At 40.7% G+C, this 136,081-nt stretch overlaps 7 protein-coding genes across 14 annotated transcripts in view; 4 read left to right on the top strand and 3 right to left on the bottom strand.

The window, feature by feature from the left end:
* Nucleotides 1-2,286, bottom strand: part of LOC115044111 (uncharacterized) — a 10,279-nt gene extending 7,993 nt beyond the window's left edge. Inside the window, exons 1-5 of one of the 2 annotated variants that reach the window (XM_029502957.1) lie at nt 2,235-2,286; nt 750-939; nt 563-654; nt 246-478; nt 1-36 (exon numbers count right to left, since the gene is read on the bottom strand). The exon at nt 1-36 is cut by the window's left edge and continues 201 nt beyond it. In XM_029502957.1, the coding sequence (XP_029358817.1) occupies nt 1-36; nt 246-478; nt 563-654; nt 750-939; nt 2,235-2,250 (567 nt within the window). In that variant the 5' untranslated portion in view covers nt 2,251-2,286. Of the gene's footprint in view, nt 37-245; nt 479-562; nt 655-749; nt 940-2,234 lie in introns of those variants that run through there. The other variant, XM_029502958.1, reaches the window with a different exon arrangement.
* Nucleotides 2,287-5,023: 2,737 nt separating this feature from the next.
* On the top strand, nt 5,024-8,823 carry eevs (2-epi-5-epi-valiolone synthase). The gene is made up of 5 exons (XM_029503155.1): nt 5,024-5,166; nt 6,650-7,283; nt 7,867-8,106; nt 8,206-8,458; nt 8,723-8,823. Exons 1-5 carry the CDS (start codon nt 5,024-5,026, stop codon nt 8,821-8,823), a joined length of 1,371 nt encoding a protein of 456 aa, XP_029359015.1.
* A 5,767-nt stretch (nt 8,824-14,590) lies between these two features.
* On the bottom strand, nt 14,591-18,989 carry mitfa (melanocyte inducing transcription factor a). 3 transcript variants are annotated; one of them, XM_029501443.1, is made up of 9 exons: nt 18,957-18,989; nt 18,015-18,227; nt 17,804-17,899; nt 17,581-17,689; nt 17,100-17,192; nt 16,743-16,799; nt 16,368-16,443; nt 15,998-16,145; nt 14,591-15,193 (listed from the first exon to the last, which is right to left on the bottom strand). In XM_029501443.1, the coding sequence occupies exons 1-9, from the start codon at nt 18,987-18,989 to the stop codon at nt 14,789-14,791; spliced, it is 1,230 nt and encodes a 409-aa protein (XP_029357303.1). In that variant the 3' UTR covers nt 14,591-14,788. The 3 variants fall into 3 exon arrangements, with proteins under 3 accessions (XP_029357303.1, XP_029357304.1, XP_029357305.1); XM_029501444.1 differs by having other exon boundaries at nt 17,100-17,183; XM_029501445.1 differs by lacking the exon at nt 17,100-17,192.
* Nucleotides 18,990-47,505: 28,516 nt separating this feature from the next.
* frmd4ba (FERM domain containing 4Ba) lies at nt 47,506-85,375 on the top strand. 3 transcript variants are annotated; one of them, XM_029501579.1, is made up of 24 exons: nt 47,506-47,734; nt 64,225-64,290; nt 64,448-64,542; nt 64,769-64,861; nt 65,145-65,229; nt 66,401-66,457; nt 66,819-66,841; nt 70,222-70,305; nt 71,118-71,183; nt 71,691-71,748; nt 72,360-72,446; nt 77,612-77,688; nt 78,196-78,331; nt 79,259-79,400; nt 79,503-79,636; nt 79,719-79,835; nt 80,183-80,411; nt 80,549-80,605; nt 80,695-80,830; nt 81,431-81,595; nt 81,689-82,437; nt 82,546-82,678; nt 83,629-83,776; nt 84,281-85,375. In XM_029501579.1, exons 2-23 carry the CDS (start codon nt 64,225-64,227, stop codon nt 83,732-83,734), a joined length of 2,895 nt encoding a protein of 964 aa, XP_029357439.1. In that variant the 5' UTR covers nt 47,506-47,734; the 3' UTR covers nt 83,735-83,776; nt 84,281-85,375. The 3 variants fall into 3 exon arrangements, with proteins under 3 accessions (XP_029357439.1, XP_029357438.1, XP_029357437.1); XM_029501578.1 differs by lacking the exons at nt 47,506-47,734; nt 83,629-83,776 and adding an exon at nt 60,912-61,073 and having other exon boundaries at nt 78,193-78,331; nt 81,470-81,595; XM_029501577.1 differs by lacking the exon at nt 47,506-47,734 and adding an exon at nt 60,912-61,073 and having other exon boundaries at nt 78,193-78,331; nt 83,032-85,375.
* Nucleotides 85,376-88,136: 2,761 nt separating this feature from the next.
* arl6ip5a (ADP-ribosylation factor-like 6 interacting protein 5a) lies at nt 88,137-92,951 on the bottom strand. Its single transcript, XM_029501696.1, has 3 exons — nt 92,727-92,951; nt 89,891-90,108; nt 88,137-89,576 (listed from the first exon to the last, which is right to left on the bottom strand). Exons 1-3 carry the CDS (start codon nt 92,903-92,905, stop codon nt 89,401-89,403), a joined length of 573 nt encoding a protein of 190 aa, XP_029357556.1. The 5' UTR covers nt 92,906-92,951; the 3' UTR covers nt 88,137-89,400.
* Nucleotides 92,952-93,076: 125 nt separating this feature from the next.
* On the top strand, nt 93,077-97,617 carry trnt1 (tRNA nucleotidyl transferase, CCA-adding, 1). Of its 3 annotated transcripts, XM_029501693.1 has the most exons (8): nt 93,077-93,273; nt 93,361-93,452; nt 94,564-94,757; nt 94,846-94,984; nt 95,073-95,199; nt 95,311-95,504; nt 96,005-96,258; nt 96,782-97,614. In XM_029501693.1, the coding sequence occupies exons 2-8, from the start codon at nt 93,392-93,394 to the stop codon at nt 97,025-97,027; spliced, it is 1,215 nt and encodes a 404-aa protein (XP_029357553.1). In that variant the 5' UTR covers nt 93,077-93,273; nt 93,361-93,391; the 3' UTR covers nt 97,028-97,614. The 3 variants fall into 3 exon arrangements, with proteins under 3 accessions (XP_029357553.1, XP_029357554.1, XP_029357552.1); XM_029501694.1 differs by having other exon boundaries at nt 93,077-93,452; nt 95,311-95,444; nt 96,782-97,617; XM_029501692.1 differs by having other exon boundaries at nt 93,077-93,452; nt 96,782-97,613.
* Nucleotides 97,618-98,038: 421 nt separating this feature from the next.
* On the top strand, nt 98,039-100,764 carry avpr2b.1 (arginine vasopressin receptor 2b, tandem duplicate, 1). The gene is made up of 2 exons (XM_029501695.1): nt 98,039-98,903; nt 99,419-100,764. Exons 1-2 carry the CDS (start codon nt 98,039-98,041, stop codon nt 99,625-99,627), a joined length of 1,074 nt encoding a protein of 357 aa, XP_029357555.1. The 3' UTR covers nt 99,628-100,764.
* The last annotated feature ends 35,317 nt before the right edge of the window (nt 100,765-136,081 follow it).

Below are 136,081 nucleotides of genomic sequence, written 5' to 3'. Positions count from 1 at the left end.
GACCATGTCAAACTGCTCACCTGCAGCAGCCAATTCCTGGAAGGAGCAGATGACTATTAGAAAACCAAAGTCCTGAACTTATTCACCCCCCTCTGATTACGCAATACATAGCACAATTGAAAATGCTGGGGTGAAAAGGGCTGCATGAGTATGTTATTAATTTGCAAATGGGACTCTTAATCTTCTTAATCAAAGAAAAAGTTGTTAAATCGTCTTTAGAAGTGTTTGGTTTTTTCCTCTCTTACTTTTAACGTGTCCATAGCAGATCCAGTTTTGACAGTGATCTTCTTGCCATGTGGGGACTTGTCAAAAATGGGCTGAGCAAAATCTTTGAGGTATGGCTCTAACTCACAAGCAACTAAGCAACCATCTTCAGGAAGCCCCTCAGCCATGGACAGAGCACCATAACCAGTGAACATCCCTATCTCGAGTACCTTCTTGGCTTGACTCATGCGCACCAGCATCTTCAGGGTCTGGCCTGCAAAAAAAACACACCAGAAACCATGTTATCTTATGGAAATCTGCCATTACAGCAACGAGCAGTCATGTACGAATGTTTAACCTTCAACATGTCCAGTGATGCACTCCTTGGGAAGCCGGAACATAGTGTGACCATCCCTGTGCACTTGATCCCAGTCGTGAGAAACAGTTTTTCTGTAAATAAAGACATTAGCAAGGGTCACATATGCATTTATATTGATTACTCGTGGAACTTTTGGGATGATTATGTATTCAAAGCTCAGACATACTTATAGAGTTCAGCCAGAGGTTCACTTTCCTGTGTCGTCATTTTCGCCAGGTAGTCATCCAGGCCCCTGCTGATGTCCAGAGCTTTCTGCAGGTGAGCTTTCAACTCCTCTGGGACAGTATCGCTGGATGCTGCTATTTCTCTGGCTTTGGTGAGGAGTTCCACAATGACCTCCACTGGAGTGTCAGGAACTGGCAGAAAGACATCCAGTATTTTAAAAAAGAGCCAGTACTTTTAGTTAAGTAATTGTCAGGTATTTTTTTTCTTGGTTAGGTCAGCAAATAATGTAATGGCCACTAAAATAAGGCCTTAAAAGGGCTGTCTCTGAAAGTTAGCTGCGGAAAAAAAGAATGAAAGAAATTGATTTGAAGAGAATAAAATATAAAAAACCAGAGATATGATAGTTTTTTTTAGTAAAAATAATTAAAAAATAAAATAGTCAGAATACATCAATTTAGGAGACACTTCAAAATATATCAAGAAATAAACAGATGGATGAAAAAAAAAAAAAAAAAGGTAATTAGAAGCCAGGCTAAAAAGGTAGGCTTCGAATTTGCTTTAAAGAAACTGGCTGTGAAGGGGTCAAGCAAGTGTTTAGGTAAAGAAGTTACCAGTCTCAACGCTGGTGCCCTTCAGGGTCACAAAATACAATACAACAACACAACACAAAAAAAGCTGGAATAATTCATAAGCAACACAACATAAGCAACATTTCGGTTTTTTAAGCCTTTGCAGTACTGCTCACATATAGATACATATAAAGTTGTCTGGATCAAAAAAAAAAAAAACCCCAAAACAAAACAACTGTAAAATGTGCTCTAACAACAGTAGCTCTGTGTGTGCGTGTGTGTATGTATGTGTGTGTGTGTGTGTGTGTGTGTGTGTGAATATTCACTTTCAAAAAGGAGGGGGTAGTTCTACGTGTCACACTCTCACCCCAACCACCCATACCAGAAAAGGACCATGAGGAAATTTATGATTCAATCCTTTAAGTCATAAATATGCAATTGCCACATGTAACTCTATTTGATCTATAATCATATATATCAACGCTGATGACTTTGTCCTGGACAGATGTAATCACTGTAAGAGGTTCATGTCCAAACATGGCTACATAGACAATGTGTTCTGTAAAGTATATGTTATGTTTGTTTATAGAACAACAATATCTTACAGAAGTTACTTTTGAAAGCCAAAGATTAGTGAGGGCCAAGAAGTTGTTTCGTTTCCCAAAAGATTGAAAGACCTCTCAGATTCTATCTTCTGACCCATTCAGGGAACCACTCTGCTGAATCTGAGCGTCCAAAACTAAGCAGTTAAAAATAACTCCATTCAGAAAAGCCGGCTGCTGTTAGTCACACGTTTTTTATGCGGAGGGACATTTTGTTTCGCGCACGTTGAGTTTTGTACCGTTTCTGCATTGTTAGTCGGTGAGGTGAAGCACACACAGTTCATGCACGCGTTCTCCCGACACCGGCAGCCTTACCTGCATTGGCGGCCATGGCGCGCGTTTGTGGGCGTGACAGTCTCCGGCAGCCGTCGGCCTCGGCGGACACACTTGGAGTCGCGTTGGAGGAGTTTCGGTTATATCACAGCAACTATGCAAATAGTTGAGTGAGGGGAGTGACTGGCGCCTTACACAACCGGCAAAATCCTATTATTCAACAGCACTTGGCACGTGTCAGGTGACACGCACGCACGCGCGCACGCAGGCAGGGCGTGGACGGGTGGTGTCGTGAACCGATTCAACTCTTAAGGAAAATGCAAGTGAATCTTTGAGCCGTTCCTTTCAAAGAGCCGTGCAAAAGACTCATTTTGATATTGGTTCATTTTTAAGGGGCCAGCCAGGGGGTAACTAATTTTATATGGTAAATAAACACTGGGAGAGTGTTGGATAAGATTTGGATCAAAATCCTTCAAACCTAAACATTCCACCAATTGGTGGGATACCTGAGTTTGATTTATTCTTAAAGGTTGATTATGACTACATTTGGCATGCTTGTGTGAGATTTGTATTCATAGTAGGCTAAACATTACACATCCCTCTGCTCTGACAGTGAGATAACGTCTACATTACATTATAAAATGTTTGTGTAAAGCAACTTTAACATATGTTATTCATGCAACACCTAAAGAAACCTTTGTGGCACATGCAGCAAAAAAAAAAAAAAAAAAACGACTTGCAATTGCGATTCGGTTACCATCATTTGAGTGAAAGAGCCATTCTGGATTCTGTTCGCTCGTGAACTTCGCAACTGCAATATTTTGAGCCACATGTTCAGTCCGTTCAGTGTCCACCGACTATAATTACTGAAAGGGCTCAGGCTATTTATAACTGTGGGCCACAGTGGGGCTGAAGGGTATAAATATTAGAAATATAAACTAAAATCTTCATACTGGCTCTCAAAAAGTCAGCTGTAAGTTATTGGTAGCCTGTTACCCTAAAATGTAGTAACCTGTTTGCACATCACCTTTAGAGAGGAAATCAAAATGCAATAAGAATAACTCAGAAACTTCAAATAAAACGTAAAGACAATTGAAATAAATTCCAACTGATGAAAACATTTTAAGAAGACATATGGCCATTAGGGGGGCATGGCAGTATATTGATAAGCGCTGTTGCCCCACAACAAGACGGTCTCTGGTTCGGTTGGGGCCTTTCTGTGTGGAGTTCCCCTTGTGCCTGCATGGGTGCTCCAGTTTCCTCCCACCGTCCAAACACATCATGTTTGGGTTAACCGGTGACTCTAAATTGTCTGTCTGTCTGAGTGTGAGTGGTTGTTGGTCTCTGTCTGTCTCTGTGTGTTGGCCCTGTGATGGACTGGTGACCTGTCCAGGGTGACCCCGCCCTCACCCAGAGTGAGCTGGGATTGGCTCCAGCACCCCTGTGACCCGGAAAAGGATAAGTGGTTGATGAGGAATGAATGAATATTGCCATTAGGCCATATAAAGGCACATTTAACACCATCTTTGATCTCTTTTCCTGAAGGACACACATGCACCACAGATTTGTGTGTTTGACACTTTTTAGCATCTCACACACACATTCATGTGTGTGATGTTGTAAAAAGTAGTTGCAGTTGCAGTTTTAGCTGGAAGCCATCTAGAACATTCCACACACTGGGGGAGGTGAGAAAAATGGGTGTTAAAGGTGACATAAAACATCTGGTGGCCTCGCTCTACATCTTCACTGTACTGGGTCAGAGAGGACTCTTTGTTCAAGGAACATTTGATAAAGAGTCATAATGCATGCAATTGTCCACCTGTTTTGTCAACTGTTGTCTAAGGTCTATGACATTATTTATGCCCTCTTGAAAGTCACAGTGGGCAACGGGGGAATAGTGTGTAGAGCACGTGCACACTCTGGTGTCTGGTAACACTGGTTTGGTTCCAGCCATGTCATTTCTTTCTCCCCCATTTGTTGGAACTTTTAAAGTTGTCCTATCTAATAAAGCCAGACAGCCAGAAACGTCTTTAAAAACGCAATTCTGCACATATCTCTTTTATCTAATGGCTAGACTAAGTAGAAGGGGGGATGTGTGGGAAAGAAAGGGATAATGAAATCTTAAAATTGATGACCTTGTTCCCCTTATCGGATGCTTTTAATTCCTTTATTCCTTGTTTTGCCACATTGTTTTGAGAAGAAGAACTCATAATATGAGGGATATGATGCAAAAACACACCTTCTTATTTTAAAAATGATTAACCAAAGGCATGATTGTGTGTCAAGCCTAACTCTACTAATTTGAAAGAAATATGTTTAGCGATCTTAAAAAGACATGTCCTGGCAAAACTGCATTGGTCATAGTAAATGAAACCAAGTAAACTGACATACATGATGACGGAAGAAAAAATAACAATGATTCATTTTTATTTTAATGATGTGATTACATTACATCATCATTATTACATACTATTTCTTTACAGTAATAACTGAAATGATATAATTTAAATGAGAAAAACGTCCCTCTCCTTCTCTTTCATAACACATGAATCTTTTTTGTTGAATTTCGTATAGTTAGGTAATGCTGATCAAGCCTGTGAATGAAAGCGACTTTTTTTTTTCCCTAGCCAAACAGGCGATACCTGAGTTACACAAAAATTGTATAATGTAGGTGACACATGTAATGACATGTGAATCCCACACTGAGTTAATGCTCCTCCCTCGGTTTAGGGGCACCCTCTAAATACAATACGCGACGCTTCTTCAATGAGAGTGTCATAAAAATCCTGGCCAGCTCTGTGCGCTTTTGTAACCTGCTTTTCACAGCAAGAATGGGGAAGATTCATATGGAGGGCAACAATGCCAAAAGAAAGAGAGCTGAGTTTAGTTTAGTACGGATCAAAGGTACATGGAAGCGCAAGCTGGGAAAAAAAATCAATAAGGACACCATTGACACTGTCTCAGCTGCAAAAATGTGAGTAGACCCTTGCTGCTTACATCATCTTAAAAAAAAAAAAAAAAGTTATGCAGAAGGTGAGATTTTCTCCTCCTCTTATGTATAGCTATATATCACACATGATATATAACTATATATATACACACACAAATACCTATATATGATTAGACACAATTACATCCATTGAGAAAAATGTTGCTGCTATTTCATCCAGTTGTATGTTACCATTTGCTGATTACACAAAAGGTTCAAGGCATAGAATTTAGTGGATACAAATAATTTGATGTAGCAAAAAAAAATATATGCATGAATGTTTTATATGTTTTTTTCCCTTATTATACTTTTTATTACGCTATTATTATTATTATTGTTGTTGTTGTTGTAATTTTTTTTGCAGTTTTCCCAGTCACAGTCCTCTCCTGCTCTTTTCATGCAAGATTACTTTTGGAACAAAGGGCACAGAGGCACTGGAATACTATTAGAACACAAATCGAAAAGGGACAGTCAGTTTCTTTAAACTGAACTTATACCAGTGCCTGTCATGACATGCCTCAAATGGGGTCTTTGCATTTGTTGAATACCATTTTGTAGCAAAAATGTAAATGGGTTGAAGGTAAACTTCCTCAGGCACATTGTTAGACTGACAATTATGCTGACAAGGTAATAGTTCTGTAATGAAAAGAAAACAAGAATGTGTGAAAGCACAGGAAGAAATTGTTTTTTAACCTTCATATTCCAAACAAACGAAACCTTGAAAAAGACCTCAATGTTGAGAAAAAAGATACTGAACACAATCCTATCAGTTTTTGACATATAGTCTATGCTCAATCAATTCTGTTCCTGTCTGAAGAGTGAGCTGAGATATTAACTTGCAGATACAAAATCTAGACAAAACAGGAAAAAGCAGTTTTGGAGATGCTGACGTTTAATTTCTAAGAGTCAAATGTGGTACTTGATACTTAGACTTGAAGGTGTGACTAAAGGGAATTTGATAAACTAATGCTGAAGAGACAAGGAGCATGGTGATGTCAGCTGCACAAACGATATGCATAATCACTCTTAAATGTGACCAGATTCAAATGCATCTTGGATATTTTCTTTGTTAACTTTTGCGAATGGGTTTCCTCCTGTCATTGATTTGATTGTAGGATTAGTGTTCTGTTTAAAATAGTGAAAAGTGTCCAATAACCTTTGGAGTATACAGAAGAACTGTTAAGCTGATGCTGATGAAGAGCAGAAGCTAAAACTAGTTAGTCTTAAAAAAAAAATCCTCTGTATTTATCAACTGCTGCCGCAGTTTTGACCTCTTCAGTCAATTTTCTTTTCTCTGTGGTCAAAGGGAAAGATATATCAGAAACCTTTACTTTGCTTCCATATTTATGCTAATGCAAAACATGTCATGTATAGACAGATAGGCACATTAAACAATTTCTACACTGTTTGCCTTCTGACTGAAAGCACTGACAGATGATAATAATTATTTCATGTGTTTTTGGGGCAGCTATGAAAGCATCACAGAGAAAGGCACCAGCTGGACTGTGGTCAGCCCAATCGTCTTTACTTACACGGTCACCGAGACTCAGAACTTGCTAGACCCCTGCAATGACATGCTCCTGCTGGGCCACATCACGGACCCACAGCAGTTGGAGGACATAAAAAAATCAAGCAAACCACTCAAACGCTTTGTGGTTGTTGACCAGGAAGTCTACAAAATCTACGGCACCAAGATAACTGAGTACTTTGAAGCCAACAATGTCTTATACAAGATCTTGTCCCTGCCCACCACAGAGGAGAACAAATCCATGGACATGGCCTTAAAGATCCTAGAGGAGGTCAACAACTTCTCCCTCGACCGCCGCAGAGAGCCCATCATCGCCTTTGGTGGAGGGGTGTGCCTGGATATAGTCGGCCTGGCTGCCTCACTCTACAGGCGACGCACTCCCTACATCAGAGTCCCAACTACTCTGCTTTCCTACATTGACGCTAGTGTGGGGGCAAAGACAGGGGTTAACTTTGCAAACTGCAAGAACAAGCTCGGTGCCTACATCCCACCTGTTGCTGCCTTTCTAGATCTATCCTTCATAAAAACCGTTCCTCGACGACACATCTCCAACGGTCTGGCAGAGATGCTAAAGGTACAATCAACCCCCAGATGTGGCGTTGTTATCCTAACACTGGTGCAACCTGGGGAACTAAAAATATTGTTCTCATTTTGCCTTCACCTGCTAATACCATGCATCTATATATTGTCTTTATTACAGAGATTTTATTATATAATGATCAATAAGAATTATTGAGACTGATGTGAAAAAGCATATTGTTTCCATAGTTACGCTATGTCTTTAGACACGATAGGGTGTTAAGTATGACAGGAGCAATGGGAGATGTACAATAATATCATTGATAACATCATGCCAGAGTGACGCATGGGTGAATGGACTGTGATACAGACAAATAGTGTTTGATTCCCATGTGAAAGAAACAGTATATGTTCTTCACTCTATCCATGACTGTTTGAAAAACACTACTGCAGTGGAATTATTATAACCATATCAACCTAATTGTATTTAATGAAGACATTTGTGTGGCATAGAGATCGAGTTCATTGTGTGGCCCTTACTCTTTATAAGAAATCCTGCAGTAGTTGTTAAAGGCATGTTTCAACCTGCAGAGTCTCTAATATGAGCTGCTCATTAAAATTTTCTGTGTATTTTGCAGATGGCTTTGATGAAGCACACAGGCCTCTTTGAGCTCCTTGAGAAGCACGGCCATATGCTGTTGGACACTAAATTCCAGGCTGATAATAGTGTTTATGGTTGCAACCACACACAGGCTGCATCACAAACTACTCATATAGCCATCACAACCATGCTTGAGGAGCTTGCTCCAAACCTCTGGGAGGATGATCTTAACAGACTTGTGGACTTTGGACACCTAATTAGTCCAGCGTTAGAGATGGTACGTAATCCCTCTCTAAATACTGACGCATACATTGGTATTATATTTACAGACCAAAAGCAACGTCCTGACATTGCCACGCTTTGCTTTTCCATACAGAAAGTTCTCCCAACTCTGCTGCATGGTGAAGCAGTGAGCATTGATATGTCATACATGACTTACGTGTCTCAAGAGAGTGGTCTATTAACAAAAGAAGAGAAGCAAAGGATCATTGCCTGCATGGTGGCTCTTGAGCTGCCCATCTGGCATAAGGCATGTACCATGGAGCTTATTCAGAAGTCTCTGCAGGACCGGCTGAAGCACTCCGGTGGTTTGGCCAGGATGCCTCTGCCCATTGGTCTTGGACGAGCAGGTACGAAATTGTCCTTACCAGAAAACCTCTGACATTCCCATGTGCACCCTAAGGACAAGCCGCCATTTGTAATGACCATGGCTCAAGTGATCACAAACAAAAAAAGGAGAGAAATCTTTGTTATGATTAATAAAGAGTATTTTTGGATTAAACCTTATTGCCAAATTAAAGACCACTGAACTTCTGAATGAGATTGCTCTAACAAGTTCACATAATGTATGTACATTATTCTTAATGCATGTTCTCTACTTTTTTTTTTTTCAGAAATCTTTAATAATACATCTTATGAAATCCTGCTGAGAGCTCATGAAAAATGGTGTGACGAGCTGAGTGTCTCCTCCAGTTCTAACACCTGCGACCCCTAACCTGACCACATCAACGCTGCATCACTTCCACTAAAAGTTTATAACAATATGTAGGGTTTTTTTTTTTCGTTGTTTAGTTTTTTTTTCGTCTTAAAATAGCAGTTGATAGCATTCATGAACAATTTTTTTATAAGGCAACTTTTATACTTGGTTAAAAAGGGACTTCCAGGATAGGGTTAACCTTCACACACTCTTTATGCATCTGATTTTGAGATTATCAAAAAATCATATTCAGCCTGTTTTATCAATCAGATTGGATTAGAAACATTTCTTATTATGTTTGTTTGTTTACCAGTTTGAATATCATGTTTGCGAAGCAAACGCTAGCAACCAGTTTGCTACCAGTTTTGTTGTTATGTCAAATACATCAGTAAAGATTTTTAAGTTTTAAGTTCATCATGAGTTTTAATTGTTTGTTTGTTTTGTTACTTACAGCCACTTAACAACACTCCTTACTTCTGCCACTAATACTTGCAAAGGTGTCATTTAAACCATTTGTGAACACATAAAACAAACCATTAGGTGGGAATTATTTATTACTATTTTCATTTGGCCAAACAATTATATAATTCTGACAGCTGTACAGTCAGTTGCAATTAAAACATTTTTCCTCAACAATCACAGGCAAGCAGTTTGTGCCTTGAGGAGAAACACTTTTCTGTGAAGTCTCTGGTAATGTAAAAGCGTGCTCATCCCCCACAAATCCCTCCTTGTAGGATAAATTGCATGCTCCAAATGTAGCATTCATTATGATATATCTCACCTCATATCCTTGCTCACCGTTAGTTCTTGAACCCATAAATTAGAATGGAGATGGACTTAGTGACAGGGTGCAAGGATTTAGTCGTTTTTAGGAAAATAATTCAGATGTAGAGGTGACAAACTACATTTCCCTGGGAACTGTTTCTTCAACAGTAATACAGTTTGAAGAACACAAAATTACTAGCCGCAGAGGCCATGAAGTTGGTTGGGGTGGATGGGGGCCAACAAAGCACATGACTGTCACACTAAACACTAGGGTTCACATCCACAGTCCTGTCTGCTGTTAACAGAAGCACTTCAGTTGCTGTTAGGAAAAGGTTGTATTTTTGGTTGATTGTAAATAATTCTTTTGTCACTGTGTACTTCAAAAAGCATGATGAGATCATATCTTGGAAAACACATAAAATGTCTGTGAACAATTTACTAACACGTTCAGTTTCACCATACTTGTTATTGCCATAGAAATAACTAAATTGTTAAATTAAATTAAATAGACAACTTACACAACAACTATATATCTGACAAAATGTGTCTGCTGTTGCAGTTTAGTTGTTAAAGGTAACTAACACAAGATTCTTCCAGCTTTTTAGGGCTCTCATGAGGAATTTTTGAGAAATTGTAGTTCAACATTAATAGCAAATGTTTTAGCATGGTAAAACAGTTGCAGCACAGCGCAGTGGTTAGCACACAATAAGAAGATCGTGGGCTTGGTTCCTGGGCCTGGGGCCTTCCCATGTGGAGTTTACATGATGTCCCACCTTCCAAAGAGATGTTTGGGTTAACCAGTGACTCTAAATTGTCTGTAGGTCTGAATGCGAGCGTGAGTGGTTGTTCGTCTGTTTGTCTGTGTGGACTGGCAACCTGTTCAGGATGTACCCCGCCCTCGCCCGGAACGTTTGTGGGGATTGGCTCAAGCACACCTCCCGCAAATGCAGTTGATCTTATTGATGAATCATAGCTAAATCACCCCTTTGGATTTATGATCATACTTTTTATAACACTTGTAAGATCTGCATTCTGAGCATACTGTTTCCCCAGATTTCCACCAGAAGCGGAAGCGCTGCTGAACGGTTTAGCTCTGTCCTCTGTCCAGCGTCAGTTGACACTAGTGATGTGTCGGTCGCGAACGATACGGCTGTAAGAGCCCACTCTTTGAAATGAACGACGGGAACTGGATCCTGCCTGGCTCGGACTCGCTTCATTTTTTTTTCTGTTCAAGCCACATGTGATTGGTCAGCTACATGAGCACTGAGCAGGAGGAGGAGGGGATGGGGGCTACACACAGCACACAGAGATGCTGGAAACAAGTGGGAATTGAAAATGAGTGGCAGGAAATGAAGTAAAATTTTGATGCATTTCAGTTTCATTGATCAAGCAAAGGCAGAATGGGTGACCAAGGCTTCAGTCTACCGACGCCTTGCACATGTGATGGCACGGAGACTGTTTATCCACCCTCTCTAAGCGAATCTTCTAAAAAGCAAATAATTGCAGACAGAAGGAACAGAAGCAACCCCTCAAAGCTGAGGCACTTGGCCTTTCTCAATGCCAATCTTCTGAAACTATTACCTGTTTTTCTTTTTATTTTACACATTTTTATTTATTGTTATTTTCATTTTGTTCTTTTTGGATTTATTGTTGTTTCACACTAAAAGTTGATGAATAAATAAGTATGCTATCAGAGATGTGCCCTTTTGTCTAATTGAGAAGGGTCTTTGTCTTTGTACTTATTTATACATATTTATTTTTTTAGCACTCTGCTCCATGTTGAGTATAATAAGCTATATGAATACTGAACATTTGATATAATGTATGTTTTTTACAGGCAGTAATTCATTTTACATTATTGATTATCATTCATGGTAAGATATTAATTTATGCAATAAAAAATCTGAGGAACCCCTTGAGAGCCGAAAGAGCCGGAATTCCCATCACTCGTTCACACCGGAAGCGGAGGCTTGCGAGCAGCAGTAATCGCGCGATATCAGTCTCGCGAGATCGCTGGATCCCGCGATTCACAGATTGTATACGGAAACAACTACAATAGTTAGAATAGAATAGTTTGCCTCTGCCACGCGAAAGAGCAACATCTTCTGATATTTCCTGAGATTTCTGCTTCCACCATGGGGAAGTAGGCCTTTAGGTAGGTAAGTAGGCTGTTTTATATTGAAAGGTGACGGAAGTTTTATGTTGAAACTGTATCTGACTTCCTGTCCGGTGCGATCCGATGAGCATGAGCATGGAAGCGGCCGGGAAGTTGCTGATCCGGTCCGCGGCGCTCTCGGTGAAAACTATCTCATTGATTTTCAAGGCGGCTATTTGCACCGGTGGGAATTAGGCTTTAGGCTTTCAGCATTTGATTGTACTTTTGCTGGTCTTCAGTACCTTTACCGTACAACCGCTTTATTGTAACTGAGGTTTACATTTAGAAATTCTTACCATGAGTTCAAGTTTTACAGTTTCACTGCGAATGTGTTTGATAGTATAACACAGTAATTGTGTTTTACAGCATAACACATTCATATTTCAGTGTATTACTGTAAGTTTAAATAGTCTTACCATATTCAGTATAATAACATTTTTCTATAAACAATGTAATTTAATAAAGTAAGAATTGAGAATAGTGAATAAAACAGGTTTTTATTGTCAACAGATTTTAAACAATTAAATCAATTTTCAATGGCATAAAAAAAATGTTGCAAACCAATGAACATTATAGGGTATGATCCAAAAAATAAATGACAAATTTTGTACAATGAAAACACATGATCCAAAAAATAAATGACAAATTTTGTACAATGAAAACACATGCTCCAATATAAGCACATTAGCATCATTAATAATCGTGGGAGGGCCTATCAAGATAATCTTAAACCCTTCAACAGTGGCACCTTAGCTAACTTTGTATAAATGTTAGCATAAACTCAAAATAAACTCTATACTGAGCTAACTCAAAAAAAAAAAAAACACCCGCAAAAAAACTTCTTATCTTTGTCTCTGAATTTCCAGACTCTATTTTTTTGGGTCTTTCTTTAATTCTGATTAAACACGATGTCTTTTTATCTGCTGCTTTGTCTTGTCTTGCAGAGAGCTGACGCTAACGTAACGTTAGCACTCTGAAGGGCAGGACAGCAGGTACCGCACTTGGTGGGTAAAGATATACGGTGGCCGACAAGGGCCAAAACGCGCTGCAACGGCCGAATGTATTTCAGTTAGAGGAAACAGCTTTAAGTACAGAAACGATACAATTTCAAAAACTCAAACACTAGTCTAAAGGATGTGCAAAAAGAGAAACGTGGTGCAAATTTAGCCCTTCAAATGTCTATTTTGAAAAGTAAAGAAAAGATTGTGCTTGAGTAATTTAACTAATTTGACCAATTCTTACCAAGAGAACACCGACATTGCAGTGTTTTCCAACGAAACAGCGTTGGTATATATCTATACTGACATCTGTCAGGCTGTTTCGTGTTTTTATACATATATAAACATACTCCCTTTCCCTCTTAAAACTTAATGCATGAGTAGGCAGGAGTGTCAGGGTAGCTGCTTAAACTTACATTACCTTACAAGGTCGTGTGCCGCAGTTGTCACTGTGTGAATATCACTTGGTCATTACTTCCTGTGCTTACTTATATACTTATAAAAGCCATGGACCTATAAAAAAACGGTCACGTTGGTGGAAAAGCGCGACTATAAATAGTATTTACAGTTTATTTACTAATACTCCCTGCACACACTCCGACAAAGGGAGCACCACTGCCATCTACTGTAATGAAGGTGCGATTACACTTTATTCTAGTACGGCACAAAAAGCATGTTCCGCGGGGTCACACATCGCAAGTTTTTGTCAACCAGTGAGATCTGTTACATCGGTAAATTCTGATTTGTATATTTAAAATGGAATGCATTATTGCAACCAACCACTGAAAGAGTAAAAATGCACAAACAGCTTATGACTAACCATTCGAATGAAGTCATAATTACAGTAGCACTACCGCTAATGTGTTACACAGTACATAAAAAAAATGTCAAAAAATACAGTAAGCTACTGTAAATAACAGCACCATATCCATAATGAAAAGCAAATTAACTGACTGTAACAAACTGTAAAAATGTTTTAAGGGTTTATTGGGTGTTTTGTTTTGTAAAATACAACAAAGGCTACCAGTGCAGTTTTTGAAACACTGTAACTTAAAATCTTTGCTGTCTTTTAAAATTTTTGCCCTTGCACAGAGTAGGACTGATCGAATATTTAATTTTTAGATAAGGAGTACAAATTGCATACAATAAAAAAATTACCCCATATTCATAAGTGATCACATCGTCAAAGTTTTTAAATAACAAATTCTGACACAAGTGTCCGAACTTAGAATTCCAAGGTGATGCATTGGCTCTTCTGCAGTTTCACACAAACACAGATTTTTGTTTTTTTCTTTTGCAAAAGGCTTTAAATACAATATATTTGGCTCTCAAGTGCTTTCTTTTACCATTTCAGCAGGAAAAAGGGAACAAAAAATTTCTGCTGACATTAACAAATATTCTTTTCTATATACATTCATTGATACAAAGCGACTGATACATCAGAGACATATGCTGCTGTAAGACTATTTATATTTTTTAAAATTTTATTTTACATTCATGATAAACAAAATATGATGGTGAACCATGTCAGGTATACATAATATATGTCAGCATAATTTACCTTTTGCAGTCAGAGAATACTTTCCTTCTACATGAATTAGTTGCCTTCATGCATCAAAACTAGGATATGAAGTACAAAATGTTTGATATCAGGCATCATGTTAGAAGAAGAAAAATATGTAGTCTGTTATTAATTTTAAAAATTCACCCAACAAAAATCTTAGCTCCTGGTACAAAGACATTGAGCGTTCAGTGAACAACAAAAAGCAGGACAATAATGAATTCTTATAATAATAATAATACTCTCTTGGTGTTTGATTTTGTTATTTTTTTCAGTATACATACATATGCAGTGGGTAAAAACCAATATACATTTAAATATGCAAAAAATTAAATATGAAATCATTTTCACTTAAATTGATTTAAATTTTTTTTTTTTTTTTTTTGTTATTCACTTTATTATGTTAACACCGATAAGTAACTTAAATGTAGGTGACTCATGAATGGGATGCTTTTTTGGAGAGTGTCAGAGGGGTGGGCGAAAGGTCCTCAGCATTGGATAATGCTAACAGCCGTGGTCCTTCTCCTCCATACTAGAGCTGGAACTGTGGTGGCTGCTGATGTTGTTGGAGAGATCCGGCGACATTGAGGACAGCATAGCATCACTTGGGGAAATTGACGACAGGGTGTTGTCCCTTACCAACTCCTTCATTTTACAGTTCCTGGAGTTTCCAAAGGGGCCAGCATCCCCAGAATCTGCAGGAATCTGGTCAAAGGTTATAGTGCCGTTGTTGAGGTCCAGTGTGGTTGGTGGGGACATGTCAGGGGCTGAGCTATGCTGGTAGAGCTCTGAGGGGCAGTCGCCGAGGACCGGCTCTTGTTTAATGGCTCGTGCCATCAACTCTGAAGTGCAGAGAGATGGGGATGACACCACTGTGAGACCATGAGCCCGGGCCTGGATCTCCAATTCCTAGATGAAAAAAACAATGAAAAAGCTTTCATGACACTATCAGTTTAAAGCATAAAATAATCAGTAACAAATACTTAAAAGTACGGTCAAATAAAGCTCAATGGAGCAGTTCACCATTTTAGAACATAATTAAATATAATAAATAATATATATATATATATATATATTAATAATAATAAATATTATTATATTCAAACAAACACATTTTTTCCACACATTCAGAGAGACTGTGATTTAAATGGATGAAAAAGTGTCGCTTTATCTTAATGGTCAATGAAGGGTCTTGCAAATCAAACTTCCCTTCACCTGAATAAAGACTGAACTGATAAAACAGTAAAGGCAGGAATTGATAAAACATTATGTGAATCCAACGGTAAAAAAACAAAAATAAAGATCAAATAATGAACAACTTGATTGTTAAATGTTAAATGTTTAGATATTTTGATGTCAAGGTGATGAATTAGATGAACAGTTTAAAAAAGTCCAAAAGGCATTTGACTAAATAAATAAAATTCAATTAAAAGCCAAACTAAACAAGTATGCCTTGAGTCTGCTTTTATAAAACAACAAGATGTCATGTTCATATGCGTTTGTAACATTAATTAGTGACTTTTTGGGATGCTGGTAGGTGAAATAGAGCCAGCCTAGTATTTATTTATACTGCTTGGCGTATAGCCACTGTCTTTCGTATTATGGTGCTCAGGTTAGGCTCTAGAAGATCAACAAATTGATTAAATCTCTGAAATATTTGAACTGCTTTTGTTAGCGAAGCACTGCTCTGACTGTTTTTTTACAGTCACCCACCTGTATACGAAGCATCAAGTGGCGGTTTGCGTGCTCCAACTTCCTCTGTCTGCACTCAAGCTCCTTGGCTCTCTGCTGCTCCCGCTGAAGCTTCCTGATATAGTCCACTGAGGCCTTCAGAATGGTGCCCTTATTCCAGCGCATGTCTCTGGGGTATACATTGAACAAAGATCTACAGTCAGAGTCAGCTGACCAGATGACCAGAACAACGCAGGATTCTTTACGCCCCTCTAACCAAATACGCACTACACTCATGCTTTAAAGACGCTAGATGTAAAAAACAATGTTGATGAATGGACTGACAAACAGACAGCTGGATAGGCTCACTCATTCAGAAACATAAATACACACACACAAAACAACAACTCACGGGTCATTTGACTTGGGTATCAAAGTTCCTAGCTCTTTGATGCGATCGTTGATATTGAATCTCCGTCTCCGTTCAACTACAAGTTCAACAAAAAGAAGAGTTTTACTGTGAGTCTGGTGAATTTGTCCATATCATTAATTAAAGAAAACATATATAAATTAAATTAAATTTAAGTTAAACGACATGGCAAAAGGAAAAAATGTTAGGAATACTGTATGTGCAGTACTATTTGATATTTTCAGTTCCTTCTATTTTGACTTTTTAGACGAGTAATGTCTATTAAACTCTTGGTTAACTCATTGCCATCTAAAAATACTAAATAGTAAAAGCCCAGCATTAAGAAAATTACTTAAAAGTAGGATTTGTTGGACTTACTTAAGTTGTGATTGTCCTTTTTTTGTCTTTCTTTAGCAAGAGCTCGGACTTCAGCTTCTGTGAATCATAGAGAAATGTAAATGCCAGGAAACCTGCTGGAAAACATCCTGATTTGATAAAACATGCAATACAGCAGCAGGTCTACAAAATGATTGCATTGTAGCGTTTCACGTGCTGATATGAAATGAGATTTACAGAGTCTGAGGATTACAACAGAAGATGAAGCTGAAATCATTATCAATCATAGTGTGTTATTTATATTGTGTGCGATTCAGTCATACAAAAAATACTTTATCTACAGTTAATACAATTCACAAAACATCATCTCTTTCACTTTCTTCATTTGGCTTTGCTTACCTACTGGAAAGCCCTCTGGCCTTTGATAGTTTTCATACTGGCCACAGGGTCCAGGCTTGTCCAGTACTTGCTTCATGCCAGGAGCTGGAGTAATTATTTGGCAAATAATTGGCTTAATAGTATCTTGTGCATTTCCAAATTGCACACAATATTGTTACTGGCCAACAGTACTGATTTTACTCTCTATATGCTGATTGACACTAATAGTATTACTGCAAAGATACTCAATGATGCCTAGACAAATGACAAACTTTCCATATTATGTGTTTTAATCTAATGTGACTGCAAGATAAAGTGAGGTTCACTGAACTTGCTAAGAGTCAGCTATTAGTCACAGACAAGCATACTAAATTGACTGCCAAGCGATTTCACATTCTGGATTTATAGCACTCACTGTGTGTGCGTCTCACTTAAACTCACCCTAAATGATACCTACGACAATCAATCAACAGTGAAAAGTAACGCTATCTCCGTGGTTTACCTGTGTATTCCCTTTTAATGTTGGGTGGACAGGAGTTACTGATGGCCAGGCCCGGCATCGGGAGTCCTTGGTTTCCATACATGTCAAGAAGACTACCAGACACAGGGACCTGCAAGGCATTAATTAGAATATCTATACATGTTCTTGTATTGACAACTGCATATTTTACATATCTCATCCCTTTAAAGACATAGATCTACAGTATCTGTCGTTGAAAAATTACCGGGTTGTTCATTTGAAGTCCAGGGTCCATGAGTCCAAGAACATCTTCATTGTAACTTGACTCCAAGCTAATAATATCATCAATGACATCATCCATCTGTATACCCCCCCCCCAAAAAAAGCACATATAATTGCATGATTTAAATACCAAATATTTCTTTTTAAATGCGGTGAGGGGTTGGAAAGGGAGTGAAATTGATAAGCAGACATACTTCTTTTTCACAGTTGGAGCTCAGGGTGAGCAGAGCCATGGGACTGTTGGGGGCACTGCTACCATGCCCGGGTGGCATGCCGTGCTCAGGGGGCTGGCTGGGACACGGGCTGCCAGCTTTGCCACCTAGGGTGGTGGACAGGTATTGCCTCACCTGCTGCCTCTGAGCCTGCTGGATGTGGTACTTGGTGGAATTCTCCAGGTGCGACTGCACCTGCACAAGGAAGACACAATTGTTTGACAGAATATTCAATTTATTTGTCTATCAAGTAGATGAGTTTACGATCTCCTATTAGTCGATGAAACAAAAAGGATTAAAAGCCACAAGCTAAAGCCTATGCCAAATCAAAGAGACAGAAAAATATCCATGATCATTTTTGAATTCTTTCTTTGTAGATTCAATGTCATTTAAATTCAAATCATGAGCTTTACAGAAGATATTAAGCTGCTGATCACAACACAATATTTTAAGTCACCATCTCTTCTTCCTTCCCTCACTCTGTTTAAAATCACAGTGGAAAATGAAACATTGTTTCTTACGTATGATTCATATTTGAAAAACATGACTCCCCCAGCGGCTATCTCTACCAAAGACTAAAACCCTTTACTAAAGGGAACACCATGGAGCATTTCAGCTTTGTCACATGATCAATGACCATTTCAAAGTTGTGCAGCAACTCAACAACTTATGCAGGAACATACGGGAAAGTAGCATTTTCGTGTATCTCACATAGCATCTAAAACTGCAAACTGTGTTGAGCAACGTATGGTGAAACAGAGGAAACGACACCTTAGTACCAAACCATTAATCAATGGAACCATGACTATGAGATAGACGTGAAATATTGGCCCCATCTTCAGGCTCCGTTTGAGTCCACACATCTTTGGTTATTATTACATTGTTTGTCAGAAGCAGAAGAAATGAAAGGTTGACCCATCTCACCTGATAGTGGCTGTATTCAAGCATCTCCAACATGTTATGTGAGTAGTAATCAATAAAAACAATCTACATTCAGTATATAGTCCCTTTGTCTTGCTAGCTCAGTGTCATATGCAAGCTAGCTCGTGCAAATTTGAGCGCAGTCACTAGTCCTGCTGAATTTATCTAGGCGTACAGGCTCATTAGTTACGCAAGTTAAGAAATGGAGGAGGACACCGAGTCTCATCCTCCCACTGCTTTGTTGTTCCAGCTTAACTATGAATTTATGTCTTTATAGAGCCCATTTGACGTCACCATCTCCAGTGCACAAAGGAGTCTTTCAATTAGATGGCAAGTCGTCTGCGAATTGCAGCTTGCTTAAGGCCAACTAACATTTAATCTTTAGTTCTGCTCATCTGGTATAAAACATCAGTTGTTCTGAGCACCAGGAGCACAATTGACAGCACTGTCCCTCAACATGCTAGCCATATTAAAACCCAAATGTATGGTGTTTTTACCAACCCATCCATTTTGGGGGTTTTTAAAGGTTAACTACATTTAACCAAACCATGTTACTCAGTCACATTTGCAGGGCAAACAAGGTAAATGTCCTTGTTCAGGCTGAGAGTATCTGTAGGCTTAGGAAAACGGATTGCTGTTACCAATGGAGATTGGATTTTTCTCGATCTAAGCCCAGGTGTCTTTGTACCAGAAAGCATTTCACACCAACTCCAGTAGTAATATCGGAGCAGCAGTCAATGGGAGTTCATCTACTCCTCAAGTTTTATTTTTGTGAATCAGCAGATCATGGCGTCAGGCACAGTCAATGGTGCAAAGCAAGGTGGCCAGAGGCCATGGTGATTGATTTTTAAAAGACTTTGTAGACACGGATTGGTAGTGGAGCAACAGTGCTGATGGAAACAAGAGTGAAATCATGCCAAATCAGATGATATTGTTCCCTTTACAAAGCGGTGAAATGTGTGGCCACAAACTGAGACTGCTAATGAATTCAGCTGGAAAGCACAAATTAGTTTGGCCACCAAGAATTTTTTTGCAAGGATGTGCCAAGACATCTTCATTTAGAATGCAACATAAAAAGATCCTAACATTACTTTACTAACCTAACCAGACACTTAATATATTCTAATATTTAAAATCTTGTTTCCCGCCTCAAGCATCTATCCTATTCTCAGCACCTTGTGGTAGCTCTGCATATGTAGTAATGAGAAGAGCCCAGAAGTGCACATTTATTAGAAATATTGTTGTAGGATCCTCCTCCACTTTCTTTTCTCTTAGCTTGTCAGTAAGAAATTATGAACCTCAGTAAGTGTGCGTACATTTGGTGAAATAAAATGAAGCATCTCCTTTGAGAGTAATGAATGAATATATGTGGGGGAGGGACGAACAAACCAAACATTAAGTTTGCTGCTGTTTGCAGAATGACTTTGTGCGCCATTGGCTAATATAACAGTTTCTACTATGAAGCATCAGACTCAGAGTGCAAACAGTCCAATTAACTTGAAATGATGTTTAACCAATGTTCAACAGCTCAAAAAACATCTAATATTGGGACTAAAAGAGAGATTGTTACCCATTTAAGGTCTTTCTCAGTTTTAGTTAATTATGTTTACACTCATTTAATGAGTCTTACAAACTCATGATTCATTTAAGGATAAATCAGACCATGTCCACAGAAAACTGTCTTATGTATTCGTTTGAAATGCTTATTAAAGACATTTTAGGATAAAATAATCTCACAGTATCACTGGATGAGCTGTGTGTGCTTTTGTGCCAGACTGTAGCTTTTTCGTCTGTAATTAATGCTACACAGAGGGATAGCATTAAAGACACACCAAGTCTTTTCCAATTTGAGCTCCCTAATTTAATTGCTGAGTTCTTTACCACAGTGCTGCCAATTATTATTGCACTTGGGTGAAAAATGTTTTGCTGAACTGCAGCATTAATTATTTGCAGTCTTGCAATGTATATTTTGTTATTGTCCATGAAGATCTGCTGTCATAACCAAAGCATGTACAGACACATTACTTGATGCCTTGGATTGGAGGTTGTCTTTACGCTTCTTTATTTACGATGCTGAAAAGCTGGAATTTCCCAGAATCCAGTATTTACAATATTAAGCTTGCTATCCGGTTACATGTGTGTGATAAAGCAGCATCGGCCGCTGTTGTTGATTACTCCCAGTGTCTGCCACTGCATCGTGTGCAGCCCTGCTGGGATTCTCAGCATCAAGTCTTTGTCTGAATTTTCAGAAACTCACTAGCTGGAGAGGTGAGCACAAACACAACGGATGTGCTCCTGGCTGGACAGAATATAGCAGAGAAAGCATTCTTTGTAAACTCATAGTAGAAAGTTTCTTTGTCTCCCCTCAACAGTGTGGCCTTTTCCTTCAGCCAAACCTTTGGGTTGAGAGAGAACTATTAACAAGGGATGCATTTCATTTATCCCTACAGCAAGCCAAGCTCGCACTTTATTCATAGACTCTTCGTGAGACAGAGCTTTATTACCTTCTCAAGGAGAGCACATGGGTCTATGTTTTAGACTTCTGCCCGGAGGACCAATAACATTTCTAGAGATACCCGTCACTCCTTGACCCCTGAGAAGAAACAGACCCATTCATACGTCTATACCAGCTCCATTCTCTTTCTTTCACCCTTGGCAGACAGCCATGATTGAGGGCATTTTATCAAGGGAGGATGCTAAACATTTACTGTCTGCTAACATTTAATAGGATGGCTTGATTAGAGGGACTGGCTACTGAGACGTTAATTTCATATCACATCAAAAACAGCAACCTGTCAACTACTCAATTGCAGAGAGTTACTTTACAAAAAAACATGTAAATAGTAGAGAGATATTATGAAGTGAAATATTATCCCTTTTTTTATCATTGAATCCATAAATGCACTGATAATAATTTTTAGTAATTTAATATATTAAGCTTTAGAAATTATTTTGTTTCCACATTCTACAAGGTTTACAAAAAAAATAACTGCAATTGTGAATCTCTCCGAGAATATTAGTGAGAATATTTCCCACCAATAGATTGGTGCATTAAGTGCTGATGTTTCCTATGCAAGTATAACTTTGACATCATAGTGGGACTAGAGGACATGTAGCAAAAGTCCAAACAGGATTCCCATTTCAAGTACAAGGCACGGACCCCAAAACCGAAACGGAGAACAAAGGTGGAGTCGCTAACAGGACCGCTCAGCTGTATTTGTGTTTGTCCTTTGGAGCATTTTTTATTCAAATAAACAACAAATGACATTTTGTATAGTACATTTTACTATAAAGGAAGTCAGTGTTCTTGTTTTGTGAGGGGATGAAATTCTAAACATTTAGATGTGGGTACTAATCAGTATTAGTATCCCTGTCTGCACTCATTACACCTTGCTTGTTATCTTGGCTCATTGACTTGCTAATTAGCCAGGAAATGAGCTTGGGCGAGCCTTTGCAAGAGACACCCAGCTGTGCTAACAATGCTAATGGCAGCATATGCTTGACACAGTTATTGGCAAGGGCCTTCACCAGTCTTGACACACTTTTTGCCCGTTTTTTGGTTAGGGGAGAGGTAAAAAGAGTGAGGTACTGCCAAGATGGTGACAGCAGGGCAGTCCACTCTGAGCTTCAAACCGCCCTTTAAAAGCCTATGGATCACCTTAATGTTTGTCTTTAGGGCCCAAGCACTCTTGAGTGAGACAGCCCTATTGCATCCCTTGTCGTTATTTTTCTTCTGCCGTTTCAATGGCCTTTTGGGGGATTTTAATATAGCCCAGAACTCGTGAAATTCACACTGCCTTTCAGGACTGTGTGTAATTTCAATATTTCATCTATGTTATAATATTTCCACTTTTTGTTGAGCCCTTAGCTCAGGATTGAGGAGCATGAACAAAAATTGGTACCTATATGTATTGAGCACATGTGATGAGCTGCACAAAAAAGTCTCAAGGACCCATACCCTCAGACCCAAACAGGAAGTCAGCCATTTTTAGATTTTTGGCCGATTTTGGCAATTTCCACACATTGTATTTAACATACTCCTCCTACAGTTTTCATCCAAATGTCATATTCACTCAATGTCATCCCAAGACTATGAAGATATAAATTTATCAAAACTTTTTTCTTCAGTCATACCTGCTGGGTGTGGTTTTGAGGCTTTGCCAGGTTTTGCCATAAAAAAAGAATTCCGCATAAATTCAGCATACATAGTCCAATCAGGTATATATATATATATATAGGTCTATAGGTATATATCAGGTATACGTTGTATCAATATTGAGTCAGATTTAGAGCTCCACCGAGTGGGCACAGGAAGTCACTTTAAAGGACCACGCCTCATAGATGAACAAACTCCTCCTGCAGCTTTTATCCAAATGACTTGACATTCACTGAGCATCATCCCAAGACCTTGAACATAAAAAAAATATCTGAATAATTTTTGTCCGTTTTTCCTGAGGCGCATGGTGTGGCACCATTTTCAATGAGTTGGCACAAGGGAGGAAGTCCTCACAACATGAGCATTCATCATCCAAAATTGTTGCCAAAATTAGCCACACATGATCAGGGTTTCACCCTGAACACAAAACTATCTGTTATTACTGAGTGACAAGCAGACCGCCACCTACTGGACACAGGAAGTTGGAACAACTCATAAATAAAAGAACACCTCTTGTTAACATTTATCTAAACGACTTCACACGTGCTAAGTATCAATTAAGCGCTTCCAAGATGAAAAGTTATCAAATTCTATTTGTCCACTACACCCGTCGGACGTGGCAATAGTGACAATTCTGATGTGTCGCCATAAAAGCGGAAATCCAGAACTCCAGAATACATTGTCCAATCTGCCCATATGATAAGACTCCTGCCCACAACACCTCTACGTGTCAATACTGAGTTACACACAGAGCGCCACGTCCTGCACACAAGAGGTCAGCCTAATAACACAATCATCATCAGATTTAGATGATGTTTACAGACTGTTTTCTCTACATCTTAAACTATGATATGACATGATGAAAATCAGTGGATGTTCTCTAGTGCCACAGAGTGGACATCCAACAGCCATTCCTTATGACTCAAACATTATCCAATCTGCCTCAAACCTTTTGCACACTTGTTCAGACTCCCACTCTGAACAAGTCCATGTGTCAATAGTGACTCAGAATCAGAGCGCCACCCATGGAACAGAGGAAGTCAGATTCATTAGGCAAACATCGTCCAATTTCTATGTTCTCCATATTGTTGATTTCAACATGACGTAAACCTGATGGATGTTCTCTAGCACCAGTGGACACTCACATTATGTTACACACAACTAAATGTTTTAGTTTTATGGCATTTGGGTGGGGGCAAGTCCAGGGACTTCCAAGTTCCACAGATGTGCAAGGACCCGTTCATTCATTCATTTTTTGTCTGTTTTTTTGTAGTATTCACACTGCTTGTACAATGTATCCCTGATTGGCATCTGAAAAAGCTGAACTACACTGAATTCAACCAGTTATCAAATATAAAGTAGCTTGTACACACACAGTGATGAGGACTTAACACACATTGTAAGATTAAAAAAAAAAAAAGGAATGTTAATGTTGCCAGCACAAATATCAAGCTGCCAGTTGCAGTGGATCTAGTTAGTATTAGTTGGAAAAATTCTGAGAAAACAGGATCATGACCAAATGTAGAATATGATATAGAGTAGATTATTATGCAAAGCATGGCTGTTTGTTGTTTTTTTTTTCCCCATTTACGTAAAAGCCAATCTAATTGAACTACATGTATACTTTAAGACTGTACATACTATTGTACACACAAAACTGTATCTATGGTGATTGTTTTTATCTTTTCATCTGGGAGCATCCACAGGTGCCCGCAAAATAAAGTTTTCCAGCATGAAATGATGCTGTTGACAATTGGCAACTGTTTGATCATCTACTGTTGCTGAAATTTGGATGGATAGGAGCACAAAGCAGTATTATGTTTTTTTTTTGTCTTTGTAAAGATGCTTTTCTTAAGTTTTTCAATATACACTCATCTCTGATCCCCCAAATCAACTCACACGTCAGAAAAAAGCACGGGACCTATTACTGATTGAGTTTGACTGACACTCGCTGTTGCACAAAACTACAGACTGCAAACAGTTGTGGATAAGCTTTCTGCAAAATGTCAAACTTTGGTAATCTTGATGCCATTTGGACTCTGAAGTTATTAGACATATAGACATGTGAGCTCTAGTACTTTTAGTCTCTTGCCAGAATAGCTGTAAGCGTTCTCTAATGTCAGCAGACATCAACATGGGTCTGGCAGCTAGATATAGTTTGTGCAGATGAAAGCAAGTATATCGAAAACTTTTCATCAGTAAATAAATACATCCTATTAAAAAAAAAAAATAAATAAATTTCTGTGGCATGAGTAAATTACGCATTTACAAATGAACACACTGAAAACGTGAATTTAATTCTTGAACCAAAGCTTGAAATTAAAATGTTCTTCCAAGATTTAAAGCTAAAAAAACATCAAAATCAGCTGTTGTCAGTGTTTTACTATTCATACCATTAGACGTTTGAAGTTTCTGGGAGTGTTCTTCCAGGTTTTGTCACCTCAGCTCAGAGATTCAAACCGTGCTTTGGTAACCTGGAATCAGTAGTTGCATCTGGTTGCCCATATCTCACCAAATGGATGGGTGTCTGTCCACATACAAAGGTTTCATGTGCAAAGCCTTGAATAGAATTCATTCCAAAATTTTTGTAAGCTGGTAAGGCTGGTAAGCTACCTGTGCACCAATACATTTAATGAAATGTATCATTTCAATCTGCATAAATACACCAAGGCCACGTCACTAATCAAAATAGAAACAAAAAAGTTAAAGCAAGCAACAACTCTTCCAAAAAAGAGAGACTTTAAGAAATGTCCAGAAAGGTCCAGACAAAAGGTTTTATTTGTCATCATAAATAAAAGAAAACAGATGTGGGAGAGTGGAGGCTGTTAATGCAGTGTAGTCCTGACATACCCTGACAGAATGCAGCTTATTGATTTTTTTCTCATTTTTCATACTATACATGCTTCCACTATGTTCAACATGCAAATTGAAGCAATGTGGCAAACAATCTGAATCCAAATTTATGTTTGTTTCCAAACAGGAAAACAGAAAAAAGTGCCACCTGTTGCACACCATGCTACCAGTAATCATAACCAAATGATAACCTGTTTCCTTCTACTTCTACCATTCACTATGTCCTTCAGTAAGGCATTGTTATTCTTGTACTTATTGCATCCTATTTTGCATTCTTTCATGTCCACTTATTTGCGGATGCGTTAATGTTTCCATCAAGTCATGTGTGGGTTGAATTCCTTTTTAATACCCCCGACCATGATAGAGAACGATGATGTATGAATGTTTTTTTGTTGAAACATCAGACAGACAGAAAAAGAGAGGAGGAGAGAGGGAGACAGATAGATGTGGCTGCTGTGGAGCTGTGTCCCGGCTCCCTCACGTGTCTCACTCTAACTCCATTCTGTTCGGTTGCTCCAGCTCCAACCACGCTCTTCGTCTTCACGTGTTTTATCTATATCATTCATTAATGTACTGTTACTGATTTGGTTTACACGAGTCAGCTTAAAAAGGCACACAGCTGAAAACTTACTTACTTAGGCCTTTAAATTCCCTGATGAATATAGGCTATTGATGAAACGCGCCTATCCTATTCAGTCTTGTGCCCTTCAGGCCAGTGTTGCCAGGACAGCCCCTCCTTCTTCATCTCCTACTCTGTTATACTTGTCCAGTCCAGTGGAGGTTCTAGGTCTACCTTGATTCCTCTTGCCTTGGGGGCTCCATGTTAATGCGTGTTTTGTGATTGAAGTGTTTGGTCTACTTTGTGTGTGGCCTAACCAGTTGCATTTCCTCCTCTGGATTTGCTTTTGTTTCGTGAGATCCCACAGGCTGGCATTCAAGATGATGTTGGGTCAGTAGATACCTAGGAGGCATCGGAAGCAGCGTCGGAAGTGTATGTTGGGGGTTATCGTAAATGGATATGACATTTGAGTTCAAGATTTGCACATTGTTCCTGAATGATTTTTGATTTATGATTTTCCAGATTGTATCGAAAATGTTGAATACGGTCATTGCTTTGCCAATTCTGGCAGTGACATTACCCACAAGCTGAAAGAGTGCATGTCACCACCGAGCATGTATGCTGGGACAAGGACAGAAGTCCGATGAGATGGCTTTATCGAGCTGTGACTTAACTGTGCGTCTAAAGTGCTAGATCATTGGTGCAATCCAGCTCTACTATTTGTTCAGTCAGGCTCCACTGTATACCAGTTTATCTATTGCTCGTTACTTGTTTCATGACCCAGTCAGCATCCCTGCTGTACCGCACTCAGGACCTCAAAGAGCTCTGATAGACAGCCTTCATGGAGAACACGGCACTGTGTCCATTGCTAGGTGCTCTTCATGATATTCATTCATTTTGTGGGGATGACAGAGCATCTCCAAATCCACACTGTCGAAGGCCTTTTCAAACCTCCGACATTGACGTAGATAGCAGAACGCCATGATCCTGAGTGTAGCTATTTGGTCTGCACAGGATATATTATTCCTGAAGCCAGCCTGGTTTTCCCTCAGTTTTCCATTTACTGTCTTACTCTGTAGTTTCTACATTCCCTGAGGTCTCCTCTCTTGGGAATCTTAACAATGATGCTATCCCTCCAGTGTGAGGATAAATTTTCCTCTTCCCTGACGGTTTGCATGAGCTGGTAGAGCATGCTGGTGGAGGTTTCTATGTCTGCCTTGAGGGCCCCGGCCTCTTCTCAAGGCCCCGATGGCTTGCTTGATTTCTTCCTTGGTGGGAGGGCTGCAGTTTAGTGGCTGGCACACCTTCTGTGCCTTTGCCTTTGTTGCTCTAGTTTTGCTCCTGTGTAGTACCTCATTTTTTATCCCTCCTCTCTACTTTCTCCCTACTTTCTTCCAGGTTTCCATGGATACCCAGGGCTTATTGTTTGACTTCCTTTTCCTTACCACTTCTTTGCATGTGTCTTTCCATATCGTTTTCAAGATGTTCCACTTTTTCTATACTGATCGAGGAGGTTCCTGTCACAGATGGGTGGGGGTGACCCAAAAGCAGGAGAACCACGTTGAGGTGAAAGTGGACATTTAATTATACGTTTTAACAAAAACTACAAAATAACGTAGGTAAAGGGACAGCAGAAACGCAGGCAGGCAGACCAAACAAGACAACATCAGTGAGGGACGACAAACATAAGCCAGAGACGACATACGTAAGGACCTGACACGGACTAACCAGAAAACAGAACTTAATTACAGTGACCAGACAAGACACAGGTGAACCACATTAGGGCAGGAAAGGCAATCACAGGAGGGAACAACCAGGAAGAAAATCAACGGGCAACACGACGACCACCCTGCTGCAAACATGGTCCTCATGTTCCTTGTAGCAATGTTGGTGAGTGGTCTTGGGGCCAGAAGCTTCAGACGCACTGTCTCCCTTCAGTTTTCCATATACATCATTGTATTCACTTTAGAGTGGGACACTGAAGAGTCTTCCTTTCCAAGACATTGGGGTTTGAGATTTATCTTCAATGTTTCTGTAGCAGGGGTTTTTTTACGGGTTGGTCCACCATTTCTTGCATCCAGGGTGTTTTGGAGTTGGCTTGTTTGTCCCCTCCCCCTAACCCATTGTCCTCCAAAATATTGAAGCTGAAAATAGTTGTGTATTTAGCAGCAGTGACGCTGCAGAGTAGCAGAAAGGAGGAATGGAGATCCCATTACAGCCCTCAGTTAGCCCAGTTAAACACCTGCCAGGGTTTACAGGCACAAGGCAACAGGGGGAGTGTATTTAACCGGATAATGATAAGAGCTTTGCTTATTTTTGTTTTCTGTTACACACATAATACGTTATTTTCACTAGGGGGAAAACATTTCAGCAAAATGTGGATGTGCAGGGTTCCACAGTGATAATAGGAGCTGGATTTTCAGAAGAATGACTACTACATGTGTTGATTTCCGCAATCACCACAAGCAAGTTGATTTTGCTCTCTTGCCCAATGCCCTTAGTAACAATTCTTTACAGCAAATAGCAACCGCTGTAGACATGGGCCAGTTCATCCAGAGGAGGGGCTTGGAACAAAGAGACGTCTTCTCTGCTGCTTAGCCTGTGGCTAAAGGGTAACATTAGCAAGAATGTAACATCCTCTTCCAAGAATGAGTCACATTGTTTAGGCAATGTGGGATTAAGAACATGCACTTGTTTAAGTGACAAACAATAAAACTTAATTTAGCAGCTACATAAATACACAGAGCCTCGTTATCATTCCTGGTGCGGGGCAATGCATCTATCTATCAGCTAAACTGGCTGCAGCAGAAACCAAGAGTAAGCATGTGGAGATGGCACAAGTTAGTTCTCAATTTCTCCTATTTTTTGATTAATGATTAATAATTGGTGCTGCTCATTTATTAATAATAACACTGTTACACGCCTCAGTATTACTGTTATTTTTACCATTATGCCATTTTTCACATAAAAACACAATTTCTTTCCTTTAAGCTCATCCGGTTGCAACAGGCTGTCTACACTGAGTCCAGTATCTGTCTTAAGTTTCTTCCTGTTCAAGGAAGTTTCTCTTCTGTCCTTTTGCAGCTTGCTCACAGTGGGAACTAAAGTACTCAACAATATTTGACCTTGGTCCAAAAAGTGTCTCGAAATGACGCGTGTAATGATGTGGTGCGATATAAATATAAATGAATGAATGCGAATATGTTCCTTACAAGCAGCGTCAAACATCCAGTTTTATCAGACTTTACATAGTTCAATACTAAAAAACTGAAAACAATAAACAGCTGGAAAATTCTGGCAGTAGATTTTAAAACTTGCACAGACATGTCTTTCTTTTTAAAACATTATCTTGGAGGAATCAACTGGAAATTTAGAACAGAGCTCTAGGTATACGCTGATGAGCCTAATAAACAAAAGGCTCTCTTAGCTCAGCCTCAACTTAGTCTGAGACCTCAGAGTTTCCCCCGAACATCAAAGGGCACAAACATGTAACATTATTCAGCTCAATGTGCCTGGAGTTTGAGGAAAAGGTCAGTGCAAACCACTAGCGGCTGCACGTGGAGTTGAATCGGATGATTTTTTTAAAGTCAGAATATTCCAGGGCCATCAAATATTCTGTGACTGTATTTGTATCTGAATATATTCAAAGTCAATTCAGGATCAAATTCCTTGGGATGAATCAATATGCTCTGAGATTTAAGAGTTGTTTTTTTCTGCATTTTTACAAAAGAAACATAAATCAATATTAAAAGGATATAAAAATTGCAAATGCAGAAGACAAGATAGTAGCTACGTTTTTTTTTTTTATTATTATCTATGTGTAAAATCTGACTCTAATAGTTAAACATGTTTGTAAGGGCTGCCAATGCTGTTACAAAAGAGCTCATAATGACAACAAAGAGCATCTTTAAAGTGAGTTCACTTGCTTGACAGTTTTTGTATGAATGAAACGTCTTTATGCTGAAGTTGAGTTATAGATAGCTAAACTGAGATTGAGGACACAAGTTAAAACGCTTATGGAAGACTGCAGTCAGGTGATATTTCACAATAGGTTTTTCACCCCCTTTGTTTTTCCTGGTGAGGCGTACATACTGATTAGTGCAGCTTAAAGTGTTTAGAAACAGCACTGACATAGATTTGTGTCGTAAAACAGCCAGATTTTAAGATTTGCTGCAAGCATGATCAACTGATGATTGATGTCAAAAGAAGTTTGACCTTTCTCACGACTGCCACTTTGGCATGTCATTTAAAGAAAGGTACAGGTGTGATTTATTGCAGTCACTCCTTGCAGAGGAATTAAGGCAGCCACCTGCATGTGGTGCATTCTCAAACTTTAAGGCTCACTGGGCCGCTGGAGACAAAATGCCTGCTGTGGAAGCATGCTCTGTTCATTGCTGAAATTTCCAGTATTATTTCAACTTTTCACAAACGACTTCAGGATATTTGTAAGTTGAGAAACTGCCACTGGAGAAGCTCCTTCACATTGATTTTTTCAAAACAACCCTGATATCATCTTGTATGCACAAGCCAGCTTCTAGGAGAACAGTTGGAGTACACACACAAGAAAACTGTCCTTCCTGCAGTGTAGTGTGGAAAAACAAGAAGGGTCCCATTGTGCAAAGTGTACTGACTCAGTCCCGTTTGTTATCTCTCGTTGTGGTGTGTAACTGTGACTCGTGGATCACGTGGATCATGTTTTCTCTCTTCTCTTTCCATGCTGAGCTTTCTTAGCATCTGCAGAGTTTGTGTATCAAGGACCAGAGGAAATTGTTTTTAAAAGAACTTCTCTTCAGTTTAGCCAGCACTTCTCATGGAAATACACTACTGGACAAAGTATGAATAATTGTGTGTCCATGCTAGCAACATTGATGAAATATAAAACTAGAAACAGCATTTATTTATTTATTTATTTATGTTTAATTGTGGAGAAGTGGTTTACGGGCAGAGAGAGAGTGAGAGAGAGACAGATTCATGGAACCCCACTCCAACAATAATGTTGAAATTTTTTCTTTTTTTCTGTTATTTTAGTGGCTTCAGTAGCAGTGATCAATTAAAAACCTGAATTTCTGTGCCAGAGCTGGCAGCTACAGTCTCACTCTTAGTTCCATACTACTCTTATTTCAAACTCAGAATTGGAGAATCATCACATTTCACGTGTTTCATGTGTTTAGCCCAGCAATTTCTTCATTCTTGGGTACATCTGCAAATAGGGACTGCTAATAGCTAATTTGGCATACATTTAATGTGGAACATGTGGAAATGTAAATTTTAGAAGGGTCTTCCAAAAACACAAAATCTAAGTTAATTTCAAAATGGGTCCATCCCAGGGACAAAACGCCCACACACAAACTCAGTAATGTTGTGTATGCAGTTGAATGCTCAGGGGAGTGCTCTGACCTCTATATAGCGGAAACCAAACAGCCCTCCACTGACGCATTGGCACAACACAGGAGAGCCACCTCATCAGGACAGGACTCAGCTGTACATCTGTATCTTAAGGAGAAAGGCCACTCTATAGAGGATTTCAATGTCCACGTTTTGGACAGAGAAGAGAGATGGTTTGAGGAGTAAAAGAGGGCATCGATGTCCACTTAGAGAAACCTCCTCGAAGGACAGGTGGTGCACTAAGTCACCATTTGTCTGCAACTCACAATGTGGTCTTGGGCGCCCTCCCAGGTGGGTTAAGTCTCATACACACCTGGGGCCATGCAACCCCAAAGTGTCACATGAAAGCAGGGGGTGGGGGACAAACACTCTCGGGTGAGTCCCATCTGGGCTCATGTGACCTTAATGACTTAATGAGTCACATGATGCCTAGCCAGAGAATCATACCCCAAGCTGGGTGTTTTCACCCACATTTTCTTTTTTGGTGATTGTCTCCACCCACTCTGGTTTCGATACCTGCGTCTCCCACACTGACCCTGAGAACTGAAGAAGCCTTTTGGATGAGAGGTGAAATGTCTTTCAACAATATAAAGAGGTCCAGTTGTTCCTAGTAACACTCCAAGACTAAGATGGCCTGGATGCCTGAGAACCTTTAGCACATAAATGTAGGCACAAAAATGGTTCAAGATGTGATCCACAGCTCTTAGCTATTTGTGTGAGCCAGAGAGGTCACTCACCACAGCAGAAATGAATTATCCTATGGTGTTAAACTGACATTTGAAGCCAATTTGAATTATTTGGTGTGGACTTCTGAATTAATGTCTGGTAAACCTCTGTCTCCCTTTGCCTTGATCACTTGATTCTCACAGGGGTCAGAGGTAACTTGGCTAATTAAGGGACTCCCTCCCTTTTCGGATAACCTCAACTGAGCTTTATGTTTTCACTTTCATGGTCCAGCAGCTCTGCCTTGTACTTCTAAGCTAATTTTGCCTCGCCTGCACGGTTTCAGGGGGGGTCTCCAATAATCCACAGACAGGTGAAGTTCAAACTGTCAAAAAGTGTCTGGTAACTGGCATTGTTGCCTGGATTCTGTGCTGTGAAAATGATACATTGTGAGAAAAGATTTCAAAGACTATTCCCTCAAGTATGGCTCTATATTAGTGAAACCACCCTTTCAAACAAAAAATAAAAAATAAAATCTGTATTCATATATATGTGGGGAAAAAGGGGTGTCTGTTTTGCCCAAAGACCCAAAAGCCCATGAGAGCCTTGTTCAAAGTAACACTGTTGCACTGTTATTCTGAAATCAATAAACACACCATGTAAACGATGAAATTGGAACTTCATATAAGTGATGCCATTCGTAATCTTGTTTCTGACTCCCAACAGTATAGATGCTACACTCCTCTTGCAGAATTTATTGGATTAAATCATATAACATGCATGTATCTGTGCTTACTGGCAGAAATTATGATTTCCTTTTGAAATAGTATGGACAAAAAAACTCAAGAAACCCAACACAGACTGTCTTATAGCAAATTACGCTTGCAATTTTCTTTCACCGTTATTTGAAACCACTTAAAGAATAACTGGTGTAACATGTATCTCAAATGTCTAAAAGATAGTTTTCCATCTACTGATTCTGTTTGTTTTGGGAGCATTTGGTTGTACCAGGAATTAAATGAATGAAAATATGTTGGTATAGTGGACAAAATAGGATTAAATGAGCTGAATGCCAAATGTCTGGAAACAGGAATTCTGTTAAGAGATAATCCCCCCAATGGATTTAACACAGCCCACTCTCAGAGAACTGTATTTGGCTCTCAGGCACGGACACAGATGTCGGAATTTCTGAAGCCAAAGTCCACTACCTTGTTGAAATGCTGATTTAAATAAACACAAAACTAAAATATACTCCACTTTCCTATCCATGGACTCAAGGATACACTAAAGCAGTGTGCAGTTATGTAGTCTGTTGATCCCTGTCACTTCTTGCATGATGGCTGTCACTCACACAGGTGCACAACTGTTGGATGTCTTACCTTGAGAATTTCCATGGGCTGCAGGCTCACAGTGGGCTGCCTGGGGGATGGCGTTACATGGATGGCGAAGGTGCGTTGGGTGCTATGGTGGAGAGGGTCTTTGGTCTTCCTTTCTCGGTCCTCCTGCCGCTCTTGACCCTGGTGACAGGCAAAAACTGGCAGCTCTCCGAGTCGGACCTGTGACGTCAGCGCCGGTGTGGGGGGGGGGACCTGTAAGCGCTTGCAGAGGCCATGCAGGTCCGGGGGAGCACTGAAGACCCCAGCCCACCCACGGGCAAAGAGAAGAGGGAGGAGTTCAATAGATTGGGGCAAATGGCATGCTAGTGTGTACATGTATGGCCAGTGGCATTACTCTGAGCCATCCTGACTGAGTGATCAATATGTGGTATTGTAGCAGAGTACAGTATGATGATATAGAGAGGAAAGCCTGAGATTCTTTTAATGAGAGCATGTTATTGTTCTGTGAATGAGAGTGAAAGATGCATTTATGTTTCAGATTGTGCAGTATAAAAGCTGGGTGCAAATACTTCCTTGTACGTTGAGTACAATGTTTTGAACAGCAATGACTGACATCATTAATACCATGGCTTTAGAAAATGTATTCTGAATGACATCAAAAAGTAAATTTCATGTTTCTTTAGGGATGTAGCTACATTGTTTTTTGGTTGGACAGCAGAGACAAGCTATAAAAACTATGCAACTGCAAATAGTCGCCCGTTGGCAGAAGCAGCCAGTTAGCCTTCATTTGGAAACCACCTGAGATATAATTCAAATACTAAGTTTCCTTTTAGCTTTACTTTGGTCTCCACCAAGACCTCTGGGAAACATCTGACTGTTTGATGGCTCAGTGTTCTCCTGCTGTAAGAACACCAGCAAGCTCCAGCTGGATACAAACTTTGTCTGATGCTTCTGATTCAGGAAAAAAAAAAAAACCTTGAGGAAAGCATCACATTTCAAGGATAACTATTTTATACATTCATTTGATCCATTGTTGTGTGTGGAAATATTGATTAGTAAAGGTTTATGTCCCAGTTTTTGACTCCAAACTCCAAATGAGTCCAAAATTAGCCCAAATTCAACAGAAGCCAAGCCATGAGAACTTCACTTTTTAATTAGCCAAATTTAATTCAACCCTCATACTGAGTTGGAGGTAAGCTGTTATGGATTACATGCCATCAGACTGCAGACATCTGATCAGAACAATACCTGTACCCCTTTGGGCACTGCAAAAACTGAGTCTGTCCGATCAGAGGTCACCCTCTCAAATCTGCAACATGTTTGAGTAGGCAGCCCCGCACATCCTAAATCAAAATGGATCTGGCAGTGCACACCATGTCAGGATGAGGCATTCCCTGGGAACATGATTCTTTTGATAAAAACCATTTCAAATCCTCTCAGCCTGTGCAGCTGTGTGATAATCGCACTAATTAGGCCGGCATGTCAAATCAAGCCCTGGTCTGCAGCTATCACTTCAACATCACCGGTGGCAGTGCTGCAGGAACTGCTGTACAAGCTCAAAGATCTTTTTTGTTTTTGTTTTTTTAACTGAAGAATATTTTAGTTATCCACAAAAATCTGTATCTTCTTTCTAAAGTTTGGGACAATTCTTTTTGGTTTTGCTTGTGACACAAATGTAAATCCTAAACAGTCCCTGACCCTGAGGCCAAAGTTCAAATTATTTTTGTCAGATTGTATGAATGGCATTTACTGAAGACTTTTTTTTAATCTAACTATTCTGGCTTCAAATGTTCATGTATATTTCTGCTATTATTTAATATTGTTTTTTTTCTAATCTTTGCCAGTGTATTCTGTCTGAAAAGTCTTTAGAAAAAAACAAACAAACATTTAATTAACATAATAAAAATTAACCAAGCATTGTTGCTTGGTTAATGGTGGTTTTTTGGTGGTTTTTTGGCAAACCACAAGTTAACCACAAGTTAGTCAGCATTCCATTTGTTTACTCTTGTGATTTGTTAATATTGAATATACTTGTTAACATTTGGTAATGGTAAATGGAATACTGTCAGCACAACTCAGAGTTCAAAATTCACTATACTTAAATTTTTCACAGCCTAAGTTTCCAGTTTCCTTTTCCACACGGGACTTCTGACACCAGTTATCAATGCAAAATGACGGCAGGCTTCATATATATTTGAAAAGAAGAAAAAAAAATACATAAATATAAAACCATTTATAAATAAATGTTTAATTACATTGTTTTTAGTGTATTTGGTAAGTATAGTAGAAAATAAACTGTAACATTTGTCACAGTCATGTAGATAATCTAATGTTATAGATGTTTAACTTTAACACTCATAAACATATAAAGGTTCAAACTGATGTTGCATAGTCTCTTCAATACTGAAGCAGTATCACAGTTTAATAATATTGTAGTTTCTTGTATTTTTCAAATGTATTAATTTATTTTCAATTATCTTTTAAATAAAGTGTGTGAATGTATGTTATTGTATGTAATGCTTAATAGCTGTATGCTATTGTGCATTAAATGTAATGATGTATGTCCAGATGACCCCTCAGCATTGGTTATGGTGCAAATCCATGACAAGGTCAGTAAAACCAAATTTTACATCTTGAATTTTGGATGCATGACTTTAAGTGTGTGAGTTTCAATGAGTCAAATGACCCTAATGAGGAGCTTTGAAAATGACTGTGAAATCACTAAGCCCTCATTTGGCTTTCATTTACCTTCCTATCACTCCATTGGCTGTGTGAACCTAAAGTGGTGCGCTTTTTACCATTGTAACCACGCACAGCAGTGCACAACTGAAATAAATGAGCCGTTAAAAGAATGCAGACACAGAAAAGTACTAAATCTATCAATGAGACTTTTACAACTTTTGTTCCCATGTCACAAAAGTGGCATTCATTGGCAGATGCATTATGACCACTTGAAAATAACAAAAATGTATTTTGCTATTAAATGATGTGTTAATGTTCCACACTGATAAATGTTGCATTCATAGTGAAACTATTTACTTATTTTCCTTTTCCTCCTATCTGCACTCATAATAAAGAAACTGAGAAAGAATTGTAGCGATGTTTATAAATGTATTAAAAAGGTAAAACAGGGACAAGACGTTTGTTAGAAGTTCCTCCCATTTCTCTTGATCATCTTCGTAATGATTTCTTGAAAGTATTCAATAGTAGGATGATATGTACATATCCAAACACTTTGAGTACAACTGACTGACCAAAAAAGAGAAACAGCATGAGTCATGTTTTACTCATTTCCACTCTGATTGGTTTGTTCTATGAATCTGCATTGGGAAATATGTTAGTCATTTAAATTTCAGAACCTGCTATTTCCAATATTCAAACTGAACAGAGCAATAAGCTGTCATGATGCTGAAGTTAGATAAGGACAGGCAGAAGACTCATGACTAAGAACTGGTCAAGTGCTTTCTCTATTGAGTGTACCGATTTTGTCTTATTGTATTCTGTGTATTTATTATTGTGTTGTGACTATATTTATCCTGCCACAGGAGAGAGCTGCCAAACTGTCTTTCCCTGTTAAAAGTTGTTGAACAATGTTTCAATGGTGACAATAAAGAATTCTTAACTTTTCTTAAAAATATCATAATAACTGCTATCTTTTTTATGAAAATGTGTTCAAACATTGATGTGCAGTGTTAGCACATGCTGTGGTGCCAGTGAGATGGCCCATCCAACTTTGTTTGGCAGGAACCCCAACAAAGACCTTATCAGCCTCATTTATTTACTTAGAAATGACTATTCCACCTGAAATCATAGTTCATCATGCAATATTAATTAATCGATTATTAATCATTGCAATCTGATTTTGCTTTCCTGATTAAAAAAAAATAAAGATAAAAATAACAACAGATTTCCAGGAAGCGATTACTATTAAAATTTGTCCATCTTTTAAAATTGTTGATGTTTGATTCGGTGGAAGCCATCGTGTCATTGAACTTAACCGTGGGAGTTAAAATGATTAGTATTGCTCAGACACACTACTGATGTGCGTAAGCTGTGAAAATATTACAAGCTCAAGCATCACACATTCACATACTTGCTCACAAACACCAATTTGTTCAGCATTAAAACATTTGAAACATGTTTCTTACCTTTTTATTTTCATGTTTGCAAGTGATTCAAGATTCGCCACTTCACTACAGCTGTGGTTTGAGGAATTAGGTCCTTTTAAAGTCCTCTGGCATGTCAGGACTTCCTGGTGTGACACAATAATGTCTCACTTGCAAGTTGACACAATAATGAGTCCCAGATGTCTTGACATTTGTGGTCTAATTGGACATATTGGTTTCAGGAAGGAGGCTGAGGAGTTTTGTAACTTTGCAACATGAGCGGTTATCCAGCAACCTCACTGCTATTGGGGAGTGCAGCAAAGTGAACGGTGGATTAAAAGATATTTCAGCCAAGAGGTTTTATAGGTTTAAACAGTAGCTCAGTGTCTGCAGCACCATTAGTGTCAACAGTCCTAAGAAGGAAGGAAAGAAGGAAAGAAAGAAAGAAAAGAAAGTGTTACTACTTAAAATACATTTTCTTAGAAGTGCATTTCAAAAACATATCTAAAAACATGCACCTTGCAAAGAAAATAAGTTGCCAAATGAAGCTGTATGAGCGCCAAACTTGGTTTCACTAACACCCAAAACAAGCTCCAGTCGTGTTGGATTTGATTTTGGTAATAAATTTAAAGCTGCTGCTCTCTTTTTCAGTGTATTACTTGTGATGTGTTTGTGTTACTCAAGATATTCTTTGTACTGAGAAGCAACCGTATATTCAGTGGAAAAATATCCATCCATCCATCCATCTTCGACTGCTTTTCCGGTTGCGGGGGGTTCTGGAGCCAATCCCAGCCAACGTTCCGGGTGAGGGACCTTGGACACCCTGGACAGGTTGCCAGTTCATCACAGAGCCAATACCCAGAGACAGACAGATACCAACAACCACTCATGCTTTGGACGGTGGGAGGAAACTGGAGTACCCAGAGGAAGCCCACACAGGCACAGGAAGAACATGCAAACTCCGCACAGAAAGGCCCTAAGCTGGGAACCGAACCCGCAACCTTCTTATTGTGGGGCGACACTATGCTAACCACTATGCTGCAGTGCTGCCCCATTGGAAAAATTTGAGAATGGTATTTCATGTTTTGGAGGATGGCATGGTGGAATAGTGGTTTGCAGTGTTACCCCACAGCAGAAAGGTAATTGGTTCCATTCCCAGGCCTGGGGTCTGTTCATGTTCTGCTGTGCCTGGGTGGGTTTCCTCCCATGCTTTTCAAATACATACATTCATTCATTCATTCATCTTGTACTGCTTATCCATTTCCAGGTTGCGGGGGGTGATGGAGCCTGGACAGGTCCCAGACAGACAGAAAGAGACCGACAACCACTCACACTCAGACCTACAGACAATTTAGAGTCAGCAGTTAACCCAAACATGATGACTTTGGACGTTGGGAGGAAACCAGAGTACCCGGAGGAATTCGTGTGATGGGAATTACACAGACATTCTCAGATTTTTCTTTTATAGCAAAGCAAAAGGTCCATGGCTTCACACAAAGGGGCCCACTGCACATGGATGTGATAAATACAAGAAGGGATGGCATTTTTCTGCAGAAGCTTGAGTAAATCAGAGATTGCAAGTATGGCACAGCTATTATAGTTGCAGAAAAAAGGAAGCATGGGGTATGATTCAATCATTTCCATAGTGAGACTCAGCTCTAAAATTGGTCTTCTTTTCTAGACCGTTTCGTCACCTTCCTCCAGTTGCGTGAGACCTTCACAAAGGATTTCACAACAAGGAAATGGTCTTTTTCCTATCAACGCAGCATCTCATACTTCTCTGACAGTTTTGTGATCCTGCTGAAATGTTTTTAATGATTTGCCTCAGTGTGATGTCCTGGTCCCCTTATTGCCTGATTTATTTTGAAATATCTCACCTGCAGTGTTTACAGCTGCCCCCTATTGTTCCCTTCCTTTTCTATTTTGTTGCCCTTCCCTTGCATTGACCTCTGTAACTTAACCCCCCCCCACCCCCACCCCCTCTTTTTTACCCTGATTCCTGTATATTGTCACTATTTGGATTACTCTGCAAACCCAGACTGGATTCGTCATTCGTTGGGTTGTTATCATTGTTGAATAAAACTTGGAACCATGCCTTTGGGTTGCATCTGCATTTCGATCCACAAATCCTAAAATCTGAATATACAATTTGATCATTTCTTATTACAAGCAAAAACTCACAGTTTGAATACATACTGTGATGAGTAAGAAAAAAACATGGCTTGTCCGAAGTGTTTGTGGGAGATCAGTTGGAGGAGATTCCCCCCTTCTGTCCCTGGGCTGGATGGGTTGGGGCATTAAAATTAATTTTGTTGGTTGGTATGTGAGGATGCAATTTCTTACTAGGCTAGTTGTCTGCAAACAAAAGGATAATTCATAGCAGCATCTTGTGTTCTTTCCCCAGGATAATGAGTTATTTGCAGGATCTAATTGCAAATAAGACAGATAATTTTCTTTTTCCTAACTGTCTAACCTTTCAACATGTGTGGTGCAGGAATGTTAATTATGCCTACTGATATCTTAAAGATAATTTACATCAGAAGATATCTGTTTCCGTTAGCTGCCCTAAATTCTGGTGTTTCTCTTCGCCAGGTTGCCCGTTGATTCTGGATGTTTCATAGCAGCTGTGATTACATCACATCTATGAGAGAGACAGATTGAAAAAAAGAAACTGATCTGTTTGCAATTTTGATGATGGTTTATCCAGCAACAGGAAGTGAAGCAGGAGTTCACGAAACATCATGCAGATTTGTTTTGATTTAAAGGGAAACAACAGCAGAAGCAGATGAGTTGTGGCCATATTTCTTTTCGGTCGTTTATGAAGTTAAGCATTAAAATGGATGTAAATACTCCACTGGTACTGAGAAGTTTGTGAAATTTAAAATTCTCTCTAAAAGCGGCAGGTGAGTGCATCACGTTTTTTCATTTCATGTTCTTGCACGTCACCATCCAAAAAAAAACAGTCCTGCATTTTGAAGAAGGAAAAAGAGCAATATTTTCCTAGTTTTCACCCAAATGTAAAGATTATACAGATATATTCTGATGTCTATGGCTTAAAGGGGCCCTTTGTAAGTTTTCCAGTGTAATACCAGGAGCTCTCGTTTGACGAAAGCTACAGCCATTGTTGAGTTTAGAAGATGAGGCCTCGAACAGTGCTACGTCTCTAAAACATACCGGAGGCTACGATCACAAGGTCTAGCCTGTTAGCATGCTAACCTTTACAGAGGCCAAGAGGTGACAGACACAAGGGTTAACAATTATGCTGCTTGCCATCTCTGGGTGAGTAAAGGAAAGAAGTCTTTTGTTTCCTTTTTTCTCCTCGCCTGTTAAGCAAAATGACTGTTAATGCTGATACAGAGAATGAATCCAAACTCAAGATAGTAAATGGATTCAGCTACCCAGCTGCTGTCTCTTTCACCATGTGTTGATGGCTCAATCTGTATTAGAGCAGAAAATAAAGGTAGAGAGTATTATCTAGTTTTAAATTAATAAAATGCAACAATTTTGATCAATTTTGTTGATTAAACTGATTTACCAAGAATACAGTGTTTATACTTAACTCGTCCAACCGCCATCCAAGTCCAATCAATTAACTTACTAAATGTACACCAGCTGGCGGATGTAAACTGCTGTTATTCAACAATTCTAGTTCTAGCACTTTGGGCCAGCTAGGTTTGGTTGTTCCAATTAATTTATCTGACGTCAGTAAGACAATTTGTGTTGCCCTGTTTTCTTTTCCTCTTTCCGCTGTTTCCTTTGTCTCTCTCAATGAGCATGAAATTCTCGAATAGATGTCTGGTACATTTTGACACATGCATATTCTTGCAATTTTATGTGGATTAGTCCTTGTTTTGCCCGGTTTCCTGCTTTTCTTCCTGAGAATGTATATGTGGGCAGTGTGGGACAGAGCCGTGAATTAGTGAGTAGGGTCTGAGTAGAACACTTACTTTTGAATTCAGCTTTATGGTTCGTCTCTGAGGTAGAATTTAATTTATTAAAAGAAGGACTAACAGTAATTATTATTTTTACATTCAAATATTTGTAAGTAGATACTGTTATTTTTCCACTTTTTGAGCAAGATTTGAAGTTCATTCATTCATTCAGCTCACACTGGGTACACCCTGGACAGGTCACCAGTCCATCACAGGGCCAACACACCACTGACGGCGGGAGGGGGGGCTGTTGCTGGGAGGGCTGTAACATGTATCAAACCAATTAAATCACACATTAAGAAAAAGTTACGTGCTTATGAGAGAGCTAGGTTGCGTGTGTGTAACCCTGTGTGACCGACAGACAGTTAAGCCCCCCCAATGAAAAATCCAGCCCCCCCCCCCAGTTAAGAATTTCTGGTGCCGTTACACAGAGACAGACAGAGACCAACAACCACTCACACTCACACTCAGACCTACAGATAATTTAGAGTCACCAGTTAACCCAAACATGATGTCTTTGGACGGTGGGAGGAAACTGGAGTACCTGGAGGAAGAAAATATGCAAACTCTGCACAGAAAGGCCCCAGGCCCAGGAATCGTACCCACAACCTTCTTGTTGTGAGGCAACAACACTAACCACTATGCTTCAGTGCTGCCTTGATCATATATATATATATATATATATATATATATATATATATATATATATATATGTTCTCATATGTTCATATCATTCTTATAAATAATGCATGGATGTGTAAAGAGGTAGAGCTTTATTGTTTTTCCAGACAGAAGTAGAAACTGCAGAGCAACTGAATGTAGAAGCAGCTGAAACGTTCCTCTCTGCAGTTTTACGGTGAGTACACCACCAACTCCACATGGTGGCAGTGTGACAGCTCATGAGCGCAGGTCCACTCACTGCTGACAAGCCATCTCAATCCCTTTGTGAGTATATTAAGAGGGTGGACAGTAATGAAGTGTCTTTTATTCCTGCTGTTTGCAGACTTCTATTACTCCACCACATTTAAAAGTATTCATTACCCTCCAGCAGGGTTTTTAGCTATATATATGTGTGTGTGTGTGTGTGTGTGTGTGTGTATGTGCTGCAAAATGTATTAATTTTGTAGTAGTCTGTACAACTTTCACTTGTAACGGAGTAATATTGAACATGGTCATTTTCTCCTTTGAATAAATTGCTACATAAATATGAAGAGTTATTATATAACATATGGTTGAACTGGTCATGTTTTCCACACATCTATTAACCTTTGTTGTGATATATGTATATATATATATTAGTCTTTAGTTGACAGATCACCCTCAAACAAATCTTGATTGTCCCTAATGAGTGGGAATACATGAAGCGTTAGAACACCCAGTGATCAGTTCTTTGAAATAATCTCATGAACTCTGAGCTGACAAGCATGTGTAGACAGACCACAACACAGTATTAGGATATCTGACAATGGAAGAGCAACAAGGAAATGTGGAGGAGGGGCAGTGTAAATGTGAATCCTGTCCAACGTCTTCCAGTCACAGTGACACACACATGAAACAGAGAAGTTCAGGCCCCATCACTGTGCTCGAAAGCTAAGAATTGATGACATTTAAGCATTTCAACTGCAGTGTAAACAATGACACAGGGACATTTCACTTTGATGCCACTGGCATGTCTACTAATGTTAATTTTGTTATCCATTGTGTGGAGTTATTTCTACAAGGGGACTCCCTGTTTTGAAAACACAAAGGATGTAGAAATGTAGAAGTGTACTGATAAAATCTGTGAAAGAAGAAAACAGTTTTGAATTGCACCAGCTCTATTGTGTCATCTGGTCTGTTTCACTTTTTATGAATGGCGTGTCTTTACTCCGCCCCCTGGCAGCATATTGTGTCAGACCATCTGACAATCCTGAAGCCATCGAACTCTTTCAGGCATTATCAGTTGTTTAAACAGGACACGGAGTACCTGGAGGAAACCCATGCAAACATAAATTTTGCTCAGAATTGAATATCTAAACAATTTCCATGGTTTACAGAATGACTTCATGCTAAAGATTATTCAGCTCCACCTGAGCCTAAGCCAGCCAACCTCAAATTTTCTAGTTCCCTGTCTGGCAAGTGTCTTTAAGCATAGTCATGTTTTCAGGTAAATTGTTGCAAACAAAAGCAGTAGAGGTTGTTGATTACAAATAGGAAACCTATTTATTTCCTCTTCTTTTTTCACTTATGATTCATTTGAAGTGTTAAATCTGTGTAATCACTGTAAAGTATGTAGTAAGTAAGTAAGTATGTATATTAGTAGAAAGCTTGATGGGTACAGCAGGTGGAGATGTGATATTAAGAAAAATGTTTGCCCAGATAAGAACAACTGTGGCTAAATGAGGGGAAAAATATTTTTGTAAAGGCAAATTCTTTTTGTTGGCCAAGACAGTAAGGGCATCCCTGGATCGTATCACAAGTATTCTCAATATCAGCATACTTCTGCTTTCAGAGGCACTGCAAGGGATTGTAGACGAGATCTCAAAATTCAGTACAAGACTTCGCAGACATGCAGCACACTGCAGGCACTCACTAATTCTGAAATGTCGTCAATTATAGATTTTTGCTCATATTAAAACAATCACTTCCTTTTTTTTCAGGTTTAATTTTTTAGCAATGCAAAGAAAAAGAGAATAGAGCGCTTATTTTAAGGATAAAACTGCTTTAAGTCCATCGATTGAGGAATCGTCCGGTGAACGCAATTTTCTGTTAAGATATTTAGTAGTGAATGTTAGTGGGATAAAAGTAATTTATTTCACAAAGGCCTCAGCTAAGATTAAGCTAAAGTTCGTTTCTACCACTCCATGACGACGCCCACTTTGTGGAAAACTGGGTGGTATTCTGTCGCCCTCTCATTACCAGCAAGGATTGAATCCTAGAATAGGTTAATCCGTGAAGGATCAACCATCCATGGGAACCAAACCATGGAACTTTCAGCCGCAATTTAAATGGGACATTCTGGTCATATCACTCTGACATGATCTCCTTCTAAAGGATGTGGGCTCTTAATGTAAACATGGCTACAGTTTTCTTTTACAGACACAATAATGTTGCTGAACTGGTGCCCCTCACTCTCAATTTCTTGATAGCAAGTGCCAAAGTCTTTCATGGATGCTTTTTTTTTTTACCAGCAATGAAGGAAAAAGAAACTGGTAGTTTTATTTGTGCATTGTAAAGCAAATATTCTAATAACTTGCCCCTGATGGCTGCCTCAGTTTTTCATGAGAAGGACCTCTCATATTATCAGTAAATGTGGGGGAGGGGTAATGCACTGTGTGGAAGTACTGAATTCATTCACCCTGACCTGGAAAATACTAAAGACACAGTGAAATGACCAAGCTATGAAAAAGAATAAAGACTGGTGGCATGAGGACATCAGCACAGCAGCTGACCTGTTTAGAGGTCTCTGAGAGGATGGGATGGAAGGGTCAGTGCTCACTTATTGTCATCCATCCTTTGTTTATCTCAGCTAATAACCACTGCATAAAGTTCTGTTGCGAGGGAAGCATAAAAGTTGGTAAGAGTTCATGTCTATCAAAGCACAAAAGGGGGATGACATTACCAGCCCATCAAGGTCAATGCTGATGGCAGGGGGCAGAATTAATCTCTCTTGAAGGGGGTGGGAGCAATATGCAACTGAAGACTCAGAAGATAGGAGTCACACTGATAATGGGCCAGTGACTCTGGGACAGTGTGTCAGTCAGGGGCCACCCTCAGGAGGTTAGACTTCTCCGTGTTAACATCTGTTCCACAAGCACAACATAATCCCCTTGTACTTAAAATTCATAATTTCCTCCTTCTGCACAAACAAAGGTCCCCGCATCCTGCGCTCACTAGCACTCGCTTGTTTAACTGAGCCTGCAAACTACAGATTTTGCTTGATTCTGATTGAATCAGGGAATTAAACAGCCGAAGTTATCAATAAAACAAATCACCTTTGTGAGATATAAATTTTTCTTGCTATATTTTCTGAATATGCTAATTTAGCTCTTGTCCATCCGAAAAACAAGATGCTTGACTTTACTACACATGGTTTAGTCTTCCACCTTACCAAGTCACGTTGTGCTGTCCATGTATTATCATAATGAGAGAATAGTTTATATGAGGCATCACCAGAACAATAGCTAGTGGGATAATCTCAAAGGGAGCTGAGGCAAAGCAGAGATTTGGTGTGCATAATGGGGGTGGAGTGGGGGTACTTGGTGCACACATGGCACCAGAGTGAGCCTAATCACAAGCTCACACAAATGGGGAGGAGGATACGGAGGGGGCTGTCTCTGGGGTGACTCATTTAGGCTTTGAAGAAAGCATTTCACTCCAGTAACACAACTGGCCTTTGCCCAGACAAGAAAACTCATCTTTTGTTTTATTTTTCGCTCTCCCTCCTCTATGGGCTCGTAGCTGCCCTGACAATTGGTTCCTCTGCATCATTATAAACTGGACAGTTATATCCCTCCCATTTCCTTACCCCTGCAGTTTCTTGTGGATTAGCGGGTCTTTCCATTGTTCAGTCTGCCATGGAACCACAACAGAGTGGCACTCCTTTCCTTCCCCTCACAGTGTAGTCACAGAAAAATTTACAACATATAATGTTCCACCAAACCTGTGCACACCCACAAAGCGTGTAGAAACTTTTTTTTTTTTTTTTTGTATATTGTGCAATAAGATGCTTCTTATTAGATATATGTGTGGATCTGTAGAGACAGACAGACAATAACAATAACGATAACAATTTAAGCCAATCCTGTATTATTTAGTGACTGCTATGAAATTAAGTGAGTGGTGAGCACAGCATTGGTATATTACCATATACATTGCTTAAAATACTTATAGAGCAACATTAGCATCACAGGTTAGATGTCATGTTTTTGGTTGGCTGATGAGAGTATTGTTTTTGACTCAGTCTTTTTTTGGTGCCAAATGCTCTAATGTGCTTACCAACTAGCTTCTGTCTGTCTATTTTTTAGTTCGATGTGTTATTTTTATCAATGCTATTCGGATAAGTGGCCTAAAACATTAGAGCTGCATTAAATCCCCAAGCATGAGGCAAAACCACCGTTTGGTGAGCATTTGCTGGGGGCCTGTCCCTTTCTGAGCCACCTAAGCACCTTTTCAAATTGATTTTATAAATCTCAGGGCTGCTGGCAATAGGCCGATTCCACACAATGTGCATCTGTGAAGAGCACATTAGTAGGCTCAAGATCATACACACATTATGCATGTTAATACTTGTGTAAACAAATGTCCCACCAACTAATCCCTATGTTCAATGATTGTCTGTTAAGAAGTTGCCAATTAAAATGTCAAACTATAACCAAAGGCTTCTGTCAGAAATTGCTGAATGTTTTGTTTTTTGTTTTGCCCTCTTCTGGCACAGTTGGCAAAGGTTGTGCCCTTTAACGCGATGGGGCCGGTGGTGTGGTGTCTCTGCAGCAGAGAGCGCTCCTCCATTGGCCAACAGGCAGCAGCAGAGGGAAATTCATCTGTCCCGTCCTGACTGAGTGGAAGGTGGCGGAGAGGAGGCGGGCAGTCCGACTGGACGGGGCCGAGGGAGACAGCGAGGTGATCAACTTAGCTCCCTTTCCCCGAAGCAACTCTTCATTCATCCAAACACAACAGATCGGTTTTGCAGAGAGAGAGAGAGAGAGAGAGAGAAAGGGACAGAGGTGGATTTGTATGAGTGACGGGTGCCGGCAGAGACGCGCTGTGGACAGACAATAAGTGCGAGCGGACCACAACAAAAGAACTACGGTAAGGACGGGTTGATCTGTTTGCAAACTCAGCTTCTTACAACTGATTTTTTCCTTTAAATATATTTAAAAAAAAAACAAACAAACAAACAATGAAACATCATCTAGACCTGTGACAGCGTTTCTGACAGTGCCCACTCTCCGTTTTGTTGTCTTGTACTTTTCCACTACTTGGCCACTTTGCTCTTATTTGACGCTTTAAAACGTGAATTTATGGACTTTGCATGCTCTGTTTTGCACATTTGATTCGGCCAAAGAAGTCCCGTGAGCTTATTTAATAGATACGCCGTAAACAAAAAAAAAGAGAAAAAAAGAATGATTTGGCTGAATGAATCCGATCATTTTTTAAAACTTTGTCTTTGGCCTGATTTCTGTTGCCTTTAAGGTCAACTGGATGTTGAAGTTGACATGTCAACATGAGTGCCCTGCTGGGCAGAAAGGTGTAGCCTGCTTGGGTTGATCATGGTGTTTCAGACTGACAGGAGAGTGAGGTCAATACATATAAATTGCCTCCATCTGAAAGGAAAGGAGGAAAAATAGAGCTTGCATTTTTATATATTTCGTTTCTAAAGTAAAAATGACCTCTTGCCTTCTCACTCTGTGGTCAGCTGGTCTGTTATCCTGTGTGTGAATATCCTGTTTCCTGCGCCAAACAAACAATGGGGAGTCAGGCATGGCCGGCATGTGATATCCTGTATGGGTCTTGTGTCACCTCATATCATGAAAAACAGGCGAAAGGCATGATGAACACTGAAGCTACATAAAAAAAAAAAAAAGTCAAGTGGTCCAACACGTTCTTCTTCAGTGTCATTCATTTGTTGTGCCACGCAGCAGGTCTGGCATGAGGACAGCCAGTGGCAGGAGATGTGCAGGTGATACAGAACAAAGGCACAGCGCTGCTTTCTATGGGTGAGTGTACTGAGTTTATGCCACACTAGAGCAACATGTGCTGCCTCTTTCTCTCAAACTGCAAAGGCAGCACTGCTTTGTGTTGACTTTAGTCGAGGATGTTCAGCTGCTTTTAATGGGGTCAGCGCTTCTGATTCAATAAAGCTATTAACCGTCGCAGAATATTCCAACACTGCTGTTTGGTACAGATGGGAGGTATCAGGGGCAATTGCGCAGCCTTATGTGTACATCAGGCAGATTCAGAAAGGGTAAACATCACGTCCAGGCCACCTGAGGCGTGCGAGCTCAACTGATGATGCATTCCCACCACCTCTCACCCAAGACCCTGTTTTGTTCTAGAAGTTTCACATCAGCATTTTTCCTTTTTTTCCCGTGTTGTCATTATAACGCTCTGTGCACAGGTTTAAAAGAATATTTGTCAGTTAGGCTATGTGATACTGCTGTCATGCAGGTTGGTATCATTCACCACTTCGGCTAGAAAACAAGTTCCTGCCAGACTGGTTCTGACCGCTGAATTCCACCACGCAGAAAGAAAAAGCTCCTAGTCAAAATGGTGGGATGTGGCGGGGCGGGGGATAAACGCAAATACCTGCTAGAGTTTAGTGTGCAGTCAACAATGTAAATAAATAGACAGCCAGTCTTTTTTCCATGACTCACAGCAGACAGTCAGGCTGTCACGCAGTGCAGGGTCAAGAAACCACAACACTGCATCCTCCAATACACCATTATCAGGGTTATTTTTGAAGAATTTTGAATCCAGAGCTACAGGAGACGTGGGTGAACTGATTTGAACTCGGAATGGCAGAGTTGTCCTTTAAAGCTACTTCAGTTGAACAGCAGCTACTGCCACATGCGAAATGGCTGTTAGGCACACAAAGTTTGCCGAATCACTTGTGCGTTTTACATAGCAATACCTCCAATTCTCTGGCATCAGCCACTGGTCATAACAGGTTATGCTCTGTATGACACTGAAAATAATGTGTTTGAATGCCTATGAACATAACATTTTTTTTTAAATTGAGAGAAGGTGTGGCGTGTACTCATAAGTTTAAAAGTTTCACTTTCATTTAGATGTTATGTAGCGACAAGGTGCATCACATCAAGCTTTGATGGGCAGGAGGTATGAAGAACAGAGCAGAGAGCGCTCAGCTGTTGTCACAGTTGGAGAAAACATGGATGTTGTTGATTAGCACGTTAACAAACATGAACAGGCTTGCTGCTGGAGGCCTAATTCAGGGTCAGACACGGGAGTGTTTTCTAGTTAATGTGTTTGTGGGTCAAAAGTAATCTATAGGCTTTGCACTGGAAATCAATTCAGATGCCCAGTCTGCAGGGGACATCAGAATGAAGAGGCTGTGTGTTTATTTAGTGATTATGATTTGGTCCTAAAGAAAAGTGCCAAAATGTATTTACACAGTTATGTTTGCTGTAAATGCACAAAGAGCATCCAGTGCATTTGGTAACGCAATCGCTGAAAACTTGGTTCACACTGAAAGTTGTGTCAACAGGAATCTGTTCCTCGTTGGCTCTGAACCAGCTCAACAGTGTGCAGATATTACATCTCTTTTCCTTCTTTCACGTCTGCTTTGTCCTGTCAAACAGGACATCCTGACCAAAACAAAGAGTCTAGACTTACATTTCACATGCAAACCATGCACATTGTGAAACATCCAGCGTACACTGTGTTTCACAACTTACATTTTTTGTATGCAGAAATGCCATATGGACAGAGTTTGATGGGACAAAAATATCCAGTTGTTTCTTATAAGATTTCTGAGGGACTCAGGCAGGCAATGTGTTTATGTATAATGCTCTGTGTTTATTTCCCTTCAGAATTAAGCTGAAAGCACTTAAAGTAACCATCAAGAGTGACTCTCAGCTGGTACATAGCTCCCCTGGGAGCCAGTTTCAATGTTATTTAGATGAAAGAGACTGTATTAAAACAAGCCCCAATCTGACAAATACTTGGACAAATATCCCTTGAAATGCATAACTCAAACTCATCTCCTTATGAATTTTTGAAAGAATGGCCACAGGGACGGATTCATAGGTTGCCCATGTGTTTCTGTGGCTGCTGACCTGCACATTTGAGAGGAAAAGCCCCTGGTCTTTGGGGAATATTAGTGGGAAACAAATGACAATTCCAACAGTTAGTGATTTAATGACCTCTAAGTAAAATAAGTAAACAGTTGGCATTTTTTTCATCATCTTTAATGAGCAATCAGGACAGAACGGCAATCCTTATTTTGGCTGATAAAGATATGTAGCAGACATGCTTTGCTTTCACAGTGACACAACATGCAGTGATGGAGTTAATTAATTAGTAAATTATTTTATTACAGATCAATAATATTCACAGAACTAAAGCCAAACATTTATCAAATTTAAGCATGACAACTCAGTTACAACTGCATATACATAATCAGAATGATTATCAGAATATTTTTTTGAGTTTGTAAGAGATGTTTCTACAAAACAAAAAGAATTCACAAATAATATAGTTAAATTAGTCTTTATGAGAAATATTTCAAGGCTCCTGCATTACAGGTTATCCTGTGATACCTTAGTACCTTATTTAATCTTTCTGAAAAGGCATCTAGGTCTGTTTGTGTGTGCAGCTCTCTCTGTTTCTAAGACTTCCCAAATCAAAACACTGTGCCAGCGCAGGTAGGCAGGTGAGATGCAGGGAGCACCTGCCTCCTGGTGGGATCGTCCACAACCTGCAGCAGTGGAGGAGGCCTTGAACCCATCAGATCTATGCATGTTACACTCCAGAGCAAACTACCCCCCTCCTTTTTGTCTGTGTTTGCCTCCACAACCTGCTCCTCTTCATCCTCTGCATGGTTCTCTCAGACTGGGATGTAATTGCTGTGAGGCTAAGAACATGAAAATAACAACAAAGCAAACCCTTTACCAATCTTTTTTCTCTGTGAGTAGTGTTTTATGGCTTGCCTAGCAGGTTTTGGTGTGAATGACTAGGGTGGGGCTGAGGTTTGGGGGGGGGGGGTCTCACTTTAATTACGCTGCTTATGTGCAATACTCCAACAATTCATCCACCCATCCCTCCCTATTTGTTTCTATTTCCCTCCTAAACACACCAACTGCATGTATACTCTCCCTCTCGCTTTCTCTCTCTCTGTCTGTCTCTCTCTCACACACACGCACAGTGGGAAGGCTGTGATGTGATGATGTGGAGGGGATGTTTGAAAGCCTGAATGGTAATGACCAGAATGAGCCTCCCTTCGCTCTGAGTGTGTGTAAGGTAAAGGAGGAGGAAGTGGATGGAAAGGGGCCAGAGCTATTATTATCCTCTCAGGCAGAAGGAGAGAGGTACATGATGTCGAGTTTGAAAAAACAGTCATGCTCCTGCAGCAGACGTACCCCACAGCCTTGGATTCACTGTGATCAATAGTGATAGAACATTTAAAGCCCCATGTGAGTGTTTCACACACTCAGTGCCAGAGGGGATGGAGGCCTGGTAAAGAGACACACTGGGAAGATGTGATGATCTAAGTGTCATCCCCCTCCCTCAAAGTAATTTCCTGTTCAATTGCTCTGCTACATTGTTCTTGTGTCAAAACCTGCCTCAATGAGTTCATTTAGTTTGGTGTAGTTTTATCGTCAGTGGTTTTATAGTTTCAGAGTCATTACACTGCGGTAGACAATAGAGATGGAGGTTGTATAGGTACTCACACAGGGCTTAGAATTCATCATTAATGGAATGTTATGTGAGCTTCCTGTTTTACCGGGTTGATACTGGAAACCTACACCTCCACCTAGACTGTTTGCACATGCACACTAAATGCCAGATGCAGCCCCCCCCCCCCCTCCCCCAACTCGTATCCTCTTCAGTTTGGAAAGAAAGAAATCATCCAGATGCAGTCACCTTCACCACTGCAGCTCAGGATAAGGAGGAGGAGTGGAAGGAGGAGAGAGTGGGGGAAGTCATTATCACCTACCCCGTGGACCGAAACCAAGCACCCTGCTGGTCCACTCAGACAGGCCAGGCTGAGCTCTGTGACAGGGACAGTGAGCTGTAGAGAGAGAGAGAGAGAGAGAGAGAAATAAAGAGAAATAGCGAGGAAGATGTAGGATGCAATGATAACAATACAATGGTGAAGAAACCATGTGAGAGGAAACCCTGTAACTCAACAGAAAGAGCAATCTTTGATCTCACCGTCTTTTTAAAGTTGCATTGTGCTGCTGAGAGGCTTGGCTACCTCCTCTTTGAAAGACATGGGTTGTCCTGTATGAGTGTGTGTGTACACCCTTCCCCCTCACTGTACCCTATTGTAAGAGCAGGATACAATAGATGGATTTGTCATGTTTACAAAAGCGTGCTCTCACAAGACGACAATGTGTTGCGGCTTCCGTTAGCAGCATCAGCATATTTGCTATATGATAAAATTTGTGATGTGCGGACACTGCGTCTTAACACTGAGGCCTGGTAGAAAGCTGATATGGAAACGGAGCACAAGGGATGTCTGTAACAGGTGTCAAGCACACTGTGGGGAAATCCTGTGTCCTCAGGGAAGGCAGTGTTGGGTTGGCCCAGGGAAAACGAATGGTGGCGTGGGTAGAAATATGTGTTTACTTTGCTGCTGATAGAATGAATGAAAAGTTCATTAATTTAGTTTAGGAATTTAGTGAGTTCATTCTAAAACTCACTTCATTTGTGATTCCCCCCCCCCACCCATTTTATATTTAATACCCTGGTTGAGGCCACTGTTCTGACAAAATAATTTCTTCCTTGTAAATAGTCAGTTGTTCAAAGAGAAAAACCAAATAACCAAATAACCGAAACACAATAAATTAATTCAAATTGAAAAAGAGACTAAATTACAGTGTAGTCACTAATTATACAGTTGATAGGAATTTTCAGTGTTACAGAATTCATTTTTATTTAGGTTTCCTTATAAATCTCAGGTTTTTTTGAAAGTGAGATGAAGATGAAGGTGTTAAACCTTTATTTCCATGTTCCCTCTGCAGCTCTGCAGTACATACCTTGATTAAGAAGGAGCCCTTGTAATTTATCTAAGTGTCTCCCTGAGTGACAATTTGTGTGGTTGGCAAAATTTTATTTCAGGCCGCCCCTGTTAACATTAATTCCACCCACACGGCTTTTACAGGTTGGTCTACTGTAATTGAGGCTAATATTATATGATTATTATATAAAATCATGACAATGAGTTGAACATCTGAGTGGAGTAGTTGTTGGTCCATCATTGTGAGCCATACCTCACATTCTACATATATTAATTTGACCTAGTGTGACTTGAGACGCTTTAAATATCAATATGTCCAATTAGCTTGCACTCGGTTGCTGCATCCCCTCTCATCCTCTCCCTCTCTAGCCTTTTGTGATAGATCTTTGTTTAGCTTTGCTCTTTAAAGTCACCCAGTCTTTCTTCTGTCTCTTTTGTTTGACTTGGTGAATATTTGTGCAAAAAAAACGTAATTTGTTCCTTTTTCGTCTTTTCAAAGCAATAAAATATTGAGAAGCGATGAGACATGTTCTCCATCTGTGGTGTAGCAGCTGTTTCAGAATATTCTGTGGGTTAAAAAGTGAAGGGACTGAATTAGACGTAGCAGCACTAAAGCAGGAACAGATGCCTAGTTTAGAGGGTCTCTGCTCTCCAAGCTGCACCTACTTATAAATCCCCATTTGACCCTCTGTGAACTTGCCCACCGTTCAAATCACCGCACCTCCTGAAATCGCTCTGACAGAGCTGGCACATTTGAGAGCTTTCATCCAGTTGGGAGAGTTTCTATTTATACAGAAGGACAAAAAATAGAGGTTTTCTGCCATGCCGGTTGGCTGTTTGATACTGAAAGGACAATTCCTCTGAGACAGCTGACTATGCGATGTGTATCTGAGCCCTACAGGTTCGACTGCATGTCTGTGCAGCACATTAGCCTGCAGAGGGGAGGTCTTGCCATCATCAGGATCAGTTGCGTTTTTTTTCTCAAGCATGTGTCATCTGCCTAGATAAGGTCATGTGACTGATGTGATTACCTAGATAGTGAATTTGATAGAGCGTGATAAGCCAGAGGGCCTAATTACTGTACATCATCTAAATGCAGATATCAGCTGCCAGAATTCAGCTAATTGCATATTGTAGCCACAAAACGGAGCCTTCAGTGAGTCTATACAGTATGCAAATGTATTGGTTTAACTGAAGGGAGCTACAACCCCTCCAGGTTTTCTTTTTGGAGTTAATTTCCACACATGTATTTAGGGTACAATTTCATGTATCAAATGAAACCAGGTTAGTATGTGTCAGATTTCCCCAGATCTAAAATGAGATACCAGGAGTCGATATGGGGCATGTCAGGGGATAGGATGTTACAACCTCATACTGAAGGAAAAACAGGCACTACACTTTATAGCCAGCGTCCATGCTTAGCGAGAATTATTATGAGCTTAGCTGTCAGGCTCTTCAACAACTGTTTCTAAGATGCTCAATAGGAACTCTGACTTTTTCCAGGTTCTCTGCAAACTCTCCCATGAGCAATTATGGATAGAAACTGAACAGATGATTGTCTTCATTTATATTTTTCCAACACAGCCTGTAGTTAATTGAATTTCAGAGCAAGGACTCAATGATTCGCAGCATATTTCTGGATGAAAACAGCTTTGTGCTGTTGTCATCTGCAGTGAACTATGAGTGAAAACTGCTTTTGTGTGGCAGATCATTTATAAGCCACAAAACTTAAATGTGGATTCATTTCAAAATATCTCCGGATTCAAATTTCTACATTTGACACCTTTTTATATTGAGTTAATTTTTAACTCAGTTTTAATATTTCCAAATATCATTCATCATTCTATGAATTCTAGACATCTTCTGGCCAAGCTATTTTTAAATTATTCTTTTGCTTTTCTTTGCAATAATTGCCCCCCGCCCCCTTTTGCCTCAAGGATCATTACAGCACCTCACTTGTAGTATCTCCTCCCTTCCCCCTCCTCTGCATCATCTACATTGCTTTGCTTTGTTTCATTTAGACGCCCGTGGTGATGTCCCCCTTGACCATTAACATTTCCCATTATTTGGTTATTCTCAGAAAAAAAAAAAAAAAAAAACGACTTAAGTGCTAATGATGCTTCTACGAACTGTTTAGAAAATCTGTGAGCCCGCAGCCCCGCGGGGCAACATTTTGTTGCAGCAGACAGTGTGAGGCTGACTCTGCGGCCTCTGCCTCCCACACACTTCCCCCTGTCTGACCTCCTCCTCTTCATAGCATCTGGGTTATACACACACATGGTCTGTCATGGCCTGTGGCCTCCAGTGTGCCCCTAAGCCCCGTCCCATACAGCAAAAGGAGCTGGCCCCAAATCCCTAGAGACAAATGACAAGTTGATGGGTGGATGGTGGCAGCATGAAGCCCCAGGCCCTCGCCTCTTTCCCTGCCTTCATTTCTTTTCTACCCCCTGCCTGGCCACACAACACCGGGTTTGACTGTACTGCCTAAACACACACACAAAGCTTTTCTTCTTCTCTATTCATTTGCCAAATGGAGCTTTATCACATGGTTTTAATTGGCTGTAATTAAGATGTCTTGTGGTTTCTTAAATAGATGCAGTGAACGTTTCAGTCATCATGGAGAATGGCAACCTCTCACTTACTGACATGGCTGTCATATCTGAGAGGCCTTAGGGTAGATGAATCTGTAAAAAAAAAAAAGAAAAAAGAATGAGTTCCTTTTATTTTCATTTTCAGCTGGCAATAAAAGTGAAGCCAGCTGTGTGTCTTGGGCGCAAAAAATATAACACAAAGACAAGAGGGAATACATCATATTTCATTTCAAGATACTCATAAGGCTTGCTCTACCAAAGCCCACTAAAAGTGTATTATATTATATGCATGACCAGACATGGGCCTTTGTCATGATTTCTGAACTTGATCTATCCATGTACTGTATGATTTACGATTACGAATCTTCCTATCAAGTGTTGTGATTTCTGACAGCTGTGACCACCTGCTCCATTTCTGAGAACAAGTGATGGTCAAGAAGCGTGCGGGCAGGCTGCTGTGAGGCCAACACATCAACAGTTGAAGTTTACCGTGCTGCCGGAGTGTGTATGTACTGCAGTGTGTCTGGCATACTGCAGAGAAAGACTTCCATTCAGAGCGTCAGCTGCAGTCTCAGTATGTGGCATGGTTCGTCAGCTGTAGGCCTGTGTGGATGACAGCTGTTTGCCTGCCCTGCTTAGGCTCTGTTGCATTCACTTGGAGGCCTTCCCCTTTTAGACAATTAATCTACCACTTACCACACACGGTAATTGCCATCCCATGTTGAAATGAGCCCGGGGACAAGGAACTGTGATGATCTTGGCAGCGCGGCTGCCCCCTCCATGCCCTTCCTTGTATTCTCAACAGATTCAAGCCTATTAATGCATAACTTCTGGGACTGAACAGAGCAGTCTGCCTGTCTGTATTCTTATTAAACTTTCAATCCGGGCACCACAATTGACGAGACGCTTATATATGGAGAAGGGGCATGACATTGGCATAAACGTAATAGGAAACCCCCCCATGTCTCCCAGAGAGTATAATTTACCACGCAATTTCCAGTACTAAATGTATTTTATCTTTTTGTTCCCAGGGGTTGTGTGCCCCTCTTTTTCCCCATCTGCTGGCTTTAAAGAGGCAGTGCAGCGTGAACACAATAGTTCAGCCACTGCTGCATTTCCACAATTGATTGTACTCTGCCGAAAGCAGAAAGCATAACAACAGCTTGAAAAGAGTGAGCCTTTAAGTGAGCACAGTCTTGTGTTCAGCACATGACTTGTGTAGAGAAATGGCGCAACACTAGAGTGACATCAGAGAGTGACAGACGATGGTGTGAAGTCACGGTGTCTGGTTCCAGGCTGACACAAAGAGCGGACAGATCAGTAGACAAGAGTTTTTTAGACCATGAGTTAACCAGGCAAAGGATGCTGCTGCTCAAAAGATAACACTTCAGAGGAACCTGCTACATAAAAACAAAGAGGCATATTTTGCACACATACTCTTAAAACTACTATCCGATCTGTTAATAATAGACAGAAAATTCAATTAAATTCTGACATCCTTATTTGTGTGTGTATATATATATATTTGTCTATGTTTCTATCATATTTCTCACATTGGGCAATACACCCACTTCAGGCAATAATATATTTTCTCCTTGTTCATCTGGAACATCTATATCTTTATTTTTTCAATCTCTTTTTCTTTTATTTTGCTATTTGCTAAGGGGATGGTCTCATAAATATATGTATCAAATATGATATGCATGGCAATAAGAGAATGCGGCTGTTGTGTGAATGGAGTCATTTGTGGTGACTAACAGAGGGTTTTAACCAGAGCCTGGAGTTCTCAGCTTTATGGCACACTCTAACTTCTTTCTGTAAATAGTTTTCATTTTACGGCTCACACTTGTACTGTTTTGCTTTAGCAGCATCAATTTCCAGATGCAACAGAGAAAGGATTTCCAAGAAGAAATATGAATAAACTTGTGTCAGACATGTCCAGCACGAGACATAACATCAAAGTTAGCATGCACAGTAGAGCATTAAACTGTTAAATAGCCACCAATATCCAACAACATCTGGTAGAAGCCATAAAAAGACCAGAAGTAAATTGAATATAGGTAATTTTCCTTGCTGCTCAGTAATTGCTACATATCTGCTATATGCACATTAGCAGCCTCAACTTTAATGATCAGGTGCACATGTTAAATATACTATATTATACATTATACAGTACATTATGATTATGATTATTATTATATTAATCAAATACACTGCAAAGCTGCATGTTTTGTGATGGACTGCTGAGATATGGATGCTTGTAAACCCACAGGATCAGATGGACTGCTTATCGCCCATCAGTGTTAGCACAGACAATTAATTCACACTCTCCCCCGGGACGCCTTCTTTGACTCCCAAAGATTTATTATAGCTGAGGTCCTTCATCTTCACCCTAGCAAAATCCCACTGCAGAGTGTGGAAATCAACTGGGATTATCTCCTGCCTGCAGGCATATGTCTCTGCGGCTTTCAGTATAGATACAAGGCATGCGTGCTTTGGCATTAAAAAAAGACTGACAACTGTATTCACTGAACCGAATACTTCAAGTTATTTAACTATTCAGTAGTCTTACTATCTTTAAAAGTAGGCTTTCTGGGCATTCTCAATTTTATCTGCCTATTCCTGAATGGACCAACATTTTCTTCAAACTTCTCTGCTCCTTTGCAGGTCGTTTTCCAAATTTGGCAACTGTTTCTATTAAATAAATTTTTTTACCTCAAAAATATGTGCTGCAGAGGCAGCCAAAGCCCTGGGGTTTCTGTATTAACCAGAAAACATTGCATTGCTTTACACATGTGGCAATCATATGTGTGATCACCAGCGGCTTGTGTCCATATGTTTGGCTGTCTTGTCTGCTGTTCCTCCAGGCAGGTGCGGCCTCAAATGTCGGTCCGTGTTTATCATGGTTAACTGTTTTAAAGTCTGTCTGTATTTTGAAGAGTGTATCTTCTGCCCTCCACATGTAGATCCAAGTTAAAGCAAAGCTGGATTACAGGAGAGGAATGAAATCCTGTTCCTGCAGTGGTATTTAGTACAACTATACAATAACAATATAAACTTAGAGCATACTGAGAAATTGATTTTAACTACAGAAAATCTGGTGTTTATTTTACGTGGTTTTCCTTTCATGTTTTCCCACACTTAGATGAGACTGATGATATTATGTCTTGTTTATGTCAGTACAAAAACTGAGACGTACAAATACAAGCGCTTGACTCAAGGAAGTCATATAGTCTCCATATTTATCATACAGGCCTGAGAGTGGTATTGACCACACAAAGCACTGTACAGGGATCTGTTTGTTTGTGTAGTAGCTCCGTGTCACAGCTGTCTGCCTCTACTTAGTTCACTTAGTTCACTGCCTGTATAGGTGCAGTATTTGATATGTTCATTTCCAACATCATATAGTCCAAGCTGTGCTTGGTAGCAGATTTCACTTGCTGTAACATGCACACGCTGCAGGCAATTACATGCATGACTGATATGAAGAGCACCTTTGTTTATTATTACACCGGACCCTTCTGCTATTGTACTGACCATCAAAGCCTGCCACAGTAAACTCCTCAATAAGCCAGTAAATGAGACATAAACTAGCATCCTTTATTTGCTCTATGATCTATGTTTTTGTTTTTGCTACTCCTACCGCAGGTCTAGATCCTTCCTGTCTGTTATTACTGCAGATGTAGAGGTCAAAGTATGGCTGCTCTGAGGCAATTACACCGATCACATTCAATGAAACAGCACCCTGTTGACTGCAGACACTTAAGCTTTCTTGGAAACAAGGGTCATATAAACAAACTATTTCCAGATGAACTGCAGCACATTGCTGCTGAGAGCCACTCCATCTCATCTGTTGCTGTGCTGATTTGCTTAGTTTTTGCCTTTATTATCTGAGTCACGTTTGCAGCGTGAACGAAGGACGATGTCTCTTATGAAGTCATAGGCACTTTGGCAACTATATATATATATATATATTCCTGGATTTTTTTTTCCCACACACAGTTACATTTTTAGTTTTGCCAGTCGTACCATCCCTGCTGACCCAAATAGGACCTTTATATTTATATATATTATAGTTTCTGCAGAATATAGTGGGTGGGGATGTCTGGTTGGGTCCACTCAGGAAATTGTTCCCATATCCCAGACAAAGTGTCACACCTTTCCCATAACCATTTTTCAGACAATGAAAGTGAAATATGCTGAAATGAAAAGGTTAAATACAAGATTAAGTAATGGTCCAAAGCTTGGCTCTACAGAACTGCTAAACAAAACGGTTTCACCATGATACTTTAAAGTATTTATGACTTTAAAATTTGAGCAGTCAGCTCAAGTTTGTTTCTGTGTGCATTGTGTTTGTATACAAGTGTGTTTATGTGAAGGGGAGTTGGAGCCGCTGCAATAGGGGCCTCATGGATCTGTCTTGCCCTCCCCTGCACTCTATGAGGCAGTGTTTTGGACTGGGGCCCAGGACCAAGCCTGAGGCACGCTGCCCCGCTCCAGCCTCTCCGGAGTGCTGACTCTCACTGACATTACATCAGCTGGGGAGTCATAGTAGGCTGTGTGTGTGCTGGAGTGTAGATGCTCCTTTCAGCTTGTTGCTCAGAAGCAATACAGAGTGGTTTACAGATCATCTCTTCTCCTGGTGCTGTGTCTGCGAGCTGTCAGCTGCAGAAAGTAGAAAAGGCACTCACCCATGGCTGTGCGCATCATCCGAGGAATGGAGGACCTGATGGCGTCTGGCAGCCAGCTCGTCTGGAGCCTGGCACATCAGACCCTGAGGAGGTGGTACAACCGTGGGCTAATTCCATGCAGACGCTTCCTAGAAGCTTGGTTCAAGATTGGAAAATGCTACCAGGTATGAGAGTTGCTAGGCCAGTGTGAGCATAAATGATTTAATTAAAAAGAAACATTTTTATTTATTGGTTCCTTGGCAGCATCTGCGATAAATTACTTGTTGTTTCATTGATGTAATCTCGATGTCTTATATTACCATGCTACCTTGATCTTGCTTTAGCTTTCTTTTGATTGAAGTGAGTCAGTACTTTTTCTCAGTTGCCTCATTAGGGTATGCTTGTGTTTATTTGTATGTGAGGAGGCAGCCTTCTTCTTGGTGAGCTGTGAAGCCTTTTTTTTTTTTTTTACAAGGGTCTTTCTCTAGGCCCACATGGCAGTCATTAGAAAGGATCCTGAGCATTTGTTTGATCTCACTGTCTGGCTGAAGAGGAGAACTTTAAAGTCATCTGTCAAATGCATTGTTGCTGGAACACCTGAGTGCTAGTTGTGCTCTCTGCGTAAACTCAAAAGTGATCAGATCTGTCTTCTGTTTCCCCTTTTTTCTAGCCTACTGCAATATGAAACTATATTCTGATTCAGATGGCATTTAGTACTTACTACTTCAGGATGTTTTTATGGAAAGGTTTTCACACCAAGTCTCTTTCATTCATTCAGATCACAAAATTCCATGTGAGCCAACACTATTTTCCCCCTTCAATGCCCTTTGAAAACAAGCAGATTACATGACACCTAACTTGAGTGTTTCATCATTTCTCTGGAATTGGTGAGAATAACACAAGTAATATTTATAAGAAACCTACTGCAATATTTATGTACTGTCACAGGGGGAAAGAACATTGTAAGTACGCCTCACCGTAAATTGTCCCTATAAATAATCAAATGTTTTGAGATTTATCAATGATTTCATTGACTTATTTTATAAATGAAATGCACCTTTCAAGTAAAATTTTCACCTGAAAGGTGACTAATGAAAATATCTTTTATACAAATAAATTACGGAGTTAAATAGTCTGAAAAGTAGCATAATTACTCAGCTTGCGGTCACAGGGAGTTAAGCAGGTGATGTGATGGGTTCTAGACCTGATCAAAGCTGCACAGAGGCACACATTTGCTTGAACAAGTCAGTGGCTGGAGGTCATGTGAAGAGAGCACTATGGGGCTCTCTGCCTGTACTCACAGGGCTGCAGGGCGATGACCCCCCGACACAGCTGTGACCTCTTTGTTTATCACGGAAGACCTTGCTCTTGAGCCCAGGTCCTCTCTTTAGTGGGAAGTTTCAGTCATGAGGAAATTCTCTTTAAAACCTTTAGTCCCTCTTTTCCACATGTATGAGGAAGGGGACACTTGTGTGAAGAAAGTAAAGAACTGTGTATGGTCAGGATGTTTTTATCAATAATTGATATTTTGTGAGCTCCTGGGAAATTGATCCTTCAGTGATGAAGGGAGAAATCACACTGATGGAAGGGTTTTTATGTCACATACACAGATTTTGAAGGTGAATGAAAAATTCTGTGGCTGTTTCTGAGCTTCAGATCAGCCTGGTATCTAAAGGCCTTTGTCCATTTTACTCTATGTTTTGATGTCATTGGCTAACAACAATGTAGCATTGATAGATCAGCTCTTGGAACAATTGTTCCCTGGACAGCCTCAACAATTCATCAAAGAGTTACTGTAGTTATTTATCCCTGATTAAAAAAATAAAAAAAATAAATAATAATACGTAAATATATGAATTGTTACTGAAATGGACAAACGTCTTCACGCAAGTATTTTCTTATTTGTTTCATACTAGTTCAGATTGTCTTTTGGACCACTGAGACAGTTACACAACTTTAAAAAGCTTCAAGAAGTCAGCTGCTGTGTAGCTCATTCTTGGACAAACAGTAGGAGGAAGTATGGTGTTAAAATCTGGCTCTTTAGAGCAAAAGTTAGCATATTACTAAATTAGTGTGACAACAGATGAAACCTTTTGTCGAGCAATAAACTCTGCCCACAGAGCCATTAATCTCACAGAGGTTCAGGGCGTTGAAAAACAGCAAAGTGGGAAAGTAGCTTGCACCATATAAAAATGAAATGACAGCTCTTTTGTTGTGTGGAGAACAATGTGTCCTGGTAGACTGAAGTCTAATGCCATGCCTGCAAGTGTCTTGCTGGACGTCAGCACAACCCTGACTTTCTACCACAGAGACCAAACAGTTGGATGCCACATGTTTGAATAAAAAAAGATGTCTGGGACACATTCCTGGGCAGCAAACGGCATCGAGTAAATACAAATGAGGCCCTGTCTAGTGTTTCTGATGAAATACCTCTGTTAGGACTGAGCAGTGTAGTCAACAAAATGAAAACAAAATGGAAGTTTTTCTGATTCTACTCAGCTCCCAATCATTAACAGGCATTTCAGTCATTTAAGTCAATAATTAATTTGCATTAGAGGTGTTGATATGATTTTAGTTTTATTCTGCTTATTTTGACAAAACCTTGTTTTAACAAATATTATTTATACTTTATTAAAAACCAAAACAACCTCTTTTCCTTCAGGCCGCTCAGGCACATCAGCATGTATTCTTTTTTTTTTTTTCAATCCTAAATATGGACATGGGTCTTGGCAACAGCTTACACACTGACTTGAATTTTCTTCAACATCATATAACATTTCTGTCATGTTCTAGTATACTGTATTCAAAGCTCTAAACAGTAGAGTGGAAATGAAATTAAGGTTTCCTGCAGGACTTTATTGTTTTTTATTTTGGTTGCTCTGTGGAAGAGGAAAACGTGAGATGATTACGTGGGACAATGGGATTTTCAATGGACCAGTGTTGATGCAGAGGAAGGATATGAGGGTGGACAAGAACCTCAGACTTTTTGTCTATGATTCACAGTGCACTTATAGAAACCTGATTTACGGCTGAAATATCTCTGCTGCACTTACTTTATAACATAAAATAAGGATGACAATCTTACAATGACTTTGATCTTTTGGTGTGTGGGTCACATGTGGACATCTGTGTGGTGGCTCTTCTTACCTATTCATTTAGCACAAAGACAAACATGACTTTGAGGTGAGTCACTGTTTTGTTCGCAAAGGAGATGCAGCCATTTTATCCTTGGGCTAAAACAGCAGAAAGACAGTTGTGTGTATGGAGAGGCACAGGGAAAGGTGGAGGTTGTATGCTTTATTTATCAGGTCTCATGTGGTCTTTTTCCCCCTTCAGATGACCGAGGGCCGTCTTTGCCAGGTTCAGCTCCTCGATGGCAGGAATCTAGAGCTTGTGGTGCAGGTATTTAGTTTGTTCTATTTCTTTCATTTATCTATACCAGTAATATGTTCTCTCAAATGTAGTGTTGATTCCCTCCTATATTGTTTGTGTTTCAAGAGCATCACATTTTATTTACTATAAAAATTCAGCTCCCTGTGTTTTATTCCTTTCTCTCCAGCCCAAGCTGCTGTCCCGTGAGCTGTTAGATTTGGTGGCGTCACATTTTAACCTGAAAGAAAAAGAATATTTTGGATTGTGTTTCATTAATGATACGTAAGTGATTTGCATGTGTGTGTGACTTTATAGTTCCATCCATCCATGTATCTTCATCCTCTTATCCAGGGTGAGGTCGCAGGCTTTATTATTCCATGTATTGTAATCAGTTTTTAAAAATATTGAGTTGATTTAGAAAAAGTTTTTGTTTGCAGAATGAGAGAGGAACATATTTGTGCAGTAGCAGTATTCAACATATGATTTTTTTTCTTTTACTCCTGCTCAGCGGTCAGAATAACTGGCTCCAGCTGGATCGTAAAGTCCTTGATCATGACTTCTCCAGGACTTCAGGGCCTTTGGAACTGAAGTTCCTTGTGCGGTGAGTGCTCTCACTGCAAAAGCTTGCCAAATGTGGAATATGGTTCTTATGTCTGGGGCACATCGGCCTTTTTTATTGAAAGTCTTAGTGTTTTAGATACAAAAGTGAAATGTATATGATAGGAGTTTGTGACGTGTTGAGTTTTAAGGTGTCCTGGCCAGCAGGTGGCAGTGATGGAGCAAGGTTTAAGTCCTCCTGTGTGACTGCCACGCAGTTTTAAGATGCTGGTGATCGTTACATTAAAATGCAAAAACAAAAGACCTTGCTTATTAACTCTTTACAGGTTTTATATTGAGAAGATCACCTTCTTAAAAGAGAACACCACAGTGGAGCTGTTTTTCCTGAATGCGAAATCGTTAGTGTTTAACGTAAGTATTCAAATGTTTTTCTTTTTTTTACTGAAAGCATGTCACCTGTATATTTTTTTTTTTAATTCAGTGTGTCTGTTTAGTCCTGATCATTGTACATGTTCCTAAAGTGCCCTGTGAGGGTATGCCAAATACAGCCATTTCTTTTTGATGAGACTTATGTGAAACATATTTCATTCAGCTTGGGGTTGATAGTCATAGGGTCACACGAAAAAGATATTGCACACCTAATGTTATTGATACAAGATTAACCTAGTCTATAACTTTTCATTTTTTGTCTCTTGTTGTGAAATATGACTTCTTATAGGCTGTTTTGGTTTGTTTTGAGTTTTTTTTTTTTTTTTTTTTTTTTGGTGTTTATACTGAATTTGGGATAAATAAAGTAGTATTCATAACATGATGTTCATTATATGCTATTTATTTTAGTGATATTTTAATATAAACGTTATGTCTCTGCAGTACAGATAAACACATTTACATGTTTTAAACTCAAGACCGCAAGCAGTTATGATGTTTTAAAGGACTGTAGGAAATTCTACAACACACAAGTTATTTTCACGCATGTTCGTTTTTAAGCTTTCATTCAAATTTAACAGCCATCCAATTTTTGTAATAAATAATAAAAGAAAATATGAGTTATATATCAATGATGTGTTAAGTTCAGTGAAAGGAAAAATGCGCGTGTGCTACTACAGACTAGTAGTGTCTAGGTATAAGCAGAAAGAAGACGTGGAGCTGTACGAGGGCACCTGAAGGCAGCATGTGATCAAACGTTGCAGTGCAGTTTTTTTTTTTTTCGCGGGGAGAGCAGACTGGTCACCATGGGAGACGGAGACTGTTGAACCTGCTTTTGGACCGTACCACTTTACCGATGGGGTCTGTAACCTCAAACGGGACTTTTAATTAGCTTTTCTCTGCATTAGTGTATGCTTTGTCACTTAAAGAAATTAAATCGATAACCCTAAATTTGGGGATGGATTGAAAGCCCTTCTCGGACAGTTTTAAAATACCGTATTGTCTCTGCGGCAGTGGTTCGGTCGGTAACGGTGGGACCGAGGTACGGGACGGGAAGATTTTCTCTCAAGTCAAGTGTTTCGGACAGGCTACACTTTGCCCCTGAGAGTTTTTTCAGAGGAAAAAAAACATAATTCGACCATTTTTCTTATAACAGGAGACCATCGAAGTCGAGAGTGAAAACGTTTTCAAGTTAGCCGCATTCGCATTGCAGGTAAGAAAGAGTTTGTCGCAGGCTTTCCAGACTGTGATTTTGTCGCTCACCCAAATGTGAATGAAGACGGTCGGGACACGCAGCGTTTGAAAACTGTTGTCTCTTGAGGTTGCTGTGGTCGGAGTCTTTGATAAAGAAATTGGTATATTTTAAAATAGCACTGTCCTTATAGAATGAACTTGAATGCTACATTCATCGTTAGAAAAATCAAAAATGTAGTCAGATGAATTGTACATGCGGTTAACAGTCCAACACCACCTATGTGCGATTCTGCAGGTAGCTAATTTTAGCCAAGTGGTGAATGCAGTTTTGTGCTGCTGTGTGTTAGTGTGAACTAACTGCAATGTTTTCTCTTTTTAAGGAGGCCAAAGGGAATTACATCAGGTAAGAAGTTTTGGATATTATAATGGAAAATGTTTGAAACAAATTATAGGATGCTCTTTGTCATATCAAGTTGACTTCTCATTACAAACACGTTTTCAATAAGCTGTATAGGAAAATATACCTGGGAAAAGCCTACAGAGACAGTGCTTTTATTTAGTCTGTCTTAATATTTTTCCCCTGCTCAAACAAGCAAGCAGCGTATAAACAAAACTGCAGTATTTAACTTGGCAGTCACAGATTGTATTTTACTTGATTTTTTTCCTGTGATATTGAGCTAAACTCTTCATGGCTTGTAGCCATCCACATGGTCCAAAGGCTGCCTTTCAAATCATAACACTTTTTGTCACTCAGTTTGGAGAAAGGTAGGTGCACTGTGTATTAACAGATTCAACAAAACTATATAGAGGCAGTTTTTTCACAAGCGTTGTGATTGGATTGCCCTCATAAATGTCACATCACATCTTTGTGACACAAATACTTGGTTATAATGTATGTGATTTGACCAGTGACCCTACTAGTGAGAAATTCTGTACCAAACCTCAATCATTTGTTTGCCAGTGGAGATAAGGTTTTCACTGTGGGCCTTGCTCTCAGAAGCTTGACCTGCTGATAAGATGTTGCTTTTTTGCCAGCCGTAGGAGTGAAGGGCATTGGCTGCCATTAATAAATACTGCTCTGTCTGAGTGAGCAGCTGAGTAGGTTCAAGCTACACAACCTGCACATTGTCCCTGTGCTTTGCCTCTAAAGGCCTCTCCTCCCATTATGTCAACACAAAGATTTGTGCAATGTGAAGAGTTGTATGAATGGTTATATTTGCAATGCTGAAAATGCAGTTTAACTTGTTGTCAACCACTGCCTTTGTTCTCTTACAAAAATGGTGAACGAAACTTGGCTGCCTCTGCTTGTGCTCATTACCTGGCACCTATTTAGAGTGCAATCACTGTAGTTGTGTAATTATTATTTATTCCAGCTGCTGTACAGATTTACACCATAGTCTTTTGATTTAAACATGCTTGATTCTGAAATTTAGTGTGCGGCCTGAACCTTCAGTTTAAGTAGGTGTTGGGATGGGCTGTTCTTTGTCCTAACTCTGAAAGGACAATAAAATACAACCTGCCAACAAATCTGGTAGAATCAATGAGAGTTTCCAACTCATGCTGTCTTATGTTTTATCTTGCTCTCTCTATCTTGTGTTTTACATTACACTTTTTAAGACATTTGGACACATTAAGAAGCAATGTTCGCTTTGTGTCAATTGGTATAAATTATGGGACCATGTTTTTCCTTCTTGGAGGTCTGTAGGAAATGGTAAAATAAAGGTGTAATCCTGAAAATTTTCTTAGCACAGAACTGGCTTCCCCCCATATACCCCCATAAAGCATACAATATAAATGTGTCTCTTTAGACCATATCAGCAAAGGGCCACAGAGCACTGAGATTAGGTCTATAGGAGTTAGGCCTCCTCCTCCTTAAGAGGGATGAGCTTGACCCACTGTCCAATGATAGACAACATCAGGAGTGTCAGGAGGATTCACTATAGTCATGTTATTGTAGTGTTGTGGGCTAACCTCCTGCTGTGCCTCGAATTAAAGTACCATCAGGTTTCACATAGTACTTGCGGTGTATCTGAATGTTAATATTGCATCTTGCTCTTACCATAATGATTCACACATTATTACTCTTGCCCGGCAGTTACAATCCACAGTTGAGTGTAATAGCTGTTCTTCAGGGGTTGATAAAAGCGATAGCTACAAATCGAAAAATTGATTTGAAGAGTTTTGTAGAGTAATTGAGAGAGAGTAGTTTTCTTGTGCACTTGTATTCAGCAAAAACAATGGCAGCGGTTTTCCAACTGTATCCACATGATCAAATCTTACAGCCTGATAGTTTTTAGTTTTAGTTCTATTTGCAGGTGTAGCCTCTAGTTAATGGTTCATTCACAGCAACAGGCTCTCTTATTGTGATCCTTCCACAGTCACCACGTCTTTACCCCATGGAATAGCTGACACATGACTTTTATCTCTTTGCTTCTGATTGGGTTGCACTGGGCTGGGCTGTACTGGGTGTAGGAATTGCCCCCATTCTGCAGGCTGCAGGGAGATAACAGACGTAGTAATGAATTCCAGATTGCTGACAGGGCAGCACGGCTGTGGAGTAGATCACCCCGACAACACCAGGCCCCAGCTTCCCATAAAATGTATGCCATCAAACACGCAGCAAGATGCCGTGGCAGCAAAACCTAGTCAACCTAGGAGAGGCAGCTACATGGAAGAGTGATTCAAGTGCCTCTGCACTTGCAATTGCTCACCTTTGTTTTTTGTTAAGTAAGCTGGTTCATATAACTGGATCGTTTTGGTTTTGTTTCTGCTATGTTAGCAGAATCCATTTGAATTCAATTGACAACACAAGTTTCTGTCAAATGGCTTAGCCAGTATTTTTTTCTGGTTATGAGGTTCGTCTTAGAATATTCACAATTGCTAAACAAGTTATCTCTAATAGTTGTGTTTATAAATCGTTGACCTACACATCTGAGCTCTCAGATCTCAGAGGGCACTGACTGTTTTTCAGCAGCACTGGAGCTCATACAACACTTTTCAACACAGACAGAGGCTGCCAAGTACTTGTGAATGGCTTTTGTTCAGGTCTCCAGTGGACTGGCCCACCAACCCAGAGATCTTTTTGTCCAGCAGAAACTGTAGACCCAGTGCTCCCTCCTACATGATGGAGTGACTCATATTTCATTATCATAGACCTTGGTAGTGATAAACACTACCATTTTTATGTAAAGATAGCATAGCCAATTGCTTTTTATGATACTTAAATCCTTTACATTTGAACTATGAAGATGAATCAATATTATACAATCACTATGTCTTGAAAATGTGAACAAAACTGCTTTGATATTTTTCAAAAGATTTTTTGCCAACCCTCTTAAAAGGCTCCCTGGGACTTAATAGCTCTGCACACGTTTATAAATGAAGCCTGGCAAGACATGAGTGAAGTTCAAGTTTAGTCCTGGCAAGTAATGTTACTCTTTATAGATAAGAAAGATGAAAATTATATCCTGACACATGAATCATTGCTGCCATGTCTTAAGATAGAAATTCAAGCCACAAAGTAAAAGCATAAACATTTGGAGAAATGTTCTTTGCACATTTTTGCATTTGAGATTCTTGTGTAAACATTCACCTCTTGTGCCCTTATGACAGGAAACACAATTGTCAGTCAACAGTATAATTTTGGTGCTTTGCTATGTGTGTAGCTCAAAAGGAGTAGATGAGTAACTGTTCCAAAAAACAAATGATTATAGTGAGGACACCATTAGTATGACTTAATTTGATGGTCTAAAAATTTGTAAATGCTTTTTTTTTTTTTTCAAGTTCTGAGACTGCCAGATCAGATCTGAAGGAACTTCCAGTTCTGCCAACCAGAGTTCTAAGGGAGCACCCGTCTCTAAATTATTGGTAAGATTTCTGTGCTCTTGGGGTCTCAGAAAACCACAAAATTCATGGGGAAGGGGGTACATTTTGGGGGATCAACCACCCCCATACAGATAAACATGGTTCAAAGAACACCACAGTCATTCCTCTGTAATATGTGCTTATAATACAGCTCTCAAATTGCAACAATGGTCAGTTACACCTGGCTGTACAAAGAAGTTTCCCCAGAGGAGCAGTTTTGGGCATTGTGGTGCATACAGACCTGCCCTCTACTTGGCAGGCTGTTTTGTCTCTGATGAGGTGACTAATTAATGTCTGGGTTGTGTTAATTACGTTTGCCCATTAGCCTTGTGAGAGCGCAGGGTGGTGCTGACAGCCACTGTCTGAAAGATTGCTATCTGTGTCCTCAGTCTGCACTGCTGTTTTTGATCCTCTACCTTCCCTTCCTCTTGTGGTTTAACAATTTTCTGATGCTGCTGCAGCTTCAGAAGAAGCTACACAGAGTTTAATATTCAAATTTAAATTATAGTCATATGATGCATTGGTGAGCACACATGCATGGGTCTCTTTCTATCTGTTAGGCCGCAGTGATTTTGCATTCTCGCTATGCTATTAAAAGGGATGATTACAGTGGGGTAAAAGTAAAAAGTAAATGGGATGCATTTACAGGAGAAGAGAATGAGAGCCATCCGCAGGGCAGTAGGCCAGGCTACATTTTCTGCATGAGCAGACAAAGTGTGTGTCAAAGAAAGGTCCCTCTCAGTACTATCCCTTGTGGCTTGAATGTTTAGCACTTGATGGATTATTCATTAAATGTTCTATCTATCCATTTGCAGTGAGGACAAAGTTACTGAACTTTACAAGAAACTGAAGGGACTGACCAGAGGGCAAGCCATCGTGCAGTAAGTTATGAAAACAAATACAGAATCTGTATGGTTTTAATGGTATTATAACATTTTATGAAATGAATTGTCTTTCAGGAAAAAAAAATCTACATCAGGTCTTCCTCTTTAACCTCATGTTTCTGCGGTTTGATGGCTGTTATTGTAAGAAGTACTTATCACAGAGCCAGAATGTGTCATTAATTAGAGGAGGTGCTCTTAGAGTAGGCAGCTCGTCACCCTTTGGGGGATGTCAGTCATCCACTGCGTTTTTCCCAGGACTGTAACTCCGAGCAATCCTAGGTCATTTACTCTCAGATGAGTTGTGCCCTTGAACTGATCAATGGACTCTCCCTTCGTCTGTCACAGCCCTGAAACAAATCGATCAGCTTGCCAGTGCAAATAAATGTGACTTCTCAATGACTGTAGCTTAAGTCCTACTCTGTCTCTTGTATGAACAGCCACTGTTTGACAATGATGAAGTGGAACTGACTGAATTCCTGTTAACCTGCTCCTCTTCCTCTTAAGATATCTGGCGCTGGTTGAGTCTCTGCCAACATATGGAGTCCATTATTACCCAGTGAAGGTAACAGTGTTGCTCTGAGTCATACAGTAGCTTAACCTTTGATGATTGCAACATCTCGGTGTGCTGTCTGCATTTCCTTTTCTGTATGTAATCAAACACACCAATATGACCTGTGTTCTTTTAAATTTAGAAGATGTTTCTTAGTCTTTCAAATATAAGCTTATTTCTTTTTTAAGATTGGTTGTATATAAAGAAGCTTTTTCTGCATGTGCGGGATATGAGAATATGACTGGACTAATGTAAAAATTGAACTTAACAAAATTTGGATGAATTTAATCAGGGATCCGCCTCATCATTACTGCACATACATAGTTGAGCTTGATCCAATTGATTCCTCAAACTTTCCTTGCTTTCATATGCATCTGCTGACTTTCTCTCTCAAACCCTGTTTAATCTCGGTGTGTGAGGAGATCAAACAGTGGTGTTAAAATGACTCAGTGGAGCTTGCAGAATTTTGAAGGCCTTTAATGTATTTGATCTCTACTTGTGTTGCAAATGCTGTGAGCTTAATGGGGTAATTGCTTTGGTAACAGCCCCCTTTTTTTTACTTCCAAACTCCCACCAATAAAGTTACCTCTAATGAGGAATGGTGTGTTTGTGCTTGGATGCAGGACAAGCAAGGAATACCGTGGTGGCTGGGAGTCAGCTACAAAGGCATTGGCCAATATGATTTGCAGGATAAACTGAAACCAAGAAAGGTAAGTTGGCATTGAATTACCTTTACCATACTGCTCTTTTTACCTTAACTCATTTTCTATTCGAAAAGTTAATATTTCAGGGCAAAGTAATCTTGTTCAAGAGAAATGTTATTTTTGTGTGTATATGTGTCTGTGTGTGTTTTACTGGAGGTTTTTTTTTTCTTTTTTTTGCTATCATGTCAAAGGTCTAAAGACAGTTTTATTTACCGTACATTTTGTAAAGCCCTCTGGGAGATACATTGGGTGTGGACACTGTAAACAAATTTTTCTTACAAAGTCACACTCAATACTAATGTTAAAAGTATTTACATTCAAAGTTATTAGTGTTTATATATTTGGAAAAATTATTATTACTATAACCTATTGTTGAAATCCTTAAAACCACAAGAGTTTTCAGCACAGTGCTGGTTAATGATCCATCCAAAATGTAACTAGGTGTAATAAAAACCATGGTTCCCATGCCAGTCAGGAGGAAGAGTAAAACAAATACGGAAAATATTTTGGACTATCTGTCAGGTGTAAGAGTAAATAGGGTAGGGACTCACAATGTCAATACTGGAATAAAATTCCATAGATTTTTTTACTTACAAAGTTTAAAGGGGAAAATGCACAACTATGTAAAAAGCATTGAACTGACCCTTCATTGCCAAAGCTTTTGGCTGGGGCAATTTGCTATACAGGTAAATTAAAACAGCCTTTCCTGTAAGCCAGTTTTGACGAAACCAAAGCTTTTAAATTACTTGCATTAATTGTCAAATGTTACGTATTTAGCTTTCAGGGTTATTCTTTGCTCTCCAAAGGTCTCACTACATGCCTTTTTTTACTACAGAAATGTAGTAAAATTTTACATTTTTGAGGAGTTTCATCTGATTGCTTGTTTCTCGTGATTCCTCGTTTGTAGTAGAGGTGTTGTTTAATAGTGTGCCAAACAAGCAATTCCATACAGCCTCTTTCATTAGACTTCTTATAGCTAATGCTGTATGCAGGGACCTGTTGACAAAGTATAGTGTTCTGCTTCACTGAATACCATGGCCCTAATGGGCATGGCCACCGTTGGTCTTTCTCCAGCTCTCCTGGTCAAGGCTCTGATTATGGCCCTCAGTAGAAAGGTGTGGGCTTCTGCAAGTTGGGTTGGAACTCTGCCAACTGGATGGGAGTGTTCTTGTTTGGGGTAGGGGGACAGCCTTGAGGATGTTGGGGTTCCTCAGAGGGTTCATCAAAACTAGACTGCCCTCTCCAGCTCTTCCACACAAGATGGGGACTGTCACGTGTGAACCTCACAAGGGCTTATTGCTGTGGGAAAAACCATGTCTTTTTTCAATGACATTTTTTTTTATTAATAGTGTATTACTATTTTTCTTTTGCCTTGAGAGGAGTTCTGTTTATCTGGTGAATATGGATAAAGCTTCCTGTCTTAGTTTGCAGCCCTTGTATTCAGCCCAGCCCATCCCTCCTTGCACTCTGCCCAGCCCCTGTCAGCATGTTGCATTCATTATGGTAATCTGTGTGAGTGAGTGTGATTGTCTTGAAGAGAGTACAATTGATCAAACAATACAAGAAGTTATCTGTCTAGGGGGCAGAGCACTGGATTCAAAGCTGATACTGGTGGGAGGTTTTTAAGTATCCTTTAAAGTAGCTCCAATAGCTCACCCTCACACTATCTTTTCTGCCTGAATTGAACACCCTGAAACTAAAAAGCTTGCACTTTATACAATGTAGATGTACCATGTTTAAAATGCCAAAACCCTTCCATATCCATTTTGTATAGTTGGAGTGTATGTAAGCAGGCTGTCAATAAAATTAATAGTTAATGTAGTCCTAAAATGCTGTAGTAAAAAACACATGATTTATTCTGTAAATGAAGTACTGTAGAAGTGGGTATTCAGGAGATAAGATGGGACTGAAGCAGATTGCGAGTCAGGACTTGATTCTTACTAAATACTACTACTACTTATTAAACCAGGACACTTCTCTGTCTCCCTTTCTGTATGCCACTTGGGCCATCTCCCAGCAGGTAATGGGACACTTTGGAAGACCACATGCTGCCTGCCCCACATGCATAATGAGCCAGCACAACCAAAATAAATGTTTATTATTAATTTATTAGAGTGGGCTCTGTCAGCTCAGAGGTTATAATGAACCAATATGAAAGACCTGGAAAGACTGATTTTTATCAGCCCAATGAAGTTTAAAAGAAAACTGACCAAAATCCTTGCCCTGGCCAGTTTTCTTTTGATTCAACTCAGCCTTTCGTGAATCAAAATAGAACATATTTCCTTTCGGTGCCCTCCTGCTTTTCACTACTTTAACCTATGTGTCATGTTGCGGAAATGTTCACAGTTGCCGACCAACCAGAGTTACTACATGACATGTTATGTGAAGGGTGGGGCAGATTTTCTTTTTTTTTTTTTGTGAGATGTGTGAGTCAGAGCATTTGACACATTTTCATCCATGAATGCTTTCGTGCGTGTGGCTGTGGGGGTCCTTTGGATGTTGTAAATGAACACCCTGCTCCCAGTAGAAACCACAGGCATTTCTGGCAAACTTCCACATGCTTATAATGAGACATTTAGCAAAACCAAGGGAGGTGTAAATACTGAAACTAAAGACACTCAGTGTATTCGCTTAACTCATGAAGCCAGTGATTGGAAGAAAATGGTTCCCCGTGTTTTTCTCTACCTTTCACTTGTGCTGTTGAGTCAATGTTTCTCAGCTTGCCACAGAATGATCTCTTAGACCAGTTCCTCTCTAAGAGGAACACTTGTAGTCTTGTGATTGTAGTGTTTGAGGTGTGTCACATCCTTGACATATTTTCTCAGTGGCTCCATCCATTAGTTTAATACGCCTGGTAGCACTCCAGTGGATTCCAATAGGAGACATGAGCCAAAATAGTGTGCTTATTGCCTATACCATTGTTGACTTTTTTTGCAATGCAAATTATGCTGATGTGAATTGGTGTGAGGTTCCCTCCACAATGGGATGAGGTTTTTGGAGGCATCCTGCTGGCAGGTTCCCATTGTTCATCAAGTACCAAGAGCTTTGTTTCACCGGCAGACTGTGTAATTGATAGTTAAGCATTGGCTGGATTTTACAATAGAAACCATGTATTTGTATGCATTTTTAAAGGGGAATAGCACTATAATATAGGACTACATCAGCATTCAAAATCCATGTTAAATTGTGTTACACATAGACACCGAGGCCTATAATGCTTGCTCTCAGTCAAATATAGTTGTTCAGGAGTGTTCTCTGCCTGGGTAGATGCCCATGCTATTAATGATTAGACCATAGTGGAATTCCTAGTATGTTTGTCTGGTGGGAAAATGGTTATTGTGTTTCAGCCACACAGCAGTGCTCTGTGTACTGTTTATAATATCAAAAACAGTTCCCCGATAGTAGTTCACTACAAACGTTCTACATGAGTTTAATGTCTTATTAGTGAGTGACAGGAAGCAGGGTTTATTTAAATGTCCTTAAACAAGGAAACCCTGGCTTAGCAAATAGTTGTGTACAACCTGATCATCTGGTCTGACTAAGGAAGAGGTGTGCTGTGTCAGAGGGGGAGAGAGAGCGAGAGAGCACCACAGAGCAGTACAAAGGCCTTGAAGGCAGTTTTAAGTGTCTGTGATGTCAGAGGAGGGGGTGGTTAAAGGGGTGTGGCCATCTCAGCTGAAACTCTTGCAACACCTATCTGGCCCCTTGAGAACAGACAAGAGAGAGTATTGTTCATGGAGGCTGTAGTCCTGTGGGAAACTCAGTCAAAGGACTTGATACAAACCCAAGGAAATTCAGAAAGGGTTTGATAAATTGGGAAAAATAACCTTCCACAGTAAGTTTAACTGTTATCTGCTTTAAATATTCAAGTATTTTCAATTTGTGTACTCTGGTTTAGTCTTGTACCTGCCGTGTTTTCTGTGATAGAGGTACAGGCATGTACTTTCACTGTTATAGCGAAGATATTTAACCTGCCTTAATTGCTAATGGATAGGGAAATGTGCAATTTTTCTTTCACGGGTTACAATTTCTCACTAATATAGGTTGTTGGGTGCCCTATTTAAGGTGGTACCAGGTATAGCAATTTTCATAAATTCTCTTCTATGTTATTCTCAGTCAGAGTGATGTATAGCAGCTTCTATTTTTTTTTTTTCTGAATGAGAGCAGAGAAATGTTTTTAGCTGACAAGTTGTTCCAGATCTGTTTAATGATCATGGTGTCAGTGGAGCAGATGTTTCAATGGGAAAGAGAAGACTTGCCTCTGTTTTCCTCTACTGCAAAATGAAATGAGAAGGTGGTCTGCTGCCTGGCACCATTTCACTCTCTGCAGTTGCAGCAGCATCATAATTGCTGATGATTTAGCCCAAAATTATACCTGATCGGCCAGCCCTCTGAGCCTCATCACTGATCCAGCTGTAAAGATGTTTCTGCTAATGTAGATGGTTGACTAGAAAAATAAAAAGGAAAAAACACAGAAACAAAGCCAGTTATATTAATACTACCTGTTGCTTTGTCTTCTGGTGAAAATGATTCATCTTTTCTGAGCAAATTGACATGAATGTGTATTTTATACACGTAGTTAGCAGTGTGAAATGTTTCTCTACCCCTCCCAGGGGTCAGCAACCTTCAGTATTAAAGGAGCCGTTTGGGCACGATTCCCACGAAATACAACAATGCGTTTCATTTGGTAGCTCCAGGTGCTGGAGTCCCAAAACCTATTTTATCAATATGATGAAGATAGCTTCATTGCTGTTATGCTATGTATATAAGAACTGCAGTTTGTTGCATTTATGAACTGTAAGAACTATGCTCAATTTTCCTCAGAAACATTTTGTTTTTTGATCCATGGTTAGCTTACTGGGGGTTGAGAGGTTTAATAGAGTCTCTGATATTAATAGTCACCAGCCTGCTGGCAACGGTTGACGCAAACAATGTGGGGTTAGGGTTATTTCATTTTTGAAAAAATATAAAAACAAAAAAAAATTTTCAATGTAACAAGATCACCTAAATGTCCAGATTCATAACTATTACATTGAAAAAAACTAAATTGAATAAAATGTATTTAAATATTATTTTCTCAAAGTCACAGGGCAAAGGGGTGAAAGAGCCGCATGCGTCTCCGGAACTGCGGATTGCTGACCCTGTGCTAAACTCTCTCTTTCACTCTGCAGTTATTCCAGTGGAAGCAGTTGGAGAATTTGTATTTCCGGGAGAAGAAATTTGCAGTGGAAGTGAACGACCCGCACAGGTCAGAGAAGGAAAACCACTTGATTTATCTGAACTGATTCTCATAAGCACTTTGCCTGTTTTTGAAGTGTTCCCATTTTAACTGCTACTTCACTACTGAGGTCCTTATCCTACAACTTGCACACTATGAAGGGCATCTGCAGCTTGTGGCCAATTTAGGACACTGTGTTAATGCTATAACCTGCCTGTTAAATGAGAACTTTCCTACTGGCCACTTTATTATTCTAAGGTTGTTGTAAGACCCCTGCTCCTCTCACAGCTTTTTTTGTGGCCATCCCAGCATCCAAAGGTGCTCCTAAATCCTACTTTCTCTTTCAAAATGAGTTTGATGTCACTGCTCTTTTCTAATTACAGAACTGCCACAAGTTGATAAATATTTTTAGACTTATTTCCCTAATCTTTGCTTTTTTATGTTAATGAAAAACTACCACCAGTTTGTCTGACCTCAACTCATTCATTTAAATCAGACGGCCCATTGAGTGCCTGTTTGTATTATCCTTTACAGCAGAGCAGTGACCAAGCGAACTTTTGGACAGGCTGGCTTAGTGATTCACTCATGGTATGCTAGCCACTCTCTGATTAAAACCATCTGGGCAATGGCCATCAGTCAACACCAGTTTTACCTGGACAGAAAGCAAAGCAAAGTAAGTCTCTGCTCTTGTTACACACATTTCAACTCACACGTATGCAATGGTAATTTTACAGTGATGCTTTACCTTGGTAGAGAGCTTGCCTTGTGTTGAGTGGCCCACCTGCAGATTAGGGTCAGTGTGTGAAAAATGTCCCACACTAGAATGACAAATGATTGACTGATATTTACAGTTTGTTTTGTGCTCTCTGCTGAGCGCCTGTTATAGTCCAGTGTAACAAATGACTGTTCATCATGTGATGTGCTGCCTGATCCATTTCTTCATGGGTGTACTTCTGTAAATAACTTAACAAAGGGATATGGCAGGCTCACAGCTTTGATATTGAGGGGACTGTACTTATCAGTTTCATGGTTTGTTGTCAGGTCCTTGGTTTAATAGAACTAGAATTGTTTTTACAGTTGGAAGGAAGGTTTAGGTGATGAAAACTGAAAACACAAAACTTCATGATTAAAGCATTTTATCCCTGGCAAAAGTATGCACAATGATAAAGTCACATTAGTGTCTATTATTATGCCTGTTTTTGCCTTGCTTAGGAAACAAAATATGCTCAAATCAGTGTACTACAACGTGCCATATAAATTGAAACTATTTTGTTTGGAAGGGATACAGCTGCTTTATGGCCAGCCATTGAAAGCAAAGATGGAAAGGCCCAATTTGTTTACAATGTAGGCCCTTTTGTTAAAACACTTTTCTGCTTATAATCCATATTTGCTGCACACAGGGGCTGTTATAAAGTATTAGTGGTGTGTGATGTGGATTTTTGTGGTGTAGATAAATGAGTATTGCTGCAGTCAAATGAGGTAATTCAGCCTCTGTCTTCCTCAAAGGCAGATGGTGTGTCAGTGCTTCTCCCACCTTCTTCCCCTCCTCCTCCTCATCCTCTGTTTTCATCTTCTAACTGTCTCTTCTATGCCTCTTTAGTCTAAAATGACCACAACCAGGAGTTCAGGAGACATTGCTATGGACCTCACAGAGATCTCTGCCCCACGGATCAGCAAACTTTCCAGCATTGAGAGCAAAGACCCGCTCATAATGGCCAGCAATGGAAGCCTCATATCAGCCGGTAAACAGAGTTAATCAGCTAACTGCTGTTGTTCTACATCAGACAAATGAACGATGATTTACAGCTACGATTAGAAATTCATCAGCCTCGGGCTTATTCCAGGTTCTGCTGAGTCTGAGGTGAGTGAGGAGCAGAAGAAAGAAAAGATTACTGAGTTAAAGAAGAAAGAAAAGGACCTTCAAGACTCACTGACAGTGAAACTTGAGGAACTGAAAAAGATCTGCATGAGAGAAGCTGTGAGTGTTTCTCCCCAGTATTTTAAAATCAGTGGTCAACTGTCCAAACTCTCAGCTGATAGGTGGTTGTTCTTATTTGCAGGAGCTCACAGGCAGATTACCTAAAGAGTATCCCTTGGTCACAGGAGAGAAGGCACCCCTAATTCGTCGACGTGTTGGAACAGCTTTCAAACTGGATGACCTTTTCCCCTATGATGAGGTAGTATAGTTCTTGTAGTTGTGATTTCAAGTGTTTGTGTTAACCTGATTGTTCAGGCTTTTTGAAATGAGGATTAAGAGTATAACGTGTGCTGAGGTTACACTCTTGCTGTTTCCCATTTACAAGTGGAAATTAATATGAATTATATATAAATGTGAATATGACAATGTTAGAACACTGAAAACAAATGTTTTTGGATAAATGTAATATTGTGTTTTAACTCTGAGATGTTTTAAGCCTTTTTCTTTGTTCAGAAGACTATTGACTGCATGTGCTGTATTTTTGGGAAATTCCCTGTTAACCGTGTGAATGCACGCATGTGTGTGCATGTTTGTATGTCCCTGTAGGACCCACATCTGAGAAATCTGGAGAGCAGGTTTGCCTTACAGCAGAAGATTGTGGAAGCTGCCATCAAGTTAGCCAGTGAGGGTGACCTCTGTAAGACTGTTAGAAAAAAGAGAAGAAACAACTTTCTAGATGCAAAGAGGAAGCTGGAGGAAATTGAGAAGGAGATCAATGCCTACAGAATAAAGAAAGGAAAGAAACCAACCCAGAGAGCTTCACTGATCTTAGCAGGTACTTGTAATAATAACAAACACCAACAAATTCATCAAGTAGTAAAAAATTTACAAAAAAAGTACAAAAATGAGTGTCACTTTGTATTTCCTGTACAAAGAGTCATCTTAAGGATCATTTCTGTCTTCTGTTATCAGATGATGTCAACCCTTCAGACCTTAGTTCACTATCAGATAGCCTCACTCTGGATGATGGTGAGTGCCCAGGCATAATATTGCTCATTGTCCTCCACCCATCTCTTTTTCATTGGTTAGTTTTACTGGTTATTGCTTTTATGTCCCAGATGATGAACATGGTTCCCAAAGGCAGCGGTCCAGATCGGTGCAGTATTCCCCAAGACCCCACCATGCAGAAACTTTGGACATCCACTACAGCAAAGACAGACGGGCCTCCGCCAATGACCAGCATGGAGACAGCAGGTAAACAGCTAACAGTGAACTCAATGGAGCATTTTTATTTAATTTTTTTTTCTTTTAATTTTTTTTTTTTAACAAGCACTGTGTATTTGAAGCCCTAAGCATGGAGCCAGTAGAGACCTGCAGAGCAAATTCAGCACTACATTCCTGCCAGTCACCTCATCCCTCTTTCTTCTGCCTCTCCAACAATCTCCCTCTTATCAGCCCAAATGCACTAGCTCTAAAAATAGATTGAAAGGAACATGTTACTGCCTGTGAAGGAGCAAACAACTATTCCAGGTTGAGGGGAGGAAAAGGGAAATGGGAAGTAGCTCTGCAAACGGCTACTTCACAACTGTTTGCAAACTGATATGGGCAATGTTTGGCTCTCAGCAACAGAGATTTAAGATAATTTAAAACTGTGCTTGCCATAGCCTGAAAGGAAAGATTTTGACTTTGGACTATGAAATGACATTCAGGTCTAAGTGACAATTCACAAGGTCTATTGAATGTGCTTGAATGTTTAACCTGTTCCAGTTTTGACGGTAGGTTAAGTAAAAGTATGGGTGTTAAAAAGCTTGGCTAAAAAATACAGTGAAAACAGTGTTCTTATCTGCTTTCCAGATTAAATTACGGCCAAGTCCAGGACTCGCTCCACTACAGTCCCTGTGATGCCTTATCAAGCCACAGCGGCCCGTTCAAACCGGCCTCTAGACAGCCACGTGATGCCCGCAGCATGCCACCCACCCCTCTTCTCACCCGCAATGCTTACAGCAGCACCCAGCTCAGGTTCTTTTTCAATCATGAAACTTTCCCTCATCATCAGCACTTGTGGCTGTTGGTGTATGTGTAAGTGAAAATGGATATATTTTCTTGTTGCAGATCGGAGGATGTTCCACAACATTTCCGCCAGCGCAGTGGAAGTCTGGAATCCCAGTCTCAGTTTGTGACAGACACGAAACCTCCTTCACAAACAATCGTTTTCTCACCAGCCCGACGCAGCAACAGCACTGAGGTCCTCGATGATGGTTCCTCTTATACAAGTCAGTCCAGTGTGGAGTACAGTGTTCCTGGCAACCACACCCACAGACGCAGGACTCGTGGTCGCCACAGGAAAGACTTGTATGCTAACACAGGCAGCATGCCCAACCTGGCTCAGCCAGACACCCGCTGCTATGCCTTACAGCCCCGGGCCAGACCCACAACAACAGCCTACTACGTCACAGGCTTTCCCAACTATGTAGACCCAGAGCCTCACTCTAATGGAATCTACATGTACGACAATGAAATGGAGGGACACTATAATGTCAATCCCCCCTACCACCCCACCCCAACAGCCTATCACAGCCGTGACATGCACAGTCACTATGGTAGCGATGAAATAGACTGCATGTCCCAGAACCCCTATGCCACACTGCGGCCACCCAGGAACCGCCAGGTGCCCCACAGCAATGAACAGGTCAGCAAGAACATTCAAAAGGCTATAGTGGCTGAACACCTGAGAGGCTGGTACCATCGCAATGCCGCACACAAACAAGCGGCATACTATGACTACGACCGAGGCTCCCAGCAGAGCCTTGGCTATCAGACCATGCCCACAGCCTACAACAGAAACCCCTCCTACTCATCAGGTCAGACCACATCGCTGTGCATAACATAGTCTCTAGCACATTATGTTGACTCTACTTTCAAATGTCAGTTGGTCATGACTAACATGTACCAATTTATTTTGTCTCCAGTGTCCTCAGTGTCCTCCACTGGAAACTGGCACAGCCACACAAGTGGTGGTATGTTGGAGTATGACATGCCTGTGCATGTGCCGCCGTCCTACTCTTACAGCACAGCCCCCTATAGCCACTCCACCCACAGCAGGTGAGAAAAAAACTTGGCCTTAGCTCCTTATCCAATAAGCCACTCCCTGATCCTCCTTACCCCTGGAGCTAAGTGCTAGTGTTTAATTACCTGGAATGGATGCCTTCAGAAAATATAAGCTGCTGTTTGGTCTTGTTACCCCTTTTGCACAATTGACTAATGTGTAGCCAGTTTTACATTTTCTTTAACTTTACCAAGTTATAAAATCACCGTCCGAAACATATCAATTTGATGTGACAGCCTGGTTCAGTAGTAGGATTATGGGATCTGAGAAGCCAGCAGTCACTTCTTCCTTAGAGCTTAAGAATGGTTCTCTCCTACTTAACTGTCCACTGGCCCCTGCTTTCTTTTAGATATGGCTCGTCCCAGCTTTTAAAGGGCTCCTGGCACAGCCCCGATGGCCACAGGCGCTGTGCCTTTTTCCCTGCTAGTTCTTCTTCCTCAGCTTCCTCCTCCACCTCCTCCCTGCCCTCCTCTTCCTTTCCTTCCTCCTACTCCCCTGGTCGCCAGGTCAGACAGGTGGCTTCCAGCCCTGCGCAGCCACAATCCTCAAGAGGGCACAGGCTCAATAAGGTGTCCTTTGCTAAAGGTAGCTCATAGTAAGTAAACAGCAACAGTTGGAGCCTGTGCGTTTGCTTTTTTCAGTTTGTCCGCAGTGTAACTCCATACTTTGCCTGTTGATGTTTTGAATTGAACTTTGCATCTGAGATGTTTTACTGATGGTCCGTTGTCATGTATGAGAAGGTAACTGCATGGCTTCTTTGGAAAAAAAACATGCCTGCCCTATTTCCTCCTCTGGCAAGCACAATATAATCCAGCGGTCACATTTCTCCACAGTTTGCCTTTGCTGCTCAGTTCTTTTAGTTTGTTGTTTTCACTATGGCCCAAGCAGAGGATCCTTGCCTATGTGCTGTCAATCACCCTTGACCTTTACCCCCTCTCATGTGCAGATGTCCCACAGAGTTTGAATGGCGGAGCTGTGATAGGATGGCGTGCCCTGCGGGGCGTTTAGAGAGGTGTGGTGCTGTGGCCTATGCTACTGACCAGGAAAATTAACCCCTTCCCCCAAATAATCTGAGTCACAGCACAGAAAAAAGGGTGAGACCAGAACGTGAAACTAACACCGGGTTATCATGGTGACGGTGATTTGTCTTCTTACATACATGGCAGGGACTGACAGAAAGCTCCAAATAAATTTGTTTGAATCTTTCTGATTTTTTTGCCGTATTCCTCGGGTGTCTTGTGGTGGTGGGAGAGCACTTGTGTGGCAGAGGGAAAATGTGACCCCGGAACATTGCTGCATTTTAAGGCTATGCATCTGTATAATATCTCATGCATCTGCTGCTTTTTTGGGCAAGAATGTTTGACTCTGGGTTTGAAACATTAACATGCCTGAAAGACAAGTTCTTTGTTCATGCAAGTTTTTTGTTGTTGTTGTTTGTTTTGTTTTTTTTTTCCAATCATTGAGCCCCTGATCTTGGTAGAGAGTTGGCTTTTCACAGCCCAGGGATAATTCATTTGAAACCTGGGGTTTAATCATCTACCCACTTTACTAAGTTTGCTACCTGTTTAATGTGTTCTACTCCTGTGTGTTTATTACAGATCCTACATAGATGTCAGCAGCCAAATGCACACAAACCTGGACCCAGAAGACCAGATTTACTGGCACGAAGACTCAAAACCGGGAACAATAGTGTAGTTGCCTGTCATTGAGCTGTATGAATTTTTCAATTTGATAAGTTTTCATTGTGCCTTACACTGCACTTGCCTGTTCTCCTGTAAAAGAGATCCAAAGAATGAAGGAACTTTATGTGGAATTAATTCAGTTTGTGAAAGAAATTAAGTCTACTTTCTATTTTCATGAAAGCAATTGCCAAACTGACCCACATCCTTGTGTTGAATTCATAACAAAAACCCACAGGAGCATTGATATGTATGGATTGCGAGAGTTTGTGGTGATGGCACTTGTGCACTATACCAGGACCTGCTGTGGACTGTGTGGTATAGCCAAAGGGAATGTGGATATATCTGCTCCAGTGTTTTCCATAGTGATGTCAACTTCGCAAACGAAGGACTAGGCTTGTCTCTGGGATACTCTGCCAAACTGAACAACATGAGCGACTCATCCTGCTCTGTTACTTACATAAACACGAACAAATATTGTGACCATGAAGGATTGGGCAAGAAGAGATAAGGACATTGTCAAAATGAAGGATTGAACTCATTAAAATGAGTCAAAAAGATGGCTACTTCCTGGAACATTATAGTCACCAGATCCAGTTTTATCAAGCTGTGCTTCCTGTACTCGTCATTTACAGTATTTGTTTCTTACCGTCAGTAGTTACAGTGACATTGAGCCAAATAGGTATATTACCTGACGTTTCCACGTTTGATATTACTGCCACATCTAAGTTGCTCCAGTTGCCACAGGAGGATACACAAAAAAGTAAAGTTGTTTATTTTTTATTTTAACATGGGTATTTCATCCATGCTGGAAATCATGGACTGGTGCTCCCACTTTCTCTCAGAGAATGAATCTGTATGTAAATGTTATTATTGTACATACACTGATTCTGTCTTTTTTTTAGAGCATTTTTATGTATTTGAAAAGCATGTAATATATAGTAAACAACTGTTGTTAAGCTGGTTCTTAGTCCTTTGTATTGTTTGAATTAAAAAAAAAATATATTATTTGAATCATTTGCGTGGTTTGAATATGAAATAACGTGGACTTTGAATCTCAAGGGAAAACAGCCTATCCTTTGGGGTCGGAAAAGACGAGTTTTAAGTCCAAATCCATTAAATGAAACAACCCAACATCTGTTGAGTCAGTTCGCTTAATGAAATGGGGTTTAAAGTATCACTGCTCGGAGTGGAGCATGGCTACACAGCCAGCATGACTCTGCTGTAGGTTGTGTGGCTTCAAGGAGCTCACAGGTTTAGGGTGGTGGTCTTGGACGACCGGAAACCATAAATACATTCTTCACATATAAATGGTTTAGAAACTGCTTATCTACGGCGCAGTCAAGGACACCAATCATAGTTAGAAAGATAACTGTGGTGTGCTGGATAAAATACTGTGTTTTCTCTTCCTTTTTCTAGCTTCTGAGAATGAATGCAGAGCTGCAATCAGTCATGATGATAGCTACTTATGAATAAATGGTGCTTTTAGAAGTGCTCTCCTGCTGCAGAGCTCTGTCACTCTGCAGTATTTTCTCACAGCCTTGCTGTGCTGCCAGGCTGGTTTTTTGTGTCCTTAAGCCATAAACTGACCAAACCAGTCTTTAAAAGCCGTCACACCCTCTATGGGCTAGAACCTCTTCTTCTGTCTTTGCTGTGAATGACAAGCCAGTGTTTATAGCACCAAACCCTCCCTGCAGGCATCCATGCAAGAGAAGTCTACACTACACAGATAGACACACTACACTATAACCCTTCACCTCATTTCCCTCCCTACTCATATTCTACCTCGTTGAGTGAATCCTGGTGCTGGCGTCCTCTTTAGGAGGACCACAGTAGAGCAGCTCTGCTTGCCTGGTGTTGTGCTTCTTGAGCGAGCTCAGTGGAGGTCTCAGACACTTCCATCTTCTCACTTTCACCCGAGGTAGCCAGAGGGACGGGAGTGTTTTGCATCCAGCTGTCTCTCCCTGTCTCGGTTCCTCTGCTGCCTCACACCAGCTGTAGCCAGACATCAGGGGAGGCTGTTCCAGCTGACACTCCACTACATAAACAATGACCTCCTATGTACTTCCCTCTCATCTGCTACAGACCAAACTCCTCTAATGCAGAGAGCTCAGTATTCGTCCTGAGTTGGTACTAATCAGTGTCTGGAATATCACATGTCAAGTTATGAAAGCTGGTATCAAGTGACTGATTTGAGCTGTAGTTTTCCTTATTTGTTAGATCAGATGGTTCCTAATTTAAAGATGCAGTGATTCATATTTTTCTATGAAGAATGTGTTTGAAAGGTTCCTCTCCTTGTAATGAGCATGCTTTAGTGTTTTCCAGCTCACTGTTTTTAGTCTTATAGTCTCATGTTTTACATTCATCAAAACATAATGGGCTCCAAAAGACTGTTGTTGGCTGTCCAGTAAAGACAAGAAGACAGTTAGCAAGCGCTTAGTAGACTGTAGCATTTAGCAGCTGAAGAGCCAGATGTTTGCCTCAGGCGTTGGCTAAAATAAGCATGGACAAAAATTCATGAGGTGGACTATACCAGATATGCACTGATGCTGTTTTGAATTTGTTGGATGTTTTAAGAGACATTCAGACTTTATACGCTCAGGCCATTTTGTATTTATAGTGTATTTTACTTGCCAAAATGTCTTATTTCTCAGAATAATGTATTAAAAATGTAATGTTGGACATCAGTATAGAAATGTAGGAAGCAAACTCATGATTATATGCAAAAGAAAATGAAAACAATATTCAGCCACATAACACAACTGGCATCGCACAGTACCTGCTAAGCTTTGCCAAGACTACGAGCCAAGACAAGCTTAAAGTGATTTTAAATCATTCTCAGGATCAGCACATTGTACCTCGATCCAGAGACTAATGGCTCTGACAAGTTATGAAAGGTTGTATATTTGAATTAGCTGAGCACTCATCTACACCGAGGTCTTCTTCATGGGCTAATATGAATGACCTTCTGTCAAGGAGGCAGGAAAAAGCAGCGCGGGCCTATGGCGAGCTCACGTGATCCTCACACCTCAGACTGCAAGGGTCAAAGCAGGTCGTCATCAATGTGTCATATGATCAGCTGCAGTGTAGGTCCAAGCAGCCGGAGCTGCTGAATGACAATCTGTTTGAGTTAGGAGGCCAGTTAACCAGCTTAGCCAGCCAAAAGCCAAAGCCTCTCAGGCGGGCTGAGGAGGACAGGTGGGGTTGGGGGTGGAAGGGTCAACCCAAAGGCAGTGGGCTGACCGAACAGAGCTGAGCATTGCATGATGCTGGATTCTGCCCTGTCCCACATCCCTGTGTTGTGGAAACTAAACAAGAGGCAGATGTTGGAAGTCGCACAAGGAGAAGAGTGTTGTTGAGTGTTGTTACTCTGCAACGGCTGCCAAAGCAGCACGCAGGTTTGTGTTTGTGTCACATCCACTGACTTCTGTTAGTGTTTTATGTTTCTCACTGAAAGACTGCCTTTGGACACAATGATGGTTGTTTTCAGTGACAGGTTAGTGAAGCATTTCTGATTCATGCACAAACACCAGGAAGGGACAGGCGTTGTTTTGTAGTACAATGCAGCTCTTGCTCCGGTGCATTACACTGCTGGGCACCTGTTGGGTGAGCAGCGGCACACGTGCGTTGGTGGGATCCTCACAGCAGCTGCAGCAGAGAAAACAAGGACCTCCACTGTGCCCTCACAGACATGACTGTACTGGAGCTTATTTACCACCAGCTCTTATGCTCACTCCTCCAAGTTGCACAATTTGGATGAAGATGAGGCAGAGCGGGAAAGAGCATAAATCACTGCTGCAGCACAGGCGGCTTAAGCCTTGCAGCTTGAATCAAGGTTGAACTGGAGAGCCACTGGAATGCTGTTACACCTGAACATCCAGCGGTCACCAATTGTCTTAGTTTCAGAAGTAAAGCACTTTCCAAACAGAAATATTCTGAGTTAAATGCTTAAGAATGGATTTAATTCATTCTGAAGGCAAAAGGGGAATAACATGAACACTTGGAGTGATTTCTCTTTTTCATGTCCATCATTCTTATCTTCACATTCCTGCCTCTCCGTACATGCTGCCACTTAAAACCAAATAACTGAGCATTATGTTCCAGATGGATTCTCCCTATCTGCAGTCAATTTCAAATGGAATCCAATAAGAAAAAAAAATCCAAAGTAGCTGACACAGCTTCCAACTCGAATTTGGAGTGCAGATGAATCCACTTTGCCGCTGTGCAGCGCTCAGCTCTCCGCACTATAATCTACTGCAGCCCATTGATTAGCATTGGCCTAAGTGAAGAGGAAAGCAAAGTTAGCCAATCCATCACCCAGAGGACATTGTCAAGATTAAACGACCAGAGGTGCAGGAGGAATACTGATGGGCATGGGTCAGGACCTCACACTCCTTTGAAGTAATCCCTTTAAATATTGACACTGATTTGACCCAGCGTTTCCATTCAAAGTTGTTTCATGGCTGGAGACAAAGTATTCTCTTTTGTCTGGCACTTTTGATTTCATGAACAAATGGTTGGTTTCCATTCAAACGTCTACTTCAGTAAACTGTTACATTTTAGGCAAAGACACAATCCAGCCGTATCTTGGCAGTGGGGTGTTTTGATGGTACGCTTTTTAATCTTTGTAAAGCGGCAAGACATTATTTTCACAATCTTAGTTAAGGGTAAACTGGCATGGCTGAGGTTGGTTTGCCAGACTGATTAAACCCAGATTTTGTACAACAGAATAAAGGAGTGTGCAGCTGTGCTGAACACCGACACATCGCATAACAGAGATGTGAGGCAGCGCTGACATTCCCTCTTTGCTTGCTGAGAAAAAGTGCCCTGACAAGTTGTTTGGCGGTGACACATAACCCTGAGGTAAAGAAAAACGTCTTCAGATAGCAAGCCCTGTTTTCAAAACACACACAGCTAAACACACTGAATAGGAAACAAATATAAGAAGGTTTAGAGAGAGACAAGCAATTATTATTTCTCAGAAAAAGTCAACATCTTTGGCCAAAAGATGTATGTGCATCTGTTCAGTCCAAGGCCAATCACTCTTTCAGTTTTCCCTCCAGAAAGCTCTGGATCTTTTGAAGGTTTTCCTCTTGCTGACCCAGAGCCTCCAGCAAAATGCCCATGGGTGACCTCTTCAGCCCGGCACTTTCTATCTTGTTCTCCAGTTTATTCTTCATGTTGCGGAGGCGAAAGGAGGCATGTGCAAATATCACTGTAAGGCAGATGGGAAAACCACTGGTAACGCTTTCAACATTTGGCAAAAACAAACCTATAAACTGTGATATCATCAGTCCTGGAGAATCTGAACAACATGTTTCAACCACTGCGAAAGAAATACTTTTTCTTTTTTTAATCTAACTCAAATGCACAAATCCATATACTCTTTGTGAAGTAAAAAAGGATTAGATATTTAATTTTAATCTGGGTAAATACAAAAATTACAGGAACACATATATGTCAATATTTGGTGCCTTTTATGATTTCTAAATAAATTGTGACTTCCGCACATTACTATCTTGAACTTACAAGCTAGAGGTAAAGTGATTGCTGACATGAACACCATGACACTCCCCAGCATGGAAATTAGGACATAGCTAGCGACCATGATAGCGATCACAAATGCCGTGGGGTTCCGTCTCTTGAAGTTGTTGATCACAGCTCGGTTTTCTCCGGCCCACACTGAACCCAGAAAAACGGCAGACACCACGGCCATAGCTGTGAACATCCCCAGGGGGTTCAGAAACCTGCAGGGCAGCAAGCCAGGTCAGTTACAGACTGCTCTCAAACAATTGGAGCACAGGCTGAGCTCTTGTGTGTGGTCACTGGCTCCACCATGTGTTTAGATGCTGATTGTGCAACAACAACAATAGTACTGCAGATTGTCTTCATAAAAAAAAAACAAAACAACCTAAGGCTTCACAGTTCACTATATTCAGTTATCATTCTTCACTGGAGATAAAATGCCAAGTGATGCCAAACATGCTGCTGTCATATTTCCATCTGGAAGGTTTTACTGCTTTACTTAGATTTTATCACCAGATTTTGGAACTATGATCAAATAAAACAAGAAATGAAAGGTTTCACATTTAACATATTATTATGGGGGATTATGAAGGGATTTGGTGAGGTAGACAGAAATTTCACCGTTTTCTACCATTTCACAGACCAAATTAATTAGTTAGTTCATTTCAGAAGTTATCAGTGTACACAGAAACAGACACATATCTGTATTTATCTATCTGTATAATTTTTTTTCTTTGTGTGTGTGTGTTTATGATACACACATATGATATATCAAATGTGTGTGTCGTACACAAACACAAAAAGAAAGAAACTGAAGTGGCCTATTCATGCAAGGATGTGTTTACTACTCTAATGGTTGTTTACATCCAATTTCTTTTCTTCTTTTACTATTTTTTCCCTGGCCAGACACCTTGGATAGAAGAGTTGTGTGACAAATCTAGCCCTGTTGCAACTGCACTGATCTTGTCAGAGTTCATGACCTCAGTAAGCCTGTCTCACAGTTGGTCTTACTCAAGCTTTCTTTGATGTATAAGACTTCACTAAAAGTGGCACTTTTGGATAACTGGGTCTCACAAAAAAGAGAACCCTAACCCGCAGAGAAGGGCCCCAGGCTGGGAACCGAACCTGCAAGCCGGTAAAGCTCGAACCACTATGCCGCCATGCTGCCCTTGATTTTATAGAGTTTGAATAAATTTGCGATTGCCCCTGATGGACAACTCGTGTAAGAACAGCAGCGTTTTTAGAGCAATTAGTGCAATCCTTAACAAAAGCGGCTATCTATCAAGGCTAACTATCAAGCCCCCAAAAAAAAAAAAAAATGTAAAAACAACCAAACAACAACTAACTGTTGTGCATTTTGATATACTGAGCAATAATCCTAACTAAATCATGAGCAAGCTTGTAAGAGCTTGGAGCATCTCTTGGATTGTTGCATCATTAAACCTTTCCCATTCTTCAATGTTACTTCAACAAAACTCTGCAACGGTTGCCCCCTTTATTTTACCGTTTTTTGTTTTTTTTTTAATCTTGCATCTGTGACTACATCATGGCTTCATGTTGATTACAGAGTGAAGAGATCTTCTGTTTTCAAAATACGGATGCACATACTGACAGAGCAGAAGCAAATTGTTCTCTATTGAAAGACTAAAATTGAAACGAGTCCTCCCCTTGGGGGAGATCTGAACTCAAGGCCTTCAACATTACCTGACATACTGTCTATGTTAGATGGAATACCCAGGATCACTGAACAATTCAAGATTTTTTAGTCCAAACTGTACCAATAAGACTGTACGGGTTGGATTATTGAAGCCGGATTAATAATACGCAGGTGATGAAAAATCCATGTTACTAACTATGGGGCTTGGTGAGAATATGTTCTAACTGAATGAGCTTCAACTTACAGTAACATCTGCTCATGCTAATAAGATGCATGCAAATAAGAAACATGGTTGAGTTGTTTCCAAAAAAACTAACAAAAAAAGAAAGAAAGAAAAAACAGCAACCTAGCACTCTTCAAGTGCAGACTGTCAAAGGTCAGCCTTATTGGCTGGTTTGGGACTGATCAGTGAGAAGCCTGGTTTATCTCTGATCAAGGATACAGGGCCAGCTGATTGAGCTGCTGTTTCATCACAACTGGGCTATCAACTAGGCAACAGCTGACTAGACAAACAGGTCTAGTGGGCTTCAAGACCATAGCAACAACATGTCATCACACAGCCCATCAGACAAGGCAACACTATTTTTAGTAAGCTGGGCTGAAACAGAGCACCAACTAAAGCCAAGTTATTTCATAAAGCAGAGGCTTAACCTCTTGTTCCCTGACCTGATCTGGCCTTGTATGGTGTTTCCAGATAATAAAAGGTTCAGTTTGCAGTGGTCTGTGACTGTGGTTATCTTAATCCATGTTACTCTATGAATTAGAGCCTTCCTTTCTCTCTGCAGGTCAGCGCATCTCCACCATTGAATATTGCTGGTGCGTTTTTCCATCTCAACTCCACCAATGACATGTGCCACATGTTATATTGGTAAAGGAAAATCGTCTGTCGAGGAAATGATCTTAACTTGTGTTAAGGTGAGAGTTCCTGTTCAGAGAATAACGGTATCACAGCGCATCACGTGACAGCTGGCAGCACATCTTTCAGCTGCCAAGCAGCCTACATCCTGTTTGCCAACTCCGTTTAAATCCGTTTAAAGCAGGCTACAGCAGCAGGGCGACACGAACTTAGAAATGCCCTAGGAAGAGGTGGCGAAAAGTTGTGAGGTGTCCATTGAGCCACAGATGAAACACTTGACAGCTGTTTCATTGATAGTTTAAGTTACTATGTGTAAAGTTACTCACCCGACAATGAGGAAAACAACGATGGCTAAAGCCAAGTAATTAGTCTGATAATAAAGCAGATTGCTGACAACTCTGTTGTTCCATTTCGCCAAATCTTTCACATCTGGCTTGGCGAATCTTTCCGAGCCGGGGAAGAAGTCGTCCCACTGTCTGAGTGGCGTCAGCTCCACTTTAGCCATTTGCCCCTCTCTCCGTCAGCTGAGCTGACAGCGCGGAACCAGCCGGAGAATCACCTGGGGCGACGACACCGCACAATCTCGCGAGAGGCCAACGGGTAGCCTCGCGAGCCCGTCGCAGTCTCACGCTATTGGTCGGCAACCGCAGTAGGAAGACTTCCTGTAGCTGCACGGATGATGACAGAGCGGCGTCGTGAAACGCTAGCGCTGCTTTGTGTTTAGTTACTGCTCTGCTCCAGCTGCTGTCGCTTCGCTGTGACATTTATTTTGTGTATTTAAACGTTGTATTTAACACGTCAGTGTTGCTCCCGTGCGGGTTCTGTGTCAAGAACGCGACAAGCGCGCGCGGACATGTGCCGTTAGCTAGCTCGGTAAATAAACAGACATGAGCATGTGCCGGTGTTTTAGTTGATTGTACACATGTGGAGCAGAGTGCTGAGCCCTCGTGTTATCTGTAGGACAGGTTTATTTTGGAGGAGCCTCTTCACCATGCAGCTGAAGACCAGTGAGTTCCAGTCCCTGTTTACTGATGGACTGACCGGACTAGCAGGTGAGCTCATCTATGGACAGACAGCAGAAACATCTGAGGAGTCCATAATGCTCACTGGAAGAATTAGAGCTGAACTGAAACATGCTGTCATGGTGCTTTCACTTGTTTATTTTTCAGCTACACAATATCCAGCTCAGTTTCCTTCCAAATTCATCAAAACAGAACCAGTGGCTCAGCGTGAATTGAAATGAGTGTTGTGAAGACACCATTTCTTTTTAATTTCAGTTTTAAAGAATTAGTATTTTTTTTTTTTTAGGCAGAGCTCTACCGTGTAAAGAGAAAACAATGTAAAGGGCACAAAAGCACTCACATTAACACGTCCAATTAAAAATTAACAGTACGGCCAAGTATGATATCCAGAAGATTATTATTTTACAAAAGAAAAAAATGTGTCACGGCACTGCACTTCGTTAGCAACATAAGGAGTATAAGATAGAGATATTATATTTCACAAGTGTAAAGGAACACATTGTTTTTTTGCATGTCATGCAGCTCAGGCTCAGAGGCAGATTAAAAAACAAAACAAAAAAAACCCCCCATCAGCATCAACGTAGAAGATGCTGAATTTTTTTTCTCCAGTCTTGGTAAAACAAAATCGATTTCCCTCAGCACAACTATTAGCAATATTTTATAGGACCTTTGTTGTTTGTTTTCTGGTCAGTACACACACAGTTTTAAACTCTGCAAACCCAAAAATTCCCAAGGTCCATATGATCCTCCTGATGATCTCATCAGTGGTATTTTCCCAGAGTTGGCAAAGCTCACCTTGAGCCACTGCAGACATTTAGAGGGAGAGTAGTTCTCCCCTTGACTAGTCACTAGTCACAGGTCACCATGTCATGAACTGGTGGAAAGCCTGTTATCATTTGTGTTGGCACACATTTCCAAAGCAGACAAAGATAATCTCATTGTTTTGAGTAAAAAAAAAAAAACAAAAGTAATGCAGTGAGGACCAAAAAAAGTGTATTCAAGTTTATTCATGACAATTGGATTTCTCATTTTGAAAAGATTCTTGCTCCTCCAGGCTTACTTACATATAAAGCTCTTGTGTCTCCAGCCCCAGTATTTCTGAATGGTGCTAAACTCTTAAGTGTGCATTTGAACTTTGCAGAGGTGTTTGAAAAACACCAGCATGAGCTGAGGATAGCTGGAGGTGCGGTACGGGATCTGCTGTCTGGCAAACGGCCTGAGGATGTGGACTTTGCCACGACAGCCACTCCAGAGGAGATGAAGCGGATGTTCCAGGCTGCTGGCATTAGAATGATCAACAATAAAGGAGAGAAGCATGGGACCATCACAGCACGGGTAAAACACTTCACATGCGATCAGTGTTATCGATCAAATAAGTGGATCTTAGTTTAGTTTGTTTCTGGAACATTTTTTTCTTCTATAGCTACACAATGAGAACTTTGAGGTGACCACGTTGCGAGTGGATGTTCAGACAGATGGCCGTCATGCAGAGGTGGAATTTACCACTGACTGGCTGAAAGATGCAGAACGAAGAGATCTCACAATTAACTCCATGTTTCTGGGTAACTGGGCCTTTGCACTCCACTTACTCAAATTAATTGTATTTGCTATTTGTTGGTGCCATCAAATTGTTTTGTTCTTACCTCATAGGTCTTGATGGCACACTATACGACTACTTCAAAGGATATGAGGACCTGTTGAACAGAAAGGTTCGGTTTGTTGGCAGTGCAGAGCAAAGAATCCAGGAAGACTACCTGAGAATACTGCGATATTTCAGGTGGAGTTTATTTCATTTCCATCTTGTTCTCTCAAACTTTTTTTAAATTGTTTTTTTTTTTTTTCCTTTGGTTCTTTTTAGATTGAATTTACCACTCTCATTTCACCTCAGGTTCTACGGCAGGGTCGCCACAGAGGCTGATGACCATGAGCCTGAGACACTGACTGCCATCAGAGAAAATGGCCGTGGACTTGCAACAGTATCGGGGGAACGGATTTGGGTAGAAATAAAGAAAATGGTGGTTGGTAACCATGCTGATCATCTGCTGGAGCTGATGTACAGACTGGAAATAGCCCAGTACACAGGTGAGAGGAGTGCCTTGAAATAATTTTCTGAGTGATCTTACTCTGTGTGAAGAAATGCTGATTAGGGTGCAGAATCCATGTCTTTCATTCTAACCTTTCTGTCCAATGAATGACCCCTGCTTTCACTCTCCACATTTTCTGTCTGCCTTGCCACATTTCTTCAATTTGAAGTGTCAACCCCACCTAAGATAACTATCACCCCATCACTGCCACAAAACTATTTGAAGAATCTGTGTAGTGCTTGTTTTTCTGACTCACTTTTTTATCAACAGGTAGGTCAGAACAACGAGTAAACATGCAGTTCATCACAATGGGCTTCTGGGCTGCTAATTCTGTTGAACATATTTTCTAACTTAACCTCTGAAATTTATCACATAAGGAAATACCTTCATTCTATCTTTATCATTAATAGGCTTTTAGTAAGAAAAGGTCCAACAGGTTTCCAGTGCTTCAGACATTTACATGCTGTTGTATTCCCTATTTTCCCTGCTTTTGCTCAGGTTTACCTCCAGATGGCAATGTTGACGAGATGAAACAAGTGTGGCAGAACGCCAAAGACCTCTCACCCAAACCCATGACCATCCTAGCTGCTCTCTTCCATTTCCCAGAGGAGGTGGAAAAGATGGACCTACGACTGAAAGTGTCCAAGGAGGAGAAGACTCTGGCTCTGTTCCTGGTGAAATACAGAAAAGAGCTTTGCAAGAGCAAAGAAAACCCAGACAGCCTCAAACCTTTCACTGACTACATCATTGATGTAGGTTTCAGCAGCCTACAGTTGTCATGCATCAGTACAATAATATAGCAATTATTCATGTTTTTCTTCAGCCTGAAAGATTTACGTGCTCATTGATCTCAGCCATGAGTGTCCAGAGAGCATGGGCCATGCTGTTGGCAGACCTTTTATCCAGTGGCTGTAAAATGGAGTTTAAGATAATATTTAAGGAAAAATATTGCATGAGAAAAAATATCACTGTGTCCAGCTTCTGATGATCAAATAGCAATTTCAGACATCACCCTGAGTTACAATCAGAAAAATTAATCCCTTCATGAAGAAAACTTATCATCCATGAAAATAACTTAAGCCATGTCACACAAACATTGCAGCCTTTATCCAATTTCTTTGCTCTCCTAACATGTCTGTTGATTATCACAAACTAGACCTGGATTCTGATTAGCCAAATGAGAGATTGCAGTCCTGATGAAACAGATAAGCTTTAATGGTTTGGCATTGTTAGGAATGTTAAATCTTTGTCTCACATATGCTGTATCTTTTTTAGAGTCGAGAGCTGGATGCTCAGAGTAAAGTGTGTGAGCTGCTGAAGTACCAAGGGGAGGAGAAGCTGCTGGCTGATCTCCGCAGGTGGTCCATCCCTCGATTCCCTGTTAGCGGGCATGATCTGAGGAGGCTGGGTATCACGTCAGGCAAGGAGATAGGGACTACATTACAGAAGCTCCGTGACATCTGGAAGAAAAGTCATTACCAGATGGACAAAGATGAACTCCTCAGCTATGTCAAGCCTTAAATGACTAGAAGTGTTTGTGCCAAACACCGTCTGAGGAATTGATAGTGCATTTGTCCCACACTCAGGTATCAGTAGAGCCAACCGAGGCATGTTGTTCAGAGAGGAGATCGCAGGATCTGATAACCACTGATGAAAGCAATTTCATTCTGAATCACCCCAGGGCCACTTCTGTTCATCTGCATCTTCATTTAAGGGTGGAGTCTATACATTATGTAGGACACCTTAGGACTACATGTTTAATGGGCAGTGGCAGCAGATTTTCCCCACGTCTTAAAACTGACCCCTCAGATAAATGGAAGATCCTATACTGATGCTTAAACACTTAAAATATTAGTTGCCATTGGGAGAGAAATAATGAAGAATGATGAAATACAGGTAAGAATCTGTGAAATAAAATCTGTTCAGTTACTGTTGAAAATAGTTATTTACATTTACATATACACTTAAAATGTAAATGGAAAGCAGAACTGAAGAAAAAAAAAATTCTTCAGTAAAGTCTTATGATACCCTGCTGGTAAAGGTGTAAATCCTCTACATTGTACAGTATGTCTAGCTGGAGCTGACACGTGATCAGCCATTCAAACTATAAAAAGAGTTTTAAATCACATTAATGATCTTCAGGGTGAGCTCTATTGAAAACAGGCCACTGATAGACAGCCAGCAGCCACCAACCTGTTTTAATGAGGTGGTTGGGTGTATTTCCTGTTCTGAAGAGATGTTGCTCCTCCCTCCTACACAGATGAGGAGATATAAAGCCCTCTGCTCTCCTTCACTAACATCTCCTTGTCTGCCTGGAGACTCAACTTGTTTATTAGTGGAAGTGTATTCTTGAATCTCCTACGTCGACTTCTTTCTTTTTTTAAGGAATGAAACCTTTTGGTGACACTATTTAAAGGCAATCCCTGGCTGTCTGTTTTACACGTATTGTTTTATTATCCTTATTGGGATCCACATTGGCCGTGTTGCCCTGACATGGTTTTCTGGGTGTGTGCAGATCATCAGTAGGACAGCATGGCTTGGTTTCGCACGAATGTCAGTAACATCACTTCAGACACTACGCTCTTTGGAGACGACCCGCGGGATGAGCGCTTGGCCAAGGTGGAAATAACAATTCTGTCCATCATCTTCATCACTGCGGGCATCCTAAACTTTGGGCTGTTGTTGGTGCTGTGGAGGAGAAGGAAGCAGCTCTCCAGGATGCGCGTTTTCGTCTTTCACCTGTGCGTCGCAGACCTGGTGGTCACCTTCTTCCAAGTTTGTCCGCAACTCATGTGGGACATCACCGACAGATTCGTCGGACCGGACCTTCTGTGTCGCGCAGTGAAGTACCTGCAGGTGGTCGGGATGTTCGCCTCCACTTACATGATAGTGGTGATGACAATAGACCGATACCAAGCCATCTGTAACCCCATGGTGACGTTCCAGAGGCGCAGGGCGCGCTGGAACGGTCCGGTGTGCGCCGCCTGGTGCGTCTCTCTCATCGGCAGCCTCCCGCAGGCTTTCATCTTCTCCCAGGTCGAGGTCGCCCCCGGTGTGTACGACTGCTGGGCACAGTTCATCACACCCTGGGGTCCCAGAGCCTACGTGACCTGGACCACTCTGGTGATTTTCGTCTTGCCCATCCTCACAGTGATCGTGTGCCAAGTGCGCATCTACCGCGCCGTGCACGTCAACTTCCAAGTGAAGACGAAGCAAATCGGAGAGGCGGTGAGCAAGCCGCTGTCCTCCAGGGCCAGCAGCCTGGCGGGAGTGTCCAAGGCGCGGGTGAAGACAGTGAAGATGACCGTGGTCATCGTGCTCGCCTACATCATCTGCTGGACGCCCTTCTTCACCGTGCAGCTCTGGTCTGTCTGGGACGTGGAGGCGCCCACTCACAGTAAGACGGCAGGAATCTCACAACATGAAATAAATATACATGTCAGCACGATGCATCATCACGAAGCATGTGGGGGAAGAATAAAAAAAGATAAAAAAAAAAAAGAATAAAAAAGATTGTCATCGCACGATGACAAACTGTCAATTAAGGCATGACAGCCATCCAGTTAAATAATGCTTAAGAAGCAATGAGCTTCTAAAGGATTAATGATTGGATTTCGTATTCAGATGAGTCTCCCTATCAGTGCTTAAAACAGGCTAATGACTCTCAGCTATGGCTTCCCATTTATCATGTGAAAATAATACTGATAATTACGTCTGATTCAATTTCCTTGAAAACCACCCACATAAATAGAAATATTAGACCTTAAGTCGACCTTACAGAGGCTCTTACTCTGAACCATCTGGACAAAATCGATTTGATCATGAAGATATATCTATCACAGAGAGGGTCCCCACAATTAAAAAGTTAAATAACGGGGCTTATAATAAAATCTCATTCCTCCCTCGTTCCAGCGGCAACCTTCACCATTCTGATGCTGCTGGCCAGCCTGAACAGCTGTGTCAACCCCTGCATCTACCTGCTGTTCAGTGGGAAACTGCCCAAGCGACTGGTGGCCCTCATGTGTGCAGACCAGCCTGATCTGAAGGAATCCATGCAGGAGGAGACCACCACGGTCAGCTCCATGTACATCAGCCTGAAGAGCCTGTCAGACAGCAGATAAAAGCCCCAGTGTCACTTTGTCACCTCAGTGCAGCCTCCTCAACATTGTGTGAAAAATATTGCTCTTTTAAGAGAAAGACGTCACGGTAGTTCTGCAAGTGCCAGTAGTGGCAGTCCATTGCAGTGAGAATATAGAAAAGAGAATGAAATATGAAATGCTTTAATGGGGGAAACTCGCTGCTGTGAGTACCACACACACAAGTCATTATAGTGAAATGAGAGTGGTGAATTATCGCCTGTAGTCCTATAATGCCTGACCAGAGAAATAATATATTAGCTGATTTGCCTTTTTGTTTATATCATATTTACATCGGGTATTACACCACATTCAGGCAATAACAGCTGCCTTTTCCAATCTCCTTTTGTATCTATGTATCAAATACATGTATCAAATATGATACACACAGCATTGCTTCCTATGCGTTCCTATATTCCTTTTAGCGGTGTGGCTAAAAAAATAGTCTTCTGCTTATTTGGTGGTCTGCCACTTTGGCTGAATGAAATATCTTTACAAGTACCTAGCAGTGAGATTTACAGACACTCAAATCCCTGGAGGATGATGCCTAATACGTAATATACAAGCTGCTTATTTACCATCTATTGTCTCCATCTGGTGAACGTATCCAGTGAAGTGTAAGATTTTGTTCAGACATCAGTGGTCCCTGAGGATGGCTCCTGATAATTTGGCATGATTTTACAATGAGCTTGAAATTTCTGGTTTGACTGATATTAATTGATAAAGCTATTGATTGATTGATTTTTTTTTTCTTTTTTTTAATCTTGCTTAAGTGAACCAAAATGGGGAACATGGTATCTGCCAAATGTTTCTTTACCATTATTATGTGCAAGCAAATTATTGCAGAAAAACTATTATTGTTCACAACTCTTCATTTATATTATGAGCAGACTTTGCACTTAAAGCTCAGATTTGGTGAACTTTTGCTTTTCTGGACCTCTGTGGGTGCAGACTGAAAGCTGCTAAGCCATTTTCTGTTTTGTTTTCCATTTGCAGAACAGTAGACAAGGAAAAAAAAATATACATTTGCTTGGTGAAATAGAAGCATAGCAGGTTTGTTACAAAAGCACTCCCAATGGCTGTATCATGTAACAATCTAGTTACATAGTACTGGAAGGTGTCAGCCAATACAGACAGTGTAGCACAAGAGCTTTGTTTTCCCAGATGCATTGTGAATTCACTCTCTCTCTTGCAAAACATTGTTGAACCGTCGTCAGAGTAATATTTTGAGTTGACAGAATGATAAAAATCTGTTTATTTTGCAAGAGGGACAAATTACTCCAATTTGCATGAAAGAGCTTAATAATATTGCATTGAATGTACATTTCTTTCTTTTTCTTCTTTTCCTAAAAGAGGATATGTGACAACTGTTCATGGGAAATTCTTTAGTGTTTTCAATTGTTTTTTTTTTAATCCACATTACAGACTGTGTAATGTGACAGTGTAAATGTTGTTCTTTCTGTAAATATGCAGTGTATCATATCTACATCTTAGCTCTATTATATATATATATGGTAAGGACAGTGTGAGAGAACAGGTGAGTCTGTGTTTGTTAAAATTAAGTATCTTCAGATAAGAAGAAAGATGCTCATCCATAAATGTTGACAGGCGTTTACATTTTTCAATGATTTTTCTCTCAACCTCTAAGGGGCAATGGCTTACTGTTACCAATGAATAAACAGTTGTGACTTTTCATGTGACTGTTCCCTGTCTTCCCAACAGCACCTTCTTGTTGAGAAAAATGTCCCTTTTGATTTTTAGTAAAAATACTTTCTTTGGACCCCTGAAAGGGGCTCAGCCACACAGACTTGTTTGTTTGCAGTTTACCCTGTCTTCCTGCAGGGTCCTGTATCTTATAGGCAGACAGACAGATACTGTCTGTCATCTGATAGTTTACAATCAGGTGACAGACACAGCACCAGTTCTGTCTTTTGTCTTTGTGATTTACAGATGGCTCTTTCACGTCCCGTGCTGTTATTAGTTGAGTTAAGAGAGTTAAAACCCATGTCCCATTAACCCCTTGTAATTCACTACATGAGCAAACTAAAAATATCTTTCCTGTGAACTCAGTCTGCAAACACATCTTTAGAAAAAGCAAGGCTGATGCTCTGCTCTCTGCTGCTTTCAGCAGGCCGCATAGATATCAAATCTGTAAATGTGAGTCCTTTGCTTTGACTCTCAGCAGTGACTGACAGCACTAATGCTAATATAGTGACCAGCAGCCACAGAAGCATCTCTAGCCAGGCTCACAGGTCGTGTACTCACGCACATATATAGCTATTTTTATATAACAAGGTGGAAAATTTGCATTTAGAAGTGGTCTAAAATTTTAAATGCACTATATTTCAAAGGGGGAAAAGTATAAGAACTGTAGAAATCTTTTCAGCTGTATATTCCTGATATTTGAATATGTTTTAGGTCAGGGAGAGCCTCAGGAATTGCACTGAAAGTACAACATTTTAGATGCCTGCCATGCTACAGCGAGATAAAAAACAACAACAACAAAAGGCTGGCTCCAAAAAGAGTATCCATGAAATTATTATTCTTCATATTGATTATTTTTAATCAGTGTGTCCAGTTTTGACACTTGCAGCTGTCTTAAAAACAAGAAAAAAAAGTTTTTGTGAATTGACATCGTCATAATGTAAAGACCAGCCAGTGGTTGAAGTTTGTACCATTACAGTGATGCAAAGATTGAAATTCAGGATGAACCTTAGCAGCAGTAGGCCATAAGATCTACTGCAGCATGTGTTTTTTATCCACTGGGGAAATAAAAGGTTTTCGCTGGCTATATTAGCCTGGCCTATTCAACATAACCAAAGGCCTTCAGCCTGTTTTCAGAGCCACTTCTATTTATTTGACTATAATATAAAATACTTGTGCTTAAAAGAGAAGTAAGTAAGTAAAACAAAGTATCAATTGTGAATGGTGGATAAATTATGTCTTTTTAGGTAAACTGTATGATGTCAAATAAATCACATTATGTTTGTTGAAATAGAGTATGTTTTTGTATCCTAAATTGTTTATACTCTCAAGATTTAAGGGACATCGTTGCTGGTCTGACACCAGTTTTTACCCAGCAGGGATCCCAAAACAACATTGATGTCTTCCAGTAATATGAGTCATAATGCAAAAATTGGGCCATAAATACATTAATTGTATTGTTCAAAGAAATTGAAATGTTTTCTTCGTGTGTATATGAACACATGTTCACGTGTCTCTAATACTAAGTACTCACATTTTGGGGGATCTATAAAGCATGACCAAAAAGGCTTCAGATAATGGGATTTAAATGCAGTGCAAACATTTGAACATTATGGGAATGTGAAAATATTCATTAAAATCCTCATGCTATGAAAAGAGACTGCATCTACACTGATTTTCGGTAGCAAACACCAGCTCAAGGTAGTTTCTGAGCCATGGCCAAAACACACAACGAATGCTATATCTACTTTTTGTTGGGGTGATGTCACTCATCACCTGCGTGTTGCAATAACTACTTTCTCTCTGCATCCAACAAAGGCCATCCAGCCACTTATCTGCAGAGAATTTGTGCCACACAACTCATTTGCATATGCATTTTAGCTTGCAACAACAACCCAGCACTTTGCCATCACAAACAGACATTCGAAGCTTTCAGCATTAACAGACTTTTGTTTCTCCCTGTTCCATATTCTACTGACTCTGAAGATGGCTAATGACATTTAACAGAAAAATTATATTTAATATGAACTAAAGCATTAAGTTTAAAAGCTCCATATTCATCTGTATCTGGCCTGCATTTTGAATGTTTTTTCATCTGCATACAGTACAGGCCAAAAGTTTGGACACACCTTCTCATTCAAATGAATAGGAACGTGTGTCCTTTTGGCCTGCACTGTAAAGGTATCACAGCTCCAAGTCTTTTTGTTCAAAACACTGAATGGTCAAACACACGGCGGTTGCTCTGTGCTCCTGGAATGCATCCTGGTCAATAACAAGAGCTTGTAACATTGTGGTGTATAACAAATGTACAGTCTCTGTTGATCAATACATAGACTGTACAGAAACTAGCTGAGAGTCTGGAAGAGGAAGCATTGTGTGTGTCATGTCCAGGATCCATGAATTTGTATGCCATAAATAATGCAACAAATGGTTTTTGCGATGCTATGAATCATGGTACTTTTCAAGCATGATCTGCAATAATAATGCCTTATAATCATTATGTCCGGCTGATGAGTCCTGAAACAAATGTCTGAGGAAGAAATAAACCAGGGCTGCTGTGTTCCAGATGTTTTACTGAGGGTTGTTAGTGTCACACAAGCACAAGTTTCTCATAAAACTTTTAGAGAGAGAGCAAAGATGAATAAAGGACTGTATAATTCATGCATCCGACCTCAGCTTAGTTAAAATTAAAAAGGTGACTTGTTCCAGGAATAGGTCTGAGCCCTTATTATCTCTCAGGCCTGTGGGATGTGTCCATTTATTATCCAGCTGTTAGGCCCTGACAAGATAGTAGTGGTTCTGAGACATTTCTACTCTGTTTGAGGGAAGGTAAGATCGGGACATTATGCTGTAAGCACATACAGTATGTGAAACACAAAACAGGGTGACTGTGTACGTTTACAGATTTGTAGAGGAGCAGAGTCACATCAGCTACAGAAAGTTCCCAGTAGAGGTCTGGTTTTTTGGTCCGATGCACTTACAAGTAACAGATGGTACTGAATGTATTTCCAAAAACTGAATCTTGAGAGCAAATCCAAATCAATCAGAATGTCAAAAAGAGAGAGCGAGAGAAAAGGTAGATGACCTTATCCCTCTTGGTTCAGTTACAGTTGCAGAGTAAATCTGTGCACGGTGATGCAAAGTTACATATTTAAATTGGCAGTAATCCTGAATCAGCCGTTGATTTCAAAAGCAGGTCTCTTCATCAGTCCCTGCTGACTAATTAAGTAAACGTGATGGCTATGAGTTGTATTTGATGTGTCCAGTGGTTTTTAATGTGAGGTTACTCTATAAAGCGCTAAGATAAATATGCCATTCATGGCTATAAATGTAACATTTGACTGAGGCTAACCGGTGAAAAGACAGACCTGGAGGTGTTTGTAAGTTTCCCTTGTAGCTGAACATTGTTTCTTTCCAGGAGCAGGTCGTGATGATCGTGACTGGACAGGTTTCACCCACTGTTGTGTTTACGGGCCATGAGGCTAAACAACATTTCATCTTTTTGGTGGTTTGGAGTTGAAAATGCAAGTGACAAGAAAGGCCAGGATGCTAACACTGCTAATGCTCACCTTGGGTATGCAAGAAGTCATGTTGCCCCCCAACTATGTATTCAGTCATTAATGAATGTATGATATGATATGAAAATAGCCCTGATAGCACTTTCTTGTGTCACACTGTTGAAAACATAATAGTAAGAAAGGTAAAAGAAATGTAAGTAATTTATGAGCAAAGAGAATGAGTAGCATTGCATAGACGAAGGACGCAGGACAGCAATGAGACAGAAGAAAGAAAGGGACACGAAAGAGACCAAAGTGTTGACGAAGATGCTGTTGATGTGGAGTGGACAGAGGTAACGAATTCGGCAGCAGCTGAATCCTCAAGGAGACATTGCTCAGCAAATAAGTGAGATGGCAGTAACGTTAAGCCTGAAATGCATGTTAAGTGCCAGCTGTCTTAAATTTCAAAGCAACTTAATATTCTTGAGGTCACAGATGCTCAAATGGAAACAAAGGCACAACAAAGAACGCATGCTGTTTACTCCAAGACTTCTAAAATCTACATAATTCACTCTTTTTGCAAATATGGAATATTTGTTCTGGACACCTGATAATTCATCAATACAAACCTAATATAAATACTTGGCGCTCTTGGCGCCGCTTAACCACACGTGCGGCCGGTTTACCTGTAGCAGTCTAGATGAAAGAGATCAGTGGAATGAATAGAAATAACTGATCCACAGATTTGGTGACATGACATTTATAAAGGTGACTGACTCCAATAATAACACACATCGAGATGACTTCTGTCTTCAGAGGGGAACGTCATCTGCCTTCACAAGATTACACAATTTTCATTTTGTGGTGTGACGTTTTATTGACTGCACCGCAAAACAAACACGATCTGTCATATAAGCTGTTCATGTTAAACCATCAATCAGCTGAGCGCCACATGAGGAAATGGAATGAAGTCCAGAGACTGAGAGGCACACGACTCCCTTTATCAAGATTTTCACTCACAGCAGCCACAGCAGCATCTCTGTCTTAAATTTTTGTTTTGGTGACATGCTGGACACTGTCACGGTTATGAAACCCGAGCTTGGTATCATGGAAACGGCTTGGATGTTAACGTGCAATCTTAAAGGGCAATTTTTAAAGCCACTATTTAAAAGTTTGCTCTCTGACCAGATACAGTTCAAAAACTCAGTTTCATAAACTGGCTCTCCCTTCTGTTTGAGGAGCAGCAGAATTATGGTCGGTTGTCCTTAACAGACACATTTGGTTTACATGATTGATATCCTGAAATCCTACTCACCCATAGATACACTGAAAGACCTCCTCTTGCTTATTTCTTCTCTCTGCATTGATACTGTGAGCATTTTTACTACAAAGATATGTAGATTCATTTTGAGCACATAGCACAAAAACCCTCATCGTGGAGGCTAGAAAGGTGTGTAATATGTATCAAGGAGACAGCTGTTAAATGAAACAAGATGACATGAAGGAGGAGGTTGAGTGCTCTGCTGATGCTAAAATTGAGCATTGTGGCCATCAATTCAATACAAAAACCATGTTGGGAGTCAGGTTTGTACAGACTCAAATTGATTTGCAAGACAAAGGTCCTGGAGGAAAATGGCTCCACCCCCAAGAGTTTGGTCTGAAAGAATAAGAGAATGTTCACAATAGTGGCTTGATTGAGGCAATTATGCAGTCTTTATTTTTTATTTTTACATAACTGGATTGCATTTGCTGTGGGTGACTGTCTTTAAAGAGTATGAATCAGGGTTGTTACTTCTCACAGGCATTTGTGTCTAACAGAGCGATATCTGTGAGCTGCTGTGATATCTTGATATCTTGATAAATTTCATCTAGTTCTTGTAACTCAGATCAGGAGACGATCATTAGCAACTCGCTTGTTCTGGAGTCAGCTTCAGTTTCAGTAAGGATAGGAATCAGTGGGATATATAGGATGGAGATGAGAGGGTGACTGTTGCATTGATTGATGTCAAACTGAGAACCACACGAGCGAGGAATGAAAAACATCTTCAATCATCAGGCTCCACAGCCTCCACTTCAGGACAGCGTGTTGTCCTCGGCATCCTTTCTCTTTTTGCACCTTGTCAGCCATTGTGTCGATAATAAAGTTGAACCTGAGATATATTTCAGCTTCCTGTTATTTTAATCTTATATGGCCTTCGCATATTGATTTTCAGATTTTTCATACACGTCGTATGTCATTTGCAATAAAATTTCCACAAAATAGTTAAATTACATTTAATTTTAATGGTTCAAAGAATGTTGGCCCTCACGCATGTTCACCTCATCAAATCTGGCCCTCTTTGAAAAAAGTCTGGACACCCCTGTTCTAAACTTAGCAAGAACTATGGTTAAGCATGTCGATAGGACAGACAATGTAATGAATTCTAAGTGAAATTTGTATCCAAATAATCATTTATATATTTAATTTACCTACATACTTCCAGATGATGAAAGTGACTTTTCTTGCACTGAGCTTGTCTGTGTCACACCCAAAAAAAAAAAAAAAAAAATGGAAGTCATTCTCTATTTTAGAGTAGCTCAGATATGAACCACTATTCATCCTGTCTTTGTTAATTATACATGGACTCTTCTCGCACCGAGGGGATTGATTTACCAAAGAAGAAATTAAGCAGTGACGGTCTTTCACAAGTGAGAGAGGGATCTGTAATCTACTGGATAATCTCTCACACTCAGATGTCGGATCATTTTAACAAAAGCGGACAAAACGGAAATGCATGATGCAAATGATTGATGACTAGTCAGTAGTTATCAAAAGTAGCTTCTGTTGTCCAGCCTCCCCCCAAGTTTAAAATGAAAGGAACAATTTTGGATATTTTGAGTGCAGTGATGTGTGTCACAAAACCGCTCAATGGCATCACCTTGAAATTTTCAAAAGTTTTGCGTCTCGCTCCAGATTGATGTAGATGAATGAGAAACAGTACACGCATGTATCAAGGAAGGACCTCATATCCTAATCTCAGCAGAAAGTTGGCCATTTTGATTTGAAATTTGGATTTTTATTCTGTTTGCTATTCAGCCTCAATGAACTCTCCTTCCAGTTTTATTACAAGTTACTTTACATTCACTCAATATCATTCTCATGAAGGCCTGCAAAGTTTTCAACATCTTTTTAGTTCCTTGTAAGTTCCGGGTGAGGTGTTGCTATGAACCTCGATGATTTGGACATGAAACAGACAGTCCTTGTGACTCCAGTCCAATCTGCCTGCCCGAGACTACTGCTCTGAAGACGTCTGCGCGTCAACACTGAGCCAGACCTGGGTGGGAGTAGTGAGCCTCATATCACAAACAGCGTCTGATTTACGTTTGGTGTGTTTTCCAAATGATACAGTATGACAGGATGTATACAAACAACAACAAACAGTTTGAACTTTGTAGCTTATGACTCTGTAGACCACCTATGTTAACAAGAGGCTATATAACACACACAGGCGAAAGTAAAAAAAAAGCATAAAAAAGTGGATTGTTGGATTGTGTCAGTAACACAGTCATCTCAGTGTGTTTCTTCTGGCCCTGCTCCATTAGCACCTCAAGTCATGTAAGCTGCATAGAAGATACTGCTGCAGCTGAGGCCTCAAAAGTTATCAGTGCGATATAAACAACACACACAAAGTCAGACTTTAGCTGATATTTCATTTTGGCAAGAACTCCAGTGGGTCTGGGGCTGCATGGTGGCACAGTGGTTAATGTTGTTGCCCAACAACAAGAAGGGACCTTTCTGTGCAGAGTTTGGATGTTCTCCCCGTGCCTGCGTGGGTTTCCTCCCACTGTCCAAAGACATCATGTTTAGCTTTGTCCAGGGAGACCCCGCCTTTGCCCAGTGTGAGCTGAGATTGGCTCCAGCACCCTCTGTGACCTGGAAACGTATGAGCGGTATTCACAGATTTCAGCCTAAATGTTCTGGTTATTGAACACTACTGTATGTCAGGGGCCCACTCACAGTATTACTGGAGCAGTGGGAGGTACTGAATCCTCGGACTACATTAATGGTTTCCGAAGGCAGCTCTTTGAATCAGTTAGCTTGGCTTGAGAAAAACTAGAGGCTCCTCATAGAAAGTGACATTGTATGACTGAGAGGTGTATTCTTTTTTTCCCCAGGTGATCAAGCGCTAGCCCTGTTTGTCGGACATTATTCCAAACTACGTCATCTCTACCCCAGACAGAAAGAGGGCAGGCCAGATGCGTCATTCATTTTTATCCTTCTGGACCTGAGGCAGGGGTTACGTTGGCTCAGGTAAACTAACCTCTGTTGCTGGAAGACCCCGAGCTTGAGGTCACAGATTGCATGACATGCATGTAGTGGAGATCCTGTGGAGATAGCCAGGAAGTGGTACAGTATTTGACACCTGAGGGCATACATATGGCCACAGGATGGGAAAGCTCATCTGACCCGCTCCCTGGGAAACAGTTGACGAAGGACTATCAACACCATTTGCTCTCTTTTCAGACTTCTCTAACCCATCTGGGGGAAAGAACAGTCCCTACTGATTGTATGCTCTTATATTTTCTGTCACCTTCTTTTCTGCCAAAGCACATGGCGTAACGGATATGCTTACAGACAATTCAAAGACACTTGCACTGTGCAACCACACTGAGCTCTGATGTTTTCTTCCCCCACTAAGACGTACATGACCATTGCATCATTTTTAGTTAGCGACACCGGCAGCCATAGTGAAGTGTGTCCCGGGGGCCAGAGCAGACGACATCCAGTCTTATCTGAAACTGCTGGCTAAGGGTTAATATTGGTGTGTACTTTTGCTAAAACGATGTCGGACACTGTAGTTTTCTCCGGCCCCCTCCCCAATCGGACCAGTGATGACGTGTACAGCCGCATGACGTCATTTAACCGCTGGCTGTCGAGCTGCTGTCCCGAAAACAACGTGGGCTACATAGATAACTGGAAGTCTTTCTGGGAGAGACCTGGTCTGATTAGGAGAGATGGTGTCCATCCCACCGTGGACGGGGCCGCTCTCATTTCGAGGAATATGGCCGAATTTATTCCAAAATATTCTTTGCCTGCTAGACTCAATTGGCTTTTCCCAGCATGTGAATGAACCCACTCACTTCTACAATCATATCCTTGATCTTGTTCTAACATATGGCATTGACATTGACAAGCTAACAATTCTTCCCCAAAACTCTCTCCTGACTGACCATTACCTTATTACATTTGAGTTTACTTTAATGGGCTCCACAGCAGTGAGGAATACATTCAGCTATAGAAGATGTTTATCTGAAGGCTAAATTTAAAGAGAACATTCGGTCATCATTCCCAACAATGCCATATCTAAATTCAGATGAGGATTTCTCCCATACGCAGGTTGATGACCTTGTGACTAGCACTATGGCCACACTGTGTTCGAATCTCGACAATGCTGCCCCTCTCAAAAAGAAAGTATTCAACCTGAGGAGGCTGGCTCCCTGCTATAATTCTCAAATCCGTGCCTTAAAGCAGACATCAAGGAAATTAGAAAGAAATTGGCGTTCCAGTAAGTCAGAAGAGTCTCACAGAGCCTGGAAAGAAAGAACAACCCCAGGTTTCTCTTCAGCACTGTAGCCAGGCTGACAGAGAGCCATAGCTCAGTTGAACCAGTGATCCCCTTGGCTCTCAGCAGTGATGATTTTATTAACTGTTTTACATAAATACATAAAATTCTCACCATCAGAGAAAGAATTTATCAGCTCTTATTTACATTAGACAGTAATCTTCTGCTGAATACAGCAACTCCTGAATCAGCTGCGATGCCTCTTTTACATCTGGAATCATTCTCACCTCTGAATCAGAGCTAGCTTCTATAGTTTCATCATCCAGACCGTCAACCTGTCTATTAGACTCAGTACCAACTAGCCTCTTTAAAGAGAGCTTTTATTAATTGAGCCGTTCATTCTAGATTTGGTTAATCAGACTTTATTTCTGGGTTATGTACCTCAGGCACTTAAGACTGCGGTCATCAAACCCCAGCTTAAAAAGCCTAATCTTGATACCCATATCAAACCTTCCATTTATTTCTAAAATCATTGAAAAAGCTGTAGCAAAACAACTACACGACCATCTGGATGGGAACAGTTTGTTTGAAGAGTTTCAGTCAGGATTTAGAGCCCATCATAGCACAGAAACAGCGCTGGTTAAAGTCTCCAATGACATTCTAATGGCCTCAGACAATGGATCAGCCTCCATACTTCTCCTTCTAGATCTTAGTGCTGCAATTGCTAATCTCGCTCTTGCTCTCTCTCTCTCTCCTTCCCACTCTCAACCCAACTGTCGAGGCAGATGGCCGCCCCCCTTGAGCCTTCTGCCTGAGGTTACTGCCTCTTAAAGGAAGTTTTTCCTGCTCATCAAGGGATCTGTTGGGTCTCTTTAAATAATTTTATAAAGAGTTTGGTCTAGACCTGCTCTGTATGTAAATTGCCTTAATGTAACTTTGTTATGATTTGGCGCGATACAAATAAATCTGATTTGATTTGATTTTGATTTGATCTATCGACTCCTGGGTTGGTGGTCGTCACCTCACAGCAAGGCTCTGGATTTAGATCTACCAACCAACAGGGTACCCTGTCTTCTGCATGCTGACCTATGCAGACACATCCAAGTTATGTTAAACTGTGAGCCCAAATTGCCCATAAGTGTCAGTCCGGGCATAAATGGTTGTTGGTCTCTATGTATCAGCCCTGTTAGGGCCTCACCCAGTGTCACCTGGAATTGGCTTCCCCGCCATCCCTCAAAAGGATAAGCAATAACACTAATTAATGAAGCATTACATTAATTAACAGCAGTGGAGGGACCATGAAGGTGGGCGAAGTGTGAAGTGCATGATGGTCACACCAGAGATCAAGACTGACAGCCAGGCAACGATAATTAACATCACACCACAGAGATCAATGCAAATTCCCAACGTCAGTGCTGGGATGTCAGTCAAAGACGAAATGTGTAAAGTAACAGACATCAGCTGGTGAAGTGATATCTCGCCTTACATCTGATCATTATATAACTTTGCCTAAAGACTCTGATGCTCTGTTTGCTTTCTTCATGTGATTTTCTGCACACGTGGCGCCAGCAGGGTGCCATCTTTGAAAGTTAGCTTGATTGCCAACTGTCATACCTATGTCCAGTGAACAACGGCTTGTTCCTCCATCCACGAGCACACAGCCTGGAAATGAATTAGGCCGCTCTCATCAATGACCTTTTGACTGGCTACTACAGCTGTCCACATGGACACGGGAAGAATTGCTGCAATATTACTGTAATATAAGTCTGTCGACACAATGTATATGTCAGACTGGCACCTGCAGTTCTAAAATTGTTCTGTGTTTATATTACATGTGTAGAATCTTTGAGATGAATGAATTGAATCGAACAATCAATTGAATACCATAACATTGGGGGACATCCTCATTCTCATTATACTCAAAGATTATCAGTGGTCTTTAAAACCTGTATTTTTCTCCTTAAATTTTTATGCAGCCCTGTAAATATTAAAACTTGATTACACACTACATTGGTTTCTGAATGAAAGTCAGTGAAAGAGGGAGAAAATCCACTAAGACCTCAAAGAGAAACCTAAAAAAAAAAAAAAAAAAAAACAACACTGCTGCAGTTTGATAAAATTCCCATTAACGAATGTGTTTGGGAGGGCCTTAAAATTCACATCATGAAAAGTGAAACCTTCAAAGGCCATCCAGACTGTGAAATATATAGGAAATGCAGTTATGTTCTAGAGAAAAACATCCTTCCCTGTGCCAGACTGCACTGTCTTCTCCATCAAGATCAGGTCACTTTGTCTCTCTGCCAAACAGGAATGAAGACGATGCTCATCTCTCATGTAAGCCATACTGTCCTCTCTCATGTCGTCACTTGCGAGGGGGAAAAATGTGTGCCTGCAGCTTGGATGTTGACACCATGGTCCCCCACAGGCTGATCCCAAAACTCAGGCGCCTGCCGCTGAGCTCTGCTCCTGACTACAAAGCTCTCTAATGGACAGGCTGTCAACTGCTTATCCTCAGCATCAGTGTCCCTGAAGGTTGCACGCTTTTCTCTTTGTTCATTGTTCTATTCAAGCAAAATGTACAGCCACCATGAAGTTCAGTGAAATTCACTGTTGACAGTTGGAGTGGTTAGTGTGCTTCAGGATAAAAAATAACCATTCAAGTGAGGTGGCTGGCATTATAGTGTATGAACATATATTTGTACCTCACTGAAATTTGATGTCCAGTTTTCTACACTGGCACTCTGTTGTTGTATCTCAGACTGGCTCACCAATTGGAAAAGAAGAGATTGCATTGAAATAAAAAACGGTACTCAGGCCACATCACAGGGATCACTCTGCTCCCACAATGCATTTAAAACAGACGGTGTGATCTAAACATTTTAACAGTCTGATTATGCTGAATAACACAGATCTTGGTTCATTTTGAATCATGCGCAGTTCATATGATCTATTTCCTGCTCTTAGTCATGTTTGGGACATGCGATGGATTTGAACATAAGCTGACACCTTTGGCATAGTGTTGCTATTGCAATAACTGAATTAATTCACGTTAAAATCAAGAGCCAACATAAAAAATCCAGTGATCCGGAACTAATGAAAACAGGCTTGTAAGCTTTTTGCTGCTCATGCTTGTCCACGAACAACATGTATTATCACCAGGGACTGATGCTAATGTTACAGAGGCAGAACCCCTGTCTCTTTCAATGAAGTGATTTTAAGGTCACGTTTAGGGAAGAACAATTTGGTTTATCCCAAAACACAATTAAACTCATTATACTTATTGCTTTACATCTAAAAACATCTGCTGTATAGAACTCTTTATTTATTGCATTGGGATGAATGGGCTTTTTTACACCATTGATTGCCTGAAAGTTATTTTCTACTCCCAATTGTTCACCTCTGCCGCTGTAAATAACACAGGATAAATAATTTAGATGGAAATATGCATGGACAGACATTAATTTGAAAGGAGCCAGCATGAATAATCATCGAGTCCTGTATCTGCCCAGTCCAGACAGACCATGGGGGCATGGAAACATACCAAACTCTGCTAAGCAAATTGATGGACAGCTTTTCAAGCCAGCAGTTTGCTGTCCCACCTGCAATTCTGCCCCAGTGATTGGTCTTGCAGTATAACCTCTGAAAGTCAATAAAAGACGCAATAATGTAGATGGCAGGAGCAGTGATACTAAAAATAAAATAAAATCCTATTTATTCTAAAGAGGCCCTGCATGAGAGGGTTAAAGTAGACTATGTCACACTAAAGAAACTGCTCTTTATTACTTCTAATGAAATGTTCATCAAAAACCTGGTCTCTTCATCCTTGATTTTCACCATGTCATTTAAAAGATAAAACACCAAACAATTGGACTGGGACAGGAAACATGATCGAATCATATGGTTGCTCTGTGAATGGAGTGGTGGAGCAGACGCCATCCCAAATTTATCTGCAGTCATTACTGCTGAGTGATGCTCCGGACAGTTTTTGGTTCAGGACTTTCACCAGGGTTCGAACACAAACAGAAAAGGTGGAGATGTGGTGGAGAATTAGCCTTTTTTTTTTGCCAGAGGAAACAGGTGAGAGCTGACTGTGCGGAGCAATGAAGGTGGATGAGAACCAGGCAGGTGGAGGAAGGGAGGCTGGCGTGAGGAGGAGTCTCTTCGTTACCTGGCTTCACGTACCCAGACATCTGCAATCTGGATAATTGGTGACCTGAAGCTGGTTATCAACTCGCTAATTGAACCCAAACGTTTCCTATCTAGATCAGCGCGTTCACATGAAAGGGGCGGGGTTTTCTGTGTCCGACCAATTGCAGCACGGAGCAGCATATTTCACAGCAGCAGAGCTTCATTGTCCGCAAATATAAGGAGTAGAAATCGGTAATTCAAACAAAGAGCAACACGGTTGCAGCAGCAAGAAGCCCAAAGGAATGAAGGAAAAGACCAACAATAAAAAAATAAAATAAATAAATAAATAAATAAAAAATCACTGACTCTGTCAATGCACAAGTTACTGGGATTTAATATTACATCTCGATTTACTGTGTTTGTCCCAGAAATATATGTTTCAGGTATTTTTGAATGGGTTCTTCGACAATTTGGACCTCATTTCAGCTACAACCCCAGTGGAGCAAAGAGAAGTTGGGAGCAAGTAAAAAAAAAAAAAGTGATCCATAGGTCTAACTTCATATCTTCTAGGCTGTACTTGTGTCCCTGTTTTTTTAAACAGTGTCTCTTTGTTGTAGGGTGGCATAACAGCAATGATCTGATATAGTTTGCAGCCCACAGGAAATAATGTGAGAGGAGAAAGACGGAGTTAGCAATGTCTATCTCATCAGACCCTGGTGGAGGTGGCAGCTCACAAAGCATCACATTTGTACATGTCATGTTTCAGTGAGCTGATGTTAAAACACTGGGCTCCCCTCACTGATTTACAGAATTGGAGGTTTATTAATCTCTCACTGGTAGGAAGGATGTTACCCAGATTCCTGTCTTTTTCAATGTCTCCCTATATTTCTCCAAATGTTTTTTCAGTCCATTGATAAAACTATACTTGTCATTCTTTTTTTTCCTTTTTTTTTGGGGGGGGGGGGCATGGAATACAAAAAAAGCTTCTACAACAATATTGAGCTTAGGTCTGCCAAATTTGCTTCATTATCATCCATCCAGCTTCATCCACTTATCCGGGGTCAGGTCACGGGGCTTCGCTATCACTGGGCGGCTAATTTTCAGAAAATCATATATTGGTTTCACGCTCCAAAGCTGTCATGGTGTGAAATTGAAAACGAGTCATGCATATTGGCAACCCTTCCTGCCTTGGTTACTTTGAGTCTCCTTCTGTCTACTCCACTCTATACCTGTAATCCTGTTGTTCTTAATACTTTACAAATTTGGTCACAATTTCAAAACCACTTTGGTTGCACAGATTCTTTCATCTGGTCCCTATCTGTGACATCATCTTTTTGTCCCAACTACATTAGATAGTTATTTTGCCCTGTGGAAAAGACTTGGCCTCTCCAAAATTAATGACCTTTACAGCGAAAGTGTCTTGTCTACTATTAGTCATCTCTCGCAAAAATTCAACCTCCCCGACTCAAGTCGTTTTTGATATTTTCAGGTCAGACAGAGATTCAAACTTTCCCAATGCCCCTCAACCTACTGCTGTGGACGACATTCTCCAAACTCCCCCCAATCTATCTAATCTATAATTTTGAAAATATATTCCAACATATCATCTCTCACAGACACTCGATAAAATAACTTCTACGGACAGCCGTGGTTCTGGATCCCTACTCCTGGAGAGGGGCTGGACTTTATTCTTCTCTGGAGTTGCTCATGGGGTGAGGTGCCAGGTGGGTGTGGGGATACTCACAAGCCCCCGGCTGTGCGCCACTACATTGGAGTTTTCCCCAGTGGATGAGAGGATCGCCTCCCTATGCCTCAGGGTTGTGGGGGAAAAACTCTGACTGTTTTTTGTGCGTACGGACCAAACAGCAGTTCAGAGTATTCGGCCTTCTTGGAGACCCTGAATCGGGTCCTGTATGGGGCTCCAGTAGGGACTCCATAGTCCTATAATAGGACTTCAACGCGCATGTGGGCAATAATGGAGACACCTGGAGGGTCGTGATTGGGAGGAACGGCCTTCCTGATCTGAACCCAAGAGGTGGTTTGTTGTTGGACTTCTGTGCTAGTCATGGACTGTCCATAACGAACACCATGTTCAAGCATAAGGATGCTCATAAGTGTACTCGGTACCAGAGCACCCTAGGCCGAAGGTCGATGATCTATTTTGTGATTGTGTCATCTGATCTGAGGCCGCATGTGTTGGACACTCAGGTGAAGAGAGGGGCGGAGCTGTCAACTGATCACCACCTGGTGGTGAATTGGGTTAGGTGGCGGGTGAACTGGGAACGTCTCGAGGAGGCCTCTGTCCAACAGACTTTCAACTCCCACCTCCAGTGGAGCTTTTCTAGCATCCCTGTGGAGGTTGGGGACATTGAACTTGAGTGGTCAATGTTCAAAACTTCAATTGCCGTGGGGAGCTGTGGCCTCAAGGCTTTGGGTGCCTCAAGGGGCGGTAACTCTCGGACACCATGGTGGACACCGGTGGTCAGGGAAGCTGTCGGACTGAAGAAGGAGGCCTTCTGGGATATATTAGCCCAGGGGACTCCTGAGACAGATGCAAGGTACCGACAGGCCTGAAGGGCTGCAGCCTCAGCGGTGAGGGAGGCAAAGCAGTGGGTGTGGGAGGAGTTTGGAGAACGCATGGAGAAGGACTTTCGGAAAGTATACTCCAAGGTGCTGGAAAGGAGGGTTCGGCCACTTGTTGAACCTTAGATTGAAGAACAATGGAGCAGATCTTTACTCTTGCACGTATCCTGGAGGAAACCAGTGGCATGCACACTCTGGGTAGGAAATGAGTCCTTGAGTATCTCGGGGTCTTATTCACGCGTGAGGGTAAGATGGAGCATGAGATTGGCTGGAGAATCGGAGCAGCAGGGGCGGTGTTTCGTTCGCTCTACCGCACTGTTGTGACAAAGAGGGAGCTGAGCCAGAAGGCAAAGCTCTCTATCTACCGGTCAGTCTTTGTTCCTATCCTCACCTATGGTCATGAGCGATGGGTCATGACTGAAAGAATCGCGGGTACAGGCGGCTGAAATAGGTTTCCTCAGGCTGGTGGCTGGATTCTCCCTTCGAGATAGGGTGAGAAGTTCAGCCATCCGGGAGGGACTTGGAGTAGACCTGCTGCCCCTTCATGTGGAAAGGAGCCAGTTGAGGTGGTTCGGGCATCTGATAAGGATGCCACCGGGACACCTCCCAAGGGAGGTGTTCCTGGCATGTCCAGCTGGGAGGAAGCCACAGGGCAGGCCGAGGACCAGGTGGGGAGATTATATCTCCACACTGGCCTGGGAGTGCCTTGGGATCCCCCAGTCAGAGCTGGCCAATGTGGACGGGAAAAGGAAGTTTGGGGTCGTCTGCTGGAGCTGCTACCCCCGTGCCCCGATCCCGGATAAGCGGCTGAAGATGCATGAATGAATGAATGAAAGGAAGTGGGAGGAGGAGTTTAGGATGTAATACCTGAGGAATACTGGACTGAAGCTCTGAATAGACTTCATGGTTTTTCCTTCCGTCTAAAAAAATGTTTCCCACTCGAAGCCAGAAAGAGACTTGTGCAAAGCTTGTTTTTATCTGTTTTGGATTATGGAGATGTGATATATATGCATGCCGCATCTTCCCTGCTTAAAAAGCTGGACAGCAATCCGTTTTGTAATGAGTGCAGGCTCACGCACACACCACTGCACCTTATGTGAATCGTTAGAATGGCCCTCCCTATATACAAGAGGAGAAAACACATATGGTGACATTTACTTTTAAAACATTAGCAGGTAAATTGCCATCTTATATCTCCAGACTTCTGTCTTTTTATATGAACACCAATGGCACTAGACGAGCAGCAAATGGAATGCTTTTAAATGTTCCCTGGATGCAGTCGGATCTAGTTTTCTTTCTATGCCCCTTCATTATGGAATGAGTTGCAAGATGAAATTAACCCACAGGCCGTCCCTACTGTAAATGTGTTTAAAGGTATTTTAAAAGCAGCCCTTCAGAAAACACACAGCTGTTTTAATTAATGCTGACTTCAGATTGCCCCTTACTGTTGATTTTATGTATTTAATGTCTTCACCGTATATGTATCCTTATATATTTCCTTATTTTATGTATGGAATCTATGTGTGCTGTCTTGGCCAGGACCCCCTGGAAGAAGAGATTCTGTATCTCAATGGGACATTTCCGTTTACTGTGAAAGTAAGTCAGATGTACCTTTTGCAGAGGGGACCCTGGGACCCTCACAGTGACCCACCCACAAAAAGGCTGGCCTCCAGAGCGGTAATAGTAAATTAAGAATTCAATTATAAATGTAGTAAATTCATCATATACCTTTACATACAAATCCATTGTTTCGTGCATTGTGGGGGTGAGGCCATGTGCACTCAGGTGGAGGTCACTGATGAGATGCTCTCTGCTAGATCAGCGAGACCAATGCTGCTACTACACTTGAGATTGAGTGTGGACACTCAGCATTTGTCTCACTTGTGGTGGTGAAGCATCCCTCCTTTATTACCTGCATGAGAAGGTGGCCAGGAAACACCACAAAGTCCTGTGAGTGACCTGGCCACCTTGTGGATGGCCCTGCTGCATGTTTTTTATTGAGGTTCTTAGTGTCGCCAACAGCATACAGTACATGAATGTACCCATGAATAACAAACACCCAAATGAATAATTTACACTTAATTTTTGTTTAAGCCCCCCCCCCCTCGAAAAAAAAAAAAAAAAAAAACAACTGTTGAAAATTAAACTTTTTGATATGGGCCCCAGGAGTGTGGAGGAAAACAGGAGCTGAGGATTTGCAGCAGGAAACAATACTGTAGACGATCCATCAATGAGTGGCAGAATGAGCCAGGTTTTTAATGGAGCAGGTGAGATCAATTGAGTTAGGTGACTCCAGGTCAACCCAGCTCCATACCAGCCTCCAAATCAGACAGTCACAGGAAAGGCAGACACACACACACAAAAAAACAAAACAGGAAAGAGGGAACTGAGGGAGAGGAACGTAAACACAAAAAAAAAAAAAAGAAATCCAGGGTATTAGAGAGGTTAAAGTGAATATATATGATTTGCAGTCAAACTGAAAAAGGGCTGCAACCCCTGAAAGACAAAATATAAAGTTCATTTTAAGTTTAGCTTCATCTACATCATCACCATCTTAGTTCCCCTGACTATGCATCATCAGCCAGTGTATGTCTGCTTAGGCGCTCTAGTAAGATTCTTCAACAAATCTGAGTGGAAATAAACAATCCTGTTCAGGACATCTAAAGTCTTTATCAGGTGTGCTGCACTGCTGAGTATATGAACAGTTATGGCGCCCCCTAGAGAATGTCACTTGATAACGCTACTATGTTTGAATAGCTTTGCACACAGTTCATATTATGAATAACTTTCTTGATGACATAACTTTTATCACTTTCATCTCACATAGTCAAAAATATTGAATAAATATGAAAAAAATAAAATTTGAAAGCACAGTCTAACTTGTGAGGGATTAGTTGTCAAAGGTGTCTGACTGTCGTCTTGAAACATCCAGGAGATGTCACTGCAGGCTGAGAACAGGGAAACAGGCAATGTGCTTCGATGTATTGACTGGCGAGGACGGTTGATAATTTTCTAAGGAGCTGTAGATAATTGTGCAGAAAATGAATCGGTAAGGTTGATAGTCCCTCCTCGGAGCACACAGAGAACACTGAAAACCTTTGATTTAATATCAGTATCTCCTGTCTGACGGACTGTGGGAGGCTACACGCTGTGACCAGGTGGTTCATTTCCACACTGCACATCGTCAAATGGAGTTTTCCAGTGTGACTCTACTTTCTTAAATCATAATAAAGCAGACAAACCCAAACAGAACACAGAATAAGATAATGTGATTTAGGACTTTGATTTTACACTGACAGGCTTGGTGAGTCCTGGGCCGATCGATCACTCTATCTTTGTTGTGCTTGGCATTTATCTACCATCAATCAGGCAGTGGTAGACACCTCCCAAGGTCAGAGCCTGACTTGTCAATACTAGACATGATTCAGCACTTTGTCAGCACTGCCACAATGTCTCTATCAGATGCATATTTATCTAATTGCAACGATATACTACAGTTGACAGATAAAGAAGTGAATTTACCAAAAAATTCGCTGATTGAAGCAACACTAGAGAATTATCTAAGCCAATATGTGGACTGTGGACAGAGGCCCAGAATAATCAGCTCATTGGATGGACGCAGAAGAGGCAGCCGGAAGGCAGTCGCTGCCACTTAGTGTACATTATTTATCCAGATTAGTCACAGGGCTGCTTTCAGCCAGCTGCAGACGTGAGTAAGGAAACTTCTGATGATCCTTTGCTGACCAAGCCAAATTCAGAATATGCACAGACAAAACCACGAAGGAAAAGCTTCTTATCCAGGTCATTGAGTGATTCTGTTTGGAGCATGCGGTGCTGATAATTTCTTATCACAACTATGCCAGAAGTTGGTGTTTTTTCTTTTCTTTTCTTTTCTTTTTTTTTTTTTTTACCAGCTCATTGAAAAATACAATATTTATGCTATCTACATTTGATAGAGTTGTGCCGTGGATTTTGAATTTAAGTTGCATCTCTGTGGTAAGATTTACATGGACATTGAATCACAGGCCTGGCATTTGCAGGAGAACTACAGGATGTGTTGAATTCTCAGTACAGCAACAAAGAGCCTGATGAAGCTGCTTGTACTATCTCTGCAGTTAAGCCACAGCTGTGAAATGAAGATGCGAGATGTGAGTGTGTTCGGATGTATGCACTGGTTGCCTGTTTGCTGGTTCTTTATATTTCCCTCTGTTTTTTTGTCACCTGCAACACTGTGCTGTTGCAGGTTGTGGGGGTTGACCTTAAGCACATGGAAATGCGTTGACATCACCACAGCCATGCGTCTCCTGCCTCTTCTGTCATCCGTCCTGTGTTGTCATCTGTCACTGATCAGACTCGCTCTCCACTAACATCCAGGTATAAAACAATGAGAACCCAGGCAACTGTGTTGAGACAGATAATGCTGGATTTACTGGATCTTATTTCTAACTTGATTTCTGGGCTGGAGTCTGATAAACTCTCTCGCATGGGTCCAGAAGTGTTAAGTTCTTATCAAGTGAAATTGGAGAGCATCAACATATTAACATTTTCATACTATTTCCCAGCCACATAAAGGAACTTGTGAAGCCTGAAAGGTGATCGAGAATGAGAAGGCGGCGCCGATGTTTGAGCAGCATGAGGTTCTGGAGACCGGAGGGGAAAATTCAGGTAGACAGATGATTATTTCATCCATCATCCATTTTCTGCTTAATTAGGGTAAAGATTGCAGCGGCAGCAGGTTGAGTAAAGCAGTCTAAATGTGCCTTTTCCCAGCAATGTTTTCCAGCTCTAGCTCTGGAATCCCAAGGCTCTCGAGGGGCAGATGAAATAATAATCCCACTGCTCACTGGAGCTGTCTGGAAGCCCTACAGTATAGAACACACATATTCTAACCAGAAGGCCAAGCCACGTCAACCACCTCCTTCCAAGGTGAAAGAGCAGTGGGTCTATGCAGGCGTCCGTCTGGATATCAGAACTCCTTACCCTATCTCCAAGGATGAGTCCAGTGACGTTGCAGTGGGGTGATGCAGTCATGAAGAAACCCTTCTATCTGCTGGCTATTGATTGCAGCTTTTGCTGCTGGATCTATCAAGATGTGTCACTTATAAAAAAGGTAATGTTGCTGGATGATGAGCGATATGTCGATGCCATTGGATCATTGTGAGATAGCTTAAACGTGGCTGTGAAACACAAGGGTGAGGATTAGTTGGAAACATTTTCACTTATGAAATACATTTGCCGAAAAATATTCACAGCTCCAGATTTAGTGGCCGTAAAACACTGCAAATCAGAATAAGGCACCATGTGTGTCATCCTATAGTGTCCCATCATGCCAGGTAGAAAGCCACATCACCAACACTGGTTTACAGTAAAGCTGGCTAGAGTAAGACTATATCAGGTGTAATTAATGCATACCTACTGAAGACCGTATATGGACCTGTAGATTTGGGGTCCGATGAGTGAAGTCAATACAATCTGGCTGAAAAAATTCAGCCAGATTGTATTGAAGTCAGTGGGAAAATGTTCCTGCTTATGACTTGATTAGCATCTCAGTCTCTAGTTTCAAGTCGTCGATACCACATGATATTATTTTTTTTAAATGATGGTCCCAGAGGAAAATAAACCAGAAATCATGGTACACGTCAGGGCTTGGCGTCACCAACAGACTGTACCACACACAGCGATCTGCTGGACAATCATGGAGCAGGTCACTCCTCAAACCCACTTTCACTCCCAAATATGGTTTCCGCTGGATTCTAAGAAATCAAGTTTGCGACTGCCTGATTACTAACTGGAGGCTTTAAAATAGCGGCTCACAAACCAATGGGTGACACCATGATGAGTTGCCATTTGATACATGCATAGTTATTTCACAATGAAGTCAAAAAACTTAATTGAGTGGTAGCCCCTTACAATACTCTGCTCTGCTGCTGCTGTGCTTTTGTTTCCTCTTGATTCCTAGTATTCATTTATCGCTCTTCTGATTTTTAGCCCCAGCTTGTACAAAATGCAGCTTCCAGACTGACATAACCGATATGAACACAACATATTTCACACATAACACCAGTGTTGGCCAAGTTAGCCATAGAGTGCTAAATTAATTATTTTAATTAACTACAAAGCTTTACATAGCTTATCTTTCTGACTGGCTGTGCGCACTGACTGGTACTGAGGTTAACTGAGCAGGGCCGAAGGAGACATTGCCTGTACAGTTGTGATCCCCACCGTGTTGAATTGTTTTCCCTTAAGCGTGAAAAATAGTTGGTGGCTAATGTCCACTTATCATGTCACGTCAGCTGACAGTTTTAGGGAGACCCACATGCATCATATCTACTTTAGCAGGTGATGCACTGTGTCGCCCAACAGACAAGAGGAGGAGATCTGTCTTCTCTTCTCTGATTCTAAACAGCCGAAGAAAAAATAGTGAAACTAACTACAGCTTAAAAAACTGACAGCAAAATATTTCAGCCTGTCTGTGTGTCTCCCTCCAGTTTAGCACCAAATTATTGTTCCCTGACATCTGTCTCATTAGGTGGCAAGTAGCCAAAGACAAGACTGCACTACATGAATCTCAACCTCATCTTTAGATCACAAATCCAGTATTAGAGTGGACTGGAGCAGGCAGCTGCAGATTGAACTGAGAACAGAGGAAAAGAGCAAGTGGTATAGCAAATGAAAATGACAGCTTCATGCCCCCGTCACCCTGGCAGAGGGAAGAATGATGAGTCGCTTTTTCCCAGCAACCTCAGTCTCCATCCGTCATCTCCTTGTAAACTGATTTGTGACTGACGGAACATGTCTCTGTCATCAATTACAGGAGATTTTACTACAACAAAGCTGATCAGATCAAAATATTGCAGAAGTTCGCTCCCCTCCAGTGAACGTGTCAAGCAGCCCACCCTCCTGTGAAGCTGCATGAATAAACTGATTTTCAGGATTTTCAAAGTCGTTGTGTAACAATCCTCCGCAGAGCTCAGATTAGACTTGTTTATTCATAAGCTACCTCCCTCCTTTACAGTAACATAGAGGCTCACATTTGTGCCAACATTAGCTGTGTATTACATCATCCCCAGCAGTGCTATCTTTCTTAATTATTGATGAGTCATTATTACAACCCATTACCTGATGAGCTGATAATATTTAATTTCTTAGTCACGGCAAGATTTTCATTGTATTAGCATGTTCTGAATATATTCTTTATAGATATTAGATAACATGACATATACCGATTGCTTAGAGACAAATCAGTGGTGTACATATTATATCCAAACAGCAACAGTAAATTCTCAAACTTTGTATTGTCTTTAATGCAGTTTGGGAAAACAAGCCTTACCCACATGTTTAGTGTTGCTTTTACAGTGAGAACTAACCTGAATTTGTAAATGTAAAAATTGCACTACTCAGTATGTCAACAATAGATTAAAAGACTGTGACTAATGGGAACATGTCTGCTGCTGTACAAAACCCTTAATGACTATCACACGACTGACCCTTCACCTCCATACAGGGCGTAAAGGAGGGATGAGACATTTTTGGAGGTCAACCATTTAGGAACCCTTATGGTGTCCTCAGGCAGGGGCTCCTGGATTATTTCAGAGAACAAGGCCTGCAACAAAAATAAAAGTTTGCTTTGTTCTGCATAAATGAACATGTTCATGAAAGGCACCAGAGATGGAAAAGCTATGCGTCAATAAACTGCTGCACATTCATATGACTTGAATATCACCACTTTAAAACTTCCAACTTGCAGTTTGATTTAGCTCTCACCTCTTCTTTGCTATTATAAAGTGTAAACGCAACAAGGCTGTGAAGCAGATTGGTTAATAGTTCTGTTTTGTGTTGGGTTTGAGTTTTAAAGTTTTGATTTATAATTTTTCAGTATTAAAAGGTCTATAATAACTAGATGCGTGCTATTCCATGTTTGATGTGTGTACTTTCATTAATCCAAACTGCAGTAATGACCTAACAATGTTAGAACATTCAGCTGAAGATGGTATGTAGCGGGGCATGTAGAAACGTTAAGAACGGCACAGCACCGAAAGCACAACAGATAGATGTGCTACTTTACGTCACCATACCTTATGTTGACACCAATTTTTAATGCCTACAGCAAAGCTTTATTCACATGTCGCTCTTTGTATGACTTTACAAAGACTTTTCAATCAGCTTTGAGAACAATCCTTGACAAACAGCCATCAAAAGACAAAGGGTGACCCTGATTTCACTGCGTGGTACTGCATTGCATTAGCATGCGCAACATAAACAGAACCAAACAATCAAAATGATTATTTTGGTGCAGTGTTAGGTGCAATAATACATTTCATCCGAATTTAAAATACCACAAAAATCATTAATGGATCAAACTACTCAGGTGCTGACAAGTACTCAGCACTGGAGCAGATTATTTGGTGTCCTGGCACAATTTCCCGCATGGATACTTTAAATCTTGAGCAATGGTGTGAGTTCCCTGCTCCTGCTGCACTGCCTCATGTTTTGCATGAATATTAATGAGTCCAATAGTTTTCTCACTTTTTTCCTGCCCTAACCCGCCTGTAGTCCTGATGTAGGTCATGCAGTTTCCTGTTGAAAGTCCCCTTCGGACGAGTAAAACACAACACTTTCTATCTTCTGGTGGAGCCACTGGAGATACAAGCTAAATTACATGTGGGCCAGAGATCACAGTGAATTATTTATGTGCTTCCTGGCCTGTTCCCCAATCATCTTGGTATGGCATTGCAGGGGTAGCAGAGTCAGACCAGGACATGCCTTTAAGCTGTTATTACAACCTACTCCTCAGGCAGCCATCAGCAATCGATACGGTCTATCCCCAGCAGGGTTTTACTGGACTTCAAAAGCAACACAGAAAACATGAGTTGGACAAAAATGCTGTCAGTAAAACATTTTATGACTTATTTTACAAAGCTGTACCTTCATGTTTTAGTTTGGGTCAGAACAGGTGATGAAGTAATCATTTCATTGCTGCTTCCAGCCAACAGTCAGATTAGTGTGCAATTTAATTACTTCCTGCAAGCAATCCATTGCGTTTCAAAGATCACTGGACAACAGTTTCCCCTCTCTGTGACATTGACACAGATACATTGTAGTAGTGATTGGATTGCTGGATGTGGGTAAATTGGTTTGGCGACAAGTGTTGTGGCCTCAGAGCAGAGCTGGAGGACAGGCGCTGAGGGAAGGAGATAAGGGGCAATGGCACCTGATGAAGATGATGGCTAAAAGGGAAGTCTCAGGATAGAGAACAACATGTTATGTTTGTCTTCTCAAAATCAAAGCTAATCCGATTACTGTCTCCATGCACTGTGGGATGTCATTTGAGTTGGGTGCAATAACGGAGCCCAGATGTACGTGACTCAGGCTCAGGGCTGTGTTTTGATGCTTAGACTTTGACTAATGATTTATTTTGCTGTAAGGAATGAAGAGACTGATTTGCTTCTTGAAGGACAAATTTCAACTCAAAAAAGAGTGTTTGAAAAGACCAACACAATACCTGAGGTTTGTATTTACAGGGAACGGAAAATATTCACTTTTCTGTACTTCTGAGATCAGGTCCAGTATAAAATGTTGCTATCAGATGTTGGTCTCAAGCGCTTTGACCAATGCAACGCAGCTGAATATTGCAGGTTACATAGACCACAAATCCTCCAAAACTGGATTTACTCAGCCTGGAATGTAAAGGATACTTTAAAGGTCACCATGTTGACTTCTTGGGTTTTTCCGATCCCAAGGAATCATTTCTTGATTAGGGTTAGGGTCTTGATTACTCTTTCCATGTAGTTCTTTCCTACTGAACTGGTCACATGATCTGCATTTCCAGTTAATCAAATCCAGGTGTGTTCACATGGATGGAAAGATATCTCATACAGAACTCATTTAGCGTATTAAAACCAGAATTTATTATGGTTGCAGTGACCTTTGACTTCATAGCGCTCTGTCCTTTGCTCATTTTCTAACATTTATCTGTCAGGGTAACGCTCTCAGTGAGGGAATGTACAAACTGGGCAGGTGGCCAGCCTATCGTAGGGTGACATACAGAGACATACAGAAACAAGCAACCAATCATATTCACATTCAGACCACATTCAGACAATTTAGAGTCATCAATCAAGCTAAATGTGGATGTCTCCGGACTGTGGGAGGAAACCCATCCGGGCACGGGGGAAAATGTGCAAACTTGACTTCATGGCTGTGCAAATTAAAAGTGAGTTGACTCTCTGTGCAGTAGAAGTTTTGTTTTCTTATTTCCTCATTATTTAGGAACCCCAGTTATCAAATGACCAATTTACTTATTCTGGGTCCAAGATGGAAGGCACTAGTTAAGTCAGAACTGCTGAGTACACCAGGCAGGTTTGAACTAATTGCTATATAGACAGATTCAGCCCATTACTCAGGTATGACTGTATGCGTTTGAAACTTTTGCTGTTAACAGATACAAGGCGACTTAAAGATGGCAAATTCCTAAAACTGTTCTAAATAATACTTTTTATATTAACAAGACATCAAATTATTATAATGTAATTTATAGAGACCACAGAAAATTAACCCAAGGGTCTATCCATTTTACCTTCCTTCAGCTCATTATTATTGCCTTCAGACGCAAAAGTCCAAGAAACACACACTAAACCAAATAATAAAACCAAATACTTATGTCATATTTAACTTATGTCTTTAAAAACAAAATTCCTTCTTTTCTTTCCTTTAGTTTGCATTGACAAGATAGATTTTTTTTATTTCGCACATATTAAAGCTGACAGATGTGGATGTGAGGACACCACATGCTTCCGACAGAAGGCAGTGTGTAGAACTGTGTGGGAACTTTTTTATATGTTAGACAATGTCAGATTTGAAACATCAAAAAAGTTTATTCCTTCACCCACTGCAAACACAGCAAGAAGGGACAGAGGTGACAAAATAAAACAGAACCACTATGATTTCATTTGCAAGATGCTGACGGTTTTTATGTGTTCCACTTACTCGCACAGGCTGCCAGAAATCAAACCTTTGTTTGACAAGGGCTCACAATGTGTTCAAAGTAAAATGTTCTTTTTGATCAATAAATTGTGCAGAGAGCTTGTCGGCGCTGGGGTAAAGTTAACAAAATATTAGAATTAAATCAGAAAGAATATGAAAGCCATGCAAGGATTGTCTTTGCAGTGTCACGGTATGGTGTTGTGTTGCGGGTGAGGACCCAAATGCAGGCGCCAGGAACCAGGTTGTAAGAAAAAGAATACTTTTATTAACAAAACCAAAACTACAAAATTACAGACACTGTGACGCTGCACAAAACCAAAAGCTACAAAATCTGAGACAGAGGGACGACAGGTAGACAAGCACAGACAACAGGCCGAGGGACACAGGCAGACCAAACACCACCAAGTGAACGAGGGACAAAGTGACAAAGGCAGAGCAACCACTTCACAAGTGACACATGACAAGGATCTCATGTGGACTAACCAGAAAACAGGACTTAAATACACAGTGACTAGACAAGACACGGGTGATCCACATTAGGGCAGGGAACGCAAACAACAGGGGATAACAACCAGCAAGTAAAGTAACAGGGAACACAACAGAACCAGGACTTCAAAATAAAACAGGAAATGACACAGACCGAACACCAAACACCAGACAGAAACCAAAACATGACATGTAGGGTCCGAACGGGGTTGCTTAAGCAAAATGAGCCACAGAAGGAAAGAGCTGCACGTCATGTATATATCACTTCTTATTATAGGAAGCTTGATGTTTCATTTACACTTATTCTGTCATCTCTGAAGAGAAAATCACAGGTCTCTAACCACCTAGCTCCTTTTATAACAGTGTCCATAAGATCTTAGCAACGGCATATAAAATTTTAAAGCAGCATTTTCCAGCTGTTGACGATTACCTATGGAGATCGAGGTTATTTTCTTACTTCAAGCCAAATCCACGTTACTGTAGAAAGATTTCAAAACAGAACAGCTAAAGCTCATTAAACCACTCAACAAAAAGTCAATGACTCAACAGCCATGCAGACTGCAAAGCTGAGAATTTTCAACATGGATCACATCTGCTGAATTTGTTAATCATCATTCATCAGCCTATGAATGAACCTGCTATTCTTCCACTGAGATGAATATGGATAAGGGAATCAGACACAAAATATTATCTGTCTTAGTGAAGAGCATCTGTTAGAAAGCACACATTAAAAGCCTCACATTTAAAAGGTGAATTTCTCACCTGCCTTATTGAACTTAAAAATAGGTGGAGGTCACTGTATCCTTGGGCTGAAATGACTGATCTTTTGCTCATTCCGTATGAGAGTTTTCTGATTTGAGCCTGTTGGATTAGTTTTAGGCCTGGTGCGCACCAAAGGATTATTACATTTAAAAACGTGGGAGACCTTGGGAGACGTATCAAAGTAAACTAACATTAATAGTAATATTGTAGTAAATCATGTCAGAGAGAAAACACTTGGAACTTGGGACACAAAACACAACTGTAGCAAAAGAGCAAAGAAAAGATGGCGGCGGAGCGCTGTCAACAGATGGTTGCATTTGTGTAAGCAAGTCTCCACCAACACACAAAACTGGATGTCATTGCGGAGAAGATGGAACATTGTAGTTTGTGAACTGATGGTGACGGTGGTTAGTGGTCGTGCTTATTTCCAATCAGTTTTCCCTCACTGCCCTTTTCACAGTAGGAACCTCAGAGATGTTACTATCAAGCCTGTTTGTGGGACTAATATTTAACAAGCTATCTCTAAACTAAGCTGTCCTCTTGTCACAATCCATTCCTGGCTTGCATTCGTTGTGCAGGTACTTTTCTACTTACCTGCTAGAAACCGGTTACACTAACCACCATTACCTGATCATGACCTACCTGCTGAGTACAAATAGCCGCTCATTCTCTGGCATCAGGCAAAGCTCTCCTGTGATTGTCTCCGTACTGCTTCTCTGGTTTTGACCCTGCCTATCTCCTATGTTGCTGCTCCGGTCTCAGCCTGTGCTGTAGTTGGGTTCAACCTCACACCTGTTACACCTCTAGTATGTAGCCATCGATGGGAAAACTTGGTTAGGTCTGGGAAAATGCCATTGTTTAGATTAATCCATTTATTTGCTTAATGTTAGGGATCATGTTCATTGGAAAATCAGACCAAACAGGCCTGTGTTGTTGGATCAAAATTAAACATTTCATTGGCCTGTCTGACCACACCAACCCCTTCACATCTTCCCTCTGCTAAATTTCTGAATTTCTAAATAATTTCTGTTTCTGTTCTCGATTGACATGAGTCATTATACTGAACTCACTATGGCTTTCTGCCCTGATGTTTCCATTATGTGCTGAATTTTTGCCAACTAATTGGATTTTCTGAGTGTTCTTTTCTTTAGTTCTAGATCTGTAAACCTAAATGGCATTCATATACACTCGCCATAGTTTGTGTTTGTCTGAATTTGGTTCATGGAGATATTCACAACAAAACAGAATTTGTGTTTCTGTGGTGCATTTGCATACACCTCATTAATTCTAAGATTTTTATAGTAGTAGTAGATAATCAGGATCAACTATAGGCTTGTTTATGAGCTGCACAAACAAACTGTTCACATTTCGAAAATAATGTTGAGGAAAACAGAATACCTGCAAACAAACTTGCCATGACAGCAAGAAAAATATCTATTTTAGCTAAATTTTGAAACTGGGAGTTTGGATTTAATTAGAGATTCAACTAGACTGCATTCTAATCCCAAAGAATAAAAAGATGTGAAACAGAATGTTCCAGAGTGATTGTCACCTGCCCTCACACAAAAGCACACACGAGCTGATGGTGTGTGACGGTCACACACATGTCAACAGGTACAGTGAGACATAGTTCTTTTACTGAAGCCCCAGCTGACAGCTTATCCAATTACAGCCACAGAAACACTGGTTCCAAGGGAGTCAACTCTGAAATTGCCTGGTGTGAGTCAATGTGGCCCACCTGACACGCAAAATTGACAGTGTGATTTCTGACTGGGCTCCCAGCAGAGATTACCTCCCAGACCGACAAAGTGAATATTGCAGGTTGTGTTGCAGAAATCGGGTGATTTCAGGGTGAATTCAGGTGTTTTCCCTCAACAATGTCTGAAAATATCCTGTCTTCACACATTAGTGATCTTATAATTGGCTTTGTTTTAAGACCTCATGTATCATCTGTACTTTTCCACTTCCCTAAGTTTCTGTTTTGCACCCGTCCATTGAGCTCATATTACACAGTGTTTGTCCTTGAAGGTCCAAAATTATAAGATAACATGACTGGGTAGAAAGACATCATGTTTGGGTTAACTGGTGACTCTAAATTGTCTGTAGGTCTGAATGTGGTCTGAGTGTGAGTGGTTGTTGGTCTCTGTCTGTCTCTGTGTGTTGGCCCTGTGATGGACTGGGGATCTGTCCTGGGTGACCCCGCCTCTCGCCTGGAACGTTGGCTGGGATTGGCTCCAGCACCCCTGTGACCCGGAAACGGAAAAGTGGTCGAGGATGAATAGATGACTGGATAGAATTGGTCTGCATACCAGGAGACAGATGAAACTTGTCAGTTAGGCCTGTTGTAGTATATACACACCCAGAACACTCTCACACATGGTTTAACACATTCTGGACAGTGGTTGGCCTGTCCAGGTCACTGGTAACTGGCCAATAATATTTGGTTACGAGAAAGTACAACCTCTGTTTTCAAGTGAGCTTAGCCTGCTAACATTAGCACTCCTGCAGTGCTTTCAAACACACTTGCTTTGCTATATTTATCCCTGACATCTCTTAAAAAGACTCTTTTTAGTCCAGAAGCAGAGCCTTTTGTAGGATGGAGACACCCACAATCGCTGGCTGATTGGGACTTATCGGCCTCAACTGCTGGTGGTGAATGCAACATGTATAATGAATTCCAAGCATTAATGACCTTGCACTGGCAGTGTTGTGAGGCATGGATCTGGCTGTATAATTTTAGAAAAACTTAGTTTGCTGTGAGGCCATCTGAACAGACAAACGTTTTTGGGAATCAACAAACTTAGCAGGAAAAAAAAAAAAAAATGCGTGACCAAATCAATAAAATGTAATGATCGTAATCATGCTGTTTCCCAACATCTTGCAGCAGTGACACCAGATATCTGCCCCCTGATTTGATAAAGATACATATCACATCTACAATAGAAATTCATCAGCCTGTAGCTAGAGTTTGAACACGGGGCCTCCAATTGCTCTCCTTCTATTTTTGCTCTGCATCACTACTTATAGTTATACAAAAGTTGGGAGAAAGTTAAAAGAGACAAATGAGAAGTTGAACTGTTATGAAATGACAGTCTTAACCTGGCATATAATAATTCTGCAGCACATCCTCTCCAAGCTTCTCTAATATGTATGAGATGCTCTTCCAGCAGGCTTAAACTCCTGTCTTCTTTGGTAATAAATACAGAATGTGCTTTGCTGTGAAGTTGACGTGCAGCGGGCACAACTTACTTGAAAAGGCAAAATATTTTTTGCCTTTGTCAAAGTCGCAGTTGCCATGCAGAATATTCATCAGTTTGCCTCAAACCTGACGCTCCTTTTGATGTGCATGAAGCTTACACTGATTTGCTATGAAGACGTTACTCTCATTAGAAATTCTTTAAACTTGCAGCCTCAAATCGCATTAGCTGAGCATGGCAGGATCCCTGGTGATGCAACCTCACGCAGTTTCTATGTGACTACACCTACTGTATGCAGGGAAAGAGCTATTTATCATTATACACCCCGAGGAAACAAATGAGAAAGTGTGCTCAGGAAGCTGCTTTGCACTCGTCTCGTCTCTTTACCCTCACAAGGTCAGGAGAGTGAGACGTGCATATTGACGACGGAGATCATAGTGTTGGATCTGCCCCTGGGCCCGGGGTGATCAATGCGGGGAGGAAAACAAATTAGCTTGACAAAATGTGCGCCAATTGTGGGCAATCAAAGTATGAACACACTCACACACACAAACCTTCTAAAATAACTGCATAAACATGAGGGTCATTCAGAGAAATAGGCTTTTCTTGCTTTCATCAGGCAAACATGAGGAACAAAGTCCCAATAAATGTTCCAGCTTGCAAAGTCAATAATACATGTAGCCGGGTAAATAATTGATCACAGATTCATATACTTTCACTACTTCTTTGTGTTGAATAATTGAGATGGGAATTGTTATCTTCTGGGGTATCCGGGGGTTCATACTTCTCTGCGGGCATGTTTCACATTTCCAAGTGCCAGTTACAACAAGGAGGCCATGTTTGGGATTAAAGGGCACGTCCCAGCTGAGCTTTATTGCATCACTGCTGAAGCCACAACAGCAGCAGAGACACGATCTGAGAAACTGAACGGGTCAAACTAAGTATCATGACATGAGCGGTTCTAACCACGTGGTACTTCATTAGCTGACTGATCACAGTCATTACGCCACTCCTTTTTCCACCTTTCCCAGATCTGCTTTAATCGAACGGCTTACTTTACATATTGATAAACATTTTACACAGTGAGATATGGAATGCATTGAAAATGTCACTATTTATATTGAATGAATGATACATGATACATTTGCTTGAACAGAAAATATATAAACGCCCATATCATAAAATTCAGCCCATCATTCTGATACTATAAAGATGGAACTTCATGTAACTCTGTGAACTATTGTTGTACATTTCGCATCTTAATTAAGTGGCACATCCAAACGCATTCTTTCAGTCATTCGTTTTCAACCATCTCTGCGTCGTGGGGGGGGACAGGTCACCAGTCCATTGCAAGGGCCATCCTTATACATTCAGATTTAAAAATCCCTTCTTGGGAGGGAAAGTGAGATCGTATTGTGTTTTCATAAGTTGTTAGATACTTGCACTGCGTATCGTTCTTCCAATTTCAACCATGGGGCATCTGTTTGTTACTGTTGGTTTATGGATATGAGTTCATTGTGATCTGGAGACACTTGTCCCAACTCCTGTTCCTCCTTCTTTGATGGCTTGGAGCATTCCAGACCTTTTCACTTATCCCCCTGTCCAACATATTTTCTTAGTCTGTTTCTAACCTGCTCCTGCTTTCAGGCCTGCCCCTCATTCCCTCATCAACCCACAAGACTATTTGTCTGACCAATTTCAAGCTGTGCTAGCTGATGGTTACAAATCAAATTGCTTAAGTTTATCAAAAGGGGTACTGCAAGGATTGATTTTAGGCCCTATTTTATTTTCTCTTTGTCTTTATAGTAAATAGCACAATCCATTTGTATGCCGATGACACAATCATCTCAGTTGCCCCCTCTACTGATTTAGCTCAGTCAGATTTTCATATAATAGAGGAAGCTCCAATTAATCTAAAACTATTACTCAATTCCAATAAGACAAAATATATTTTATTTAAAAAGCTATCACTCTCTGTGCATACAAAGAGTACTTTAACTACACAAAATAATACTCCCATTGAGAGGGTTTCTCAAATATCTGTGCATCTGGTTAGATGATAAGTTGTCTTTTAAAATGTATATATCTGAGCTCACTAAAAAAACATAAGAGAAAACCTATGTTTTTTTTTATTACAACAGAGTCTGTTTTACCTTGAACTGCAGAAAAAAAAACTTCCCCAAGCCCCTTTTTTTACCATATATATATATATCCATGCATGCTGTTCCCTCAGCTTTGAAGCCCCTCAATGCAGTGTATCACTCTGCCCTTCGTTTTATAACATCGGACGGGTTCAGTACTCACCACTGTGTTTTTATGTTCTTTATATTTAGCAATCTTTAACTGTTAGGAGGGAACAGCACTGCATGATTTTTATCTACAAGGCTTTGCTGCAGCTTTTACCTACATATCTTACCAGTGTAATTTCATTGAAAACTTGCAACTTGCAAACTTGTTCACAGGACATTTTTATTTTAAACACCCATAATGTAAGGACCCAATTGGGGAAGGCTGCTTTTTTGAGCCTATGCCCCCCACAGGTGGAATGACTTACAACGTGTCCTTAAATTAGAGAGTCCAATTCCGTTGAATAGTTTCAAAACCCTATTGTTCAACAATCAATTGTAATTAATTATTCTATTGTTTTTGTCTTCCATGTGTTTTGTAATCAGGGCGTCATTGGGAAGGAGAGCTTGCTCTCAGTTGACCTTCGCTGCACAAATAAAGAATTCATTGGCTGAAATACTGGATGCTGGCCTTTTTCCCACCTGACGTGTTCCCATGGTGCTCTGGGTTTCTTCATTCCCGTCGATGTTAACCTGTTTCTTATCAACTGACTTTGCCCAACACAGGTTTCCCTCTGTGCTCAGTAGGGTTAGCCTGTTGGTGTTTTATGCTACCACCCATTTTTTAGTTAATGTTTCCGATAAGGTCCATTAAATTTATCTGCTCTAGCTTTGGCCTCCTGTTGCCCTGTACTTGAACTGTGATACATGGTTTGGTGATGTTCTGAGGCAGTCATCAATAATTCAGTCCCAAACCCTCTTCTGTTTTCCGACTCATAATCCCTTTTCAGTGGATATGTGAGAAATAGCTAATATTCTCTCTCTTTCTCTCTCCTGTGTTTTTAATGTTGGTCTGTTTCTGTGCTGAAATACATTCTAGGTGGGTAATATTCAAGAAGAGCTCTGAACCCTATCCAAGGACCTGAGGCGTGTACCACAAAGCAAAATTAGTGAGTTACCCATAAATCTTTGGGGCGAGACAAATCTTTTTAAGTAATTCAAGGCTGCCTCACTTTTAATAAGGCTTGGTCACCATGGTAACATATGATGCTCTTCTCACAAACAGGTTAACGTCAAAGAATCCCTTAAAGGTGTCAACAGCCTGCAAATAGACCATTCAAGTCCATAGAAAGGCTGAGTCATCATTCTACAGGATCCCAAATTGGACAAAAGAGTTTAAAATTAAGCCTGGGTCCTTTCTGTGCAGAATTTGCATGTTCTCCCCGTGCCTGCGTGGGTTTCCTCCAGGTACTCCGTTTTCCTCCCACCGT

The sequence above is a fragment of the Echeneis naucrates genome, chromosome 5, assembly GCF_900963305.1.
Source record: "Echeneis naucrates chromosome 5, fEcheNa1.1, whole genome shotgun sequence".
Lineage (NCBI taxonomy): Eukaryota > Metazoa > Chordata > Actinopteri > Carangiformes > Echeneidae > Echeneis > Echeneis naucrates.
The sequence above is the reverse complement of the archived record's forward strand: the minus strand, read 5'-3'. Positions and strand labels throughout refer to the sequence as shown.

Coding starts and splice junctions, on each gene's coding strand:
- eevs (XM_029503155.1), top strand. CDS start 5,024: ATGGGGAAGATTCATATGGAGGGCAACAATGCCAAAAGAAAGAGAGCT. Junction 7,284..7,866: donor GTCTGGCAGAGATGCTAAAG/GTACAATCAACC, acceptor TGTATTTTGCAG/ATGGCTTTGATGAAGCACAC. Junction 8,107..8,205: donor TTAGTCCAGCGTTAGAGATG/GTACGTAATCCC, acceptor TTTTCCATACAG/AAAGTTCTCCCAACTCTGCT.
- mitfa (XM_029501443.1), bottom strand. CDS start 18,989: ATGTTGGAGATGCTTGAATACAGCCACTATCAG. Junction 16,800..17,099: donor GCCAGAGGGCTTTCCAGTAG/GTAAGCAAAGCC, acceptor TATGATTCACAG/AAGCTGAAGTCCGAGCTCTT. Junction 15,194..15,997: donor ACTTGATGCTTCGTATACAG/GTGGGTGACTGT, acceptor TTTTTCATCTAG/GAATTGGAGATCCAGGCCCG.
- frmd4ba (XM_029501577.1), top strand. CDS start 60,912: ATGGCTGTGCGCATCATCCGAGGAATGGAGGACCTGATGGCGTCTGGC. Junction 65,230..66,400: donor CGAAATCGTTAGTGTTTAAC/GTAAGTATTCAA, acceptor TTCTTATAACAG/GAGACCATCGAAGTCGAGAG. Junction 66,458..66,818: donor TAGCCGCATTCGCATTGCAG/GTAAGAAAGAGT, acceptor TCTCTTTTTAAG/GAGGCCAAAGGGAATTACAT.
- arl6ip5a (XM_029501696.1), bottom strand. CDS start 92,905: ATGGCTAAAGTGGAGCTGACGCCACTCAGACAGTGGGACGACTTCTTC. Junction 90,109..92,726: donor GTTGTTTTCCTCATTGTCGG/GTGAGTAACTTT, acceptor GCTGCCCTGCAG/GTTTCTGAACCCCCTGGGGA. Junction 89,577..89,890: donor AATCACTTTACCTCTAGCTT/GTAAGTTCAAGA, acceptor TCTGCCTTACAG/TGATATTTGCACATGCCTCC.
- trnt1 (XM_029501692.1), top strand. CDS start 93,323: ATGTGGAGCAGAGTGCTGAGCCCTCGTGTTATCTGTAGGACAGGTTTA. Junction 93,453..94,563: donor TGGACTGACCGGACTAGCAG/GTGAGCTCATCT, acceptor TGAACTTTGCAG/AGGTGTTTGAAAAACACCAG. Junction 94,758..94,845: donor ATGGGACCATCACAGCACGG/GTAAAACACTTC, acceptor TTTCTTCTATAG/CTACACAATGAGAACTTTGA.
- avpr2b.1 (XM_029501695.1), top strand. CDS start 98,039: ATGGCTTGGTTTCGCACGAATGTCAGTAACATCACTTCAGACACTACG. Junction 98,904..99,418: donor CGTGGAGGCGCCCACTCACA/GTAAGACGGCAG, acceptor CCCTCGTTCCAG/CGGCAACCTTCACCATTCTG.